Here is a 121896-nt window from a genome sequence, read left to right as displayed (position 1 = left end):
AACAAGTACAATCAGTGTAAGTAAAAGAAACAGTAATGTATGTTAACTACAAAAAAAGGGCTACATAGAAATAGTTTTTAGACTCTCCAGGGCTTTTAGGTCATTTCTATCCCTGTCAGGGAAATAGCAGTACCCAGACACACTTGGAATCATTGATACAGCTAAAAAAATCACACAGCTTATTGTCTTTTATTCAACACAGACTGTTTCCTTCACTTTAGTATAATTTTTTCTTCCCCTTGGTCCCCAGGAATTCCATAAATACAATCACAAAGCCTTATAGGAATTTGCTAAAATTTTTATTATATTTACTGAGAATACCACATTGTTCCACAGTAAAATGATCTCATCCTCCAAATGATGACAAAGCTCTCGTCATTAAAAAGGTTTTGGTTCTCTATATTAAATTGCACACTATAAAAATCAATTATAAATTAAACTCTTTAAAAAGAAACACTTTTAAAAGGCACATTCTAAACTACTGCATACTGATCAAATCCAACATAATCATTTCTCACGACGTTCTACATTTAAACAACAATTGTACCAAAAATGGCATCCTGTGTAGAGAGAGTAGAGCTATACTGTGGTGTACAGCATGCTCTTGGAATAATTTGGTTTTGATGTCTAAGAAAAAGCATGTTTTTCTAACTTTGAAAATATGCAAAATAATTTAAAATTACTTTTCAGATAAACATTAAAATAAATTGGCATGAATAAAGGTCATATTATACTAGGACATACTTAAAATATCCAAGCTCTCTTAATAATACTGCAGGGTTCAGTCTGTGGTAGCTATAACTTTTAGGCTAAAATAAACAGGCAGGAGACCAAACTGACAAATGGCAAATGTATCCGGCATTGTGCATGCCTATCCAATCTTACATTTCTCAAACCACAATATATTAACAGTTACATCAGAAGTTATCATTAAAGGGATATTTAATCTCACTCTACTGGAACTTCTCATTAACAAGTCCCCATTCTCCCTTCCACATATAACTCACGTTAACAGTAGAAAGGAATTCTCAATTAACAGAGAATCCAGTAAACTCTAGTAGATTCTAAATGTATGGTCTTCCTAGTTAGGAAAATGATAGTATCATGTTTCTAATTTATACTTATCAAATCCTCATAATACAGAGTTAAGGCAAAGTCTATAAAGATAACAGGATTAAATTAAAACCTGTGGTCCCCGCTTCATCTGAATCCTACTTACAGGTACATTAGGACTCAGAAATCCACATGGAATTCTGGGTGGAATTTCAGATGACTATCACACAGCTACAACCATGATGCTGACAGCCCTTGATAAATCAGAGGTCTGAGATTTGCTGACTCTGACTCAGACATAGTCCTTACTAATTTAAGTCTTTAGGTTAAATCTGAAAGATGAACAGTGTGAAATATTTTTAATGTAACTCATTGTCCAAGTTTTAAGACTGATGACCTCCAGAATTCTGATTTTAGCCTGAAAAAAATATCTTAAAATATCTACTTAAACAAGCGCAGTAGAAAGTTACTTTGTGTATATATAACTGTATAATAAAATATACTTTTTTTTTTTACATACCCTCAGAGTTACAGAATGCTTTGAGCAGCTAACTTTGTGCTAGAAACATTGACCAGGGATGTTGGGGGGGCTATGTTTAGCATTCAGGTTTCATTTGGTGATCACTTTCTTATAAGTTTCATAATTTAAAGCCTGTGTGTTTACAAAAATTACATACCTCTAAGTAGATATTTGAACTCAATAATTATTTTATAGGTGAGTTTTTTTCCTCAGATGTATGTACAAAATTCAACACACATAATACTGCTGGATCTACACATTTCCTCTTGTGTTATATATACTGTAAAAAAAAAAAATTTTGAAAGAAACATGAAATTTAGCACCAAGCTTGATCTAATCTTTCTTTTAGAAGAAAAAAAAGAAAGGCATCAAATCACAGTCTGTTCATAGCCTGGGATCAAAATACAGCAGTCTTGATAAAAAGCCCTCCGTCCCTGAAATAATATGCCAGTACAGACTGAGTCATGAAAGATACATTTACCCGTTACTTTCTAGCGATTAGGACATACTATAGAAGACTACACTTAAGGAAAATCACAGTAGAAAAGGTTGTGTTTACATAATTTATTTTTTAAATCCACTCTTTTAATAACTGACAGATACTGGAAAGTATTACCTGGTAAAGAATAAAAGTCATACAGGGTGGGGCAAAAGTAGGTTTACAGTTGTGAGTATGCAAAACAGTTTATTCTTGTGTTATTTATTAAGTATTGTATTATTTTTGTACAAACAATGTAAACCTACTTTTGCCCCATCCTGTGTATCAGAGGCTCCAAAATAGTTTAACATATCTAATCTGATTTCTTAATACTATTTTATATAGATAGTTCCTATCACTTACATGCTTAGTGACATTTAACTCCAAAATACTCTCCTTAGGAACTCATATCGAAAGGCTAGAAACACCTTTAATTAAATGGAAACTGGTGGGTTAACTTCTACGCTATAGACACAGACATTAGGCATTTTCAAAAACTCCAGTGAGACAAAAAATCATTACCTCTAGGAAAGGGGAGCCTGTTACAGCAGTTCAGCATGTAAGCTGTAAGGTTAAGGCACAAGCATACAATCTGTTGTCAGTAATCATCCATCTTCCTGCCACAGAAAACACAAATGAAAACAAGACCTCATCGCCAAGCTGCCAGCACAATTTAAAAAACCACTGGGAAAGCATTTTAGTAAGTGTTCATTATTATACGGAGATTATTTCTTCAGCTTTTTTCCTTTGTTAGATTATCCACAGGCCACATTGGTTAATATTCCTTTTTTGTTCCTTTTGTATCCATCTATCAGAGCAAAGCGCTTTAGAATCATTTTACTATTCTGACCCCCTTAACAAAACTTGCTCTCCTTTGCCTTTTAATCCCAGAATCACCATTAGCTTCCCTCTGATGAAGCAGGAGTTAAGCCAGGCTTTTAGTTGGACACTGAAAGCTGAGGTAGGTGGGCCATAGTGGTCAAGTGAGCATCATGATCAAGTACTTAGAAAGGTTTCGTTTCATTCCTAATGTCTTTCTAACATACTAATAAAAAATTGAAATCTTCTGTGTCATAAATGAGGTAGTCCTATATTATATCTGTCAAGAAAATATTACCATGGGGGATTTCTGTGAATGTATAGAGGTCAAGATGATTAATATTCACTACTTAAAAATTGATAATTTTAAAAAGGACAAACTAAGTCAACTACCATGTAAAGTAAACTACTATGTAAACCACTATGTCTCAAATTTCAAGGTTTCTCTTAGTCACAGATGTGGCAAGAATTGTTTCATGGGTCTTTACTGTCTCAGGAGTCATCTGATAAAGTCCACATTTAGGATTGTTCAGTAATTGTGGTTCTAAGTTGTATTCAGGTTTCACATTTAGCTATGGGCATTTGGCCCTTTACTCTTGAGAATTGTAACCTATCACTCTCTAGCGTATTTATAAGACAAAGCATTAGTCCTTGCCAACAAATAAAATGATCAGCATGGCTGTGGCTATGGAATAGTAGTGAGCCCAGGAAGTGCCTGATGTTGCTGTCCTCCTGTGATTCTTTGCCCCCAAACCATTGTCAAACTCCACTCTAGACGGTCTTTTTATTTCCCTTGTACCAAACCATCAACAAAAATCAGCGAGTATAATATGAGAATTCATGATTGTCAGTTAAGTAGCAAGACTTCTATGAATGGCAAATTGTTCTTTTGTTTTAATAACAAAGCAAAAGGTTTGAGTTTCCTTTAAGAGTTAATTAAACTATATGGATGATGCATTTTTCTATTAGCCAAGACAACACTTGTCTTTCAAATTAAAAAATAATACAGATGTAAAAAGAAAGTAATAAAGCTCACATCCTCTTAATTTTCACATATTGGAAAAAAGCAACCATCTTTAACCCAATACAGGAATTGCTCCTTAATATCTATGCCAACAACACTGTGAAGTGTTCAGTGTTAGAAATTTCCTAAAGAGTTTAAGTTTTAAATACATATTTAAATTGTTTACATAGTTAAAAATTGCAGCTAATTAGCTTATACTTTCCACTTGTACCTCTAAACTCACCACGTGTGACCCAGACTAAGGCACGTTCACGGGGAACTGCATCTGAAAGGCTCACTACATTCCAAGGCATCCTCCATGATGTGCTCTCAGGACTAGATTTAGCAAGACTTTAAAGGAACAGGAAAATCAAAGTAATAAATTGTACCCTCCTAAAATATTTATGCTAAGAGCTGGATAGTCTTTTCTCCCAAAGCATTTACCTTAAACATTTAAATAAAGTTTTATATGTTGGCACAAAAGATGCCAATTATATGAAACTTATTACTTCCCCCCCAAATTTTAATCACACAATTTAAAAAAGTTTCACCGTAGATCATTAGAGCCCCTAAGCTGAAGGCTGAGAGCAAGCCACTCTCCAGGTTACAGAAACTGAATGGGGTTTCAGCCTCAGAAACCACAGGGACCAGCAAGGAGTGCAGCTAAGCAGCCAGCAGAATTAAGCAAGGATGTTAATGGACTGACTCTTCTGCAGGTTTTTGAAGGACAGGAGGAAGTGAAAGGGAAAAAGAATGATAAGGGTAAAGATAGTATGAAAAGGGGAGATATGTTTGCTCTACAACTAAGTGTCCACTTACTTTAAAAGTGTGAGAGGTTGAAGCTAATAGAATTAAAGGTCTCTCCATACTTGGGCAGAGCCCAGGTAGTCATCTGCAAATATGAATAAACAGATAATATATGGATTATGAAATGCAAACAATGTCTTGTTTCTATTTAAGAACAGAACTGGAAGCTTAATGCAGTCACTGTGCAGTTTTCAGTGGAAATTACAAGTCTTGCAGTAGGGCTATTGACTAAGCACTGCAACTGTGATCAAAGAGATTTATAAATTTTGAGTAAGGTAGCAACAGCCTGGATGGTTTACTACTAAAATGGATGGATCCCAACAATATCCACTGCAATAAAATTTAACCAAAATATTTCTGGAAGATCTCTGGGCATCTGTTACCTGTGCATCTGATCCAGTTTCTGTAAAGGATACTAATTGCTCCCCATCTGATGTTAACTGCTGGCCTCAAATGCAAGAACTTTTTGAATGTGAGAATTTGCTGAGTCCTATCAGAATTAGGGTGATGAGCTGGAAAGTAGAGTTCAGACTCTATTCTTTTCCTCTCAAAAAAGTGTCTGAATTGAACAAACAAACAAAATGTAGGCCCATCAGGTCACTTTATTGCAATAGTAAAACCATTCAGAAATTAGAACAGATTTACTTTGATGGAAAGATTAAAGTAATATTTCTTGATCTGAAACAGGAATCCTTATGGATATTAGTATTTTTCATTTTCTTAGTTTGTAGAACTTTTAGACCTTTAGACTTTAGAACTTTTTGTACCAAACAACATATTACTAAATATGAATTTTATGGAATTTAGCATCTTACCTTCTATACTTTTTCTATTTAACTTTATAATGTTATAGCATAGTACTCTACTATAGTGGAGCTCTCTTGGTGCTATAGAACCTGTTTGACTCATTCCATGAGACTGAAAACTATGTAAGCATAATATTATATGTGTAATACTGAGACCTAGGTTTTATTATAAATACTTAAGTCATTTTACTCTTTTATTATGAAAACTAACAATGCAAGATCAAGTCTTTGAGTTTCAGATTATTACCTTTCCCTCCCTAAAAAGACAGATTTTGAAAGGAAGAGCACTTTGGAGGCCTTTACAGAGTAAATATACTAGTTTAGAATTATTCTTTCTGTAAAATTAGGGGTGGGGGAGTCTTAGGAGTCTTGCAAAAACTGTAAAAAAAATTTTCTAATGGCAGGTTTAATGATTGGTCTTAATTTGTATGTTTTTGCTGATCTCAAAAGCACTGATAATAATGAGGAAATGATGTCTTTACAATGACATGAGTAAATGAAAAACCTGATAACATATTATCATTTCTAGGTCATTTTCTAAAAGTTTAAAATAAGAACATAAAAGGGCAGTGTGTTCAAATGTAGGGTTTTCTATTTACTTATTTTTTGCAACAGAGCCTTCCAGACAACAAATTACCTAACTCTCCTGAATATGAAATATGGAAGTATTGGAAGTAATAAGTTGCAACTGTGTGTATGGCACAGTAAGTTGCTGAATGTCTTCACAATGAAAATTATTTAAAATCCTATTTAAAATAAACACATTTAGTGCCTATACACTTTGAACTTTCAAGGTTGCAGATAAGAAAGCTGATACTGAAAGGAAAAGTTACTGGGTTTTCAAGCTGCTTAATTAATAGCCTCACTTCCTTCCAGCCTCCTGTGTGCCACACCTGCCTACTCCCCATCAACTCTAAATCCACATGCTTTCCAGGTACCTCCATCCTTGTCTAGAGACAAGGAATGGAAGCACTTTGCCTTTCAGAAACACTAGTAGCTGAAAAGTAAAGTAGGATGATAATAGACTAACTTTCTCTCCTTACAAAGAATTTAGAAATAGGTGGATCCTGAAGGCATTCACCCTGGCTGGGTAGCTCAGTTGGTTAGAGCGTCATCCCGATGCACCAAGGTTGTGGGTTTGATCCCCAGTCAGGGCACATACAAGAACCAACTAATGAATGCATATAAAAAAGTCGAAAAACAAATTGACGTCTTTCTCTCTAAAGAAAAAGAGACAACATTCTTCCCAGGTAAACAAGCTACATTTGAGGAAGATCTAATATACATCTATATTTAGGATTTAAATGTACTTTGCATATTATTAATTTTTAAAGACCTAAATAAGAAAAAAATGTACTAAAGTGTAATTTCAGGAATGAGGGAAGTGTTCCTATTTTTTGTAGAGGAGGATGGGTCATGACATGACTTTGGTTTTAATTTAGGTCCTTAAAACTCTAATAGCTTGCTTACAATTGTTTGAGCACAAACAGAAAAAAAGTACTGGGAATGTTAATGGGTAACACACTAGGAAAAATATATATGAATACCAATTTCTGCCAGAAAGTTTTGGAAATGTAGGAGTTGTTTCTCTTTATAAATGCTTTTAACCTTTCAAAACCCATTAATTTCATAAACCAATTTGAGCAAATGTGTCTATCAGAAATAGATATTTTCTTCACAAATACAAAGATTTTTTTCCCCCATTGTGCCTGAAACTGAAACTTGACAACATGCTCAGTAAGCTTTGTTTAAATATCAGGTCCTAGTGCTAACAAATTCAGAAGTCAAAAAAATTCTATGTTAAAACTGCCAGAGTATCTTTCGTTCATTCTATTTTACTTTATTGTTACAATTTAAACAAATTCAGAAATTTGGGGTGTTTCTGGCCACTCAGGTAAAACACACTGCAGAGCCAAAGGGAATAAACGTAAATGGAAGAAATGCCAGATTTTTAACTGATCTGCCCTTATGAACAGGATCCTTCTCATCTCACATACTGATTCTGATCACTGTTGGCATCTGCTCCAAGAAGATCCCTAACCCCGGAGCAGTCAGAACACCTTCATTCCATAGCCTATTTAACAGCAGGCAAGCAATTAACCCAGACTTGAGGTTTAGGTAGATCTCACATTATCTAGAATCCAGGCTTAAATTTTGTAAAGAGTTTCCAAATAGCAGAGAAATTAAAATAGAGATAGATACCAGAACTAAAAACAGCATGTGAGAAAACAAAAAATATTTCTAGTCTTAACCTATTACAAGTATAGCTTGAGGTATTTTTAAATATTTGTAGAAGCTAAATAGCATTCACAGTTTCCAAAGTTGCTTTTTACTGAGATAGGTTCAAATTCTCATAATATTTTACTTTCTGACATGTTTTCATGGACCAGAGTCTCTGCCCTCAGACTCATGGAAATAACAGACAGCTATTCAGCGGCAGAAAATGGTTCTTGTAGTAATTAGTGTTCTATTTCCCATTATTGTGCTATTCTTAGGATGTGATTAAAAAAATAAATTTGCAATTCATATAAAAGGAAAACTTGCTTAAACTTCTGAAAGCAAGTCCAGTCTGGAGGAGGTATAGAAGACATTAAATAAGAGTCGGATTCTTTCTTAAAGAGTCCAGATGAACTTCACAGCAGAGAGTTCTGGTTCTCCAACATTTTCTCCATCTTTTCTCCTTCAGCGGTTTTATCGACGTCTCTCTGCTTCTTACTATGGATCCATGGAATAAAACAAAGGACAGCACCTCCAATAAGGGGAGGGATTCCAGCGAGGTAGAAGGCCACGTTATAGGAACCCAGCTTTTCACGAAGTAACCCTGGGAAGGGAAAAAACTGTCACCAAGAGAGTACAAGTGGGGCTCTTGGGGGGTCTCAGATCAGTCACACTGATGGCCTGCCTAGTTCCAACCTAATAACTTCATCTCAGCAGGACTAGTTCACACATCTCAGATTAAACATTTTTTTAGGAAATGTGTCTGAGATATAAATCTTTTCTGATATGAGAAAGGAAAAGATCTCATATATTTAATCTGGGGTTTTTTGTTTGTTTGTTTTGTTGTTGTTGTTTTGGCCCCTGGGGTTTTATACCAAGGTATTATGTGGAAAAAATATTTAAAACAAAGCTTTGGCTTTCTCAAAACCCTTCAGAGGTCCTTTGGGGCACTCTGACACATGGTGTAGAGATGGACAGACCACCAAGCTGAAACTTCTCAGACACACCTCAAAATGTCTACATTTCAAACCTTTGTTTATGAAATAACATGAAACTATTTAAAATTATAATTCAAAATTATGAAAAATTATAAATCTAAGTTAGGAAGAAAAGGGTTGTTAAATACATTTTGGGATGATAACTAATGTTTGTCAGCACATGAGAGGAAAATATGAGAATCTATGTGTGGTACGTAATAGATCCTTGGGTTCTGCTTCTGAAAACTGTTATTTGGCATACTCCTTGTATCTAATTTTCCTAACACAATCCAAATTTTAATTAGCTATCTCAGCGTTTTTTAACTTTTTAAACTTTTACTATACAAACTCAGGTACCTGAAATGTCCAGGGAGCACAACATACTAAATATCTGATTCTCCCGAGGATTTGTCCAGTTAAGTACCAACACATTAAAAAAGTGTACATTCATTGTGGATGGAAACCTAAAATATACAATATATCTAACTATGAGATTTTCCTACCTTCTGAATCAGAATATTTAATATATAACTGAACCTTTCATCCTTATGAACGCTAATTATTTTGTTTGGCTATAATACTATGACTCCTCAGGACCTCCTGGTGAGCCAGGGCTTTGTGCTGCCAGTTGCTGTGTTGCTCTGCCTTCTTTGGGAATTTCCTGTTACCTCCTTTATTCTTGGTCTGTTATCAGTTACGCCTAATAGCAAACACCATTCCTACTACAGTGCTATTTGTCATCTACTGTGGACTTGGAAACCCTAAATAACAAAGCTTGTAAGGTGTAAAAATAGTGTGACTAGTGGGGGAGAGGGGAAGGACTGGAGGTTCTCCTACAGGGAAACTGTGACCTCTAGAACTCAAATTTTATTTGGTTTGCACAGTGGTGACTCTGCTTGCTTGATTCATAACTAGGTTCCCAATTGGCAAAGTTGCTAAGTATGTGGGGTTCTGAATATGAGAATGAATTGAGCTGAACTTTAACTGAGCCCTTCATGTGCCAGACACAGATGATAGTACCATACATTTAATTTTTATCATAATTTTATCAAATCTTATCATAATAATTCACACTGGCATCCAAGTAACACTGAACCTAAGACATCTTCATACTGTCATTCAGAAGATCTCTAAAGGTGAAGTTCACATAACATAAAATTAACCACTTTAGTGGCATTTAGTACATTCACAATGTGATGCAACCACCACCTCCGTCTCGTTCCGAAATGTTTTCATCACGTCAGAAGGAAACTCCATTCCCACTGAGCAGCTGCTCTTTTGCCCCCTTCCCTCCGGCCCTGGCAGCCACAAATCGAATCTCTGCCTCTACAGATTTACCTATTCTGGGTATTTCACATAAATGGAATCACCCAATATATGACATTTTGTATTTGGCTTTTTATAGCACACAAAAACAAAAGACAAGTAACTAATAAAGTATATATTTTACAGACAAGTGAGACTTAAGACCTGTAGTAAAAAATGCTATGAATTAATATAATTACTGGAGCATAATTAAATTTACCTGCAACAGGTGGGCCCACAGTCATGGGTATAGACATGAATCCGAGCAGAAATCCAATTGCTTGGGAAACATCCTGGGCACCAACTAACTCAAAGGCAATGGGGGCCATAATTGAAATGAAGCATCCATCGAAGAGGCCCATGATGAGACAGACAGCTATGAGGGCCCCAAAGACACTACACAGGGGAATCATCATGGACATCAGACCAATGAAGACAAAGGAGAGTACCTAGGACAGACACCACAATGTCAACTCTGCTGTCAGGAAAAGTGACTTTTACAATTACTGAGCAACATGTTTAGAATTCTTCAGTAGTTATTGGTTAGTCGCCTCCCCAGCCCCATTACCTCTGATTTTACATATATATAATCAACTCCTGTAATCATCTCCCAAGTTCCACTAGCACAATATTTCCATTATGGCAGCGATTTTCAACCTTTTTCATTTCACGGCACACATAAACTAATTACTAAAAATTCTGCAGCACACTAAAAAATATATTTTTTGCAGATCTGACAAAAATAGGTATAAGTTTGATTCATTCACACAGGACAACTATTGTTGTGTTGGCTGTTGCCGTCTTTTTATTTGACAATCTAAGGGAAAAGAGGTCAGTGCCCCTGACTAAATAGTCAGGTAGTGCATGTTTTAAAAATTCTTGTGGCACACCTGTGTGCCTCTTGCTGCCCACCAGATGAAAATCGCTGCATTAAGGGACAAGAAGAAAGTAACTATTTTTATACACCTACTTATTTTCCCTTCCAGCCTATAAGCTCTTTGAGGTCAGAATCTGTACTAGTCACCTTTGAACTAGATATTTATAAGGTTTACGGATCTTGTACCTGGTCAAGGCTCAATAATAAATACTAGCTCTTTGAATATCTGCTCAAATTCATTCATCAAACATTTGATTCTTAGTCCTGGTCGGGTAGCTCAGTCATGTTCATCTCCATGAACATGTTATTTACATGTTCATCTCCCCACAACTCAAGGGTAGGAACAAGTCTTATTCACATAGCACAGGAGCCACCAAATGGCAGGAAAATTAGGTGTTTGATTCTAGTGACCACTCAAATGAAAGTGTTCAATGTCTCAGAATATTTCTCAACCTTAACTCTGGGGTCAGTTAGAGTATCATCCCTCTATGCCAAGGTTGTGGGTTCGATCCCTGGTCAGGGCACATACAGGAATCAACCAATAAATGCATAAATAAGTAGAACAACAACCTGATGGTTTTCTCTCTCTCTAAAAATCGATAAAATAAATTTTTTTATTTTTAAATTTTACCTTTGAAATTATGTATACTTTACTGGCACTAGTCCTTTGCAAAATGAAAATAGGCCAACAAAATCAGTTTTTCACATCCTAGAGCTTCCAGTTTTGAGAAGCTCAGTTATGGGGATATAAGGTTTAGATATTTAAATAATCAATATAGAATGTATTGCCTGCTAATATTCCAGACATAATGAGCCTATTCAGACCAAGTGAGAGAGATTAAAATAAGTAACTATGATTTGATATGTATTATATGAATATATACTGAATTTTGATTATTCAAATTCCAATTAAGTTTTAACTGTCATAGGAAACATGATGCATAATATGTAATGAAAACAGTAAAATAGTCTACAATAACATTCTAAGAACTAATTTAGGTAATCCAATTTTATTACTTTGTTGTGTAAATCAGTATAATTATTATCATCAAGTAATATTTTCAAACATGATGTCTTCTGGGGATACACTGCAGATGCACCCTATTTAAGTATCCTAGAGTTAAAGTTGAGAAATATTCTGAGACACTGAACGCTTCTATTTGAGTGGTCAATAAAATCAAACACCTAATTTTCCTGCCATTTGGTGGCTCCTGTGTTATGTAAATAAGACTTTTTCCTACCCTTGAGTTGAGGAGATGAACATGTAAATAAGTGTACATGAAGTGTTCTAAATGTTGCCATAGTTGTATATTCAAAGTATGATGGGTATAAAAAAAAAAGAAGAAACAGACAACTCAGTAACTTTTTTAGGCAAAGAACAGACTAAAACTGGACAATCAGCAGAATGTTTTAAATAGCATCAAATTTTTTAAAAAGCATTCATATATAATAGCAACTATCATTTATTTAGTGCTTTTTAAATGCCAAGCATTGTTCTAAGAACTTTAGATGTTGATCCTAGTAACAACTTTATGAGGTGGGTGCTAATGTCATCCCCATTTTACAGATGAAGATAGTGATGCTGGGAGAGGCTTAGTCATGTGACCACAGCCCCTGGGGTGACTTTAGCAGAAGTGGCCCACTGACCCCACGGTAAGAAACACGCTCTTGAAAAAGGTTTCCAATTCCAGGTTAGTCTATTTTTGGTACTCATACCATATAGCTGAGTAACATTTTCTTCTTCATTACTAAAATATGGCTTTATGGTAGAATTATAATCAGTTTAGACTCTGAGTTGTCTATTTGAAAAACGAGTCTGGCACTTCACATTTTCTAAAGAACACAGTCTCCCCACTGTCCTGATTTTAAAATTTTCTACTTAAAAATCTTATTCTCAAACCCAACCCAAATTTTATGAAAGCACAAGCATAATTTATTAGTGGTGAGTAGTTACTGGGTATGCAGGGTAGGCTGGAAAGAACTAAGGCTCGGAGACCAGGTTCTAGCTCTCTGTAACCTGAAGTAAAGACTTCCTGATGCTTTCCATCAATATAAAAAGAGGTCAAAAGATAAATCAAAATGTAGAAAGTGGTTTGAAATTAGCAAGTAGATAAAGGTTTAAGGAGTTTTTTTTACTGAAAAAACTAACCAGAAAAACCCTAGTATTCTTAATTATACATTTTTAATTCTACCTACAAACATAAAAGGAGATCAACATGGAAAGTCACTTGACTCTTAAAAACATATCATCACAAATTCCAGAGAATCTAGAATAAATCTTTAGGACACTATGGGGCCAGATTCAACAGGTTTAGTTGGTAAAGCCACAGACCAAACATTCCCAACCACACCAATGTAATTATACTAGGTTAGTTTTAGGAATATATATTTTTTCTTTGAATGTACTTCCTATTCTTTTACTATTTTGTTCAGCACAAATCTTTCCAAGATATGCGAGCAAGAGTGGACTGCTGAAAGCCTATATACTACTTGGCACAAAGTGAACTTTGCTCAATAAATGAATGTTTCTTAGACCGATTTATGTTACATGAGACCCAGGCACTTTACTTTTGGTAGTTATCCTGATTTTTCTGTCCACTGTTGGCTCCTTCAAGTTTTTGTTCTTTGGTCAGTTTTATAAGAAATCATTCACTGAAGAGTTTCATATTTATTACTATATGTGTTTTGAGCATATTTCTTCTTAATACTTTACCTGACTGCAAATTCTCCTTTTCTCAATTCAAACTATATTAATTTATATTCTTTTTCAATTATTTGACAATAATTGTTAGTTATTTAAATTTGTTAAATTTTAGTAACAACTGTCAAATTAAAATTGTTTACTGTTATTTTAAAGTAAAATTTCTTGGTTTTCTTTAAGAACTGAGTTATAGAAATTTACACATTTACTCTTCAGCATTTCTCTAACTAGCTGTTTCTACCTTTTTTGTCACTATAGTAGTGAGAAATGATGCTCTTTCCCAGCAGGTGTCACTATCCAAAATGCAGTTCATTTAGGAGGTAAATAGGCCAAGCTGGTAAGGATATATTTATTATATCCTCATATGCAGGGATATTTAAGCCACAAGGAGTACATGGCAAGGTTTAGCAAACTGTTCTTTTGGGAGGTTCAGTACTTCCTCATGACTTCCCAAAATAAATATTGATCCATATATGAAATACTGATCTGTACATACTAGGCCCCAGAATTTAAAAGATGAATAAATTTAGTATTACATGCAATCTTTTTTTGGGGGGAGGGGGTCTGTTTTCCTCAAACACAGCAGCTCTGATTAGATTTAAATAAGGGATTCAAAGGTCTCTAATTCTCTTCTGGGCTCTAGCACTGACATTTAATAAGGCACTGACAGTTGAGGTATCTTTTTTGCTTTTGTTTTCTTAAAACCATCCATGGAAATATCTTCTATCATAATATTACAGGCACTAGAAGAGTAACTCCCTGCTTGATTTAGGTTATATACCCAAGAACAAATTTTTAGTTGTTGTTGCCATTACCGTCCCCATTTCTATCACAGAGAGCATTCTTAGAGAAATGTCAGTTTCACTTTTGCTCAGGAATCTAAGTATAGGTCAAGGGGATAAATGAACTGCACCTGAATAAGCAGAAGGCATTTTCAGAGGCAGACACAAAATCAGCCAGTTAGATTCAATTGTTCCTCCTATGAATTTATGCAATAGAAAGTTTCCTGACTTTCAGAGCCTCTGGCTAGGAACTCAGGGTAGAAAGCAGCTGGCAGCAGACACCTGCTGGTCCATCACGAAGTAAAGGGAAGCGTTCAGGCTGGCTTCTTCTAAAGCACACAGAGGCTACAGTCCTTTCTAAGTGCTTCCCAGGGAGTCTGTTCAACTTTCTCCACAGCACGAGTACCACCATTTCTGCCTGATGGAGGAACTGGCCCCAGTGCCACAGCCTTGCTGAGAAGAGAGGGCCTCATAGTCTTATTCTTTATGCAGGATGGGGAATTGTAAGTAGTTGGATAATATTTTGGAAATAGCTTGTTGGTAAAACACATACCATTAGCTCAAGGTTTCTTTAAGAAAATGTAAAATGGAACAAAAACTGGACAACGCTGATCAGTTAGTTATTCCTACCTCAACCAGAAGAGGAAGCTTACACAAGATGGATATGAAAGTGATTAATTTTTCTAAATTACCAAAAAATTTTCTAACTTACAAAAGTAACTCATGAATCCATTTTTTTAAACAAAATTCAAACCTTAGAAGAATGTATACAGTGATATACGAAAGCCTACCTTCAACCCCCTCTTACCTCAGCCCATGCCCACTTGCCCCATCTGGATACCAGTCAATGCGGTTTGCATTCTCCTAGGCCTTTCCTATGCACACCCACGTGCTGTTTGGGTCTGTCTACTTTACATCGATGGATATGATGTCCAGGCTTCAATATGCCCATGTCACACAGAAATATGACACAATGGGAAAGTGATCTGAATCTGTTTTCAATTCCCTCATTAAGGAGTTATAACTTCCAAACCTTTGATACACTCTCATACTTCTGAAACAGTTACATAGTAAAGACACAAATATGTAGTAATTTAATGGCAACTAGAAAGACAGGCCTGCGAAGTCAAGAAAGATGGTAAAAAAATACCAGAACATAGCCTTTTCTCTTCCCATTAAAGTCTATACCCTGGGACCCTTTGCAAAGGTTTTCTTTAACCATTATTATTCTATATAATGCCATTCAATTCAGTTCTCTCTCCACTCAGGGTTTAACCCTTAGGCTAAAAACACCTGCAACCCAGGACCTTGATGGAAGTTTAAATTCAGAACTCTTAAGCAAAAGTGTGAGATGTACTCCTAAACTCTTTGTTGCCTATGACGAAGTCTCCAGTTCAGGATAACCAAGGTCTCCTTTCTTGAGACCTGTTCCAAATCCGACCTGCCTCGGTATTTAATAGAATGTTAAAACATTGGCGCTGTGCCCTGGCCAGTGTGCTCAGTCGTTAGCGCGTCAGCCTGTGCACCAAAGGCTCCTGGGTCCGAGTCCCAGTCAAGGGCACACACCTGGGTTGCAGGTTCAATCCCCAGCCCCGAATGGGGGGTGTGCAGGAGGCAACTGATGGATGTGTGTCTCACATCGATATTTCTCTCTTTTTCTCTCTCTCTCTCTCTCTCTCCCCTCCCTTCCTCCTCTTTCCCTCCCTTCCACTCTCTCTAAAAATCGATGAAAAAAATACTCTCCAGTGAGGGTTAACCAAAACACACACCAAAAAAACAAACAAAAAATTGGGGCTCTTCCTCTTGGGAGCGCACCAGCACCTTTCCCTTCCTCCTATTTGTCCCCCAGGCATATTACCTTTGCCTTTCTCTCTCCTGAGTTCCAAGGGCCCTTCTTTTGCTTCTGTAAATTGTTTCATGAGCCTACGCAGCCCAGCTGTCTCACTTCTACTACCTCTGTAACTTTCTCATAATTTGAAAAAAGAAAACATAATATAAGCAAGGATGTATTAATCATCCACTCTGACCCAGCACTTTATATAAGATGTCACCATGAATCCTCTCCACAGCCCTCTGCCAGTCTGGAAACAAAGCATTGGCAAGACTGGTGTGAGCTCATGTCTCACTCCAGAGCCTGTGTTTTCCTGACTCTGGCCAAAAATTAACCCTGTGAGAGGTTATAAAGTGTGTTCTGTGCCCGGCTGCTACTCAGAAGTGGCTTCAAGGGACAGGGAGAGGAGAGAACTATAATAGGCCCATGAAGCTGGGATATAACAGGTGAAAGCAGGAAGCTTTTAAAAAAATTTTTATATATTTATACAGTTTTTTTAATTTTTTTATATATTTATTTTAAAGAGAGAGGAAGGGTAGGGGAGAGAAGAAAAATCAATTTGTTGTTTCACTTATTTATGAATTTTCTGAATGAATGAAATAGCTGAACATTTGATAAGGTGTTAATTTCCAAAATACATAAAGAACTTATATAAACAACCCAATTAAAAAATGGGCAAAGAATCTGAATAGACACTTCTCAATGTCTACAGGTGGCCAATAGACATGAAAAAATGCTCAATGTCACTAATCATCAGAGATGTAAATTAAAACCACAATGAGGTATCACCTCACACCGGTCAGAATGGCTGCCATCAAAAAATCAACAAACCACAAGTGGTGGCGAGGGTGTGGAGAAAAGGGGACCCTAGTACACTGCTGGTGGGAATGTCGACTGGTGCAGCCACTATGGAAAGCAGTATGTAGTTTCTTCAAAAAATTAGAAATGGAGCTGCCTTTTGACCCAGTGATTCCACTCCTAGGAATGTATCCTAAGAATCCTGAAACACTAATCAGAAAGAACTTATGCCCCCCAATATTCATAGCAGCGCAATTTACAATAGCTAAAATCTGTAAACAGCCCAAGTGCCCATCAGTAGATGAGTGGATAAAAAAGCTGTGGGACATTTACACCATGGAATACTATGCAGCTATAAAAAAGAAGGATCTTGTACCCTTTGAGACAGCATGGAGGGAACTGGAGAGTACTATGCTAAGTGAAATAAGCCAGTCAAAGAAAGACAAATACCATGATCTCACTTATAAATGTGGAATCTAATGAACAAAATAAACTGACAAACAAAATAGAAACAGAGGCATAGATGCATGGAACAGAAAATTGTCAGAGGGGAGGGGAGTTGGAAGACTAGAAGAAAGAAGGTAAAGGTATTAGCCAAAAAAACACATATAAATAACACACAGAGACAGACAATAGTGTGGTGATGGCCAGAAGGAAAAGGGGGTGGGGGTAGATGGAGGTGGGCAAAGGGGGGAATGGGGATGGAAAGAGACTTTGCTAGGGGCAATGGGCACATAATGCAGTATGCAAATGATGTTTTATTGAGTTGTACATTTGAAATCTATATGGTTTTTTGAACCAATGTAATCCCAATAAATTCAATTAAAAAATAATAATACACATTTTAAAAAGGAAAAAAAAAGAAGCCCTGGTCCGGTATCTCAGTTAGAATGTTGTCCTGATAAGCCAGGGATGCAGGTTCAACCCTCAGGGTACATGCAAGGGTCAACCAGTGAATACATGAATGGTTGGAACAACCAACAGGTTAATCTTTCTTCTCTCTCTCTCTCTCTCTCTCTCTCTCTCTCTCTCTCTCTCTCTCCCCCCCCTCCCTTCCTCCCTTCCCCGTAAATCAATTAAAAAAAGTTTTTTTAAGTTAAAAAAGCTGAAAGTTTGTACTGCAATAAATGTCCATTAGAGGGCTCCCTTGACACTTGAGAACAAGACCAAATATTCTGCTAAATGTTTGACAGGGATATCCACAATTAGGTATTAATAAATGGGGGATGATCAGAGTACAATAAATACTTTAAAAAGCAGCACTCTCCCACACTTCCTTCTAGCTGTATGACCAGACTCCTTCCTGTGACTGTCTGCCTGGACCTACACACACACACAGTGAGGTAGCATTTATAAGTGGTAATAACACCACCTTCCTCAAAGGGTGGGGTGAGGAGTAAAGGAGATAATGCATGTGGAAGGGCTCAATATGTGGTGGTGGTTATTACTTCACATCAATTAACGAAAGTTCTTTTGTGTGTGTGTGTTACATCCCACCTCTCCTTCAGGCTCTCATTCTTGGTGACCCTGTGAACGAGCGATGTCCGCAATGTCCTGTCCTCAACAGCCCTGCTCAGCTCCTGTAGACTCATGCCTATGGCTTCTTTTATGGAGTCAGTCCATCTCATATTTGGTCTTCCTCTTTTCCTGCTGCCTTCTATTTTTCCCAGCATTGTTATCTTTTCCAAAGAACCCTGTCTTCTCATGATGTCTCCAAAGTACCAGTTTCAGTTTTGTCATTTTTGCCTCCAGCTATGTTTCAGGCTTAATTTGCTCTAGGACCCATTTGTTTATCTTTCTAGTGGCCCAGGGTATCCGTAGAGCTTTCTGCTAACAGCATATTTCAAATGAATCCATTTTTTTCCTATCCGCCTTCTTCACTGTCCAGCTTTCACATCCATACATAGCAAGTTACTTTATTTATGTCTTTTCCATTCTCCTGTGCCCAGATCCCACCTCTCCTTCAAGGGGCTCCTGCTCAAATACTGCCTCTCCTCTATATAATGAGCAGACATGCTCAATCCCCAACCCCAGTCCCCTTTTTGGCTCTCCTTTACCTTCCTTCCACAGCCAAGCTTTTGAGCAAAGTTGTCCACATTTCCATTTATTCAACTGACCATGATCAGTCTTCAAACATTCAGTTTCCCAGACATAATATACTCTGTCACACTTGCACCTCTTTGCACATGTGGTTTCTTTCCTCTGCTTGATACACCCTTCTCTGTCCTTCCTTATCTGTCTACTACTCACCGCTTAACGCTCCGCCAGCCTAGGAGGCCTGCTCAGACCCTCACTAGTAATCCAGAAGCTTTATGCCAATGTTGCTATGGCACCCATCTAGCACACCCATTATTCCTCTGTGCTGTAGCACTGTTATCTGTCTCCCCATGAGACCATTAGCCATTAATTGAGGACACAGACCATGTTTCATCTGCAGCATTTAACACGGTGTCTGGCATGGAGGAGTCACGTAAATGTTTGTCAAATAGGGCCCATATGCTCTTAGAATTAGCATTTGTTTAGTGTGTACTCCACAACAACCAGAAGGCAATTTGCAATAAGGAAGCTCAAAGACAAACACGCACACCCTGAATTTCACAAGATATTGCAAAAGGCATATGACTATAAGAACTATGCCAAAGCCACTCTTCTTAGAATAATGGGCAAAACACATTTTGGTTAGGTGGAGCTCCACAACAAAGCAAAGAAGGTTGCTGTTTGATCACCAATTTTTCATGTTGAAAACCCAAAACTCGTAACTGACTTTGCCCTTGAAAAACTGCTGTAGAAGTTAGATTCTAGAAAATATTCCTCATTTTACAGAAGACTCTGAGCAAATAAATACATAAATGAGTCAGCAGGCCACAAAATAACTTTGCAGGGGAAAGGACTGAAGAGAGTACCTGTAGGTAAACCTTCTTCACGCCAGGCACATAGTCGGCAAGCCGGCCGAAGAGCAGCCGTCCAACTCCCGAAGTGATGCCAATGCACATGAGAACCACCTCCTTATTGCTTTCATCTTGAAACCTGTCGTTCACATATTTCACCTGTAGACCAAAGAGAAGGAAGCCACACTAAATACGGTAGGAAAACTTGACAAGTTTTAGGCACTGTACAAATGCCTTAGGGTCTCTACAATGTTATGGACTCTCATCCCTTTCCAAATTCAAATATCTATAAAATGTGCTCTGCGAGAACATGAAGAAAAGCTAACATGCTTTAGCGTACATGAAAGGAATAAGAATTTTTATGAGGTCTTTTTAAATTTTTAGTACAGGGTAACGAACACACACTTTATAAGTTAACATCGATCCGTCGGCTAAAGGAAGAGAACAGCCTTTTGAACACGGCACACAGCCTTGCTCTCTCAAGGTCACCCATGGGTCCAGCACATTATCTCCTCCCCTGAAAGGCAGTTTAAGGATCAGTTCTGGAGTTTCATCTCCTCTGGGAGAGCCTGACCCAAACTGACACCTCTGAATTAAGTTGTACTGGAGCTTCCAGGATAAAAGCATAAGGTTCTCTACCTGTGAATTTGCCTATTTCTGTGACATTAGAGCAAATAAAAATACAGAGTCAGTTTAACATAGTGTTTAAAAGAAACGCCTCCAGGGACACTGCTTGGATTCAAGTCTTGGTTCCATTCCTTATCAGCCTTGTGACCCTGGGTAAGCTCTTAACCACTAGAACCTCAGTCTCCTTGATGGTAAATGGAGATAGCAACAGTACTTCAAGAGGGCAGTTGTGATGAATAAATATCTGTATAAAGAACTTAGAAAAGTACCTGGCACACAATTAATATTGATCAGATATTAATTTTAGTCTAATTATTTTAAAGGGGCCTTTCCTTTCATTTACAGTCTACTTAGAACAAGGACTGTAAACCAACAGCCTGACAATGTCTAAGAAGGCAGTGTGATCAGACAGGTGTGATACTGGGTGACAACACCCAGCTTAGCACCCACCGCAAGCTCTGCTCCCACAGCCCCTGAGTGTCACAGTTTGCCACACCTTTCTTAGCACTTCCATTTTCTTAGTGATCACCTATCTGTGCTCATGCCAAGGAAAAAAAGCATGTCTGTAATCCTACTGAGATGTTATAACAAACACAAACAGCTGTTTCAAACAGACTCACTGTCCCCCTACACCAAACACTGGCCTGAATTCGGAAACCTACACAGCAGATTTCCCAGCAAGTTCAAAGGCCCAGATGGTTCTCATGTGGCACTAGCAGCCTTTCTGGATGACATCTCCTTAAGAAACTTCCATTTCACATTTTTAAGCCCACTTGGTTATGCCAAAAGCATCACATCTGTCTTTTCCCTTTCAAAACTGGTAACTGTCCTCCTCCTGTATTTTCACACTGGTCCAGAATAATCCTCCTAAATATGGCTTTAATCTCATCAACCTCTTATTCACCAATTGCCCGCTGCCTACATTTATAACCCTTAGTTTGGCATTAAAAGCCCTCCTTAATCTGTCACCAGTCTATCTTTGTACCTTCGTTCCCTACTGATCCTTGACTCAGAAGTAGAATGCTCAAATGCCTATAGGACTCAGGCAAAGCACATAAAATAGGCTACTGGAGAGGGGGAGCACACAGTTGATTATTACCACATAGGACCACCAGTATTGCCAATCTACCTCCTAGCCCCCTTTTCTTTTAAAAGGGACCTCAGAAATCTGGATTTTTATGTGGAAATGTTAGCACCTAGCTAAATTTAAAACACTGCATGATCCAGCCCCACCCATGCAAGCCAAACAAAACATGTCTGTAAACTGCATTAGGCTAGCTTTGATCTCAGTCCTAATCCATCTGGCCCAGCAGGATGGGTATATTCACAGTGTCCGAAACATTCTCACCTCTCTACATTTCTGCTCCCTCCTCTACCTTCTTTGACTTCCTAAATTCTATCCATTCTTTAAGACTCTGCTTAAATCCCACATTTTCTATAAAGCTGCCCTTGATTACCTCAGCCTTACACCCTCTTCTTGTTACTGCCTAAAGTTTTCATTGGCACCTTAAGAATTATGTTCCTACCCAGCCTTTATAGCTTCTAAGTCTACACATACCCTTGAGTAAACTCTTTCATGTCAAACTGAACATATCTACCTGCCTGTGACAAAGGTACCACAAAGTCAACATGCCCCATGCTGAACTCATCGCCCCTCACAACCTGCTCTCCCTCCATGTCAGCTAACACTACTACTACTGGCCCAACTACCCAAGGTAGAAACCTGGTAACTATCCTAGATTACTCCCTCCCTCTCTTCAAGTCCAACAGTCACCACCGAATTCTTATGGTTTTACCTCTGAATCTCTGTCACACACTCCCTTTGACCCACATTCCCCAGTGTTTCAGTTCGGGTTCTTACCACTCCTCACCTGGACCACTACAACAGCCTTCTAACAATGCTTCTTGCTTGAGCCCCCACTCCTAAATCTCTAACCTATATTTTCTGAAATCACCAGATTAAGTTCAATATTAAAAATACACTTCTCTTCAAGTCCCACTTGGGGTACCAAAAAACAGATAAAAATAAAAATAACACTTATCTGCCTAGGATCCTTTTATGGCTTTCATACCTTCAGGGTAAAGCTCAAATTCTTGGTTTGACATAGAAAACCTTCCTACTTTGCTACTGCAGGTTCACCCTCAGCTGCCTCCTTATATTCACCATGTTAATTAACACTGTGTTGTCCAATATGGCCTGGGCTATTGAGCACTTAAAATGTGGCTAGTCGAACTGCGATATACTGTAAGTGTAAAACACACAGCAAATATAGAAAGCTTAGTGGGGAAAAAGGCATGCAAAATACCTCAATAATTCAAAAATAATGATTCCATGTTGCAACAGTATTTTGGCTGTATTGGTTAAATAAAATATATTATGAAACTAATTTCATATTGTTTGTTTTTTACTTTTTAAAATACGGGGACAGGAGTGGGGGAGGGGGAGGAGGGTATGGGGGAATAAATGGTGATGGAAGGAGACTTGAGGTGGTAAACACACAATAGAGTGTACAGATGATGTGTTGCAGAATTGTGCACTTGAAACCTATATAATTTTGTTAACCAGTGTCACCCAATAAATTCAATAAAAAAGGGAGTAAAAATAAAATGTGGCTATTAAAATTTTTTAAATTCCATATGTGGCCTGCATTATATTTCTATTGAACAGTGCTGGTCTAAGAAATCCACTTGTGGCCACAAAAATAAGACAGCTGTCAGTAAGGGACCCAAACTGGCTTATTCCTCCGAGCCCTTATCACTTCCCAGAAGTGAGATTAGACAAAGTAGAAAGAGATGGATTCCATCTCAGTTCTGAAGAAAATGAATCACCTGATCTAAAGCAGGTGAGACAGAATTAAGTATACTCATTGGCTTTACTTGGAATTTGAATACAGACTCTACTGTATTAATCCACTTCAGGAAGCACCCAAAGGATCTATTATAACTTTTTTAAGAGGCATTTTTTAGTAGTTAAAAAAAGACTGAATTTTTCAGTTATTCTTTTGATGAAACCAAGAATACCTGCCTGTCAAATTGCTTTTATTCTTTATTAGTGGTTTATTTGTTTCCCCTGCTCTACTTTATAATCCTTAAGATGAATAATAAGGTGAAATGTTTTGAGTCTTTTGAAAGAAGGTAAATTTGGTAAATTCAAATTATGCTTAAGTGGAAACTTTGTTCTTCTTTCATAGAATTTTGGTATTGTTTAAATAAAGCAAAACATTCAGCTTCTAATATCCTGTCCCCACCCTCAGCCAAAATCTGCAAACTTAAACTAAAATTTTCTTTGGTCATTAAGTAAGGCAATCTGGAAGTCTGGAGAACAGAATCTGAAGATGCTAGATCTCTGGGTCCTAGAGGGCCTTCCTCATTGAGGTAGGAGTACTTGGGAGATCTGGTATGTTCTACTTACAGCCTGGGACTCCCATGATTGCTGCTGACTATTTAACAAATCCCTGACCATCTCTTATCCTCTGGAGACTGGCGTGTACTTTAGTTTAGCAGAAAGTATGAACATTGGGCAAAACTGACACTTCTAATAAACAGTTATATGGATAGGGACATGAAAATGTTCAACAGATGTTTCCACATTTAACCTAACTTATTTAAACCAATACAAAGCTTACATCAGAGGCCACTATTTACATAGGAGAAAACATCATTTTGTAGAGCAGTTGTTTTAAGTTGACTTTATCTAAATGTGTAAGTGCTTTTAGGGCAAGAATTAGTCTTTCATTTATGTTTTCAAACACTTGTTTACTCCAGGGCTACATACATCTCAGGGATTATTGTAGCCTTGCTGACAGACAGCTTGAACACTGCCTGCTCATTCAAGCAACAATGTTCCCTAACCACAGAGCCATTTTTGGATTGTGTGAAACCCTCTTTATTGATTTGTTATCAAAAGATAAACAAGAAATCATAACCCGAAATATCTGCTTATTCTATAGCCATGGAGAAAGAAGGAAACAAACAAACAAACACGGATCAAAGACCTAAATACAAGATCTGAAACAATAGATTACATAGAAGAAAACAGGGTAATAAACTTATAGACCTCGGACTTAGAGAATATTTTATGAATCTGACCCCAAAGGCAAAGGAAGTAAAGACAAAAATAAATTAATGGGACTGTGTCAAACTGAAAAGCTCTGCACAGCAAAACAAAGTGCCAACAAAACAAAAAGGCAACCAACCAAATGGGAAAAGATATTTGCAAACAACAGGTCCAACAAGGGGTTAGTGTCCAAAATATACACAGAACTCACTTAACGCAATACCAAAATTGAAAACATTTATTCAAAGAAATATATGTACCCCTACGTTCATTGCAGCATTATTCACAGTGGCCAAGACATGGAAACAACCAAAGTGTCCTCTGAGAGTTGACTGGGTAAAGAAGTGGTACATATATACTAGGGAATACTACTCGGCCATGAGGGAGGATGAAGTACTGCCATTTGTGACAACATGAATGGACCTTGAGAATATTATGCTAAGCGAAATAAGTCAGAAAAAACTAAGAACCATATGATTTCACTCATATGTAGGATATAAAACTGAAACTCATAGACACAGATAACAGTATGGTGGTTGCCAGAGGAAAGGGGGGTGGGGGAGATAGTAAAAGGTAAAGGGGGCCAAATATATGGTGACGGAAGATGACCTGACCTTGGGTAATGGACACACAATGCAACATACAGATCATATATCAAAGAATTGTACACTTAAAACCTATATAATCTTATTAACCAATGTCACACCAAGAAATTTAATTTAAAAATTAAATTACATTTTAAAAATCCAAGAAGGAAAAAACACACAAACTAGTTCACAGTTTCCCCTTCCTCCTAACCATCCCCACTTCATGTAAATGGTGAGACAGCCTCTCTCTATAGTTGACCCTTTTCTGACCAGCCAACTGAAGGGAGAGGTTCCTCTCCCCTCACTAGAGCTTAGAGGCAGATCTCTTTTTGAGAAGTCAGGGGCAACAGCCTAAGGAAATGAAAGCCATCATCTCACTAAACTGGCCTCAGCCCTGGCTTCCCACCTCTCCACCTCTCCCTCACAGGGGATCCACAGTGCCAAACATCTGGAGACATCAAAAAGTGTTCTTCCACTGAGAATCCAGGCTGATTCCTCTGGCTCTCAGAGTCAACAATGAAGGGAGTTAAACAGGTGACCAAAGGATAAAACCAGCTCAAATAAAGCTAAGTACATTAGAAACTCAAGCTTCTCTTCAACAAACAGAAGGATGCCTAATAGAAGGAAACCCCAAATCACTATTTACAGAAGCCCTTGATACCCAGTGGTGGTACATACCTGCAAAGCAGGGCAGTCACTGGTCAAAAAGTCCAATAATTCCTACAGTATTGTTTCCTAAGATTATGTTTTTTGGTCATACCATGATAGTCATTAGCCTCAATTGTCCTTCCCCGCACATTTTTAAGGGGATAGGTGGTTTTAGCTTGATGTCTTACATATAATATTTACATAATTTATTACATTAAAAATATGATAAAAACTTTGGTGCATACAAGTTAAACTACAGGCATACTTTGAGGTATTGCAGGCTTGGTTCCAGATCACCACAATAAAGCAAGCATCCCAATAGAGTGAGCAAATATAAATCTTCTTTGCCTTCAATTTGTAAAAAAAATGCAGCAACTATGAAGCGCAATAAAGTTTCATAATAAAGCGAGGTACTATTTGGGTAATAGCAGTTCAAGAAGAAGGGGAACTATGGGAGACTTAAAAATAGCTTTATTTCTGACAGTGGACTTGAAGTAAGAGCTGACTGACTCAAGTACCAAGTGCTTACAAAGACAGTACTTTAGGGAAGCTAGGAAAGCAGGGCCAAAACAGGCCCGACAGAGCACTGCAGCTGTGGAACTAATGGGACTACAACTGCCTCTGCACAACTGGGGGAAAGTCAACAACATTTATCATCCACTGTTTTTGCAGTTACTATGCCCTATGCAGTCATCTGCCCTTATCTGTGATGATTCTGATTCCCTGATCCTCTGCCCTTCCTCTTCAGATACTTATCACACTCAAAGGAGGGGTAGACAGCAGGCAGGCATGTGCACTCACTTTGTCTCCAGGAGAATAAACTCTCTTGGCTGGAGCAGGGGACCTGTATCTTTTACATTTACATGGTACATCCAAAAACAGGGCAATAAACGCTACACAATATTTTCAGTGGCTTTGGAATGCAGAATGATTTCTGCGGTTTCCTACTTTTCAACAGGTATACTGAGTTCAAAGCACTCGCTCTTGCTGTTCCCTCCAGAGATAGCAGCTTCAGCTTGTTGCTTCTCACTTGCTTGCAGTTTAATTTCCAAGACTATATCCATTCAACATTTAAAATGCTATTCCATAACTTTAAAAGAGCATTCTGTTTAAGTATACTTTTTATTGAATTTATTGGGGTGACATTGGTTAATAAAGCTATATAGACTTCAGGAATATTAATTATATTTTTTAAAGGTAAACTCAAAGTAAAGAGCCTGGCCCCTTTAAAAATTAGATGTACATGTGAAAGGGAGTAGGAAGCCTGCTAGATTGGTTAATGGGTAATCTCAGGATTTGTTGCAAACCAAAACTTTACAGTACTCTCTGACCTCAAAGTAAGATGAACAAATCTTCTAATTGGAATGAGGGTTTGTTTTGCTTTTTCCTTCCTTTTTTAAACAACTGTTTTCTCTATCTCTGTGTATGCTAAGATAAGAAAGGAGAGTAAATTAAAACAAGTGGGGCATTCCCTTAGGAAGTTTTTACATAAGCGCTATTCACCAGCAAGCCCAGTGAGGTGATTAAAGGTAGAAGAAAACTAATTCCACAGATTTGGGTAAGTAAAATTAAGCCCTTTATATCATATAATACTGAAATATGACTTTATGGCCATTAAGAAAGGTATTGATTCGGTCAGCCTTAAAATGTTTTTAGCTTATTAAACTTGACCAACTGTACTTTGAGAATAAGCAGCTCTAAGATATACTTGAAGTGAAAATACAAAATTTCTTTGCCTGTCAATGTTTTTTTCCTTTGCCTGCCAACATTTTTAAGGACTACCACCTTTGAGTTCCCCAGTGTTTATAATGAGTAAGATATTTCTGTCATAACTAAGCTTGTAGTACAGGTACAAACTGCCTCCTCAGCAGTTGACCAAATGGAGAGCAGACCTTTGGCCTAACAGAACTCCAGAAGGCATGGGTAGTTGGTTCTGTTTGTTTTAAACAGCCAGTCTTTCCATTTCATTATGATGGGTTTCCATGGTGTCAGTAATCACACATGGCACCATTAAGACACGTAAAAGCTGGGACACAGAAAAAAGAGGGAAGAGTTTCTGGAGTACAGATTATTTAACAGCCAACAGGGATAGAAAAAGAAGAGTTTAGAAGGAAGAAGATGGCTGGTGTTGGTCTAATTTTGAAAACAATTTCTAACTGCAAACATTCTTTAAAATCTTGTCATTTTTCCCTTAAAAAAAAAAAAAACTTAGGTTAAAACAAAACAAAATAATCCATCCTTGACATAGCATTATTTAGATCAGATCGAGATTTGACAAAATGTTCTAGAGTAATTATCAGTCAAAACTAATTTGGATTTAGATGCCAGTTCAAATAATCCTGAATTTTTAAAAATTGATTTTAGAGAGAGAGGAAGGGAGGATAGAGAGAGAGAGAAAGGGAGGAGAGAGAGAGAGAGAGAGGGAGGGAGGGAGGGAGAAAGCATCAATTTGTTGTTCCACTTATTTATGCGTTCATTGGTTGGTTCTTGTACGTGCCCTGACTGGCGATCGAACCCACAACCTTGGCATATCAGGACTATGCTCTAACCAACTGAGCTACCCGGCCAGGGCAATCCTGAAATTTTGAAGTTAAGATGGACTTCATCTTAAAATAGAAAATAAATCACTAGGATTTTTAGGTAACTTGAAATTATTTAGTGACCCTGATCATTATTTGTGTCATATACTTCATAAATCATCAAAAACTGTACTAGTCTTGGCCCTGGCTGGGTGGCTCACTTGGTAAGAGCATAGTCCCAATATGCCAGGGTTGCGGGTTCGATCTCAGGTCAGGGCACATACAAGAAGCAACCAATAAATGCACAAATAAGTGGAACAACAAATTGATGTTTCTCTCTCTCTTCCTCTCTCTCTAAAATCAATCAATAAAAAATAAAAAACAAACAAACTGGACTCATCTTTCCTAAACAATGAAATGTGTTTAATTTGCTGGTTGTTTTTTTTCCAAATTATAAGAGAAAGTTTATTTAGAACAGCCACAGAGGTAGAAGTGAGCCACAGAAGAAGTAGGCTCAGGAAACTAGTTACAGAGGCAAAAGAAGGGCCCTTGGATCTTAGGAAAAAAAACAAAGATATGCACCTTGAGAAAAGGGGGTGGGAAAGACACAGGTGAGCTCCAGAGAAAGAGAGCTGTTGGTTTATTTAAACTTTTATTCATTACACTTAAATCCAAATGTGACTCTTAACAGTTTCTTTCTTGGAGTCTCATTCTTGGCACACCAGATTTACCACTCTCTCACACCCTCAATTTCTGGCTAGTTTGGAGGAACACAATGGACTATGAATCGTTCAGTGTCTTTCTGTGCAGCAGTTAGAGTGCCTCTACTCTGGTCATCAAGATAGCTCTGGAGGGCTCAGCCATACAGTCTACAGCACTCTGAAGATGCATAGTGGCTGCAAAGGCTCTCACAGATGTGATTAATACTCTTATATGGCATCATGTGTTTCCATTTGGCCTTTTTTTTTTTTAAGGATATGCTCTTTTAAACTTACTCCTGGATTTACCTGGTGATAAAGTCACTCATTGGCTAAATATGCATACAAATAAACAGATAAGTGTGGGTTATGAAGTCACTAATCAGTAGATGAATTACATGAATTTGGAAAAGTAGTCCAAAATGAGCAAATGCACCCAACAAAAGGCTAGTTCAAATAGACCTAAATTTTAGAAGTTTAAAATAAATTTCATGTTGAAGTAGGAGGGGATAATTTCAGAAAGTATTATCTAAATCACTAGGATTTTAGGTAACTTGGTAACTTTACTTATTTAATGATCCTGGCAAGAATGTGAATAAGCCAGATATTTTGTATATTATCAAAATTGGTTCTCTTTCTTTTTGGTTTTTTTATTTTTCTTCTTTTTTTATTGAATTTATTGTGACACTGGGTAACAAAAATTATACAGGTTTCAGGTGCACAATTCCACAACACATCATCTATATACTGTATTGTGTATTTACCACCCCAAGTCAAGTCTCCATCCATCACCATTTATCCCCTCTATACCCTCCCTCCACCTCCCCCATACTCCTTCCCCCCAGCAATCACCACACTATTTCTCTTGAACAATGAAAAATGTGCAGATTGGTGGTTTATTGGAATTTTAATTTTTTTTACTTTAAAGTTGATTTGATTTTTGAGAGAAGCAGAGAAAACAGATCATTAGTTCTTATTTAGCATCTTAAATTTACCCTTAATTCTAAAGTGAACAAAGATTGATCCTTCCATAAAAATTCTGTCTTCTAATCTCATCTCATTAAGATTTCATCAGACCAATGATGTCAGCTAGAGAGCTCCTTTACCAAAGCCTCCTACCTCCTTTCTCCTCTAGTTTCTGTAAGGCACAGTGTTGAGTCTTTTCTATTAATTCTAAGAGTTATCCAATTGCTGACGACCCAGTATTACTTCAAATTCAATTTTTTAAAATCTGGATGAAGATTTTAAACTGTTAGGAATAGACCAAGATCAGTTTTCCTTCCACTGTTGTCATCTCCACATACTTCTGAGATTGTTTATCCCAATTTTTTACCCTTTCTTAAGAATAAGACCATTTTAGAGTCCAGAAGTGGGGTATATGATGAACATTATTTTAAACATGTTCAGTTCTATCTTGTGATTTTAAAGTGTTCAGGAAGAAAAGGACCACGCCCCTATAGGAAGAAAAATAGAAAATGGAAGGTCTAAGTGGTCTGGATTAAGGCAAATGGCATAGCAGAGAACACTTTTGTGGACAGGGAGTTGAAAGGCTTTGGCAGAGTAAGTAAAAATAATGTCTTTGGAGTCAAATTATGAGCTCTTCTCCTTACGAATTCTAAGATCTTTAGCATCAGTTTCCTGATCTCAGGTACTGCACACTGGTTCACAATACAGGTAGTACCACCCCACTAGGGGTATCTTTCCAATATAGTTGTGCCCAAGAATTGCCTTTTTAAAAATTAATTATTTACTTTTTACCTTTATTTTTATTATTGGCACTATTACAGATGTCCCCATTTTAAGTTTTTATTTTAATAAAATTTATATCACATTACACTTACCACTTTAACCATTTTTAATTGATTTTTTAAAAAATATATCTTTATTGATTTCAGAGAGAGGAAAGGCAAGGGAGAGAGAGAGGTAGAAACATCAATGATGAGAGAGTCATTGATTGAGCCCGCAACCCGGGCATGTGCCCCGACCGGGAATCGAACCCCGATCACCTGGATCCCAGGTCGATGCTCAACCGCTGAGCCACGCCCGGCCAGGCTTTAATTGATTCTTTAAGGAGAGGAAGGGAGGGAAGGACGGAAAGGCGAGAGAGAGAGAGAGAGAGAGAGAGAGAGAGAGAGAGAGAGAGAGAGAGAGAGAGAGACAGGGGTGGAGACAGAGAGAGAGAGAGAGAAACATTGATTTGTTCCACTTAATTATGCATTCATTGGTTGGTTCTTGTATGTGCCCTGACTGGGATCAAACCCAAAACTCACTGTATTGGGATGACACTCTAACCATCTGAGCTACCCTGTCAGGGCCCACTTTAACCATCAATCATCACCAGCATCCATCTACAGAACTTTTTCATTTTCCCAACTGAAACACTGGACTATTAAATAACTCCCCATCTACCCCTTCCCCAAGACCCTGGCATCGCCCATTCTACTTTCCATCTCTATGAATTTGACTACTTTAGGTATCTCACCTAAGTGGAATCATACAGTATTTGACCTTTTGTGTCTGGCTTATTTCACTTAGCAAGTCTTCAAGGTCCATCCATATTGTAGCATTACCTTTTATAATAGATATTATTCATAAATTACTTCGTTAACTTCTCCTTTATGCTACAGGTAGGGCACTGACTTTTTTTAAAATTATGTGTACAGGTAGGTTATATGCTCTAAGAATTTTATTTCAGAAGAGAAAAGGAGGCACTGGATCTGACACACTGCTCTAGACACATAATAGGGTTGTAGAGCTTAAAAAGCCCTCACAAGAAAGAGGTGGAATTGGGACACTAGGACTAAGCAACCCCAACCCCTGGACCCAGAGCAGCCCTGGGAGCTGAAGAGCAAGGAGGTACCTGGCAGAGAATTATGAAAAGTCCCTGAGGCAACTCCTGAGGAGTCAGAAACATAGAAAAGAAAACCACGTGGTCACATAAGCAGAGGTACAGTTAAGCAGGGACACGGACACTTTATTTATGTTATAACTATTACAATGCTTTATAACTTCACTAATCAGTGTATGGCAGCACTTAAAACCCCACAGATGTGTGCGTGGGTCAAGAAGGGCATGGGCACGGGTAAGCCTCCTCGCCAGTGGTCATGCATTCCATTCTTCTGGACCCAACTGGAGGAAGGCACAGGAGGTGTTATTTTACTTCAGCAGGGCTGACTATGTGCCTCTTGTAACCCATTTCCATAGCTTTAAATTATTCCACATTGAAACCAGTGTAGATAAGATACTTTTACTTCTATTATTTAAGCTTTAAACCACAGCCTGTCATCATGTGACCAGAGAAAATCTCTAAACCAATTAAGTCCTTTCCCTGTAAGATGGAGATAAAACTTCTCACCTTTGGGGGTTATATACTGAAGATCAAAGAAAGGAAGGAAGAACCTGAAGAACACGGAGTGCTGTCAGAATGAGAAGTGGCAATCAGCAGGGAAAGTGGGAGACTTCATATTTCAGCAATTCAACCACTATAAGCTCAGCCTGAAAATGATCGAAAATATTTGAGTGCCGGGCACATGCTGGGTGCTGGGGACGGAGCAATGACGAAGGGCTCTTCACTTACCCTTGTGAAGCGTACGGTCTACCTTATCTGTTTCTTCTGTATCATTTCCTAGGGTGTCAGGACACTTCCAACAGAAAACTCTCCAATGTCTTTTGTAGATAAATCCAGTTTTCACCAGCCTTTCCCATACTTTCGTTGAACACATTATACAGTACAAGGACCTAATGAAAATATACTACTGCTACTTTTCAATTTGAGTTAAAATTAGATATTTTAAATTATTTGTGAATGCCTTTCTCCCTAGCAAGTTTTAAATCCTTTAGTGGTTCAGGGCCTGCATCCTGGGGATAATTTTTATGCCTGAATAAACCATGCATCATTTCTAAAAAACTGTTGAATTATATATAGTTATTTTTGACTAAGTATAATTTGAAAGGTGTGACAAACTTATTCTGCCTTACTAAAAGCAGCAGCTCTGTTTTAGTTTATTGTTAAGTGATTAGTTTTCTAGATTTCTTATGCATTACATCCTGTCCTCCTATCAACTTCCTCTACTAGTATACTACAATTTGAAAAGAAATACTCAAAAGAAAAAAAACAACTAACTTGTTTTAATGAGAGTGTTGTGTTGATATGTAACCTCAACATTAATGAGTCACAAGTGGCCAGAGAAGTAAAGATCCTTACTTATCTAAAGTAGGAGACCGCTGTTGAACACTGCCCAAGGCACAAAACTGATAAATGGGCAGATAAGCACTAACCTGAGTAGTCAAACTGCAGCAGATGTTGAGAGCTGCAGGGAAATAAATGCAAGGTTAGAAAAGCATAGGCACCACTGAAAAAATCTAAAAGAAGTGGGGATGAAATGAAGGAGAAAGGCTGTCCAGTCACTCGTGTAATAACCACGGGAACTGAGGGCAGTAGCGTATTATTAGAAGATAGAAGTGAATCAAGTCTCTGAAGAAAAAGCAATGTTTGGGTCCTCTGGAAGCACTTTTCCTTGTCAATGTGTAGATTTCCATACAGGGTGGGGCAAAAGTAGGTTTACAGCTGTTGATATGGAAAATAATAAATAATAGCACGAGAATAACCTGTTTCTCATACTCACAACTGTAAACCTACTTTTGCCCACCCTGCATAAAACAGATAAAAATAAGTTGTATTAAAAAAATTCATCAATTGTTGGATGGCCTTAAAGATGGAAACTAGAGACATTTTATGCCATAGGCTTCCCAAGGGCAATAGGAAGCTGTTTGGGTTTTGTATCTTCTAAATATCTAATACTGCTCTTTGCCCACAGAAGGCACTTACTGTCACCTCCTCACAGGCTGTCCCTGACTTCCCAAAATGAAGTTACCTCCCAACATTACCTTTCATCTCATTTTTATTTTCTTCAAATAAAGTACCATTATTTGAAAATCACCTTGTTTATGTGTTTTTCTTATTTACTGAGCTCTGTGAGGGCAGAGACTACATGAACGTTAGGAAGTATTTGCCCAGTGAATGCCTTGAACTGTTCAAACGAGTTGTAATTAGAAGGAGTAACACACATGCAAAACTAAGACAGTCACAGAGTGTAACAACCTATTCTAATTCTATTCTAATAACACCCCTGCCACTATGTGAGCAAAAAACCTCCCAGGTTCTTATCAGTGGGTGAACCCATATCCGTGCTGCTTTCCTCATCAAAGGCTGCTGTGAGAGCTGAATCAGAAAATGTGCATGTAAATACCTTCTTATACTTTTTAGAAGTTCACTGAGAAGGGAATGAGAATGAATAAATGAAGGAATGAATAAAATATTTCCAGACCACATAACAGTAAGAACGAAAAAACAAGAAATGTATGCAGGGATTGTGCATGTGCATATAATCAGTGAATCTCAATGGATAAATTCTGACGCTTCAATCAGTACACTACACAAAACATATACTGTGTCAGATTTTTATAAGCTTCTCTTTGAATTAAAAAGTAGAAAAAATTAGAAAATCTTGGTGAAAAAGCAATGTGATTACTTTTAATTCTTCAAAGTACAACAGTCACCCCTTATCTGCAGTTTCACTTTTTGTGGGTGCAGTTACCCGTGGTCCAAAAATATTAAATGGAAAAATTCCAGAAATAAACAATTTATAAGTTTTAAATTGCACTTCATTCCAAATAGCATGATGAAATCTCACACCATCTTGCTTGGGAAGTGAATCATCCCTTTGTCCAGTGTATCCACACTGTGTATACTACCCACGTTAGTCACTTCTTAGCTATCTAGGTTATCAGATTAACTGTACTTGTGTTCAAGTAACCCTTATTTTACTTAATAATGTCCCAAAGCACAAGAGCAGTTATGCTGGCAATTCGAATATGCCAAACAGAAGCCATAAAGTGTTCCTTTAAGTCAGGAGTGAGGAACCTTTTTTCTACCAAGGGCCATTTGGGTATTTATAACACCATTTGCTGGCCATACAAAATTCATCAACGCAGAAATTATCTATGACAAAAACTCCTAGATTTATTGAATTTTGAGTCCTGCCTGCGGTTGCCTTGGCAGGGCCAGACCAAATGATTTAGAGGGCCCTATATGGCCCTCGGGCCAGATGTTCCCCACCCTTGCTTTAAGTGAAAACGTGAAAGTTCTCAACTTAGTGGGGAAAGTAAAAAACATCATATACTGTGAAGAGAAATTTGTGAAAAGTTTTCCGAGAGAAACCACATTCACATAACTTTTATTAGAGTATATTTCTATAACTGTTTTATTATTATTAATCTCTTACTGTGCCTAATTTATAAATTAAACTTTATCATAGGTATGTATGTACAGGGTGAGGCAAAAGTAGGTTTACAGTTGTTTGTATGGAAAATAATATAATAACTAATAAATAATAATACAAGAATAAACTGTGTTTCATGTACTCACAACTCTAAACCTACTTTTGCCCCATCCTGTATAGGAAAAAACATAGTATATAAAGGGTATGGACAAAAAAGAAGTTATATGGAAAATATGTTTACAGGATGGTCTGATCATAAATTCCTAACTGGGCAGGTCATGGTGGGTAGTCACACTCCAGGAATATAACTTTTCAGTAAAAGGTTTGTCTTTGCCTTAAGCAAGCCCTGTCCATTGTTTTTATGCATCTATGTTAACACACTTTTGAAATAATGGTAACCACCCTCAAGAAAGCACATAATCTTGTTAAATATCCTATAATCCAACCTTCACCTTGCTTTCTCCCATCTTCATTTAATCTTACATTCCCTCCTTAATTTCAAATGTGTAAAAGAAACCGCAAAACTGTCATTTTTTCCAGAGCACTTGAAATCTTGCTTTCTGGCAATTTCATCAGTTTAGCTCAAATACACTCATAAAAACCCTCCAAGTTTGGACATTTCTTACATCCACATTCACTTGGCATGGCAGGCAGGATTCCAAAGCCCACACAGGACCACCCTGCAGACCCAGACCCGATGCTAGGTACCAGCAAGGGCCCATTGTGCCCCACCAGCTTCTGCTTTGCACTCTCTGAACTTGGGTTCAGAACCCTGGTCCTGCCTGCTGTAGGACCCTGACTTTATTTGCACTGTTCTTAGAAAGTCCTCGAGGTGGACAGGGTTGAAATAATCCAGGGAAAGGGGGAAAGATGGGTTGCTGCTTTTAATTTTGGCTTTTAATTGGATTGCTCACTGAGAGTCTCAACAAAACCCTTGCTGGTTAAGTGAGAAACTGAACTCTCTTTAGCTCAGAAAGAGAAAGGACACTTGCTTCCGAAGAGTCAGTGGGATGGTGACAGTTGTTTTAGATCCCAAATCCGAAGTGGCAGAGATGGGCTGTATGAGGCACCCAATGTGGCAATGCAACCGATCCCAGAGAAACTGATGGGAGTTCACTTTTCATTGTGAAGGGCAGGGTGCCCTGCAATATGCTCACCCTGAGAGTGGGGCCCATGCCCTAGAAGGCATCATGGTTCTGGCAGCATCTGGTAAGCTCTTGCTGGCCCTGCTCTGGTATTCTTGGGTGACTACGAATCTCCATGGTGTTGCCTGAGGAAAAATTTCCTCTAGGGCATGAAGCAGCCCTATTGGGGTATTCATCACTTTTGGCTTGTCATGCAAAGGCTGGTTTTCCCTAGATGAGTCTCCTTTAATACTTCTAAATTAATCTTTTGATTAATTAGAAAAAGCCAGCTATATTTTCATTGGTCTCTCAAAGTTTCAAAAAGAGGATTTACGTAAATGGATCAACAACCTATGATGTCCTTTAGTTGTCAACCCAATTCTTTGAGGTGTTAAAAATGGATGTCCTTATTTTAAAATGGGGAAGGTCATTTGGAATTTGACTTGTCAAGGACAGACATAAATTATAAATGCTTCAAAAACAAAATTTATATCTAATTGTTCTTTTATAAACTGGTGAGTTTTTCTCATGGCAACAGGTCTCTGTTTGGGTCTGTCTGTGTCTATGTACGTGTGATGTAAATGTTAGATAATTTCCTACCTCCAGATGGTATTATTAAAATTAATTTAAAGGCAAGCACTTGTAAGGATTGGGTAATTCTAAAATTGTAAGAAATATAGAAGCTACCTCAAATGCTTTTCAAGTTCACATGATCTAAGGTTAATCTTCAGTAAATACAAGTTAAAGTTTGTTGGCATACGCAGAACAGACATGTCTTTTGAGTTCTTGATGTCAAATACAATATTTCTATTTTACCTGGGTTTATAAAAATAAGTTCATCTTAATAAATATCTCAATATATGTAGGAACACCTCAAAAAGTTTGTTTTTATGTTAAATTGCATGGGAAGCATTGTAAAGTATGTGATGAAAGAAACTTCTAGGGTATATTGTATGGGTAAACAATGGTTGTAAATTACACACATAGGGCGATGGAAAACCCAAGACAGCCGCCTGGTTCCTCAAAGCTCTCTGGAAAACCCCATTTTTGGTTTTTGCATTCCTTCATGCATCATAGTGTACCTAAGCTGGACTTAAATTAGGTGAAGGAAGTTATGAGCTGACATTATTGAAAGGAGACATCTTACACTATTGTCAAGGTTTGATAGTCACTTCAGGAAAATGACAAAATAGGTAACCACTTCCTTTCACAGTGAGCTCCCAGGAGACAAAAACTTCAGATTTTGTTTTTTGGAAAGGACATCAAATAAAAGAAACTCATTAGAAGAGACCTTATCAGGTACCTACCTTCAAATGGACATTGACCCTTGTCTCTCATGCTCGCCTCCCCCCTACAACAAACATCAAAGACTCCTCTAGGATGAGAAACTGCTGACATCAGAGGTGGACAGCTACCCCAAGACAATAAAACCAGTTCAACTGCTACTGAAAACTTTGAAGAGCTGGACTGTGTCAAAATGGCAAAGCAATCTCCTGATTGGAAAATGAACCCTATGAGTTGACTAGGGTTATGTAAGTGAGAAAACAATTTCATTCCTCAAATATATAATTGTTTCTACTATGTACACATTTATATTTTAGGCTATGATAAGCTTCTTTTTATTGTGCATGGAAATTCTTGGGTGTTACACCTGGTTCTGCCACTTCTATAACTATGTGAGTTCTGGCAAGCAAGTTAAACTTTCTGTGCCTTAGTTCCTTTACCAGTCTAAAAAAAGTGCACTTAAATGACCCGTACAATCCCTTTCACTCTTAAATTACTGTTATACTTTTTTTCAGGTATTTAAATATTTTATTTAAAAGCCACACTCCTAAGAAGACTGAGGCTCAAGCCCAGGCTGCGTCAGGTACCAACCTTGCAACCCTGAGCAAGTAGTCTTAACACCCGGTTATAAAAAAAAAAAAAAAAAAAAAAAAAAAGGCCAAAATGGAGTCACTTTTGCTAAGCCACATCACCAAACCAAAACTTAATAACCTAACTGCAGTTTCAGCCTCTCCCGGGAGTGGAATTTTAAACCACTCAGTCTGTAATTTCCTGAACACTAGTGAGGTAATCAGCCTGAGAGGAACCCCTGCTATGCCCCAAGGGAAGGTGTTCTTGCCTGAAATAATCCACTCTTTTAACTTCTTAGTTCCACCCTCTTTCTGCCTATAAAAACCTCCCATTTTGTACAACTTATCAGAGTGCCCTTTTAGTTGCTAGATGGGATGCTGCTTGATTTATGAATCGCTTAATAAAGCCAACTAAATTTTCAAATTTACTCAGTTGAATGTTTTTAACAGGTCTGATGACAGCTTCAGAACCAAGTGAACTTCTGATGGCATTCTGGGTCAATGAGAAACACAGGCGCAGCACCCACAAACACCATTTTGAGTTCACTGTCTTTCTCGAAGAATCCTCGAGATGTTGGTAAGTCCCTCCTAGTTTTTTACTCTGCTCTCTGGTTCAGCTCCAGATCTAAATGGGTTTCCTTTATAGGTCAGGTCAGCTTGAGATGGGAGACAATTCTACCTGGATCCAATTGAGGGGGTTAAAGCAGCAATTTTCAACCTTTTTCATCTCATGGCACACATGAACTAACTATTAAAATTCTGCTGATCTGACCAAAAAAAAAGGTATAATTTTTATTGCTTTACAAAAATAATAATAATAGTAATAGTAATTACCTATCCTTTTGCTCCAGTGACTTTAAAAAAAATCAGGTGCCTATACTAGTATATAAGGATTTCTGGTAGCAAGAATTGACGAATCACACACAACCTTATATGACAATAAGACGCAACTCTATTATATGACCTATACATTTATGGTTCAAGACAGTGCATTCATTACCAGGTGGCTATTGCTGTTAGCTGTTGCCTTTTTTTTAACTTGACAATAAGGGGAAAGAGGTCAGTGCCCCTGACTATATAGGTATTGCATGATTTGAAAATTCTTACGGCACACTGGTTGAAAATCGCTGGGTTAAAGGCTTCTGTCTGGAGCCAACTGAGTTAGCAGACAGTTTCACATAGAACCAAGCCACTAGCCTTTCAAACCGCAAGGAAAATAGGATGTGTTTTTAGCTACAATAAGGTATGAGAAATGAAGCTGCATTTTTGCTAAGGGAAATGAGAATAACTTTGTCTAAACTAGAATTTCTGGTTACAAAGGATAAACTAAATGTATACAAAAAGCTGAAGAGAGAAAGAGAATTTTACTTTGTGTAATTAATAAGCTGGCTAAAAATTGTATTATTATTAGGGTTTTAAAAAATTAAGCTTTAATATCATTGGTGTATTTATGTAAAACCAAAACTTTTTTTTTTCATCTGCTAAAGATTTTTCTTTTTCAGTAATCTCTTGAAAGCAAAATTCTGTGTTTTAGCAAAAAAATTTTTTGTTTTATATTGTCTTTAATCAGGCCTTTGATTATTTAAGAAAACTGAATCTTCTCAGTAACAGCTTTTTGTTTTTGTCTTTGTAATCTTTTATTGTCACTTTGGTAAAATATATAATTAAATGCAGGGTGGAGCAAAAGTAGGCTTACAGTTGTTCATATGGAAAATACAATAATTAATAAATAATAATTTAAGGTTCACTGTTTCAAGTACTCACAGCTGTAAACCTACCTTTGCCCCACCCTGTATTATTTCATAATAATCTATGATCCTTATTTATCTAGTCAAGTATCCAAAAATCAAATTCTAAACAAAGTCCTTTTGGACTCCAAACTAACTTGGAGATTTCCCAGAAAGCCCCTGAGAGAAAGGAAGGGAAACCTGCAAGGCAAAGAAAACTTTGATCTAGGTCCAGAGTGGCAAATAATAGGCAGCATTCCATCTCTGACCCAATGAAGGAACAGCAGATTCTTTCATAGAATGAACATGAGGCTTAGAGTCTGGAACCTATGTTCAAATCCCAGCTCTGAACATAACTCAGTGAGTGACTTTGAATAAGCATAGCTTAGCGGAGTCATTTCCCTAGATCTAAGTATGTAGTTATTTATTATACTTATTACACTCATCTTTGTGATGGTTATGTGAGATTTTGTGAAAATGCTTGACACATACGAGTCTTGACAAGTGTACCCGAACCTCCCTCTGAGGAAGCCACACAGAGATAAAAGCATGTATGCTATTCCTCGTTGCCCTGAGCTCTAGGCCTGGAGCAGTATTCCTGCTGAGACCACAACATGAACAGAGGTGCCCTAGCTAGTGAGGTCTAACAGCTACATTCCATTATTGACCATGAGAGCAATTGGCATTAATCAAAGCTATAAAATATCTCTTGAGGCACTACATGCCCAACTTATTGGCTTGTTTGCTTCAAATTTTCATTTCTAATTAAAAAATACAACTTGTTTGTTCCCAATTACAACTGATCTTAGTGTCCACTTCATTGCCCTGTCAGCAAGCAAATGACTGTCTTAATCATAGTATCAGGCAAATGAGATGCTTCTATCAGGTCAAAGTTTCTTTTGAGAACAGTCAATTATTATCTGCCATAAAACGACACACATATCTTATCATGAAGATTTTTGAAAACAGGCTAATACACCTATACTGCAGATTTCAACACGAGTCCATCATATTCTCTTTGATAGAAAACTATATGGGTTTAAAACTTAAAAACTAAAGCTACCAACTATCATAGAGTCATAGAATACAGGGACTAAATTATCTATTTTCAAAGGTGAGTAGTGGTGGAGAGATGTGAAGCAATTAAAATTAAATCGTCCTACTGAGGATGGAGCATCGAGAAACCACTGAGAAAGGCTGTCTCATCGTCGTTTGTGGTCGGTGCTCCACCAAAGCTACAGAGATGTGTGGTCGGCCGCCGGCTCCTGCGTCCCAGTCTTGTTCTCATACACACCACCCAAGGCTCCTTGGCATTCTCACTTGCTACACACTAGGGCAGACACCACCTGTCTAACTTTCCGTGTTAATGAGGATGGCCACCAAGAGTTCTTTTTCCCTCCTCCCATATACTTACAATTATGAGACATAGAAATTTCTTCCATTTATCAGGTTATAATTTCAACATATGCATATAAAGCTGTGGTTCAAAGCAAAACACATCAACTGTTTCCTCCATCAACAGATGGCATTAGTGCTATTCAATTTTTCTGAGGTTTGCTGAGTTTGAGCTTATTTGATGTGTTCAGTGACTGAATACCAGAATGTCTCTTAAGTCCAAAATGTGAAAAATCATTATGGCATGAAAGCAGAGAATTTTTTTTAAAAAATTTTTAATTGATTTTTAGAGAGAGAAGGGGAGAGGGAGAAAGAGAATCATCAAACTAGCAACCTTTTGGTGCACGGGACGACGCTCAACCAACTGAGCCACATTGGCCAGGGCAGAGCAGAGAATTTTAAAGATTACAATGGTGAGAAAACAGCCTGGCCGGTGTGGCTCAGCGGTTGTGCATCAATCTATGACCCAGGAGATCAAGGTTCGATTCTGGGTCAGGGCACATGCCTGGGTTGTGGGCTCCATCCCCAGTCGGGGGCATGCAGGAGGCAGCTGATCATGACTCTCATCATTGATGTTTCTACGTCTCTCTCCTCCTCTCCCTTTCTCTCTCTGAAACCAATAAAGATTTTTTTTAATGGTGAGAAAATAAATTGCTTATATGAAACCACCAATGGAATAAAAAGATCAAGGGGCAAGCTGACATTCAGAGGTCAGGGTGATAAGGAGTCAGACAAGAAACTAAGGAGTGATGGAGAGGTAGGAGGAAAACTAAGCGAATGTTGAGCTTCTGGAAGCTAATGAAGAAACACAGGAGAAGGAGCCTTAAAAACCTAACCCAGAGAACCAAACTCTCAGGCAAAAGGAGCACCTCATAAAATATGAATTAGCTGCTACTAGAAATGGTTATTTAGAAAGTTCGGTCTCACCTAAAGTGATCAGTAAGATTTGTACCCTTATTTGTACCCTTCATTTGAAGCTTCCAAGGAGCAATATAATTCCTTCATTTTTAAAAGTAAACTACTAAAAAAACGCTCCAACCTTGCTTTGAGGGTGAGACTGCCAAAAAGCACACATAGTCCTCAAATCATCATGTATAGTCTAAAAAGCAAGATCTTAGGATTTTTAACATAACCACGAGAGCACTTCATTCTGAATCTTTAAAGAAGACCTAGACAGATAAATTAGTTCCCTAGTTAATTAAGGATCTGGTTTTAACCCAAATCTCATGCTCAAGGTCCAATTCCGATCCTGTGAAGTTTTTACTAACCACTTTTCCAAATGGATATCTTCTCTGACTCCATAGTCCTCTGCCCCCCAAAACTACTCAATAGGCAATCACACTGTCTTAAAATAACTCTCATTTTTATACCAGAACTGGATAGATGCTTTACATATGCTTTCTCTAATCCTTACAACTTTACAAAATTGGGTTTACTGCTATTTTATAGATGAAGAAACTAATGTTTAGAGAGGTTACCCAAGGCTGTCCAGGATTCAAACGCAGATCTGTCTTACTTCAGAGCCTGTACCTTTACCCACCATACAATACTGCCTTCTTGCATAAAAGTACTACACTAATTATCAGTTACTATCTCTGCGGACCCCGGGCAAGTTTTCAAATCTCCCAGTGCCTCAGTCTTCTCATCCATGAAATAAGGATGATACATTACAGCCAGGGTATTGTTTTGAAGATTAAATAAGATAATGTATGTAAAAGTCCTTTATAAACTATAAGGGTTTTTATTACACTACTAGGTTTTATGTTCCTTTAGGACAGGTTCTTATGCCTTGCATGTCTATGCCCTTCAACACCCAATGAAGGGTTTAATATGAATTGAATATCATCTAGTAGTCTTTGGAAAGATTTGAAACACCTTTTCCCCTCTGAGGATGAAAGTGGTGTCCCAATCCATGAAGTCTGGATTAAGTGCCCTTAATCCAAACTTTAAAATACAACACAGCAACAACTCAGTGCACCCATCAAACATGAGATTTAAACACCCTACATGGCATTTAACTGCCTGGTGTTTCCTCTCCAACATGGCTTTCAGTGCCATAGCAGTCTGACAAAGAGAAAATTCCAAATAACAACACCTTTTGTAAGAAAATACAACTACAGGAGGACAAGCAGGAAAAGGCCTGGCTTGTTATCAGAACTGACAGATGTCACTGTTCTGTGTACTCTCTGATTTATAGCCTCCTGATGACGATAGTCTCTATAACACTTCTAACTCATCACTCACTAAGAAATTTATTTACTTTAAGGAAAAGACCATAACATATTTATTAAGTTTTCTTAGGCATATTCATCCCCCTCCCCCCCCCAATAAGATGGGCATATCTGGTGGTATATCCAGGGAAGTGGCCCAATATGCTCCAAAGTAAGGCTGTACTAGATTTGCTACCAGGTAAGCACAGTGGAAGGCAACCAACCCCTGCTCTGATTAGGAAGTCACATAACATCTTTGTTAACGATGGATCCGTTTTCCAGTCTGTAAAACGTAGGCTTTTACATATTTTTGCCTACTTCACAGATTTACTGTGAAGGTCAAATAAAATAGTGTATGTTAAATTAATTTGCAAGTTCTAAATATATTACCTGAAATAACTAGACAATCACCCACTACTTGTCCTTGGTAAATGTTTGGTATAACAAAGTTGAGAGAATGATTTCTCTGTGTGTGTTCACCTTACAGTACCAAAGAGAATTTTTTTAAAAAAATATACTCATCTGCCCTGGCTGGTGTGGTTCAGTTGGTTGAGCATTATTCCTTGCACAGAAAGGTCACCTGTTCAACTCCCAGTTCAACTCAGGATACATACCCAGGTTGTGGGTTTGATCCCTGGTTGGGGTGCAACCAACTGATGTTTCTCTCTCACATGAATATTTCTCTCTCTCCCTCCCTTCATCTCTCTCTAAAAAAATCAATGAAAACATTTAAAAAAATTTTTTTAATTTTTAAATTAAAAATATATTCATCTTTGAAAAGAGCATAACAAAGGTCATCTTATCTAAAGAAGCTACGGAAGAGGTAACTGGTAAAGTTGATCCTTCCACAATGGATCTATAGTCCAACAAAAAATAGTTTTCAATGGTTTAGATATGCCTCCGAAAAAGTGTGAAATGGGCCATTAGATCAAGATGTAGCCACACACTGCACATGTGACAGGGGTCAAGTACTAGCTCATTTTACCTAGTAGCTCAGTCACTGCAAAATAGCTCACAGTTGTAAAAACTAGTCCTTCCTCTCTCCCCAGTGGTCATCCCAGATGCATCCCCAACATTTCTGGCAAAAAGAGAGTAAGGAGAATTGAGAAATCAAAATTATTCTTGGATCCAGGACATGCCTGCCATCTCTCTTCATGTTTCCCTAGCCTAATTCCTTTCTGAACTGGGCATAGGAACCCACATGTTGATAATATAGTTTACCAGCTGACCACTTGAGCTCAGTAATTTTTTTACCTCGTTACGAACTCTCACTAAAACTTTTAACTAAAGAAAAACTGCACAAATGTTCAAAAGTAAAAAAAGCTAGAAAAGACTGGATTCACACACATAGTATACATACAAAAGAAAAATTTATCCTAGTATCATTTTTGTTTATCAAGTATGTTGAACTAACTGTAAGTAGTCACTAACTGTGACTTTCAGTCACAACAGTAAGAAAAAAGGAAGAAACATAAGCATCTTTGAGCAAATTCTACCAGGGGCAAATATTTGAGACACTGCTTATTTTTGATTTAGTATAAAGAGGCTGTATTTGCCTTTGAAATAATGATAAATGATATAAATTGCTTGAGCACTCGAAATCCTAATTTCCTATGAAACCCTTCCCTCTCCCCTCCTTGGGAACTCGCTAACATCTCAAATAATCAATCCCTTAATAGAATTCCCATTTTCCCAGAAGTATCCCACAAGTGAATGTAATGTTGCTGTGTGTCAAGGCCATGGCTTTGTGTTTACCTAACTTTTCCCCTTTTATTCAAAAAGAATTTACTGATAGCAAAATCACTTCGCCATTTTTGTCCCTGGTTATGATTTGTAAGCCACTTGAAGCAACAGTGACCAGTCAAGTTTTTCAGACTAAAGCCATTTGCTCCTTTTTTTAAAGCTTGTTTTTGTTTGTTTAGGTTTGGTGATGTTTAAAATACCAAAGAATAGCATTAAACATTTCCTCTGTTTCAAGATTTGATGGATGTATTGACTTTGTCTTAAAAGACCTTGAATTTCAGGAGTCCCTGAATTGTGATCAGGAGAACTTTCAAGGCCAACTCCAACCTGATCTATCTTTCCATTCTAAGTCTTCCTGCATGAAACAGTAATATCTGTTGCCAGCAAAGCCAAGGACGCATACTCACCAAGTGAACATAAGGCACAAAGTATCCAAAAAGTGCAAGTGGTATTCCAACTGCCCACACTGCATAAGCTTTCACCTTGAAGATGGCAAAATTGAAAAATTTTTTTGGAGGTCTGAACTTTCTCCTGGAAAAGAGGGAGGATCTGTTGCCTCCTTTGATTCCACTCTCTTTCTCTCTGACACTGGAAGCAAGAGGTCGGTAAGTAAAGCCAGCCAGAAAGAGAACAAACATGAAGATGCAGAGGATTCTCAGTGTGTAAAAGAGGCCCACACTCTCAGTCAGAACCCTTAAAAGGAAAGGCAGCAAAATTGTGAAGATACTGCTGCCAGCAGTGACAATGCCATTCACCAATCCAAGTCGCTTCTTGAAATAGTGTCCCAAAATGACCAATGAAGGCTGGTATGCAAAGGAGCAGCCACTGGCAAATATGATTCCATAGGTAAGGTACAGAGGTTCGATGGAACTGTGTAAAGATGAAAAACATGGAAAGCAGCTTTCATTATTTTTATCATGTGCTTGGTAGACTAAAACCTTATCATACAAGTGAGTTTTAGTTAATCAGTGTATTTTCTACAAATAAAATTTAACTAAACACAAGTGAAAAACTTAATAAACCAAGAATGTAACACTAAAAATATCTTAATTTTATCTGAATGGGTAATTCAAATGCCTCAAGTATGTGAAAAATGACTCCTAAAGTCATCAGTGATTTTGTTCCTCCTTCTCTTTCCACGGATTTCTGGTGAACCATGCAGCACTGGGTAAAAGCTATGTGCTCTCCACCTTAGCCAGGTGGCTCAGCTGGATGAGTGTTGTCCCATGCACCAAAAGGTGGCAGGTTCAATTCCCGGTCAGGACACATGCTGGGATTGCCGGCTCCATGCCCAGTAGAGGGGTGTGCAGGAGGCAATAGATTGATGTTTCTCTCTCACATAATGTTTCCCTTCCCTCTCCCTAAAATCAATTTTAAAAAATTATTTTTAAAAAGCTATGTGCTCTCCACACCTCACATAGGACAGTGCCAGGAAGGGCCTCAGCAAAACTGACAGTGGTAAAAATAACAAACAAAAAACTTAGTCTCAATAAAAGTTTTAAGTATGAAAACTCCTTATTTTATGGAGTTTTCCCAGGCACAAAGAAAAGGCTGCATTTTATATTTCCTCCCCAAGGGTATGTCAGGAACATTTGCACGGAAAAGCAGCTATGTCGCATTTTTGCTGGCCTAGAGGCCACAGACCAACCTTCGCCCTGTATTATGCTGTACTCAGTGTTCCGCAAGGTAACAAGAAATCATATTCAGATTCCAGAAAGACTAAAGCATGCTCGTTAGTGATTCCCGTTGGTAAGCTTTAAGGCCATGTATGTCTCAAAAAAATAATAAAGGAATAAGAATTTTATAGTTTAGCTAAGTAACTTGATTATATATCTCTTATGAAAATAAAGGATAATATCATTACATTCTATGAAACAATTAAGGTAAGGAGTAAAAGAAAACTAAAGTTTTTTCCTTTGAAATGTCCAATTCAAAAGGCTCTTTATCAAGTAGTAAAGGCAAACTACTTATTAGAAACTAAGATAAAGTTGGTTAATAATTACATTTTGGACAATAATACTAGTCTAGCAATACGCTGAGGTAATCACAAGGAACTCTACAATCTGATAAAAATAAGTATGTTTGCAATCCTCTCAGATCCCCTTCCCCCTCTATTAACCCACAGCTAGCACCATCTTCTACTCAGGTTCAAGAGTCACTCCCAGATTAACTCGACCTTACCCTGATCATCTATTACTGAATCTCCATTTTTTAGTCAATAAACATATATTCAGTAGCTACTGTGTTCCAGGCACTTGGTGAAAAAAATATTTAAAATGTGGTTATGCCTTACTCATAGTCTTTAGTAAAACAAGACACCTACCTATCATATAATACAGAACAAAATATAAATAATATTTCATTTATTCTGCATCAGTTTTTCCACATAAGTAGTTTTCCGGATCACTGCAACTTCTTAAGGCACTAATTTATTTTTATTTATAATTTTATTTTTACTTAATTTTAAAGAAAAATTTAAATCTATTATACATTTCTCTGCCTTCTTCAAAGCGTATATTAAAAATGGTATTGACAACACAGTATAATCATGGACATCAATTGCTATACGATTACGCCACAGTACTACAGAGCTGGAAGACCAGGGAGCCACAGATATAAACTGAAAACATTCTTTGGCACACCATTTTAAATACTAAGTGCTGGGTGAAATTAGCTTTGTATCTCTCCCACCAAGTAAAGTACATAAGCTTTGTGATGGCATTTTCACTGCTGTGGAGCCTTTTCACTTATAAATTTCCACCTCAGTAACAAATGAATCAAATTGCTAAAGTTTGACAAGAAGTGAGTGCAGGGTAAATCAGTTAAGATTCCAGTCATGTATGTAAAAGGAACCAGAGAAAGGACACTGACGTGAGCTGGGATTGCTGGAGAAGGACTTCCCAAGAAGGCAGAACTTGAACTATAGGGAAAGCAGATCCATTGTTCGACACTTGGAATTTATACTGCATTTCCCCTTGCTCCTGTGTTTTGCTCTAAAAGTTTGGTAGCTTTTGATCAGTGGGCCAAACAGTGGAACTGAACAGAAAATGTGAGAACATTACACGTAGTAAAGTAAGTATGTCTTCAAGACATTTTGTTGAATCACAATGTATAACACATTTCATAATTTTTATTTCTCATTCATCAAAAAAGTTTGAAAAACATTGCTTGCTGTAAGTAGGTCTGTGTATGTATGTTTTGTTTACCAAGTGAAGTAATAAATTACATGGGTTTTCTACCTCTTGGTCCTCTCTCCACCAAAGCCTAATTGTTAATACAGTCGGCAAGTGCTATGGCCACAGGTACTGACAATGTGTACCTGGAAGCTTCCAAACCAAAACAGGTATCTGATGAAGTGGTAATAGCACAATGTATTACTGCTATAAAAAAAAAACAAAAAACTAAAAGTACCCCTGACCTGAACCTGATGTGGCTCAGTTGGTTAGAGTGCCGTCCATGCATAGGAAGGTCACGGGTTCGATTCCTGATCAGGAATACCTAGGCTGTGGGTTCAATCCCCGCTAAGGGCATGTACAGGAAGTAATGGATCAATGTCTCTCTCTCACATCGATGTTTCTCTCTCTCCCTCTCTTCTCTTCCTCCCTCTATAAAATCAAATTTTTTTTTTAATTAGAACTTCCTCTTTAAAAAAAAGTAAATGATCAGAATTACCCAAGCAGTCTTTTTTTTCAAAAAATCGTTTTTTGCTTCTTTAAAAGAACTTGAGAAGAAAAAAAATCATAAAAGCACTTTAAAGATGGAATATATATTTTTAAATCAAGACATAAAAGTAATTGTTTAGGATCCAAATGAAACTTCTAAGTTAGGTGAAAGAAAGAGGCTCATTTTAGAGTTGAGGAAGGGGTATAGGTAGGGAGGGTGGGGGTAAAATTAGTATACCAAGGATTTTAATTAAATCCAGAATACTGAAAGATAATCACAGCAAGAAATGTTAAGTGTGTGTTTTTTTCTAATGACCTCAATAATGCTTTTCAACTAGTACATGAAGACAGCTAGGTAAGGGAAAGAGGCAGGAAATTAAGATAAACCACTAAAGTAGACACAAGATAGAAATCATTTTAAGAGGATTTCTTGTAAATCACCTCCTGTTAGCCAGAGCAACATATTAAACTAGTGATTCGCTAACTAGGGATAATTCTGACAACGAAAAGGGATTTACTAGTAGAATTGGAACTGCAAGGAGAAGTGTGTCATATAGTAATACGCCCATCAGCTCCTTGCAGTTAGTTCCCCTTCAGTGAACTACATGTTTTAACAGACACAGGCAAAGCGTATTGATATTTTTTTCTTTTAAGCATGCTCTCTAAAATATACATATTTTTATATGCACACAGGAATTCTCTATCTAGGCTGAAATAAATAACAAAGTTTTGATTTTATTAATAAAAGTATTTCAAATTAAGCCTATGAACAACTGCTTCAACATACTGTATCCTTTTGGGCTTCAGACTGAGCTGACGTTAAACTAATGCTATTGCTTTAGACAACTTACTGTTATGAGTTCTTTTAGGGTTTTTATATGAAGAGAAAAAAACAAAAGGAGAAACATTTTTCTTGCTCCATGGAATATATATATCCTGACTGACATCTAAGTCTCAGGCACTGCACGCAAGAACATTCAATTTCTCAAGTTCTGCTTTTGCTGCTATGGATAACAATGTGTAAATCATAATGCTTAAAGTTTAAGCAAAGAAAAGTTTCTGAAAAGAAAACTTTAAGGTATCTAACAGTTTTTGAAAAGCCACATGAAGAAACCAAGTCCTTACCTTACAAACGAACTGGACATGAGTCCAATTAATCCAATAGCAGCACCCATAACAGCTGTTTTCCGACAACCAAATATGTCTGTAAAGACGCTGACTATTGGGCAGCAAAAGAAAATCATCCCCATGGAGAGAGAACTTACCCATGCTGTAAAGAGAAAAAAAGGCATTACAATATGGTAAATTATAGTTGCACTTATTCCACAAGTTATAATACATATTTAGAAAAACAGAGATGCAGAAAAGGTATTACCCAGACCAATGAAAGGGGGAAAGTTGGAATAAATTAGTAACAAAGCTGAACCATAGCTCAAAGGATTGGCCAATATACAATTGTAATTAGCATAGCAATTATTTATATTTCATCGAATTCCTGAAAAGTTTGTATTCTTAAATAAATCAAACATTCTCCTATGACCCAAACACTATTAATCTCTATCCTGATTTCCATGGTTTTAAGCAACTTTTACTCTATGAAAACAAATTCTCTTAAAAGAGGGAGAGATACATTTAGGAATGCATGCCTTAAGAAGTCAAACTGCAGGCCCTGGCCAGGTAGCTCAGCTGGTTAGAGCATCATCCTGCTAACACCAAGGTTGCAGGTTTCAATTCCTGGTTAGGGAACACAAGATTCAACCAATGAATGCATAAATAAGTGGAACAACAAATTGGTGTTTCATCAGTGTTTCTCTCTCTATTCCTCTCCCTTCCTCTCTCTCTAAAAATCAATAAAAAAATTTTTTTTAAAAAGTCAAACTGCAAAGAAATTATGACACTGAAGTAAGGATAGTGGTTAACTACTAGGGGGAGGAAAGAGAATCATAACTATTTGGACCTAGTAAAGAACTGAACATTTGCCTCGAGTTTGGGCTTAGTTCTCTTGCCAAGGGAATCAGGTCATACACTGGTAGACTATTTCTTGACCTGGATAACAGTTACTGGGTACACACGTTATTTACAAAACCATACATACATTTTATCTTCTTTCTGAAAGTATGTTATCTTTCACAATAAAAAAATTAAGAATTGGAAGTCATAATTTCCTGTCCTGATTCTCTAAAAACCAAAACAAAGGGAGACCAAAAGAGAGATAAACAAATACTGAGTACAAATTATCATAATTTTGTGCCAAAGAAATGAGTGATCTCATTGCATATCAAGTCTGTAAATTCTTCTTAAAAAGTATAATGAACTTGCCCTAACCAGTTTGGCTTAGGGGTTAGAGTGTTGGCCCATGGACTGAAAGGTCCCAAGTTCGATTCCAGTACAAGGCACGTGCCTCGGTTGCAGGCTCAATCCCAGGCAGGATCAGAGCACATGCTGGAGGCAACCAATCAATGTGTCTCTCTCACATCGATGTTTCTTTCTTTCTCTCCCCCCCGCCCCCAACCAACTCTCTCTAAAAAGCAATGGAAAAATATCCTCGGGTGAGGATTAAGAAATAATAATAATAAAAGTATAATAAACTAATGGGGCCTAACAGAACATAGATCTGGGTTCAAATCCCTCAACTCTGTAACTATAATACATCCTTGGGGAAATCACTTCCCTGAGTCTGTTTTATCTCGAAAAAGAATCAAACATATAAATGTTTTCAGAATTACTAAGGATTAGAGAAAATGTATCTATACATCAGTATCTTAGCACAGAAGACTTAATAATTTAGAATTTTAACAAATTATCTAAGAAAATGAAACAGATGATCTACAGATCTCCATCAAGCTCTGAAAGTCTATTAGTATATTACTACATTTCCTCAGCAAAGGAAGTGCAGACTCTATGCAAATGATCATTTCTTAATAACAGGGTCCAAATGAAGCTTTACCAGACTAACAATTTCATTTATTTCTTTGCCTTCTTACATTTTAAGTTATTTTTTTAATTCTATAAATTTTAATCAGCTATATTTCTATTTCCTTTCTTCCCTTACCAGAAACAAAGGAAACTATGACCTTAAAACAAAACACAATGAAGAGACTACAAATAACGCAGTCCTGACTTAGGTGTTGGTGGTGGGAGTGGAGAGATTTAGAAATGGACAGCAGAGAAGGACAATTGGCCAGATGAGTTAGCAGAGCCCCAGCCCCAGATCTGCAGAGCTGTTCAGCATGGGTCTGCTTAAGGAGAAATAAGAATTTAATTTAATCTCATTCAAAAAAGTTTAGTCATCTATCATGTTTATGAAACAATCTAAACAATCTAGGTAGACTAGAAGAATAACACTGCAACATCTATTTTTGGATAAAGGCACTTTTACAATTAAGTAAAATGCCAACACTAAATAGGAGACCACATTAAGAAACCCAAGAGCATATAATTACATATTAATTACATATTGCATGTAATGCCCATATAAGTCAAGGCACTTTCAAGAATAAATTCAAGTGCCAATTATGTTTAAGCACTGTCCTAGGTTGATGAGATTTCTCTACCTTCAGTCTAGTAGTCTATATGCAAATTGAGGTACAACCAGAGCACCACATAGAATGTGCCTAATGTTTTAGGAAATAAAGCTATACACCTGAAACTAATACAAAATAATATTCAATGTAAACTGCAACTGAAAAACCACATACACCTATGAGAATGGCTAAAATGGAAAAGACGAGTCATACCAAGTGTTGGTGACGATGTATAAAGCAACTGAAACTGTCATATTGCTACTGGAAATATAAAGTTGTACAACCACTGGAAAACAGCTTAGGAATTTTTTAAAAAGTTAAACGTTCCACTCCTAGGTACTTACCTAAGAGAAACAAGAGCATACAGCCATACAAAATCTTATATACAGACATTTATAGCTATCTAACAGTCAAAAACTGGAAAGAATCCAAATGTCCAGAAATAAGGGACTGGATAAACAAATTATGCTGTATTCATATAATAGAATACTACTCAGCAATAAATAGGAGTGAACTATTGATAAATACAACATAGATGAAAGCCAAAATAATCATGCTCAGTGAAAGAAGTCAGACCACAAAGGAGTATATAAAGTATGATTGCATTTATACGAAACTCTAAAAAATACAAAATAATTTATAGTGACAGAAAGCATATCAGCCACATAGCCAGTTTTGCTCAGTGGTTAGTGTCGGCCAGTGAACTGAAGGGTCCCAGGTTCGATTCCAGCCAAGGGCATGTACCTCAGTTGGGGCTCGTGCAGAGGGAACCAATCCATGTGTCTCTTTTACATTGATGCTCTTTTTCTCTCTCTCCCCCTTCCACTCTCTCTGAAAAGCAATGTAAAAAATATCCTCAGGTGAGGATTAAAAAACAAAAACAAAACAGGAAGCCTATCAGTTTTACCAGGTTGGGAGTGGGAGGGGGAGCTGGAGGAAGGGATTATCAAGGGGCACAAAGAAACTTGAGGGTAATGATGTGTTCATTATCTTGATTGTAAGAGTGGTTTCACTGGTTTATATATATATGACAAGACTCATCAAACTGCATACCTTCAACATGCAGTTCATTACATGTCAATTATACCGCAATAGTGCTGATAAAAAAAGAAATGAAACTATATGGAAGATTTCAAGAGCAACAAAAAATAATGTCATAAAAAACAAACACACGAAATAAAAACTGAGGGAACTAAAGAGAGAACTAGACAAATCCACAATCACAGTTGTATATTTTAGCACATCTTTCTCAGTAATTAATAGAACCAGACGATCGAAAGAAAACCAATAAAACATACAAGTCTGGATGACACTACCAGCCATCTTTACCTAACTGACACATATAGAACTCCATATCCAACAATTGCAGAAAATTGTTTGCTCTGCCAGGGAAATCATTAATCACTGATGAGGGTGGGGTGGGGACAGACACAGGAGGGAACTAATCTCTCTGGAATGCCTCCTAATCCATGGCAAGGACCTGCACAGAACTGTCTTAGATCTTTAGGCAACCCTGTGAGGTATATTATCTTCATCTTAAATACAGGCAAAAAGATTAGAGTGTTAAGCAGCTTGCCAAGGTTATGCAACTTTAGTGGGATTCAAACTAAACATTTCAGGTGTAAACACGAATAAGAAGACATGCCCAAGAGTCCTTTATTTAAAAACATCCACGGTGAGCACCTAAAGCCAGGCACCATGCTTGATGTTGATAAAAAACATCCCTCCCTGGAGAAACTTACAGTTGAACTCTACATTAAGACAAAATCCGGACCTCAATCAAGATCATACAGTGAATTCACACGTCATTCGTCATTCGCTGTTCTAAACACAAAGTAGTAGTACAGTTAAAAGTATATTCTAAAAATACAATGAAGACCTACTCATAAGCTACAGACTGGCTGCAAAAAGGGATGGGCTAGGTTGGGCCTGCCTTCTGAGGTCCAGGTCTGGAAGCAGGCATTGGCAACTGAGAGGCCTAAAAGTGCTCCCTGTAAAGCAGACAAGGAGAGAGCCAAGCTGATTAACTGAGGCCAGAACTGAACTCCCCAACACCTTGTGAAAGGAGACTGGAGGTGAGAGAGAGGGGCACAGAAACTCAATTATTTCTACACAGATTTTAGATTTAGAACACTGCAAGCCTCTAGAGGAAGGAGAGGGATGCAGACTCAGCCTCATGACCTGGGCCTGAAACAAGGTCTCCACTGGTTCTCTGGCTGGGTCTGAGATTTTAGTGTTAAATATGCAACATGAAACTTAAAAGGCCTTCCTTCCCAAGAAACTCCAATTCCTTTCCTCTCTTGCCTCTTCCCACCCAATTCCCTTTGGTTTTTCATATTTAAATGTTTTAATGGGGGGGGGGGCTGGTTCTAAACTGGGAATTCAAGGAGTCAGGTGGAAGAAGGTGCAAACTGTTAGGTAGGGAGGGTGAGGAAGGAGAGAATCAAACAAACAAAATACACCTTCCACTCAGAATGATCCTGTAAACTCAAATTCCAAAAAACAGGCCAATCCAATGCTAAGAAAGACAACCAACAAATTTACCAATTAGCAAATACAGTCACTCCACGTGAAATTAATTATACAGACCAGTCTGACTACCACTCCAAAATGAGTACATTTAGAACTTTCAAAGAAACAAATAAAAGAATTTTCATTTAAAAGAACAGGAAATTATGAAACAAATAAGCAAAAAATAAAAAATCAAGGCAAGTGCATAAAAAAGAGCATTCATTAGAAATCCTAGACATGAAAAAATAGTCACTGAAATAAAAAATTCAATAGGTGAAGAAAACTTTTTATTCCAGATTACAGATTACAAAGCTAAATATGAAAAAATGGATCTTAAAATAAAGACTATCTTGACCTCATGATAGAAAAGTTTTTTCAAGACTTAAGAACAAACCATGAAAGAAAATATGGATGAGATTTGACCTCATTAAAATTTTACAACTTCTATGCCTCAGAAGACCCTAGAACCAAAGCAAAAAGAGATGATCCACAGAATATGATATCATTGAAGTGAATATAACTAGTAAATTACCATCTTGCATTTATAAAGATAGCCTATAAATCAATATGAAAAAGATAACCCAACAGAAACATGAGCAAAAGAGTTGGGAGGAAAGAGACAGAAGAGAAAACCCAATGGCCAATTGGACATTTACAAAGGGGCTCATTAGTAATCAGGAAAATGCAAATTAAAATAATAATCAATCACCATAATTTGGCAAAAATTAAGAAGTCTGACCATAACACATTTTAGTGAGGCTATGGAGAAATGGGAACTCTTATGCATACAATGTAAACTGAAATAACCATTGTGAACAGCAATTTGGTAGCATCTAGGAAAAGCCAAAGATGTGCAAACCCCACATTCTAGCACTTCCACTCCCAGGTATGTACTCCAGAAAAATTTCACTCATGTGCACAAGGAGACATAAATAAGAATGTTCACTGAAGCACTATAACAGTAAAAAACTGGAAAACAACCTAAATGCACTAGAACAAATAAAGAAATGTTGGTGCTGGGGTGGGAAGGTAGGGGTGTAGAAGGGGTCAATGGGGGAAAAAAGAGGACATCTGTAATACTGTTCAACAATAAAGATAAATTTTTTTTAAAAGATTAACAACAAAAAAAAGAAATGTTGGTGTTACATAAAATGGAATACGGATTCACACACATGCAGTAATAGTATAAAACATGACAGGAATAATAAAAGCAAATTCAGGAGAGCCATGACATCTGGGAAGGCATAAACGAAGGAGATCAGGAATGGACAGGGCACCGCAATTGAGTTTGTAATGTTTTGCATCTTTTAAAAAGGAGAGAAAATTAGAATCTGAGTAGTAGGCATTATAGAACATGCAGTTGTCATATTACTCACTACATTTTTGTTTGAAATACTGAATAATAAAAAAGACACATGAAGTTAGTTTTCAGGTTCTCAAAGGTTATTCTAGAGGAGATAGAATAGCTTTACAAAAAAGGGCTAAAAATTGGAAAAAATTTCAAACTCCCATTATGAAGCTCATTTTAAAAAATTAAAAAGGCTATTTTGGCAAAATTAAAATATTCCAATTCCATACATTCCACTGCTCTGGAAGTACAGTTTCTCCTCACAGTATATTAATAATAGTTCTTTTAAACATCAAATAAAAGTGTAACAGAAGAGCTGTGTATCGTCCCCCCTCCCCCGTCACTTCTGTGTAACTAATAGCATCTCAGGAGGCTCACAAAAGAGAAAAGGCAGCTTTTCTGCTGCTGGCAATTAGGATCACAGCTCTGACACTTGCTGCAGCAGGGATCTGCCTTAAGGCTACAGGTAGTTTGAGGTTCTATTTGATGGTTTCGTGGAGTATATACTGCCTGCCTGGCTAACTTGTATCTACAATTCTCAGAAACTTTATTCTCAGATAAAAACACCGAAGTCTTATCTCAACAGTAAGATAAAAATTTGGGACATCTCTGCTTTATTTTAGAACAGTATCAAGATTTACAGAAAAATTGTGAAGACGGTACAGAAAGTGTCCACATACTAGATATCCAGCATTCCCTATTATTAACATATTACATTAGTATGGTACTTTTGTCCAATTAATGAACCAATATTGTTACATTATTCAATCTATACTAAAGTCCATACTTTATTCAGATTTCATTAGTTTTTACCTACTGTCCTTTTTCTGTTCTAGGATCCCATCCAGGATACCGCATTATACTTAGTTAACATGTCTCCTTAGCTCCTCTTGACTGTGACAGTTTGTCCCTCTCAGCTGACAGAGCTAGGAAATACATGTCTATACACACATCTATAAATGTTTTCTATATGTAACCATCCACATCTGTAGTACACTAAACATGAATTCACAGTCTTCAATTCTAATCCATTATCACATGAGCCATTCTAGCTTTCTCCCTTGTCTGTACCTTCCATTCCTACAGTGAAAAATCTGACACTCTCCTACTTATCATTTCATAAAGTTACACAAGTAAAAGGAGAAATGAACTGCTTTAGAGGAAATCTCTAAATAGCCATATTTTTCTGTTTTGTTCAAAATATCAAGACTCTATAAAAAAAGAACGTTAAAGAAATGCTGAGATCACCTAGATATAAAGTGAACTAAAGCTTCATTTCCCAGTATTTTCCAGGTCATGGCATACATAGAAAATAATAACACTTGAACAACCCACCCACTCAGGTAAAATGGACAAGTCTGCTCATAGCTGGAGGCAATGGCTCAGGGACTTGGGATTCAGGAGTGCTGAGGGGATCAACAATGATGCTCACCTGTAACTATTCACCTCACTTGGGAAGCGCTGAGCTGAAGCAACATGGCTCTAACAACTACAGAGATTTCTGAAATTGTGCATCACATACTGCTCCTAAAATACTAAAAGCAACATCAAGTCTGAGGATTAACCCCCCACAATATCTCATACCCATATCAACTGCTGGGTCTCTGGGGTTTGCCTTTAATTTACAGCTCTCAGAAATTCAAAGTAGTATACATTTGGTCTTGAGTTTGGGGATTTTTTTTTAAACTCCTATCTTAGATTCACAGTTCTAGCTGTTAATGTGGAGCTCCTCACTCCTCATTTATTAAAAACTCACACTAAGAGTGATGAACATTTTCTAACCTTACCTTATCTTCAAAAGAGAAGATAAAATCCCCAGCCCATGTCCATAAGGCAGTGTGCTAGTCATATGGCTAAATGTGTCTTAATCAGGCTTCTCAGTTTCCATGAGAGGATGACAACCTGAAAGCCCACTATTTTGAGCTCTAAAGGAGATAAATGCATTGTAATTGAATGATAAAATATCCATAATACAGGTCCTGGACACCTGGACAGCTCTTATTGAAAGCCCTGTTGAAAACAATGATACTTAAAGAAGATGGGAAAATTGTGCAGTGCATTGCTCTCCACATCACCCTTAGACTAGGCCAGACCTGGAACCTTGAGTCAGATCGACTGGCCCCTGGTAGCTTCAACTTTCATGGGGAGACACTTAAAGAAACTGCCTGATGAAATCCATTATTACATCTACCTTAAAGGTAATGCCAACATTCATTCATTCCTCAGTGCTTCCTACAAGAAGCTAAGGATAAGGAAACACTGTGCTTCCTTAAGCAATAGGTACATTGTCTCCTCTTTCTCCACCACGCTTCCCTTTTCATGTTGGCTGCCAGAAAGCTTAGAGTCAAACTTGTTGTTGCATTGGAATAATATAGGCCCTTATTGTTTATGTATTAGGTACTCTTTCTCCTCTGGTCTTAATCACATACCATATATTTTCAGTGGTTCCTGATTTCTTATTTTTTGTCCTATAGCCTGTCTTACTATCTTATTTGCGTAGTGTCTTATGCTTCTGAAAACCATCTCAAACCCTTTGCAGAATGGGGCAGTATAAATCAATATACATATAATCCTATTACTACTATAGTTGTTTAAACTTTGCAGTAATAACAAGATTAATGGCCTGTAGAGGGAAACTTAGTTAAGAGAAAAAATTTTTACCATATATATATATGCCCAGTTGTTGAAGTAGAAGCCTCTAGATTTATACCCCATACTGCCTGGTTCAAAGCTCTGCTCTGTCCATTCCTCACCCCTTGTAAAAAATCATATTGCTTTTATTTTTATTTTCTTTTTTAAATGTTGTTTTTATGCAAATTTTATTGATTTATTGGGAAAGGGGAAAGAGGAAGGGGGGAGAGAGAAAGAGACAGAGACAGACATCAATTTGTTGTCCCACTTATTTATGAATTCATTGGTTGCTCCTTGTATGTGCCCTGACCCATCGAACCCGCAACCTATCAGGACGATGCTCCAGCCAATTGAGCTACCCTGCCAAGGCTTCATACTGCTTTTATAACCTCTTGTCAGTACACCGAAGCTGGGAAACCTTTTAAAGCTAGGAAGACAAGTCAGTATGATAAGGGCCCAACAAAGCTTTTAAAATGCCTTTCCACAGAAGAATATATCTAAGCCAACCTCTGGCCCTCGGTGTTCCCCCTCCAGCACTTACTGTTGGTGCTACTCACTGTCAATGACCTAAGGTTCTTTATCCTGTGCACTGTCTTTACACACACACACACACACACACACACACACACACACACACACACACATCTCTCCAAACACACACACACACACACACACACCCCATATCTCTCCACACACACACACACACACACACACACACATATCTCTCCAAATCTAAATTTCTACAATGCCACCATTATACCTTATATATATGCCTTCCCCGCTTCTATCTTCCTATCACAGTAGATACTCAAAAAGTATCAAATACATGAATAAGTGGGGACATTCAATCCCTGAAAAAGTAATCCCACTGGACATGTAGTATCAGACTGTTCTACCTTTCTGAAAAAGGGTTGGATCCAAATCTACCTCCTTTGTCCACAGTAAGGTGTACCTCCCTTAGTCCAGCAACATGCTTTCTGAGAAGCCAGAAAAGAGTTCCTGCACATACAGCTAAACCTACTTACAGCACAGTATCAACAGTTTCTGTACTCTTCACTTCTCCCACCATGAAATAGCCCTGATTCACTGAGAATTTCTCAGTACAGCCTTGTTCTGCTATAAGAGTCACAAAACTAAGTCCTATGTAACAATGAATGAATTTTTTAAGTTATCCCTAATAAAAATTTGGACAGAATGTGGCTAAGGTAAGGGCCAAGACCTGAAAGGAAACATAAGTTTCATTATCAAATCTGTATGCACATTCATTCATTCATTCATTCAACAATATTGCCATTATTGTTCTAGGTGCTGAGGAGATAGTAGTGAACAAAACAGACACAAACCCCTGCCCTCACAGAGCCGCCATTCTACTGGGTAACCAAAAAAACTAGAAAGAATGGTTGATATGGTAGTTGGCAAAATCAGGACTCAAAATCCATATAAAGAGAAGACTGAAAGCAACAAAATCAAACTTAATGGAGACAAAAAATAGCATTTTACACATAGAGTCCAGGAAATTAAAAGGACAAATATAAATGGGAAGGGGATATCCAGCTTTAGTCATTCAATAAATATGTACTGAGGCATAGACTCCTCTGGGCACTGAGGATCCCAAGAAGCTCATACTCAAGAGAGGCACACAGACAAGGACAGAGTGGTGTACAGTGTGGTCACTGACCAAGGTATGAACTGTGTATTATGGGACCACTCAGGAGGGACACCTACCCCAGATATGGGAGGGAAGCAGCTGTCAGACTCTTTCCTCAGAGAAACACCCAAACTATCTTGAAGGATGAACAAACTTTAATCAGGCAAAGATGGGGAAAAAAGGAGGCAGGAACACTCCATGCAGTGAGCAATGTACAAAATTAACATCTATTAGTGGTTGTCTAAGGGTGCAGCCAGAATCACAGCACAGCCTTGTCTGTCATTCTAAGAAATAATAGACTTCAACTTTTACATGTTAAAGAGTCATCATTAGGTTTTAACCCAGTGATATTTAAATATCAAATGATATTTAAAAATGTCACGCTGCAAACAGTTCAGAGTGGACTATTCATAAGGGAGGTTGAGAGGGAGGCAGTTGGAAGGCTTCTACAACTGACAAACAACAATGGTCTGAACTCAGAAGTGGTGGGGTATCCACAGAAACAGATTAGAGAGATGCCAGTGATGGAATTAACAGAACATATGATTCATTAGATCTGGAAAGGTAAAAGTGGTTGACAGGTTGACTCTTAAGAGATCTGGCTAGATGAGAAAGCGAGGGAGGGGCAGAGGCAGATTCTAAGAATAAATAAAAAGAATGGGTTTGGGGTATCAGGGAAGGGGATGACGAGTTTGTTTGAAAATCCCAGCCACTTACTCAATATGCCTAAATGTAAGGCAAGTTCCTTTTTCCAAAATTATTCCTCAGGGAAGAAGTAGTTGCTTTATATTATCTTTCAAAAGCTTCCATATCATAGGGCACTTTCACAATTTCTGTATTTTGAAATAATTATTGTTGGGGAAGACAAGCCAGAAACTACCCTGACTACTGCAGGGTTTGGATGCTACTAGAGGTAACCTGATGGGCAAAACTGGTTAAAAAGGAGCACAGAAACTTGACACGATTGATAATTCTCCTGGAGCATGTCTCCCACATGCATGTTTAGATGTTATGAATTTCAAAAAGCAACAAAGTGAGTAAGCAGTTATGTTGTGGGGATCACAAACATGCACCCACAGACAAAAACATCTGTCCTTCTGCTGTGCCAGTAGAGACTTGTCACAGGGAAGCTTCCTCATTCCCTGGCCTCTTGTTTTCCATTCAGGGACTTCCCAGTGGGGTCAACTCAAGGCCTGTCTCCACAGCCTCGGTGACTGGGTGCTTGGTGCCTTTGGTAGAAGGAACTGAGCATGCTCAGTTAGCCCCTATGGGCTTCTCTCCTCCTTAGTAATGGCCTGTCCTCAGCAGGTCTGCATTCTCTAGTAATCCACGACATAAGCTTACAGGGCAAGACCTGCAGGAGAGATTTAAGCTGACAACCTAACCTGCAACTGCCATACCAGCCCCAACCTTTCAATGCAGAGGCGGGTATTAGATGGTCCTGGACCACAATGATATTGATGATGATGGTGGCTGAGATTTATTTAAAACTCACTAGATGCTTCATATATACTAAGTCATTTAATATCCACAGAAATCCTATGAGGCAGGTTATTCTTAAGGAAACTGAGGCACCAAGATGAAAAAACTTGCTCAAAATCACACAAATCTAATGGGTGGTGAGGCTGGAATTCAATCCCAGAGTCCTCACCCTTAGCAGCTATGCTATCCTGCCTTTGAAATGATATAATCAAAAATTATAATATAGCCTATATTAAGAAGAGAGAAAAGGGGTAGTATAAAATAGTTAAATCTTCATCTTCCATTAAAGGAAATCTACAAATAAGTTTGAAAATTCAAAATATAGCCACATAAGCATTTTGTTTAGAAATATGAAAGTAACCATAAGAAACAGCTAACAGTTGAGAAAGCAGTTGCCTTTGGAGCAGTGGGACTGGAATATTCCCTTTTGTTATAAGCCTTACAGAAATCTGAACTTTTATACTATATATATACATAACTTGGATAATCATAAAGTCATTTTAGAAAGGAAATTGATACCAACTTTGTTAGAATTAATCAGGGCATATCCCAGGTCCCTGTTTTTAAAAATCATATGACACTATTATAAAAAAACAACTTTATAAAACTCCCAAGCAAATAGCCTAAGCTGAGAATGACACCACTGGGAATAGGAGAGTTGTGATGGTGGTGTGGCCTGGCCCAAGACTTGAGGAGCCTGATCCAAATTCCTAGGAACAGATTGACTCTATGGGTCAGATATCAAAGATAGAGGTAGGTTCCCTAGGCCCAGTCAGAGCACAGCTTCTCCTGATTCAGGGAGGGAGGTAATAAAAAACAGTCTATGCTTGTAACTAGTTTTGTCTGAGCTAGAAACCTAGTTCAATGACTAACTAGCCAGAACATCCAGTCCTTGAAAACATAAAGACAATTGTTTTTCCTTTAACAATGAGAATATCTGCAATGTGAAGGGGAAATGGAGGGTTAAAGTAATCGCTACAGAGCAAACTAGAGAAGAAGGTTCCCGACTATGAACAGGTGACTTTGCCAGGCAGTACCAGTTCTCCCAAGGAAGGGAAATATCAGGCCAGCTTAAGTGAAGAATGGCATGTATTTCAAAAAAGTCTTTTGTGAGATCATAGAGAATTTAAAAGTGATTTAAATCATGAAGCTTTATGCTGCTGTTTAATACTTAATTACAGCATGTGTTGTTTTAAAAAGTAAAAAGGAATGTTAATATCTCACAGAGCTCAGAGTCATTCTAAACAGTTTACACTATCCCCATTCCCTTCAAGAGGGAAGAAAGAACTGTCTACTCCATTCAAAGATGTTTATCTGAGTACAAGTAGCTTAGATAGGTCTAGGAAAACCCCAAGGTAAAATTTCCTGGTAATCTCGAACCAGCACAGAACTTCGTATACATTTCCTATAGAGTTTTGTGCTAAGCAACATTTATTAAGTGCTTCCCATGTGTCAGACACTGTTTAAGTGCTTTATATGCAATACCAGTTTAATCCTTCAACAACCCTGATTGAAGTACTCTTATTATCCTTGTAGAGGAGGAAACTGAGGCAAAGAATGGTTAAACAACTTGCCCAAGGCCGCAAAGATACAAAGTGGAGGAAGGGATCCCAGGCAGTATGGAGGCCATGTTTCAACCACCACACACTACCCACCAAGAGCAGCCAACACCTGCGAAAGACTACAGCAAACCTCTGGAGACACACTGGAGCACCTCCTCCTAAAACTGTTCTGTTCAAACATGTCCTGATATTCTAGGAAAGCATCAACCCACACTGCACAGATAAGTTTCAACCTAACAGGTAGATTTCTATCTCTGTCCTAAGTACCAACTAAACAAAGATGCTCTCATAACAGCATTCCTAGCCACAAGTAATACTGCCAGGGAGTTACTACTGAATAGCAGAAAATTAAGAGATAACATTTAAACTGCCAACATAAGCCATCAACTGCATTTTCAGGCTCGGCTGCAAGCCAAGCCTCTCACTCGCATTACTTCCCAACAGAGGATACTGGACCAAGATCAGCTTTTACATAAAAGAGTTTATTAAGACAAGTTGAGCTGATAACAACAGGAAAAAAAATAGCTTAAAAGAAAGAAAGGATAACAAAACCAGCCATCTTTTACTCTGTTCTAGAAATCTTGATCTTGCCATACCACAAAAGGAAAAAAAGATTTGTCTTAGCCAAATCAGAATAATCTCTACCATTCTATTTAATCTCAAAATCTAATTCAAAACAGGTATCTATGGAAAGTGTAACAGTGAAAAGATAGATGATCAACTAAGGCCTGGAAATCGGTGTGGCGTGACCAGGAGCAGCCCTTATGGTTCACACTCTCACAACAAATCTTATTCAAGAACACGTGGGGGCTCAGCACTGACATCGTGGGACTCACAACTCCACACTTGCTCTTGTTCGGGGCTCAAAGAAGCCCATTTCCACATCTGCTGTCCTATATCCTAAGAACGAAAGGCATCTCATCTAAAGGTCATGAAGCTGTGGCTCTGCCACTGCCAAACTCAAGACAGGCACCATAGAGGACTTGAGCAGCAGAAGCACTTAGGTAAGAGAAAAACAAACTAACTTAGCAAGTCTTTCTCTAACAGAGCATGGCTCCAGTGGATTCTTGCATAATGAAGTTTCACTTCCAAGTAGGGCTGAGTACTCATTCTCTTGCTTTTCTTCCGGTTCCACTTCATGGTTCCGGTGGTGCTCACCAATTAGCATGATCATCACAGCCATTGCGCGCGGAGAGAAACATTCGGCAGTATTAAACAATTCACATTACTCTTTTTTAAATCCTCACCTGAGGATAAGCCTTCATTGATTTTAGAGGGGAGGGGCGGCGGGGGGGGGGGGGCAACACATCCATCTGTTGCTTCCCAGGGATGACGCTCCAACCAAACCACCTGGCCAGGGCTAATTCTCAATTTTTTAACCATAACTTTACATATTTCCTAATTTCGTTGTTATGAAGGTTTATTTGCCAAAGTAGAAGCATATTTTAATAGTTGTTAAATGTAAGATATGTAGAATCCCATTTGTACTTTAAAAGCAGGCTGGGCTACCCATGTTCTGTTTCTTCATAAGGGTGTTTATAATTATCCTTCAAACTATACAGGTATATTTTTGCACCTTTCTGTACTTAGGTTACATTTCACAGTACAAGGAGGAGGAAAATGAAAAGGAAAAAGCATCTCAGAAGTCACAATATGTGACCCTGATGGACACTATAAATCTTCCAACTAAACTTGGTATAAAGTATGGGTGAGATGGAGTCAGCCTGATCACTCTGTTTACATATGAATTCAGCTTTTGGAGGATCTGAGTCAAGCCATACAATTCCCCAGAATCTCCTCCCCTGACGCAACCAGAGACCTCTATATACATCAACTCCAGCACCGATAAAAGAGCCGGGAAGGAAACATGGAAAAAGGACCTCCAACAGCACCCTGGCCGCCAGGCACAGAGCCAAGGACTTTCTATAGACACATGTCATTTAATCCTTGCAGCAGCTCTGCCAGACTCGGGAATGCTAACTCTATTTCAGTGGCAGGAAACCTGAGGCTCACAAAGATTAATTCTCCAAAAGGCCACAGAGCAAGCTGGTAGAATGCTGGCTCAAGGCCAGCTCACCGAAGATTCCTCTCTCAAATATACCAAATTCACTGATTTATCAATGGAGGAAGAAAGATCTAGGAATTGGAAAGACAGAAAACAAATCATGATGAATAAGACAAGCAGGCTAGGGATTCAAAGACCAGACTCCAGTCTCAGCTCCTTGGAATCACACATCTCCCTACCTGAAACCCACTCCGGCTATCTTGACCACCCCATCTTTTTATTTCTTCTGACTCTTACCAAGTAATAGTTTTCTGAATTCTCCAAGTGTTTAAAATATATATATATATCTATATATATATAGATATAGATATATAGATATATATTTTTTTTATAGATTTCAAAGAGAGGAAGACATAGAAACATCAATGATGAGAGTCGTCATTGATCGGCTGCCTCCTGCACGCCCCCCACTGGGGATTGAGACCGCAACCCGGGCATGTGCCCTGACTGGGAATCAAACTATGATCTCCTGGATCCTAGGTTGATGCTCAACTGCTGAGCTGCGCCTGGCCAGGCTGAATTCCCCAACTTTTATACAATGTTAGTGTATTACTTTTATAATTAGAAAAAAGTATGTTTACTTTATGCTTATATAATAAACAACTGTTTATAAATTAACTCATTTAATCCTCATAACAACCCTATGAGGAGGGAATTACTAGTATCTCCTTTTTACCTAAGGAAACCAAAGCACAGAAAGATTAAGTGACTTGCCCAAGATTACACAGCTAGTAAATAACCCAGTCAGGATTCAAACACAGGCAAATTAAATCATGCTCTCACCTACTATACATTGCTGCCTATTAAAAAACAGATTATCCTTGCGGAGAAAAGCTACTCTAATATCCTAGAGCATCCCATTAGAGCAGGGATGAAGGCTACATGGAGCCCATGTAGGGCATGAACCCAAGGGGTCCATGGAGGGCAGCAGGGAGGATGTGCATTCTCAGAAACAGAGGTACCCGACAAACAGCAGCAGTACACGAGTCGCCTCTCAGCCTGGCAAGGGGGCAGCCTCTCTGAGGGCAGATATAATGTGTGTCAGGCCACAAAGCAGCTCTGCACACACAACAGGATGTCCGGAGCTAAGAGTATACAGTGGTTATTCAACTGGAGTGACCACAAAGAAAGGTAGAGGCAAAAAAAAAACCACATCGGGCTTAGGAAGAGACACTTCTTTCCATGTACTATTTATATGTGAACACAAAGGAAACACATTTCACTGAAGACTGTCACAAAAACAAGTTTCCTTAGCAGAGAAGAAAGCCTTTGCGTGAACCTGACAGGAAAGTCTGCTCCCCCAGAAGTACCACTGTCACTGTGCTGGCATTTCATTTAGAACACATCTCCCCTGACCTACATATACGTTCCAGTACCAACATCTGTCTCACGTTTTTGTTATGACTAAGGGGAAAAGTCTTAGAGCACACAAAGAAGTGTCTTAAAGCAAATTACATGTTCTAATATAACGGTGTGTGTCTCAAAATGAAATATTCCAATTCATACCTCAAATGTAGGCATCCCTAACTTAAAGCATAATGGTCTGAACTTAACATAAAACCTAACTTTAGAATTCTAGTTTGTGTAAATTATATTCCCAGGGATTTGCTGTGTATGATCTCAGTGAGATCTTCTATATGCCAAAGCCAAAAAAAATTACAGTGAATTTTACTTATTTTATAAAGGAGAAAAAAGGAAACAAGTGTGTCTACCAATTGTCTCAGGCCTTCTCCAAACTGGTTTAACAGGATTTCTACTTTGTTCACTTGCCTTTCACTCAAGTTACCTTTGTCACATTTGGCTGCAGATGAGAAAAGGGGAATTTGGGTGGGGGGGCTATCAGTAAAGATCCTGAACATGCGATTGCATCCTTACAGTGTTTGAAGTTAGATCATGGAGGCCTTTGAATACCATGTGGCTAGTCTATAGTTATACTTAACTTAAAACTTTGAAACTTAAAAATCACTTTGAATTAAACTCAACTTAAATACAGAATAACAGCTTTATCACTAAAATAGTATTTGTCAAGTACTTTGTTCTTCTAGTCTGATAAAACTGTTTTTATAACCAATAAGTAACTATTAAAGCCACTATTGATAATTCTGACAAACAATGATGCACGGCCTATTCACTAAAGCTTTACCCTCAATTAAAGTACCATTATCAGGTAGGGAATGTTTTTCCTTTTTTGCAACACTGAACTCAAGCAGCTTGTTAGTTTCACATTGGTTCCAAATCACTGTATTTTTCCATTTCCCCCTGACTTCCTTGGAAGCCTGACAGACTGAATGGAAATATGAAGACTTTCCAAGGTCCAAAAACACAGTTGCTCCTTCCAAGGTCAGCTCCAAATCTGACGTGGCTGCCCGGTAGATATCACCCCAATCAATTATGAATGCCTTGTAGCCTCTGCATATTCCAATCTTTTCCTTTTCACTGGAGAGATTTACTGCTTAACTTTAAAACATATTATGTATGATGTATCACATAATGTTAAATGAAAATTTAACAGACACTCTACAAGTATGTACATATTATACACAAATAAACACAAGAAATGGAAGTGAATGTGAAAAAATAAAAAGTTAATTTGGAGGTAAAGTTTTTCTTGACTTATAAATTTTTGTTATTACTAATATTATATCGTTTTACAATGGAAAACCACTAAAGAGGTAATAATCACAATCTGTCACTGGTAAGCCCCTTTCTATAAGGGACAACACATAAATAAATAACCTCCCTTAATGCATTTCACTTAATGGTATACAGGTGGAACTCTTCAGAACAGAAAGGTTTATAGCATGGTGCTATGGAATTAACTTCTATATTTCTTCTCAAAACTAACTGGTATTGTCTTGATCAGCTAGTCTACTTTCCCCAATGGAAGAGCACCACCACCACCCTTCTTATCAGCCCAAAAGTAACCAATAGGTAACTGTGTATTAGAGTAGAAAGATGCAACTAAAAACATAGTCTTCAGTCTACAGTTAAGCATGGGCTTGAGCTCTGGCTTCACTGACCTGCTCTGGGACCATAAGCAGATTAATGAACCTTGCTGTGCCTCATTTTCCCCATCAGTAAAATGGGAAGGAGAGTAGTACCTACCTTAGAGGGTTCAAGGATTAGTAGAATAATGTAGATAAAAGAGCTTGTAACTAGCTCTCAGTAAGCATTCAGTAAATGTTAGCTACTATAATAATTACATGTAATTATTATGTTAATTGATTAACATTAAACTGATGGGATGATTCAAAGAAACAGACTTCTAAGGGACTGGAACCGTTTGGAGAAGAAAACAAAAGGGTATCACTGCCCCTTTTACCCTCAGTGGAGATGACAAAAGCTGCCAATAAGCAGTCTCAGGCTACAAAGCCAAGGTGGCAGCAGCATCTGGGGTTGCATAGCCTGGATATGCCAACCTGGGAGAGACATGATGCAGCCCATGTAGGCTCACCCACATCATCTTAAGGAGCCACAGTTTAAATATCTCTGTGCACAACAGGGTCTTGCATTTCCCCTTCACTCCCCTACTTCCTAATCTCTATTTTGTATCCAGTGTTCAGAAATAGCCTCTTTATCCCTGTGCCCCCTCACTCTGCCTCCACCCTCCATGCCCTTTATTATTATTTAAATATATCTTTATTGATTTGAGAGAGAGGGAAGGAGAGGGAGAGATAGAAACACCAACGATGAAAGAGTCGTCACTGATCGGCTGCCTCCTGCATGCCTCCAACTGGGGATCAAGCCCAAAACCTGGGCATGTGCCCTGACCGGGAATCGAACCACCGTCTCCTGGATCCTAGGTTGATGCTCAACCGCTGAGCCACGCCCAGCTGGGCCCCTCCATGCCCTTTAGACTGTTAGAGAAACAGATCTGTCAATAGATAACAAGAACCACAAAGTCACTTCAGAGATGACTGCTGGGAGAATACATGACAAATAGCAACCATTATCAGGTTAGGAACACTGCAGTGCTCTAACAGCTAATCTGCAGGCACTGGTTTTATGACACCAAAGACCATAAACTACAGGAAGAAATAAATGTTTCGCCTATACCTCTGTTTCCTTCATAACACCTGGCCTAGTACTTGCTCAAAGTTAGACATATCCCTCTCCTGCTCAAAACCTAGCACTTGGAAGAAACCCAAGCTCTTTACCTGCCCTACAAATACTACACAATCCAGGCACCCCAACTCTCCACACAGGACAATGTCTTCCTCTTCTATGTCACCCTCATCCTGCCTCTCAACCTTTGCACTTCTATTTTCGTTCTCCTGGAAGGCTATTCCACTAGACCTTTTTATTTTTATTTATTGATTTCAGAGCAAGAGAGAGACAGAGAGAGAGAGAGAGAGAGAGAGAGAGAGAGAGAGAGAGAGAGAGAAATATCGACTTGTTGTTCCACTTATTTATGCATTCATTGGTTGATTCTTGTATATGCCCTGACTGGGGATCGAACCCACAACCTTAGAGTATCAGGATGATGTTCTAACCAACTGAACTACCTGGCCAGGGCTCACCAGAGGACCTTGGTATTTATAGGTCTTCTTTGACACTAATCCTTTGGTTGGTTTGTTTCTATACTTTATTCATACCTATGCAGTTGCTGAAGGATAGGTGGGTAAAACGTGCACTCACTTATGTTGAAATATATGTAGATGTGTCATATTCACACTACTGATGACAGCTGTGTGAATATAGTCTGAGATCAAATGCCACTTTCTCCAACAGTACTTATTTCCCAACCTAAGAATGTCCTCTTCAAACACTATCCCCTTTAACTTTCCAAAAGCCCTTGTCACTCCATGAAATTCTTGACTCATTTACCATTACCACCACTAAGACGTAAATTCTATTAGAGTAAGGACCCCATCTGTCTAGTTCACCATCATGTCCCTGATGCCTAGCCCAGTGACTAGTACACAGAAGGGGCTCTCAGTTTTTGCTGAGTTAAATACATGAGTAATAACCTCTGGAAGTGATAAGGCTACTCAATACTTACTGCCTACTATATTGATTGTTCACTGTTCTAAACATTTTCTGCTCACTATCTCTTTTAAACTCTCCAAAAACCTCACAAGGTCCTCCATTTTACAGGTTAGAATACTGAGGCTTAGAGAAATTAACTTGCTGTAAGGTCACTCAGGTAGTAATTGGCAGAGCCAGGATGCTGGTCTCATTCATAAAAGAATATATAATATAAAAACTCACATTCTTAACCACAGTGCTATACTATCAGCAAATCAGATTTCATTTGTAATATGAAAATAACCATGTCATTTCACTAGTCTTAACAGGTTTATTGTGAGAAGCAAATATATAAAAACACTGAAAAGCATAAAGTGCTATGCAGACGTATTACAATATCCTAAATAGTCATAGACTGCCTAATATGAATCTAGGTCAAAAAGAAATGTAGTAAGCAAATCGCTGTAATCGCATACTTCATCGCTGGCACAGCTGTCATCAGGAGTGTGAATATGACACTCCTACATATATTTCAACATAAGTGAGTGCATGTTTTACCCACCTATCTTTCAGCAGCAACTGCATAAGGACGAATATAGTATAGGAACAAACCAACCAAAGGATCAGTGTCAAAGAGGACCTATAAATACCAAGAAAATACTCCTGGTGAAGTCAGCTTCACCTTTATAGCTAAACACCAGCACAATGGATCCTTATTCATCAGGTGGGGGGAAAAAGAGATAATACCCAATCTGCAACACTGTTTTGAATAGTCTTCAAAATCTCTTACTCTAGGGCTTAAAGTTAATTCCCAATAAAATAAGTGGTTTTCAACTATAAATCTAAAAATAAGGCACTATTAATTATAATTCTGACATTCATGACAAATATTACATACATATAAACACATACAATAAATATGCATGTGCCTCTGTATGAATAAAGCCACTACTGATTCAAGTTGCTAACGGCCATGCCTGTCCTCACTAAGAATGTACAGTATTCAGTTTAGAGCAGTAGAAGGAACACAGAGTTTGAAGTCCAAAGATTAGGTTTGTGTCCTAGATTCTCCAGGTACCTCCTATTTTATCTAGTCATTCTGAGCCTCAATTTCCTCATCTGTACAGTGAGAAGAATAATGCTGTGGCTGATGATGATAATAGTAATAATAATACCACCATCCTACATGTTGATCAAGTTAGGATTAAGGGTGTTATTTATGTAAAAATACACTGGAAAGGATAAGGCAGTAAGCAGGCTTTACTTTTTTTTAATCCTTACCTGAGGATATTTTTCCATTGATTTTTAGAGAGTGTGGAAGAGAGAGAGGGAGGGGAGAAGGGTAGAAAGAGAGAGAAACATCAATGTGAGAGAGACACACCTATTGGTTACCTCCCACACGCACCCCAACCAGGGTGGGGATTGAACTTGGAACCCAGGTATGTGTCCTTGACTGGGAATCGAACCTGAGGCCCTTCAATGCTAGGGCCGATGCTCTAACCACTGAGTATGCTAGCTAGGGCTAGACTCTACATTTTTTATATAGCAATTGAGAGCAATTCTAAAAAGCAAATATACACTATAAACACAAACTTTTATTTCTATATAGGACTGAAGAGAGTCGTAAGAAATTATTTAACCACAGAACTATGCAAGAAATTACACTCCCTACTCAGACCATCTATGAAGACTTACCAGAGGCAAAGGGATTCCAAGGGAAGTTTGATGAGACCTGGAGAGAGTAGTTTTTTGGTGAACTCATCAAGTCACATAGTTTCTTAATGAGTCTTAATCTTAACAACTTACTGTAAGTGTGTCCTGGTTTTCAAAAACATGACTTTTCAGAAATTTCAAGGGAGGTGATAACCACTCCATGCCCATACATATCATTTAACAAAACATACTACCATTTCTACAAAGGCTGACCCCAAACTACTCCCATTAGCCCTGGAGATGAACTGACAAATTTTCTGTAATTTAATAACTGCTTTTAAGGTTGATAATGGGAGCTTTAGTGTGTTTCATTATAGAAGCAGGAAGAACTTTGAATTAAAATAAGTCTCTGCAGATTTCGTAATCTATTTAGATCTAGCTGAGGAATTAAGAAACAAAAATAGACTAATTCAGCCCTGGCCGGTTTGGTTCAGTGGTGAGAGTGTCAGTGGACTGAAGGGTCCTGGGTTTGATTCCAGCTATGGGCACGCACCTTGGTTGCAGGCTTGATCCTCAGCCCTGGTCAGGGTGAGTGCAGAAGGCAACCAATCAATGTTTCTCTCTCTCCCTCCCACTCTCTGAAAAGCAATGGGAAAAATATCCTCGGGTGAGGATTAAAAAAAAAAAAGACGAATTCAGGTTTAAAATTAATTTTATTAATAAAATTTAAGATATTTTAACACAATATTTTTCTATTTTCTTTCTTCTTCCTAATACAGTAGTACTAAGGTTAAAGTATGACTACCTTTTTAAAAAAAAAAAAAAAAAGTTTTTGATTTTTTTTTTTTTTTTTTTAGAGAGAAAGGAAAAGAGAGAATTATCAGTGGGAGAGAAATGGTTGCCTCCCGTACACACTCCGACCAGGGACTGAGCCACAACCTGGGCATGTACCCTGATCGGGAATCAAATCGGCAACCTTTTGGTGCACTCAACAAACTGAGCCACACTAGCCAGGGCAAAGTATGACTATCTTTAATGAATTGTGCCAGTTAGTCATCATCAGCACTTATGATTCAAAGTCTTACTAATTAACAGTGAGGAAAATTTCCAGATAATGTACAATGAACTAACTGAATTTGAACTCTGACAGTTATTAATGGACATAAATGCAGAGGTAGGGAAAGCAAACAGTTGATAAACAGTTTATAAAATTTGTTTTTCCTATAGAAAGTCTATAAAGAACACTTTCTACTTCATGTTTTCAGAGACTTACTTTCATATCATACTAAAGATCACACTAAAATTACTACTACTCAATAACCTAAGCCAGAATAAAGTTTTAGGAATTCAATGAAAAAAAAGCACTCCATTGGGAAAAATAAAAAAACTTATAAATTTTTTTTTCAAACGATAAGTACAAAAGTCCATTTCTCATCCATCAACAAATTCCAAATAATTAGGCTCAGAATAAGCAGATAAAAGGCCCTAATTTAAGAAGAGCTGAAAGCATAGGATCCTTTATTTACTGTGGCCAGTCCCATCACCCAAAGTTTATATACTTCATGGCATCTAAAAAGCCAGCCCATTGCTAATAAAGAACCCCTACATCTTATATCATAGGATGAAATCATCCTGGACTTAGAGCAATTTTCTCTTAGGAACCAGAGTGTTTGCTTAGCTGTTAATGTGGCCTTTCAACACTCCCTGGGGTGGAGCTCTGGAGCCCATGGCCCAAATTCACCTCTGGAGAACTTTCCTGCTTCTTCTGATCAGGGAATGACCCCCAACTCTGGGACTTCTTAGAGATTTTTAAATGAAAAAAAGGGGGGGGGAAGAGGGGGAAAGGAGTAGGACTTAAGCCAGTTGTCACCCTGATGGTAACATAATGCAAAGTCTACTTTGCACTGCACCTCTTCAGGGGAGCATTTAGGTGAGAAAGGACCCCTTGAGCTACGTGTCACAGAAGTCAGTATGAAGGAGGCCAAAGACTCAAATCCAGCACCCCAGGGAGACCATCTGTGACAAGGGGCTCCAACTAAGACTATTTGCCTCTTAGACCTACATCAGAATATTTGGGAGCTTTTACTGATTATTATATTATTAGAATACAAAAGAATGTGACAAAGTAACTGTTACCTCCTGGCTCTGGGGCTCAGGAAATGAACCAAATAATTGAGGGAGCAGCAGATCTCCAGTCAGTAGGTCTCTCCTCCACCCCCCGATTTAGTCCTCACTAAATTAGACACTGAGGAAGGAGGCTAGTATCAGACACAGATCCTTCTCCAGAGGGAGCCACAGTCTCAGAGCTACACCTGAGCATGGACATGAATTACACAAGTAAATGAATAATTGATCCAGAAAGCAACAAGAGGCTGAAAGGGAAAGGATTCTTTTACGTTGCTGTAATCTGAAGAGACTTCCTTGAAAGCATTAAAACATCCTGGGCCTTTACATTGGGACTATCAGTTGCTCATGAGAGAATTATATTTGACTGGGAAAGTGAGTGTGGGTAAGGAGAAGAAATAAAAATACAAAAGCAGAGTTACTGTGGAACCAGGCAGAAATCAGCCTGATAGAATGGTGGCAGGTAGGAGGAATGAGCTAGTCTGAAGGAAGCACCTGATGATAAAAACATAAGTGGGGAGTACTAAGATCCAGATCACACCAGGCTCCCAAAGCGCACTGACCTTTTCAGAAGGAAAGTTAATACGCAACATGTGAGTGAAAGCCAAGTGCAAAAAAAGGGGGGAAGGGATAGGACTTATGCCATGAACAGGTGAGGCAATGTTTATTTTCCAGATGGGATGATTCTCAGTAATGATGAACTGGTAGTAAGTAAAATAACAACAGCAGTACCTAGTGATTATGCCCAGCACTCCTCTCCCAGGACATGGGTGACAGCAACTGAGGGTGAACTCCAACCATGCAGAACAGCCTAAAACAGAACCCACTAGTTCTCTCTGGGGAAGCAGGAAGCAGGTGCTGTGCTGAGTGTGATAAGAACCGAGGAACAAGAGCCCTTACCTAAACCAGGTGCTAAGTCTGCTTGGAAGGGCTGCAGCTGAAGGATCTCAGTTGTGCCCTAGAAACTTTGAAGAGCGTAGTGAAATAAAAGGCCAGGGTTCCTCCCCAGCTAGCCCACTGTGGAGAAAGCAGTTCTCACTGGTGGGCAGTCCAACAAGCATTAAAGTTTCTCTTGCCTGGAAAATCAATGACAGGAGTCCAGCCAGAATCTGCACTCCTTTCTAATAGTCAGCATATCGGCTTCCACCTTTACAACCCAAAGCATTGCTTCCTTTGTCCACACAGCTGAGGTGGGCTTCTAGGGAATGCTAAGATGTGGCCTAGAATGAAGCCAAGGGGCAGAGTCAGGCCCAGGTTCTGGACACAGAAGAGTAAGATACAGAAACTGTCAATGAGGGGAAAGAAAGGAAAGAAAGGAAAGAAAGGAAGAGAGAGAGAGAGAGAGAGAGAGAGAGAGAGAGGGAGGGAGGGAGGGAGGGACGGAGGGAGGGGGGGAAGGAGGGAGGGAGGGAGAGAGAGAGAGAGAGGGAGGGAGGGAGGGAGGGAGAGGGAGGGAGGGAGGGAGGGAGGGAGGGGGAGAGAGAGAGGGAGGGAGGGAGGGAGGGAGGGAGGGAGGGAGGGAGGGAGGGAGGGAGGGAGGGAGACAAGCCAAGCCAAGCCAAGCCAAGCCAAGCCAAGCCAAGCCAAAGCTAACAAAGCTAGGGGACTCCCAAGCAACAGTAAGGGCAAGTCACAGTCAAAAAGTCAGACACCAGCGCCTGGCCAGGCATGGCTCAGTGGTTGAACATCCACCTAAGATCCTGGAGATTGTGGTTCAGTTCCTAGTCAAGGCACATGCCTGGGTTGGGGGCTCGATCCCGAGCCAGGGGCTGGCAGAAGGCAGCCAATCAATGATGACTCTCTCATCACTGGTTTCTCTCTCTCTCCTTCTCCCTTTCTCTTTCTGAAATCAATAAAGATATGTTTAAAAATAAATAAATAAAAAAGTCAGACACCAGGAAACTGACAAACACAGGGACAGGTAAGAAACTCAGTCTGGAAAAGAAATTATTCCTGGCATTACATGTTCACATAAAAATCACATGCTTGGTATAGTAAAGATGTGTTCTTGCAAAATGTACCATATATAGTGGGAATGTTATATTCAGTGGGATTACTCTTCTAAAAAACTTCACAGGCCCACCTTATCACATGTCAGATTTCTGCTTGTCTGTTTGATCCAACTATAAAGAGAGCTTATCTTTCTATTTGAAATAAATCAACACAGAGGCCACTGACATTGCACAGTCACGATAAAAAAAAAAAGGTTAATTATTAGCGTGAACTTTACCATTTCCTTTATGCTGTGCAATGCCAGTTTTATTTTATTTTATTTATTTATTCGTTCATTCATTCAAACATTTTTGTAGGTTGGGAGGTAAATGAATAGAGCAATACTTCCTATGCAATCATCTCTCCTAGTCTGTGTTTCGATGTCCCAAAGTTTAATTAACAGAACAGGGAAGCTGCCCTGAACTGAACTCAACTCTTGGGAATGCAATGACAGTTTTAAATGCAAATGGAAGAGCATTTAACTCATATGTAAAACCACCTAAATTATGCAATTTGTATTTTTTAGCTCCCCCCAGAGGTACCTCAAGCCAGCCAGAAGAGACAAATTCAGGCCAGACTCAAGAAGGTTGGGAAGAGGAACAGAGGGTGTCCCCTTGCTTGCAGCCAACTCAACAGAGTGCTCCTTCGGACACAAGGATACCCATGGGAAAAGTGCAGATGCTCACAGGGGCAGAGGGTAGGGGTGGGGGTTCTGCTGCAAGTATACACTCAGGTATGATGGCTGCTGAGCTTTCCCTTGCAACTACCCACTAGACTGAGGCCATGGGGAAGTAGAGCCAGGGATCTGCCCTGCCCGTTGGCCAATCATAGCAATCCACAGTACGTGAGGGATGCCCAAGGGTCTTTAAAATTCCACACCTGGACATACTAGGTACTCAGACTGGGGGTGAGCTGGAGACTGACCTAGCAAACATGCCAGCATGCTACCAGACTAGAATCGAGTTGGCCACTATCACTACTCTCCACACTGCAAGACACAGGCACCTGACCCCAACCCTCCCTACATCCTCACAAGAGGTGAAGGGTGACAGCAAAATGGGCCTGCTCCTTCCCAAAATCACCCAGTCACCACCTCAGGTGAAGAGCAGCAGTGGACCGGGGGCAGGGCCTGGGGAGGTGGAGAGGCAGAACTGCACATGAGCCAAGACCTCAGACCCTGAGCACAGTCTCCATTGTCCCATTGGACTTCATTTACAAAACAAGATCAAACATAAAATTAGTAAGAATTTTAAGATTCCGACAGCAAAAAATTAAACCACACATGAGACCCTCCTAAGCACAGAGCCCTGCATGACTACATAGGAAGCTGGCCCTACCTAGTTCTCTGCTATAACACGAAAGTCAAAGGAAAAGGGATTAGTCTGTAGCTTTCCACAGAGTTGCTTTAAGTGGAAACAGAAAAATAACATAGTTTCTCTAAAAACTATGTTCTTCCAAAGTGAAATCTTGATAACGGCTGGTGCCATAGAACTAAACTAATACAGGCCTCCAGGGAAACCAGAGTGCAACTCCAACAGGGGTGGGGAGCATGTGTGTCATTATATTTTACAGGGAATATTCTCTGACCCGTGGCTCATTTAAACTGGAGTTTTAAGAAGCTGGCTGTACTGTATATTCTAAGATCACATGATGATAAACATTCCAAATATACTTTGAATGAACAAATAATAAACAGAAATATTTGATAAAACAGTTTGTATTTTTTCCATTAGAGAAATAAAATTCCTACTTGCCTCATTTCCACATACACATTTTAAAAATAACTCCCCACGAAAGAAACTTTCTTTCAGAGCAGTTCACTTTATACCAGAAGTTCTAAAGAATAAAAATAACCCTGACAACCTAAGATAGACACTATCAAATCAATTCTTTTTTTAAAACCCCACATTGACTACTCTATAGTGATTAAGACAACCCTAACATCTTGTTCAAATACTAATAATCAGCACTATGGCGTGATGTTCATCACCTTGTTAAAAAGGCTGTCAACTAAGAGGGTGGGGTAGAAGAGGTCAATGGGGGAAAAAGAGGGACATCTGTAATACTTTCAACAAAATAAATTTAAAAAACAAAAACAAAACCTTGTACACCAAGTTAAGTGTGTGTATGTATTTTGTGTGTGTGTGTGTGTGTGTGTGTGTGTGTATTTTTTAGTGGTGCTCAGTGCTGGTAAGGCAGGTCCTGTAAACCACTATACCACTACTTATGGGAATGGAAATTACTACAAACCTTTGTTTGAGTTCATACCTTGAGTTTATACCTTTGTTTCATTGACCTTAAAGAAATAATCTGGAAAGTAGCAGATATTTACACACAAAGATTATCACAAGAGCATTATTAATATTAGCAAATAAATAGCAAACATTAGAAAAATGCTTAAATGGATTTTTGTACATTTGCATAATAGACTGTCACAGAGCCATTATTAATTATGATTATAAATTATGAAGAATCTTTAATGAAATGATAAAATGCTTATGACTGTAAAGTTAAAAACATCTAGTGCGTAAAACTGTATAGTCTGTATGATATCTGTGGTTACTTGTGCTTAAGTATTGATTAAGAGACTCATTGAAAAAAACTGAAAGATCAAAAGACAACCTCCTCCCCAAAAGGGAGTCAAATAATCTATAGCACCTACTGGCTCAGCATGAATTATAGTCATTGAGACCAGTGCTTAAAGTGGTCCACGGATAGGGGCCAGTCTGTGACCTACTTATGGCCAGTTCATGACAAAACAACTAAAGAAAATAAGACTGTTTCAAAATGTTTACAGCTATTTGAAAGGGTAATTTTATGTCTGATAAATCTAATAATGTGTAATACAAATTCAAAATCAGTATGTCTGCCTCCTTTTATTCTTTTCAGTCATTCTGGACTAGAGATATGCACACAATAACAGATTCTGATTGGCCTTTTACTTTATTTCCACTTACAGTATAAAATTTATACTGTATAGATACTCTTAACTATAGAAAAGCATATTTTGAAAATGCAAAGGCTGCCAAAGTTACCTAGCCCTAAATTAGTCTATAAACTAAGTTAAATCTCTAAAACAGTGAAATGTAGGCAAACTGCCATTTATTAATTCTAACCTCTGATTTAGGGGCCCATTTTTGTGTGAAGTATATTTTAAAACAATGTTGATGAGCACTTTTCACGCTTGGCATATGCCTATGATTATAAGTACACCCAGAGGAAATGTTGATTATTTTTCCAAGAAACTAAGAAAGTATTACACATAGAAAAACAAGAAGTGGAAAAAAATGCTTCATGAAACCCAAACTAGGGTTGTTGGAAGAACAACGTCAGCATGTTTCTCTGACTACCAGTGTGACTCTGCAATGTGAAAATATGTGCGTATCAGCTTTTATAGAAACAGAATCAGGCATTACAGTTATGAGTACTTTTTTATATTTCTAAATATTTTAAGTTAATTTCTATGATGAATATCCCCATTAACACTACTTAATGGTTTAAAGCAATTTCATATTTAAAAAACACATCTAATCAACTTTAAAAGAAATTCCTTTATCATAAAAATTGTGAGTTTGGATACAAAAAATATTGAAGAAAGATACCCAAAATAATAAAAAATAAAGACCAGAAATCCTACCAATACCACGGTTTCCAAACCAGTAAGATTACAGTGTTCTCCTGTGGTGGTGGTTAGTTTCCAAAATTCCAAGACCTAGGTAGGGCCTGGATATGATCAAGTTTCAGGCAACATTACATAGATTCACCATAACTGTTCTGTTGTGTTTTTTTTCTTTTTTTCTTTGAGAGCCAGAGATAACAGCCCAGACACAGTGTGGATAGTAGCAATTATTTAAGTCCAAAATAAATGTATTATGTTTTACTCACCCCTTTATACCAAGAGGTGAAAACCTGGTTTTTCCTTTCTTATATTGCTCTACTGATAGCCTAACATTTGTAGACTTGATTAAGTCTAAATACAATGCAAAATATTCACAATTTGTCCAGCCAGGACATCATGGTTTCAAAATGCCCCAAATTCAAACAAACAGCAACAACAATAAACACCATAAACAAGGACAAAAAGGAAATGACAAACTGGGAAAAATATTTGCAACTCATATTACTGACAAATGGCTGAGTTTCACAATAAAGTAGTAATTCCTACAAATCAGTTTTTTAAAAGCTAACATTCCAGTAGAAAAATAGACATAGGATAAAACAGATGGTTTACAAAAGGGAAGTACAAATAAGTAACTTTTTTAAAAATTTATCTTTATTGTTGAAAGTATTACAGATGTCCCCCTTTTTCCCCATTGACCCCTTCTACTCCACCCCCACCCTCCAAATAAGTAACTCTTTATACAAGAGAATATCTTCAACCTTATCCATAATAAGAAAGAAATGCAAATTATAGTGAAGTATCATTCTTTCTCCAACAGACTGTCAAAAAGTGTTAACACTGTGTCCGTGAAGTGGAGGGTAAATCGTGAATTCCCATGTACTACTCTACGGAATGTATAGTGGCACCAACTTTATGGAGAAAATCTTGTCATTTTTATTAAAATTATAAACGCAGACCAAAAAGGACATGAGGTGAAAAGACAAAATTGGAATATGGATAGTATATATTAGGGAAATGTACCCATGTTCAATTTATTGAAATTCATAACTTACAGTGGTTATAAAAAAGAATGTCCTTATTTTCAGGAAATACACATGCATTTAAGGGAAAAGGGGCATAATATATTCAACTTTAATTTAAAGGATTTACAAGTATTCTTTTTTAAATATATATATCTTTACTGATTTCAGAGAGGAAGAGAGAGGGAACAAGAGATAGAAACATCAATGATGAGAGAGTCATTGACCGGCTGCCTCCTGCATGCCCCACAAAAGGGATCAAACCCGCAACCCGGGCATGTGCCTTGACCAGGAATTGAACCGCGATCTCCTGGATCACAGATCAATGCTCAAGGGCTGAGCCACACTGGCTGGGCTACAGGTATGCTTTCTTTTTTTCTTTTTTTAAATATTACAGATGTCCCTTTTTCTCCCCAATGACCGGTTCCACCTCATCCCATCCCCCTCCCCACCACTATCCGTGTCCTTGGGTTGTACATATATGCACATAAATTCTTTGGTTACTCTCTCCTCCTCCACCCACCCACCCTCCTCCATCCCTCTGAGGTTCCTCAGTCTGATCCATGCTTCCATGTCATTGAGTCTATTCTGTTCATCAGTTTATTAAAGTTCTTTAGATTCCACATATAAGTGAGATCATGTGATGTTTGTCTTTCTCTGCCTGGCTTATTTCGCTTAGCAGAATATTTTCCAGGTCCATCCATACTGTCCCAAAGGGTAAGAGATCCTTCTTCTTTATAGCTGCATAGAATTCCTTGGTGTCATAGCTTTTTTATCCACTCATCTACTGATGGGCACTTGGGCTGTTTCCAGATCTTAGTTATTGCAAATTGCGCTGCTATGAATATGAGGGTGCATATAGTAATTCTGACTAGTGTTTCAGGATTCTTAGGATATAATCCTAGAAGTGGGATCACTAGGTCAAAAGGAACCTCCATGTTTAATTTTTTGAGGAACCTCCATACTGTTTTCCATAGTGGTTGCACCAGTCTGCATTCCAACCAGCAGTGTACTAGGGTTCCCCTTTCTCCACACCCTCGCCAGCTCATCGTTTGTTGATTTGTTGCCGGTAGCCATTCTGACAGGTGTGAAGTGATACCTCATTGTGGTTTTAATTTGCATCTCTCTGATGATTAGCAACATTGAGCATTTTCTCATGTGTCTCTTGGCCATCTATCCTCTTTGGAGAAGTGTCTATTCAGGTCCTTTGCCCATTTTTTAATTAGATTGTCTTCCTCTTGCTGAATAGTATGAGTTCTTTGTACACTTTGGAAATTAGCCCCTTATCAGATACATCCTTGGCAAATATGTTTTCCCAGATGGTGGGATTCCTTTGTATTTTGATGCTGTGGGGTTTTTTGCTATGCAAAAATATTTTATTTTTATGTAGTCCCATATGTTTATTTTTTCTTTTGTTTCTCTTGCCCTAGGAGATGTATCAGTTAAAATTCCACTATGTGGGATGTCTGTGACTTTACTGCCTATGTTTTCCTCCAGGATTTTTATGGTTTCGCAGCTTACATTTAAGATTTTTAACCATTTTGAGTTTATGATTTTGTATGGTAAAAGTTGGTGGTCTAGTTTCATTTTTTTGCATGTATCTGCAAAGATATTAATTCTCCCAATCCATGAGCATGGTATATTCTTCCACTTGTTTATATCTTCCTCAATTTTCCCAGCACCACTTATTGAAGAGACTGTCTTTACTCCATTGTATGCTCTTGTCTCCTTTGTTAAATATTAACTAACCACAATGGCATGAGTCTATTTCTGGGGTCTCTGTTCTGTTCCATTGATCTATATGTCTGTTGGTGTACCAATATCAGGCTGTTTTCATTACAATGGCTTTCTAGTACAGTTTGATGTCTGGTAAAGTGATCCCTCCCACTCTGTTCTTTCTTCTCAAGATGGCTGCAGCTATTCGGGGTCTTTTTTGGTTCCATATAAATTTTTGAAATGTTTGTTCTAGGTCTGTGAAATATGCTGTTGGTATTTTAATAGGAATTGCACTGAATTTATAAACTGCTTTGGGTAGTATGGACATGTTAATGATATTAATTCTTCCAATCCATGAGAGTGGTCTATTCTTCCACTTGTTTATATCTTCCTCTATTTCTTTTCTCAGTGTCCCATAGTTTTCTAAGTACAGGTCTTTTACATCCTTGGTTAAGTTTATTCCTAGGTATCTCATTTTTTTAGTTGCAATGGTAAATGGTATTGTTTTTTTTTTTAGTTTCTCTCTCTGAAAGTTCATTGTTGGTGTATAAGAATGCCATTGATTTCCAGATGTTGAATTTGTATCCAGCTACCTTGCCAAATTCATTTATCAAATATAATAGTACTATGATGGAGTTTTTACGGTTTCCTATGTACAATATTGTGTCATCTGCAAATATTGACAGTTTTACTTCTTCCTTTCCAATTTGGATACCTTTTATATTTTCTTCCTGTCTGATGGCTGTGGCTAGGACTTCCAGTACTATGTTGAATAAGAGTGGTGAAAGTGGACATCCCTGTCTTGTTCCTGTTTTTAAGGGAAATGGTTTTAGTTTTTGACCATTGTGTATGATGTTAGCTGTAGGTTTGTCATATAGGGCCTTTATGGGGTTGAGGTATGATCCCTCTTTTCCCACTTTGCTGAGAGTTTTTATTAGAAATGGGTGCTGGATTTTGTCGAATGCTTTTCTGCATCTATTGGTATGATCATATGGTTTCTGTTCTTAATTTTGTTTATGTGATGTATCACATTTATTGATTTGCAGATGTTATACCAGACTTGCATCCTTGGAATAAATCCCACTTGGTCATGGTGTATGATCTTTTTAATGTATTGCTGGATCCGGCTTGCTAGTATTTAGTGAAGATTTTAGCATCTATGTTCATCAGGAATATTGGCCTGTAATTTTCTTTCTTTGTAGTGTCTTTATCTGGTTTTGGGATTAGGATGATGCTGGCCTCATAAAGAGAGCTTGGGAGTTTTCCCTCCTCTTGAATTTTCTGGAATAGTTTGAATAGAATAGGTGTTAATTCTTCCTTGAATGTTTGGTAAAACTCGCCTGTAAATCCATCTGGTCCAGGACTTTTGTTTGCTGGGAGTTTTTGGATTACTGCTTCAATTTCATTAGTTGTTATTGGCCTATTCAGGTTTTCTGCCTCTTCTTGATTCAGCTTTGGAAGGTTGTATGCCTCTAGGAATTTGTCCATTTCACCCATGCTGTCCAGTTTGTTGCCATATAGCTGCTTATAGTATTTTCTTACAATTCTTTGTATTTCTGTTGGATCAGTTGTTATATTGCCTCTTTCATTTGATTTTATTTATTTGGGTCCTCTCTCTCTGTTTCTTAGTAAGTCTGGCTAAAGGTGCATCAATCTTATTTACCTTTTCAAAGAACCAGCTCTTGGTTTCACTGATTTTTTTGTACTTTTTTTTAGTCTCTATGTCATTAATTTCTGCTCTGATCTTTATTATTTCCTCCCTTCTTCCTCCTCGGGGCTTTTCTTGCTGTTCTCATTCTAGCTCTTTTAGTTGTTGTGTTAGATGGTTCATTAGAGCTTTTGTTTCTTCAGATAGGCCTGTATTGCTATGAATTTTCCTCTCAGGACTGCTTTCACTGTGTCCCATAGATTTTGGGTTGTTGTCTGTTCATTTTTGTTTTTTTCCATGAAGCGTTTGACTTCCTCCTTGATCTCATTGGTAACTCATTCATTGTTTAATAGGATGCTATATAGCCTCTATGTGTTTCAATATTTTTGAGTTTTTTTACAGTGGTTATTTCTAGTTTCATGGCATTGTGATCCAAGAAGATGCTTGATATGATTTCAATCTTCTTGAATTTGTAGAGACTTGCCCTGTGCCCTAACATGTAGTCTGTTTTTGAGAATGTTCCATGTACTTGAGAAGAATGTGTATTCTGCTGCTTTGGGGTGAAATGTTCTGTAAATGTCAATTAAATCCATTAGGTCTAGTAAGTCATTTAAGGTCTGTGTTTCCCTGTTGATTTTTTTGTCTTGATGATCTGTCCAATGCTGACAGTGGGATGTTAAAGTCCCCCACTATGATTGTGCTGTCGATCTCCCCCTTAAAGTCCCCCAAGACATTTTTTATGTATTTAGGTGCTCCTATATTGGGTGCATACATGTTTATAGGGATTATTTCCTCCTGTTGGATTGAACCCTTTAGTATTATGTAGTGACCATTTTTGTCTCTTGTTATGGTCTTTATTTTGAAGTTTATTTTGTCAGAAATAAGTATTGCTACTCCAGCTTTTTTTCCCCTCCTCATTTGCATGGAATATTTTATTCCATCCCTTCACTTTTAGCCTGTGTGAATCTTTTGTTCTCAGGTGGGTCTGCTGTAGACAGCATATATTTGGGTCCTATTTCCTTATCCATTCAGCTACCCTGTGTCTTTTCATTGGACCATTTATTCTGATAACATTTAAGGTTACTATTGATATAAACTCATTTAATGCCTTTTTTCCCCTTTATGCTGATGTACCTTTCTCTCACTATTTCTTCTTTTTCTTAAAGCAGTCCTTTTAGCATTTCTTGCACTGCTGCTTTGGTGGTACTGAATTCCTTTAGCCTTTTTTTGTCTAGGAAGCTCTTTATTTCAACTTCAATTTTAAATGATAGTCTTGCTGGATAAAGCAATCTTGGTTTCATGTTCTTGCTTCTCATTACTTGGAGAACTTCATGCCACTCCCTTCTGGACTGAAGAGTTTCTGTTGAGAGATCTGATGTCAGACTTATGGGGGTCCCCTTGTAGGTCACTGCTCAGATCTTGCAGTCCTTAATATTCTCTTTGTCCTTGACATTTGCCATTTAATTATGATTTGTCATGGAGTGGGTCTCTTTGGGTCCCTCTTGTTTGGCACCCTCTGTGCTTCCTGAACTTGTGTGGCTTTCTCTCTTGCCAGCATAGGGAAGTTTTCTGTCATTGTTGCCTCCACCAAGTTCTCTATCCCCTGCTCTCTTTCCTCCCCCTCTGGCACTCCTATAATGCAAATGTTGTTTCGCTTCATGTTGTCCCAAAGCTCCCTTAGACTGCCCTCATGCTTTTTAAGTGTTTTTTCTTTTTGCTGCTGTGATTGAGTGATTTTTTTCTATCTTGCCTTCTAAGTCACTTATTCTATCCTCTGCTTCATTGAGCCTACTTTTAATTCCTTCCAGTGTATTCTTGATATCAGATACAGCATTCTACAGGTATTCTTTATACCATTCTTACTCTTGCGAATTTATTTCTAAATAAAAAGTTTCTAAAAGTATCAACAAAACACATATACCCTTTGACTCAGAATTTTCACTTTTAGGGAATGTATCTACAAATTTACGAACATATGTTAATAATTTATATGAATAAAATTCATTATAACATTGTAACAACAAAAGATGTTTGCCAAGGAGAGATAACCCACCCCATCCCCTTAATCTTGGCTTCACTGAACTACACTTGGCTCCAGCATCACAAAAGTCCTACCCATGTCTTTTTCAGCATGATGCCATCCAGGAACTGTTTGCCTTTGGTCCCATTCCTGTTTGTATTATTCTCATTTTTGGCTCTGTCTTCCTGGCACTCTGTTTCCTCAGTCAGATCTAAACCAGGTTCTCTGGTTGTGTGGGTGAGGAGCAGAAAGCAAATTAGGTGCTGATACCTATTCTCAACTGCTTTGAGCCCTGCACAGCTTCCTACTTAGTGGTTCCTCATCAGCAAACATCACCTGAGATCATTCATCGATAGGTGCCAGCCAGATAGGACTGAGTAAATGAATAGAGACGTTTAGAGCTACCACAACTTTCATGAAATACATTGACTAGGTTGTACTTTGTCTTTTATCATCTGCATTAGTTATTTTTTTCCATAATTACACTCCTAAAATTGGAGATTGTCAACAAGAAGCCCTATTAGCCCAATGATCTGAATAACAAAGTTTGCATGTAAATGTTTTATCTTCAGGTAGCAGTATTCATGTATTTTATCATTTGTATATCTTCAATTACTTTGCATATTTTTTGTGTTTATTATCATTCTTCTTTGGTGAATTGTTTGTTCATATCTTTTACTTAATTTTGCTTTGGGATGGCAGTCTTTGTAAAAACTCTAACTGATGATGATTATGACATCAAATTCAACATCTGTCCTTCTTGAAAAAGTAGCCCCTCAAATGTCAATAATTTGGCTCAGCTCTCCCTTTCCCTCCTCTCCTTTCAGTACAAGAGAAAGGGCATTAGATTTGGAGTCCTAAGACATAGGGTCATTGCTGAGTCTCTGGGACTTATTTACTTACCTATAAAGTGAAGGGGCTGGATTAATTGGTCATTAAGGCCCTAAAAGTCTAAAAGTCTTTCAGTCTATTCATCTTTTTCTACTCTCTCAATCATCACCAGCCTCCTTCTACCCATAATGGCAAGATGATTTAATTGTGAATTAATTATGGAATGTTCTATTTGGTAGCCATAAATCAGTGGTGATGTTAAAAAAGAAGTACAGAGAAAAGAAATGATCCTTCATGTCCTCAAAAGGTTTGGTTTCTATATACAGTAGTCCCCCCTTACCTGCTGGGATATGTTCCAAGACTCCCAGTGGATAGTTCTGAATCCTATATTCACCATGTTTTTTCCTATACATACATACCTATAATAAAGCTTAATCTATAAATTAAGCATAGGAAGGGATTAACAACAATAATAAAACAATTATAACAATATACTGTAATAAAAGTTATGTGAACATGATCTCTTTCTTAAAATATCTTGCTGTACTGTACTCACCCTTCTAGTAATGATGTGAGATGACAAGTGCCTATGTATGAGATGAAGTGAGGTAAATCACATAGACCTTGTGACGTAGCATTAGGCTACTATAAGAGTTACTTTTACACAAGCACTGCGATACTGAGACAGCTACTAAGTGACTAACAGGTGGGTGTGACTTATTGAGCGTGGATACGTGGGTACACTCGAGGAAGGGATGATTCCAATCTCCAGTGGGACAAAGCAAGATAGCACAATATTTCATCCCACTATTCAGAACAGTGTGCAATTTAAAACTTATGTATTGTTTATTTCTGGGATTTTTCATTTATATTTTTGGACCATGGTTGACCACAGAATGGAAAGCAAACCCAGGATAAGGGGGGACTTTCTGTAAATAATAAAAATAGTTAAGATTCTACCTTCTCAGGGTCAGATTTTGGCTCTTTGAAGATGTGACATTATTGCAAAAATAGCTTCAAAGCAAATAGTAACCAAATATTGACTAGGGCAGACACATTCCAAAAATTTGGTTTATTTGGTAGCGCAAAAGAATAAGCCAGTCACAGTGGCTTTGATCCTCCCACTTTTTTTTACCAATCCTCTTCAATATTCTGACTTCCACATAATTGCACTAGGCCAGGTTTCTTCCAAAAGACAAAATTAAACAATCAATATGTGCATTGCTAAAGCAATCTGGCTTAAAATGTTTTAGTTGGTTTTCTTTGTTCGTTTGTTTTTGCATTATTGTTAAAAGTATTACAGATGTCCCCTTTTTACCCCCACTGATTCCCCTACCCTGCATCCACCCCACCCCCAGGCCTTCCCCAGACCAATGTCTATGTCCATGGGTTATGCTTGTAAACATGTAAGTTCTTTGATTAATCTCTCCCCACCCACTCCCCACCCCCACCTTCCATCTGAGATCCCTCAGTCTGTTCCATGCTTCTATGTCTCTGGATCCACTTTGTTCATCAGTTTATTTTGTTTATTATATTCCACATGAGTGAGATCATGTGGTACTTATCTTTCTTTGAGTGGCTTATTTCGCTTAGCATAATACTCTCCAGTTCCCTCCAAGCTGTCACAAAAGACAAGAGATCCTTCTTTTTTATAGCTGCATAGTATTCCATGGTGTAAATATACCACAGCTTTTTTATCCACTTGTCTACTGATGGGCACTTGGGCTGTTTCCAGATCTTGGCTATTGTAAACTGCACTATGAACATAGGGGAGCATAAGTTCTTTGTGATTGGTGTTTCGGGTTCCTTAGGATATATTCCTAGAAGTGGGGTCACTGGGTCAAATGGCAGGTCAGTTTTTCATTTTTTGAGGAAACTCCATACTGCTTTCCATAGTGGCTGCACCAGTCTGCATTCCCACCAGCAGTGTACTAGGGTTCCCTTTTCTCCACACCTTCGTCAGCACTTGTCATTTCTTAATTTGTTGATGGTAGCCTTTCTGACAGGTGTGAAGTGATACCTCATTGTGGTTTTAATTTGCATCACCCTGATTAATGACTTTGAGCATTTTTTCATGTCTCTTGGCCATCTGTATGTCCTCTTTGGAGATGTGTCTATTTAGGTCCTTTGCCCATTTTTTAATTGGATTTTTTGTCTTCCTTTTGTTAAGTTGTATGAGTTCTTTATATATTTTGGATATTAACCCTTTATCAGATGTGTCATTGGCAAGTATGTTCTCCCATACAGTGGGCTCCTTTTTCGTTCTGCTGATGGTTTCTTTTGCTGTGCAGAAGCTTTTTATTTTTATGTAGACCCATTTGTTTATTTTCTCCTTTATTTCTCTTGCCCTAGGAGATGTATCAGCAAACACATTGCTATGAGAGATGTCTGAGATTTTGCTGCCTACATTTTCTTCTAGGATTTTTATGGTTTCACGTCTTACATTTAAGTCTTTTATCCATTTTGAGTTTATTTTTGTGTATGGTGTAAGTTAGTGGTCTAGTTTCAATTTTTTGCATGTACTTGTCCAACTTTCCCATCACTATTTGTTGAAGAGACTGTCTTTACTCCATTGTATGCTCTTGTCTCCTCTGTCAAATATTAACCATAATGGCATGCGTCAATTCCTGGGCTCTCTGTTCTGTTCCACTGCTCTATATGTCTGTTCTTGTGCCAGTACCAGGCTGTTTTGATTACATTGGCTTTGTAGTATAACCTGGTATCTAGTATTATGATTCCTCCAATTTTGTTCTTCTTTCTCAAGACTGCCATGGCTATTTGGGTGTTTTTTGGTTCCATATAAATTTTCAAAGTGTTTGTTCTAGATCTGCGAAATATGCTGTTGGCATTTTAATAGGGATTGCATTGAATTTATAGATTGCTTTGGGTAGGACGGACATTTTAATGATGTTAATTCTTCTAATTCATGAACACGGTATATTCTTCCACTTGTTTTTATTTTCCTCTTTTTGCAACATCCTAGTTTTCCGAGTACAGGTCTTTTACCTCCTTGGTTAAGTTTACTCCTAAATATTTTTGTTGCAATGGTAAAATGGGAATTTTTTTTTTAGTTTCTCTTTCTGAGAGTACATTATTAGTGTACAAAAATGCCATTGATTTCTAGGTGTTAATTTTGTATCCTGCTACCTTGCCAAATTCACTTACTAAATCTAGTAATTTTTTGGTAGAGTCTTTAGGATTTTGTATGTACAGCATCATGTCATCTGCAACATAACAGTTTCACTTCCTCCTTTCCAATTTGGATGCCTTTTACGTTTTCTTCTTGTCTGATCACTGTGACTAGGGCTTCCAGTACTATTTTGAATAAGAGTGGTAAAAGTGGACATGCCTGTCCTGTTCCTGTTCTTAGGGGAAATGGTTTTAGTTTTTGCCCATTGAATATGATGTTAACTGTAGGTTTGTCATATAGGGCCTTTATTATGTTGTGGTATGATCCCTCTATTCCCACTTTGTTGAGAGTTTTTATCAGAAATGGGTGCTGGATTTTGTCAAATGCTTTTCTGTATCTATTGATACAATCATGTGATTTGTCTTTCAATTTGTTTATGTGATGTATCCGTTTATTGATCTGCGAATATTGTAACAGCCTTGCATCCTTGGAATAAATCCCACTTGGTCATGGTGTATGATCTTTTTAATATATTGCTGGATCTGATTTCCTAATATTTTGTTGAGGACTTAAGCACCTATGTTCATCACAGATACTGGCCTGTAATTTTCTTTCTTTGTAGTGTCTTTATCTGGTTTTGGAATTAGGCTAATGTTGGCCTCATAAAAAGAGCTTGGAAGTGTTCCTTCCTCTTGGATTTTCTGGAATAGTTTGAGGAGGGTAGGTGTTAGTTCTTTGAATGTTTGGTAAAACTCCCGTGAAGCCATCCAGACCAGGGCTTTTGTGTGCTGGGAGCCCTTTGATTACTGCTAAAATGTTTTAGTTTTATCTTCAAAAGGGCCACTTACTATTAGTATTCTAGTATGCCTCATCTTACCATCTGCCAGTTTCTTAAACAAGCAATCAAAATTTTCTTTAAAACACCTGCCTCCCCCAAAAAATACTTTTTTTTTTTTTACAAATGGTGAAGTGAGAAATTCACTCAAAATTCTACCATCCTAATGCAACTCTTTTTTGGTTTTTCCATATTCCCTTCATCTTTATTCACATTCATGCACATTTTTAGTCACAGTCATGTGATAATTCCTACTCTTTTCACTATCAAACATTTTCCATGTTGCTACATATTAACCGTTATCATTTATAGTTGCAACATAATTCATAATGTTGATAGTCACTATTTATTAGACCATTATTTATTTGATCATATTGGGGGTCCAAATGATCAAAGTTTTACTTTCTTACAGTAATGGTATAGTGAGGATCTTCATGCATATTGCTTTTTTTCTTATAAGTCATTAGGCAGTCTCCTAGGAAGTGAGATTCTAGGTCAAGAGGTGTGACTATACTGTAGTCGGCCTTTTTTTAATAGATTTGCCAACTTATTTTTTAATTTAACAGTAAGTATTATTAAACACCTAAGTGTGATACTAAAATAATATTATGGGATATGAAAAATATTCCCTTTTCATGAAGAAAGTGAAAGGTCTCTAAGATAGTGTGATATTCCCTCATACTGCAGAGGCAGACATTTACTTTTCAAGCAGCTTTTGCCTGAGGGGAAAGCAATTGCCCCACCCTGCAGGAAAACCTCTCACCCTACCCAGAGGAGTTTCTATAGCCTGAGGCTCATTAAGAGAATCAGATTACTCACCCTGCAGGCAGAGGCAGACCTCAGAATGCTTTGAGTCTTTGCCTGATCTCATTCTGGACCCAGGCCTTGGAAAAGCAGACTTTGGTGTGGATCTTGGTCCTGTCCAATTGCACTGGCCTCAGCAGAGGAGACCTCAAGCCGAGGGTTGTTGATAGCTCTAAACAGGGTACTCAGGGCCAGTCACAAACTGCGTCTGACATTGGCCTGCACAAGAGTCCCTCCAAAAAGACTGAGAGTCCTAGCAGATCTACCTAATACACAGAAACAAACCCAAACAGGCAGCCAAAATGGGGAGACAAAAAAAACAAGCTCTAAATGAAGGAACAAGAGAAGTCTCCAGAAAAAGAGCTAAATGAAATGCTAAATGGAGATACGCAATCTATCAGATGTAGAGTTCAGAATACTGATTGTAAGGATGCTCAACAGCATGAAAAAGAAATGGAAATTATGAAGGAAATTAAGAATGAAATAGCAGAAATAAAGAATACATTGGAAGGAATAAACAGCAGATTAGAGGAAGCTGAGGATTTGGATCAGCGAATTAGAAGACAGGGTAGAAAAAATCACTCAATCAGAGATCCAAAAAGAAAAAACATTTAAAAAATAGGACAGTCTAAGGGAGCTGTGGGACAACATGAAACGTAACAATATTCGCATCATTGGAGTGCCAAAGGAGTTTGAAAGTAAGCAAAGGTTAGAGAACCTGTTTGAAGAAATTATGGCAGAAAACTTTCCTAACCTGGTGAAGGGAAAAAGTCACACAAGTTCAGGAGGCATGGAGAGTACCAAGCAAGAAGAATCCAAAGAGGCCCACACCCAGACATATAATTAAAATTCCAAGAACTCAAGACAAAGAATATTAAAGGCAGCTAGAGAAAAGCAATCTGTTACCTACAAAGGAGCTTCCATATGCCTGTCAGCTGACTTCTCATCAGAAACTCTACAGGCCAGAAGAGAATGGCATGAAGTAATCAAGGTAATGCAAAACAAGGATCTGAAACCAAGACTACTCTATACAGCATGATTATCAATCAAGCTGGATGGTGAAATAAAGAGCTTCCAAGACAACAAAAAGGCTAAAGGAGTTTATCACCACCAAACCAGCATTGCAGGAAATGTTAAAGGAACTGCTGTAATTAGAAGTAGAAATAGAGAGAAAGAGAAACATAGGCATAAGGAATTAAAATGGCAATAGATATCTATCAATAATAACCTTAAATGTAAATGGATTAAATGCTCCAATAAAAAGGCATAGGGTGGCTGAATGGATAAGAAAACATGACCCAAATATATGCTATCTGCAAGAGACCCACCTCAGAACAAAAGACTCACACAGGATGAGAATGAAAGGATCGAAAAAATTTTTCCATGCAAATGGAAATTTTAAAAAGCTGGGCCCGGCCAGGCGTGGCTCAGCGGTTGAGCGTTGACCTAGGATCCAGGCGATCAGGGTTTGATTCCCGGTCAGAGCACATGCCCGGTTGTGGGCTCGATCAATAACTCTCTCATCATTGATGTTTCTATCTCTCTCTCCCTCTCCTTTCCTCTCTCTGAAATCAATAAAGATATATTTAAAAAAAAAGAAAAAAGAAAGAAAGAAATTTTAAGAAGCTGGGGTAGCAATACTCATACCAGACAAAACAGACTTCAAAACAAAGACCATAACAAAAGACAAGAAAGGTCACTACATAATACTAAAGAGATCAATCTAACAAGAGGCTATAACCCTGATGAACATATGCACCCAATATAGGAGGAGCACCTAAATTTATAAAAATACTTCTAGAGGACTTTAAGGGAGAGATCAACAGCAAGACAGTCACTATAGGGGACTTTAACACCCCACTGATTTCACTGGATAGGTCTTCCAGACAAAAAATCAACAAGGAAACAGTGAACCTAAATGATACCCTAGAGCAGATGGATTTAATTGACATTTACAGAACATTCCACCCCAAAGCTGCAGAATATACATTCTTCTCAAGTGCACATCAGTAGATGAGTGGATAATAAAGCTGTGGTACATTTATGCCATGGAATACTAGGCAGCTGTAAAAAAAAAAAAAAGGATCACTTATCCTCTGGGTCAGCATGGAGGGAACTGGAGAGTATTGTGTTTAGCGAAATAAGCCAGTTTGAGAAAGACAAGTACCACATGATCTTACTCTTAAGTAGAATGTAATAAAATAAACTGATGAGCAAAATGGATTCAGAGACATAGAAGCATGGAACAGACTGAGGGTTCTCAGAGGGAAGGTGGGGGTGGGGGAGTAGCTGGGGAGAGATTAATCAAAGAACTTGTATGTCTATAAGCATAACCCATGGACACAGACATTATTATGGGGAAGGCCTGGGAGTGGGGTGGATGTGGGGTGGAGGAGATAGATGGGGGCGAAAAGGGGACATCTGTAATACTTTAAACAATAAAGATACATTTTTAAAAAATAAAGATACTAAGATAAATCAAATACCCCTTTCAGCCCCTTGATTCCTTATTGCTTAGGACATAATAAGCATACATTTTACTACAGTCCTTTCATCCGCTGGAAGGAAGGCAAAACTGAAACACTCTTTTTAGGTTTCAGTACAATGGTAAAAGAAGAATTTGTAAGCTTTGTGACCGTACTGTAAAAGTGTCTCTCAGATTTCTAGGCATCATGGTACTTATTTTTGTTCAACTTGTACAATAGTTTTTTCTCTCAAGACCTGACTCCTCTCTAGATACCATATAACCCACAGTCATAAGTGAATGAATGAATAGCATCAAGAATGAATAAGGGAAGGACCAGATAAATGACTTCAAAGGATCATACAAAAATATTTTCTTACTATTTGCTTACTTACCTCTTACTATTAACAGCAAGAAATAATGCCAGCCAATTCTATTCATTCTGTGACGTCCTGATCATTAAATACTTTCCCCTCTTTTTATCATTACTAATATATGATACATCTTTTAATTCATACACAAAAACAGACATGTAGAAAGTCAACAACAAAACCCACTGCTATGGTATTATGGACAGAAGAAAAAGTCTAAAAGAACACAAAGTCAAATTGAAAATAAAAAAAGATCCACTAGATATAGGCTTTTGCAACTTGCGTTTATGTAGCTTTTAAATATATACTTTTCATTATGAAATATTTACAGAATACAGAAAATTATAGAGATCCACCAACCAGCTTTGTCTAACCTTAACCTTTTGCATTATCTGCTTTAAATTTTTAAAAGCAAATTATAGAGTTGAAGCCCCATGTGTGGCCCTATCCTCCTCTATTCCCCTCCCTCCCTTCACAGAGATAAACCACATCCTGAATTGGCTATGTATCATTTCTAGGCATGTTTTTATATTTTTAGTACAAAAGTATGTTCCAATAAAATATATTTACCTTATGTCTTCAATTCTAAGATCATATTTTGTTCACATTCTAATATCTCTAAAATTGGGATGCATCTTACAATCCATAATAAAGCATTACAGCACAATTTAATCTGGAGCTTTTCCCCTTTTCTTGGGGTGCATGAAATAATGGTGCATTTCAGACCATAGTGTTTTAGATTCTATGAAATGTGGTAATACTGTTTTACAGTTTTTAAATGAAATGCAAATGGTATCATATTCAACATCCTACAACTTCATATTTTCACTCAATACTATGTTCTTGAGATTTACCAATGTTATTACATGTAACGCAGCATCTTTAAATGTCTTAATTCACTATTACACACCACAGAATTAGGAGTCATTTAGGTAAGGAGGAAATCCTATACTTATTAGTGGAAATGGTAACTGTTACGTTCAAATGTGTGCACTTGACTAAAATAAAGAGGATTAACAAACAAGATGCAAATAAGAAAAAAAAAGGAAGGAAAGAAGAAAAACAAAAACTGCTTGCTTGATTTATAAGTAGCTGGGGACAGCATACATCTGAATAACTAAACATGACAACTCAGGAATAAAAATGATGACAGGAGGAACTGTTTCCTGGAAATCTGCTCTTGCTACTCCAGAGCCCAGTGGAGATGCAACCTGCTCATGTCAGCCCAGCAGGCACTAAGACCGCACACGCAGCCAGCTTCTCACTCACTAAAGTGGGCCGGATACCAGCATCAAGAGAGGGCAGGCTACAGTGAGGAGAGACAAAGAAGTGGCATTTACCCACAAGCTGTAGGAAGAAGATATCAGCTAAGGGTTATATTGTAAAAGTCTAGAAGTGAGACAGTCAGGATGTCATTTTCGAACCTCTGCTTCCTAAGCCAGGTAAGCTCAAGCATATTTTTAAAATAAATAAAGTATTATGAATTCATTCACAAATGTAACTGTAAAAGAAAAATAGAATTCCTAAATTAATTTATTAATAAACTATATCTTTTTATCTTTAACAAAGGTAATATTTTAAACTCAAGTATATTATATTTAATATAGGGTAACAGAACCAAACAGCTCCAAACTAGTCTTCTTTCTCCAAAACATTATTGTAAACCATAAAATCCACTGGTGTGCTGGTGTTTGGACCATTCTGCAGCTAAAGTTCCTGTTACCTGCTGATATATTTGAAGTGTGTTTGAATATAAATTATTGGGACATTCTTTCAACTCTCAAATTTAATTAACTCACTTTCTGTCAAGTTATCCTAATTAACCTACAGTCTTCAAGCTTCAAGATTACTGCTGCCAATTCTGCACAACCATTTGTTTAATGCACAATCTGCTCTAATACCCTCCAAGATGAAATTGCAAATATAAACCCTTTTTGATTTCTACTAATTAACTAGACATTGGAATGTGCCATGCCCTATAATCTGTATGAATGTGTAAATACAAGTTCTGCCTACTTCATATAAAACATACAGAAAGAACTTATTAAACAAATAAATTTCTTCAATGAAGAACTTTCATTTGTTCAAAAACGTCGCTGAATGCCTACTGTGTGCCAAGCACTGTGCTGGAGGCACAGATATAACTGTAAATACGACAGACATAGATAGCCATTGCACATGGACCTTCCTAGTAAGGAAAATATACACTAACAAAGGATTACAACTAAATAGTGAGAAAGCTAATGCCACACCTGTGCCTTGAACAGCACCTGCCAAAGTTAAGCTCAGTACATACGGTTATCAACACCTCCATTTCAAAAATACAAATACTGAATCCAGTAAGGGACTAATATATATTAAATTTATAGATCAGGAGTGATACAAAAGGAGGAAAAGAAATAACAAAATCATGCTTCAAATTAAAACTGTAGTATAGTAGTGATGGGTGCACAACATTGTGAATGTACTTAATGCTATTGAAATGCACACTTTAAAATGGTTAAAATGGTAGATTTTATGTTACATATATTTTATCACAATATTTAAAATGGCACCAAAAAATTGCATCTGGTTGTTAAATATTTAATCAACTTCACCAAAGACTTAAAACACGTAAATACTTCCAAACCTCAGAATGGTGTATTAAAAGGTGGAGGAGCCTAGCCGGTTTGGCTCAGTGGTTAGAGCATTGGCCTGCGTTCGACTCCGGCCAAGGGCATGTACCTGGGTTGCAGGCTCAAACCCTGGCCCCAGTCAGGGCGTATGTGGGAGGCAACCAATCAATATGTCTCTCTCACATGGATGTCTCTCTCTTTCTGTGTGTGTGTGTGTCTGTCTGTGTGTTTCTCTCTCCCTTTCACTCTCTCTGAAAAAGCAATGGAAAGAATATCCTAAATGAGGATAAAAAAATTTTTTAATTAAAAAAAAAGTAGAGGAGAGAAGAGGAGGCCAGAAAGCACAGAAAACAGACAGGAAACGTGAAGTGACTTTGCTCTGATTCTCTTCTAGCCTTGTACCAATTGCTCAGGTTATTTTCCCTGCTCACACATCAGGCTGAACGCAGCTGAGGGGGGAAAAAGACACAATCTTAGAAACTGGTTTCACTACAAATTCATGGTTTCCAATCTTGTTTGAGTTCTCAAAACTGTAATCAATCCTTTTCCTTATCGCTGATTAGCTCCCAAACCTTTGCCACTCTCTTCAAATCTGCTACTCAACCCCACATGCCACACCTAACAAAGAAAACAAAAGCCGCTCAGCCTCCTGAGTCTCGCCAACCCTATCTTTAGTTGCTGTGCCCTGGATTCCCTCATCCCAGGCCTGCTTGAGAACCTCATTCCACCAATTAGCCACTTGGTAACTTGACCTCCTCCCTCTCTATAGGCTCCTTCTCCTGAAACTACTCCCATCTTTTAACAAGTTAAATTATTACCCTCCCTTGACCCCAGTCTTCCTCTAGCTACCATCTTTTTTTAAAAATATATCTTTATTGATCTCAGAGAGAGGAAAGGAGAGGGAGTGAGATAGAAACATCAATGATGAGAGAGTCATTGATCGAGCCCGCAACTGGGCATGTGCCCTGACCAGGAATCGAACCCCGATTGCCTGGATCCTAGGTCAACACTCAACTGCTGAGCCACGCCTGGCCGGGCTCTAGCTACCATCTTATTTCTCTCCTTGAGGGCACTTCCTCACTTCTTAGCCTGTACCCACATCTCTACCTCCCACTCACTGCTCCACAGACCATAATCAGGCCCCAAACCCTGCACACCGAGGCCAAAGAGTATACACTGCCAGAGTCTTCAGTGATTTCCCACTGAATCATTTCAATGGGCCCTCTTCAGTCTTTTTTAAAAATATGAAATCTCAGCCATATTTGACTGTTGACTGGCGGTGCCACCATTCACCGAATCACCCAAGTGAAAACCTGTCCTTCCAGAGTCTTCCCACTATTTCACCACCTCATTCAGTCTCAATTTCTTTTAACTAAATATATATACAGTTTTATCCTCTTGTGAAGTTTAAAAATACAGATAAACATATAGAATACAATGAAAATAATGAAGTGCATGAGAGAAGTGAAAACATATGTCCACACAAAGACTTGCTCACAATGTCATAATAGCACTATTCATAAAAGGCAAAAACTGAAAACAAGCCAGATGTCCATCAACAGATGGATGGATAAAAAATTGTGGTACAGACATACAACACAACATTACTTAGCAATAAAAAGGGATAAGCTATTAATACACACAAAAACATGGATGAATCTCAAAAGCATCATGCTGAGTGAAAGCTAGATACAAAAGAAGACATACTGTATTATTCCATGTAAGAAAATTTTAGAAAAGCAAAACTATAGTGACAGAAAGCAGGTCAATGGTTGCCAGTGGCTGGGTTAGAGGAGACTGAATGCAAAGGGCCACAAGAGAACATCTTGGGGTGATGGGAAGGCTCTACATCATCGTAATGTTGGTCACATAACTGTATACATCTGTCAGAACTCATCAAATTGTAGTCTTAAAATTGGTGCATTTTATCATATATAATTATCCATAAATAAAGATTACTTTTAAAAATAAAGTGAGTCTTTTAAAATAGTACCCTAGCTAAGATTTCTAAATCTGCATTTGTTTTCTAAATGTCCTAATCTATATTTTAGTTCTACAGTAATTCAATCCCATAAATAGTATTGTTTCTCACAACGCCACAAATCCTTCTCAACTGATTAGAAACAATACATAGCAGAATTGTTTTATTTCCTATAATGTAAGCATGTAAATTCTGTTATCATCAAAATAGCAATACTTGCCCAGCCGGGCATGGCTCAGCAGTTGAGTGTCGAACTAGGATCCAGGCGATCGGGGTTCGATTCCCCGTCAGGGCACATGTCCGGGTTGCGGGCTCGATCTCCAGTCGGGGGCGTGCAGGAGGCAGCCAGCCGATCAATGACTCTCTCATCATTGATGTTTCTATCCCTCTCTCTCCCTCTCCTTTCCTCTCTCTGATATCAATAAAAATATATTTAAAAATAAATTAATTTAACTTAATTTTTTTTTAAATGGCAATACTTTGTGATAACTAAATTGCATGTCTCTGATTCCAACTCCAGAACAATCTCATTTGCTCTCAAATATAAAGAGGCTTTGGGAACCTCCTAAATGAAGACCTCAAACTCCAGAAGGTGAACACTGCTCTGCCTTTGAGACACTACACCCATGAGGAAAGCACAGCAAGGATTTTCTTGAGGGTTTTTCATTCCTTTGGGATGGAAATTTTTTTTTCTTTATTCCCATTCCCACACCTAGCACCTAATAAATACAGTACTTAAACAATATTTTAATGCTTCAAAATATGTATTTAATGCATAAATAAATGGAATTATGGTTACCTAAAGACTCACTTCCTAAACAATCTATATTCAAACAAATTTTTAAATATGTTTTTATTGATTTTTAGAGAGAGAGGGAGTGGGAGAGAGAAAAACATCGATGAGAGAGAAACATCAACATGGATCAGCTGCCTCTTACACGCCCCCTGCTGGGGATTGAGCCCGAAACCCAGGCATATGCCCTGACTGGGAATCGAAACCAGTGACCTGGGTCAACACTCAATGCCGGCCGGGCTTCAAACAAATTTTATAATGCTATTAACTTGCCTAATTTCAGTAACCAAAACACACACAGGTCACAAGCCTTTACCTGTTAATAAGGCAGTCTACCTGAAAACCACAAGATAGTGTATTAATGTATTTCTCCTGTTGTTCCCTATACAGTGTCCAGAGTTAAAGAATGATCATGCTACAATACAGGGAGAAAAGGCTGAAGGCAACTGGTTTCCATTCACTTATTATTAGACTTAGAAAAGCTGATCAATTTTGACAGTTCTACTAACTCACTGACTTGCTTTCCAAAAAACTGGGGATATTTCCAACTAAATAGAGTAATTATCCAAAGATTACTGACCAATGATTAATTTATCCTCTTAAGTGACCATAAATAATAGGGATTACATTGCCTTGACATTTTTCCATAACCTATTCTCTGTTGCCACCACACACCCAAAGTCATCACGATGAATTAGAGGAAGAAGACAGGTTAACTGGATTAAGTATTACTTTTACCCAATTTTTTTCCAAAAAAGAATAATGCCTTTTAATTTAAGTGGCTTAATATTTGTTTCCTAATCAGAGTGACAGAAAACAACTACCGCATATAAAAAACTAATTATCATAGCATACACATAACAAATAAACTCTAAATTACAGAAAACAGTGTGTTTTGAAGTGACATGCATAGCTCTTCTGTGGTTCCTGACCTTTGGTATTAGCAAGTCTCTTTCTGCCTTGTGCACTGGCATGGGATGTAAAAGACTATATGGCTTCTATTACTCAAACTCTGAGGAAAAATGTTTTAGTTAAACTTCATCTTTTCCTCTTCTCCCCATAATTATTAGATATCGAATTTACTTGTCAGCAAGCCAGCACAACAGCAGACTGTACAAATTACTGCCTTAAACTTTGACATTTGCTTTAATACAGACCTTGTAAATGAAGCCAAATGATACTGAAAGATGAAACAGTTACTGGAAGGGTAAGGGTGTCGTGGCTTACAAAATAAGGCAGACACCCTCTTCTTGCACAACTATCAATTCCCTTTTCATCCACCCCCTGCTTTTACTGGTTCTTCCTCCAGGGTCACTGCACTTCCAGCCCCTTCAGCCGGGCTTCAATCACAAGAGAGCAATTCAGAACCGAGTTCTGAGAGATTACAGGACAGCATGTGAGTCAACACCCCCCCACACACACACAGAGACACAGTGCCAACCTGCTCAGTAACAGTAGTGTCTGACGTATCTGTGCGCTTTATACATCCAAAGAACTTGGACACTATTATCTTGAGTCTCACTGTTACACTGTGACAGGAAACTAAGGCAAAATACAGCCGTTTGTAGCCAGGTAACTAGTTATTATCTGAATTAGAATGGGCTCCATTCCGGGCCAACTAGCACCACAAGACAGACAGACACCTCCTTCTCCACCTGTCAAACCGCAAATGTCTAGTGTGAGTGTGCCACAGCAAGTCATGCTTCTTAACAAAGTACAATATTCCAGCCTAGTCCTACTCAAATAAGAACTTAATTTCATTTATTTTAGTTTTCTAATAGTTTTCCTAGACAATTTTTTTTAGTTTGGTTTTCCACCTTTATTAAACTTCTTCCTAGACAATTTTTTAAAAGAGTGAGCCTACACTTAAAAGTTAGCTGTTTTCATTATGAATGATGAATGAAGTAGCTGACTCAGTCACTAAACACTGTGAAGGGTGATCTATAAGATAGTATCACCTGCCTCTTGAACAAGTTTTCCACCACTGTCAATATTTTAAATTAGAAATACATAAATTAATTGAAACAATTCTAAGCTATTATCACAGTTTCTTGGCCTAGAACATCTTGAAAATAGGACTTACACACTGGCTTAATTACATCATGAACGAAAGAAACCAACCGTAAATGCCAATAGTCTCAGAGGTCCTATTAAATTAAAGGGAAAAAACGACTAAGTTTTAGGACTAAGTTTTGGAAATACTTAAGACAATGATAGTAAAAATATAATCCCTCCTTTGGAAAATTGCAAATCTGAATTAGAGAAATCTAAATGCTGGAAAGACTTCTCAAAGGAATGAAGTTTGTTACTTATAAATAAGATTATTTCAGTGGAAACTCACTAAACTACCTAGAAGCAGCCCCAGGTCTGCTTGAGGCAGAATTTCTGGTTTCTATTATGACATCATGTTCCTCTTTGAGACATATGCCTTTTTCAAAGCTCTACCTCTGACCTCGGCTTCACTCTGAGGCTCCAGGTTCACATTTCTAATTACCTGCTTGACATCAACTCCTGATGCTCTGCAGGCATTTAACAGTCACATATCTGGCATCTGAGTCAGCCTTTCCGTGTCAACTCCTCCTCTTCATGGCCCTGGGCCTATCAATGGTACCACCCATCACTGTCTACATAATCTGTAGGGCACAGTACAAACTGAAAAAGTGGGGCCTCCCAGTTCAAAAATTATTTAGACGCAGTCTCCAGACATAGGTCTCATCTGTTTCTGTGTCACTGTCCACAACCATCATTTGCCAGAGTTCCTTCAGTCCATCCTTTGAAATGTCTCACACTTGTCCCTCCCTTCCTACTGCTGCTGCTGTACCTCAAATCTCTCCTGGCTTTCAGCCAAGGACTTCATAATTGGTGTTTCTCCTATTTCTTTCCTTTTAAAACCCACAACCTTTTGTGTGTTTTTTTGGTGGTTGTTAATCCTCACCTGAGGATATTTTTTCCCATTGATTCTTAGAGAGAGTAGAAGGGAGAGAGAAACATCTACGTGAGAGAGATACATCAATTGGTTGCCTCCTGCTCACACCTGGACCAGGACTGAGGAACGAGCCTGCAACCCAGCTACATGCCTTTGACTGGGAATCGAACCCACAATCCTTTGGTGCATGGGCTGACACTCTAACCACTGAGCAACACCAGCCAGGGCAAACCACTCACATCTTTGTAAGGCACACTTCAGAAATACTCATTATCTTCCCATTGCCTGTCTGTCTGCTTAACTCAGCATTCAAACCTTCCATTCCCCAGCTCCACAATCCTCTTCCAGACTTACCTCCTGTGACTTCCTGCTACATACTCTGAGCTCTAGCCAAGCCAAACTCTTTGTCATTCACTTAATAAGCCCAGTGTGTAGTCGAATATAAAGAACCTGGGTCCTAATGCCAGAGACTTAAGTTCAAATCGAGCTGGGCTACTTACTAGGCTCAACTGCCCATCTAAAACACAAGGATTATAATAGCAGTTATATCATAGGATCGTTGAATACATAAAACAAGAAAACATATGCTACATAGTCAAGCACAGTGAAACATTAATCATTATTAGACTTCACTAGCTCTTGCCCAGATCCTGCATTCCTACATGGACTACCTTTTCTGCTAAATCTGCTGAGGGTAGTCTACCAATCCTTTAAAGCTCAACTCAAAAGCTACCTCCATGAAGCCTGCCCTGGTCAGCTGTCAGAAGACACTCTGCCTTACTCTACAATGCAATCTCTTACCTACACCACATTTAACGTGGGAAGCATACTGCTTTAGCTGTTTACGCACAGCATTTTGTGTCCCCTCATAACCTCTCAAGAACATGAAGTCAAGTTCATTTGTTTCTTGCATGGCCCCTGGGACATAGCTTGTGCTCAATAAATTAAATGATTTCTGTATGTCTCTTAAAAATCAATAAAAGCAAAAAATAATTTTTAACACACATTTAAACACATTCAGATTAATTAATTAAAGCTGTTTTCAACAGAATTAGCCAGGTCCAGAGGTGTGGGGCACGGTAATAGCACGAAAGAGAGTGAGATTCTTGCAGACTGAGCCTCTGAAGGATGAGATGTCACCTGGAAGTCACAAAGAACTCATGGCTAAGGCTCCAGAGGATTATTTCCCATACCGCTCCCAACTCCGAGAAAGGCCTTGATCAACACCTGCACTGAGAGAGCAGAGGCAAGGGACCAAGGGCATGTCCCATCTACCAAAGTGTGTCAAGAAAGAATCTAAGGACCAAGATCATCTCAGGCCCTCCTGTGGTAACAAAGTTTTACTCTAATATATACACCGGTATATGTTCTCTTATACTGCCAGGTATTATAAATAATTGCCAAGGCACTTGCTGCTTCTTCAGGTTTCAAAAGCTAGGAAAACACACAGCCCTAAAAGCAATGAAATATGACTTAAAACTAATTTTTAAAAATACCATTGGCACTTATCAAATTGATAAAAACAACCTCATATTGGTAGGGTTTTCAAGAAGCCAGTACATTGTTGGGGCACAGTAAAGCAAATCAAGGTCTCTAAAGAATACACTGGCAATGTGTAACAACTGTTATAAAGTTTTCACACCCTTCGAACCAAGTAATCTTACTTTTGGATGTATACCTGAAGGAAGCAATCCAAAAGAGGGGAAAAACAATGTTTAAAGATGTATACACATGCTACTTCCACCACATAACACTACTTGCAATACCCACACCTAGCAAAGGAGGCCTGGTTGAATAACCTAGGGTGACCAACCAGTAAGGTGGAATACTGCACTTACTAAAAACATTAAGTAGGAACACTTTTTGATATAGAAAAACATACCTTGCCCTGGTCAGTTTGGCTCAGTGATTAGAGCGTCAGCCTGCAGACTGAAGGGTCCCGGGGTCGATTCTGGCCAAGGGCACAAACCTCAGTTGCAGGCTCCACCCCCAGCCCGTTGGGGCACGTGCAGGAGACAGCACGGTAATAGCACGAAATTGATCTCTCTCACGGTAATAGACAGCCAATTTAGACAGCCAATTGATCTCTCTCTTTCTCTCTCCTCCTCCCCCACCCACCCCCCACTTTCTCTGAAAAGCAATGGAAAAAAATATCCTCAGGTGAGAATTTAAAAAAAAACAAAAAAATTTTAGTTAGTGATTCTCAAGTGGGGGACTGGAGGAGGAAGGCAGCACAGTTCCCCCTCATTAAGAAGAGGAGCATATCAGATGTTCCAGAGAGGCATATTTAGTTTTTTAAAATATTCAATATTTTAATTTTGTATTTAAAAAACAAAAATAGAATCCTAATTATCTGCAAAATACAACTAAGAATAAAGTAACAAAATCTTGGCTGGTGGATAAATACTTCGCTTTATCTTCTGAACATTAAGGCTCCTAACTCAAAAGGTAAACTACCCTTGGAGGTGTGTGCCCATTTCAGGGAACATGAGATTTTTATGTTTATCAAGAGGGAACAAAGGAAGTTAGAAACAATGCTTTGATCCCTATACATTATTTCAAACCTGTATTTCATATGTAGCCCCATAATTAAAAATTAGTGAAATGAAAAAAAGACTTCCAACGTGAGAATAAGTCATTCTCTCAGTTCCTAACTTCTAGTTTCCAGGTATATGCAAGGTGGGGAATTAACTTTTGTTGTTAATGAAGATACTTTAGCAAAGAAGGTATGGTGAATGCACATATGGTGCATGTACTTTCGTCTGAAAGCACTGTTTTCCTCCATCATTCCAGACTCGGAAGGGCGGGCTGCTCCCTGGGAATGCTGGAGTCGCTCCTTCTGAACCACTGCCATTAAAAACACCCACGGTTCCTGTGTGCTCAGAGCTGTGGTGAGCTGACTGTTCAGTACTATATCGGGTTTAGTTTGTTTCTGTTGAGGTTTGTCTGTTTAATTTGAATATGAGGTCAGATCTTTAGTCAGGTTGTGCTAACTCTAAATGGTGTTCTATTGCAAAAACAACTTCACAGTATTTCTGATAACTTGGGTAGAAGACACTAGTTAAGACTCAAGAGAATTCATAGGTACAGATGCAGAAAATAGTTCTGAGGGGAAAAAGACAGGGTTCTACATTTCAGGACAACTTTAACTAAGTACAAATTTTTACCCAGCTAAAAATATGTTTTTAAATTCAACTTAATGTATGTAAACACTGATATCATGTGGCCCACCACTAAACTGCAAGTCACAACTTTCTTATCTATAAATGAAGGTAATGACACCCTATTAGGCAACTCTAAAAAATAAAATTAAGTAATGTACAGGAAAGCCCTTTCTTTATGGTAAAGACTTTGCAAGTTGTCACTTAAACAAATATGTATTATCTTAAAAATGCCTTTCACAGAATGCTAGATTAGAATAGGTTGAAATTTGGGTCTCTGTCTTCCACTTTAAGCTTAATTCATAACTCATTTAATTCATGCTACCCCCAAAACATTCCAAGTGCATCAAAAATGTAACAAAACATCCCAAGTTGCATAAAATCAGTTATGTCCCAGGGTTGTCACAAAAGGAATAAAATACTCAACTGTTTCATCAGAATCATACAAGGACTAAAAACTACACTGAAAAGAGGAGTGACACAGATAAAGGCATAGAGACAAATAACAGCAGGAAACACTTGGGAAAATCCAAGACCTTCAGCTTGGCTGGAACATGAAGAGCAAGAAGGGAGAGAGGTGAAAAGCAAAGCTAGAGGGTAAGGCAAGGACAGAGCGTCAAGGCCTTTGTCCTAGAACTAATGGTTATCAGTGATGGCTTTTAAACAGAAAAATGTATGTTCTGATGTTTTAGAAAAATCATGCAGGTATATAACTCAAGGACAGGCAGACCAGTTAAAGGGTTATGACAATAAATGAGGCCAAAAGTAAAGAGGCATGAATTAAGACACAGCACTAAAGGAAAAGAAGGGATTGACTTATGAGGCATTAAGGAGGTAAAACACAAAAGGACTTGGTCTGATTTAATAAAATACGTAAGGAAAGGGGAGAAATAAGAAATTACGATGAACTCCAGGATCCTGATTTAAGCAACCAGAGGTGTCATGCACTGACAGAATTCAAAAGAAATATTGTCTGTTTGCAGGTAGGCTGTTGTTTTGGTGGTAAATAAAGATTATATGGGGTGGCTAAAAAATGAGTTCATTTTAGTCAAAGATGATGTACCTGTACATCCAGAATCAAGCTGTCCAGAGATATTAAATATGGGTCCTGAACACAGTGGAAAGATTTGGAAATAACCTCAAGATAGTGGCTAGAGCCATGGGGCATAGGAGACACCAAGAAAGACAGGAACAAAGGAACAAGTACATGGCCTGGGACTAAGCCTCAAGGAACTGCAACATGGGTTCAACAAGGACCCATCTAAAATGATACAGGATATCACATCAAGAGCACAGAATATAATTTATTCTAAAAGACACCTCAAAAGACACCTCCAGGAATTATCCTGTTATGCTTTTATTTTTGCTTGATTTGGCTCCTTTGATGGTTAATTTTATTAATAAAAATCCCAGGAATACTCATATGGTTGTATTTAATTACAATTCACTATACACTATTCAGTCTTGCCCTGAATTCAGAAATATTCTGGAAATAGAATATGAAATGCTCACACAATACACATTTATTATTCCAAAATCCTGGAACCATTTTTGTGATCTAATGGCTTATTTTTAGCAGGCAGTTTAGATGAATTTACACAGAATAAAAGGTTGGACATTTTTTAAGATTGGGGAGAATAAAGGAAATTCAAGTATAACAGTTGCTATAAGTGAGTTCTCTTAGTTTTCAACCTCTCTTTCAGTGGAAATAATAGTCAGGCATTTACAGTGAAAGATGTGTAGGACCAAGAACCAGATCATCCAATCCATCCACTGTACAAAGCACCACTATAAAAAAAAAAAAAAAGCCCTTATCATAAAGGCCAGACACATCAGTTCCATTCTGAACTATAGCCACAACCTCCTATAAGTTTAGGTGTAGCACAAAGCTGCTGCACGTAAATATCAGCTTAACTGTAAACGTGAAAACTTTTTTTTTTTAACCTTCAGGACCCACTAACTGACTTGAAGTTTCAGAGGTGCTAGTAAGACTATATTGAGGGGTGTCGCAAGATGCATTACTCCCTAAGTGCTATTGAAAATCCTACTTTATGATTATAACCATCTTAAAGAGCAATCTACCTCCATACAGGGAAGGTAGTTCCATTTAAGACTGTTGCCAGAGTAGCCCTTTTGAAACCTTTTCAATAATCTACTTTTCTCTTTAAAACTACTGAATTTTTAATACTTTGATTTTTTACTTTAAATATCCAAGAGAGAAGGATAATGTGCTGTGTTTCCAAAACTTATTTAACCACAGACCATTACTTTAAAGAAAGGCTATTAAAGATCACATTTTGGGAATTACTAAAAGAAGTAGGGGTCTTATTGACCAAGCCTCTGGACCACAAAGACATAATTTCTTCAAAAGGATATAATTAACTACCCTAAATACTGATTCTGAAAACACACTTGTTTTAAATAGGTACTTTTAAAATCCATATACCATTAAAATGTTTTTCTTTCCACAGGAAAAAAAGCAGGCAAGTAAACTAGATTAATACCCTAATATCCCAGTGTGTGTCCAGGGCACTGCATCAGGAAAATGAAAGAACCCTACACTCTCTCAGTTCCATGAAGGAACTAAAAATGAATTTTGCAATGTCCAGCAAAATTGTGATTTCTAAGAGAAAACAATGTTCCAGTTGATTGTAGTGTCTGTTTTAGTTCTCCCAAAAGTGTCTGATTTCCCTCCATACAGGCAAGAAACAAGCACATACGAACAAGTAAAAAATTAACTGAAAAGAGACAACTCAGGCTCAGCTTGCTCCCTCTGACAGACATACCTGATGCAGCAATATGTGCAAGGCATATCTCTGGGCACCATGTCATTGGCAGCCGCAATAACATAATGGGGCGGTGATGCACTCATTGGTTCTACTGCCTAACTTGTAGTTCAGGTTGTTCTCTTTCCAAAGTTTAATTTCACAAAGTGAGATTTATTATCATAAAGAAAGAGGCCATCAAAAATGCCTTTCCCAGCCCCCACCATTCCCTGGAATTTCCTTAGAATTTCTGCCTGGTATACTGCAAATGCCTCAGGGTAGTATTTGATCTGTCTTTTACTTGTTTGTGCCTCACAGCAGATCTAAAGCTCCTTGGGAACAGCTGTCTCTCTCAGTTCCCATCTCCAGTGCCCTGCACAGAGGGTGTCAGATACTTGGTAATGAATGATACTTGTAGAATGAATGAGGAGTAACATTAGGGTGTGTAACTCACTTGTATCTTAGTGTGAATGAATTTCTTCAGGCCTTTCCTAAGAAATTTTGGGTGGATCATCAGTTACATAAGAGTCAAGAGAGCTGTGAAGAGGAGAAAGTGAGCCTGAGAAAGATGCTCTTCAGTTCTTCCTGGAAACATTGTCCTGCTATGGATCAGACTAAAGGAGCATGGTTCTTCAAAAGAAACCCCGGACTTTTGTTTGAATGCCATATGAGATTATCTTGTTTCTTCATGGAAGTCTCTTTACACTTCAAAAATCTACTTCCATGAGACATTAACAATTGGCTACCGTTTATTGACAGCAAAGTAAGATCAAGAAACAGGGACCCTGATCTTTCAGACTTCTTTTTTAACATTCCTGGTGTAGCAACATAAAGAACACTGAATTAGCAAAATATTATCTAGCCAATGCAATATGATCAATTGTTAAATCAGATAAACCTGAGTTAGATTCCTGGCTTCACTGCTTACTTAAACTCTGCAAACCTGAGTTTCCACATCTGAAAAGAAAGATATCAAATACAGCCTCTCCCATGGCATTGTAGTAAGGTTTAAATAAGAATGCATGTAGCCCTGGCCAGTGTGGCTCAATTGGTTAAGCATCGTCCTGTGCACCAAAAGGTCATGAGTTCGATTCCCAGTCAGTACACACACTCAGGTTGCGGGTTTGGTCCTGGTTTTGGGAGGCAACCAATAGATGTTTCTCTTTCTCTCCCTGTCCCTTCCTCTCTCTCTAAAATTAATAAAAATTTTAGAAAACTTTTAAAAAAAGAATGCATATAAAGTGCTTAGCACTGGGCTGGCACATAGGAAGTTCTCAAGAAATATGAACCATCATTTGAAAACCTCAGTTCCCATTTTACCACAACCTCCCTATGTACCTTGGACTAATCACTATGAAGAAGCTAATGAAAACATGGAGACACTTAACTCCCCTCTAATGCTGGGATTATCAATCATGAATAGGGTAACAGGAAATGGACCAAAACATTGAAAAATAAAAGCTTTAAACAATTCTAGATATTTTTTGCATTGTACTTGAAGCTTGCATATGTTCTTGATCGCAGATGACTGAGCATTACTGGAAAAGCCAAACTTCAAAACAGATATTCTCAAGTACTTCAGTGCCTTTTAGAGATGATGGACTCAATGAAAAACCTGTTGGGGAGGGGGCTAATGGGTATCTCAATATTAACTGGCCCAATAACTATCTTGTCATCCTTTTTTCAGGATGTATCTGTTGTACATGTATTGCATAGCATCCAAATAAAGGCCAACGTTCAATCAAGCTGCTGTTTTACACAGGGCCATTACAAGTGCATAAGGCCCCTTTGTAGGAATTAAAGGGCACCCAGTACACAGGCTGGTTTTCTGTCTCCACTTATTCTGAGTTGGGTACCTCTGTGCAAGGGCACAACCATACATGGCAGTCATGCATAAGCACAAAGATCTTCAGTATTTAACTGGCATAACTGTTTATATGATACACACACCCACATCCTCAGACCTGACTGAAAGCTGTCAAGAATTTAACTGAGTAAATGGAAAAAGATATTCATGAAAACTGAAAACATTGAGTTTCAAAAGGTTTAAGAGTCCGGCCCTCATGGCTCAGTGGTTGAGTGTCGACCTATGAACCAGGAGGTCATGGTTCTAGTCCCAGTCAGGGCCCATGCCTGGGTTCAGGCTCAATTCCCCAGTTGGGGGCATGCAGGAGGCAGCCAATTGATGATTCTCTCATCACTGATGTTTCTACCTCTCTCTACCTCTCCCTTCTTCTCTCTGTAGTCACTAAAAACATATTAAAGAAAAAAAGAAAAAAAGCCCCACAGCAAAGGCAATAAAAGTCCCCAGTGGTTAAAAAAAATAAAATTTTATAGAAGTTCAAGAGAGGTCCTGTCCCTTCCCTCACCTTTTGCTATCCAGTACTGGGATATTGTAGCCAGTAGGAACTTGGTAGGTAGAGGCTTCAACACTGCAAGACTCTGATCCCTGTCAAAACTATAGTCTTTCTCCAGCATTTCCTTACTATCTCAAAAGAATGAAGGAAGGAAGGAGTTAAACACACACACACACACACACACAGACACCAATGGATAACTTAACTGTATTTGCAAAACCAGTGATAAAGTTAAGGCTGTTGTCTTGCTGTTCTGAATGCATTAAAAATCTCTAAACCCAGGCAAGAAAATGCTAAATGCTGAAGGGACTAGTCTTAAAATGGTAACTGTCAACTTGAGCTTGAGCTTCTCCCTCCCAGATACCTGATACTCACACAGAAAAGACACAAAATTATTTTTGTTTACAATTACATATGCGTATCTATCCTGCTAAACTTTTTAATGGTAGCCATCCTTACAAAGTAAGTATATGATACTGCATTTTTAACACTTTTGTACCTACCCCTGTGACTGCATAACACAGCAGCTTCAAGAGCTATTTATGGAACAGAAATTCCAGGGTAAATATGGTACCTTATTTAATACATGTGCAAGGAGACAATGTACAAAAATATTCATTGCAGCGTTGTTTATAGTAAGTTTGGAAGTAATCTAAATGTCTAATAAAGGGAAAATGCATAAATAAAGTATAATATAGTCATATAATGGAAAACCATGAGTTAAAACAAGAAATTTAAGCTACCAGCTCAAACTGAGGTATTTACATGGATAAATCACAGACGTGACACAGGATAAAAGATAAGCAAATTACAGAATGATACATATAGGTTAATACTATTTATGTAAGATTTAAAAACTCTCAACATTACCTCCGCCTTAGAATTTGTTATAACAGTTGTATATTCATTAGATGTACACTAAAGACCTAAGGAATATTCACTCTAGAAATAACAGAAAATTAAGGTTTAAAAAAGACTATTAATCATACAAAGTTCCCCAAATGGCAGGGAGGGAGTCTGATTTAGCAATGTAAATCACTTAGCCCTTTAAGTCATGTGTGTTTTATCTCCATTCTGCTACTCACCAAGACACTTTATTTCACCAAGTTTCAGTTTGCTCACCTAAATGGGGCTGGCAACGCCTGCTTGCAGGATAAAGTGAAAAATGTATGTAAGAGAGTTATACAGAAGGTCTTGAACTTGTTTTTTCCCTCATCAGTAATAGCGCTCTATAGGGGAGAAAACGTTGACTCTGCACCTTTTTCATCTAGTTTGGTAAATCTTTAAGTACGACAAAGAACACAACAGGAAAAGGCAAACTCTCGCCTTCCTCTTCCCAGTCCCCAATCTGGCTGCCCCCTTTACTTTCTGTATTTAGCACAGTGCCTCGCTCCCCCCAAAAAACCTAGGCACACGGAGACTCCCCGAGGCGCACACGCGGGCAGGGAGCCACACTTCGCAGACGGAATGCGTTGGGGGGCCGCGCCTGTTCCCCGGGCTGGCCGCGGCGGGCGCTGCGCCTCACCTGTCTTGAATACCATCTGGTCATCGTCCTTGGACCCGAAGGTCTTCAGCATGGACACGAAGAGCACCCCGCAGGCGTTCTGGATGCCAAACACCGACCCGTTGCACCACATGGCCGCCAGCATCACCAGCCAGCCCCAGCCGCCCTCGGGAGGCTGAGGGGGCTCTGCGCCCGCCGGCTCCGCCAAGTCTACCTCTACTTCTACCTTCTCGGCGGCCGCCTCGGGACCGTCTGACGGTCCCAGGCCGGGCAGAGGAGCAGCCCCCAAGGGCGCGGGGCCGAGCGACTCTGTCTCGCTCGTCCCCTTAGCGGCGGCGGGGTCCGCGGGAGAGGGCACCATGGCCCCAGCCGGCCCCGTCGGGCGCCGCGGGAGCGCGAGTTCCCGGCGGGCTCCCAGAGGAGCAGCCCACAGCCCGGCGGGCAAGCAAGAGAGACGGGGGCGAGGGCAGCGGTGCCCCGGGTGGGCAGGCGGCGTACGGCGCGGAGGCTGCCGCGAGAAAAGCGGCTGCGCGGAGGAGCCTCAGGGTTCAGGACTCAGTCCTTCCAGTCCACAGCCCCGCACCCCTAGAGCCCGGGCCGGGCGGCAGGCTCTTAAAGACGCCCCCCGCCCTGCCGGCTGGAGGCGTGGCCAGTAGCGGGACGTGCCCAGGGTCCCCAGATGATTGGGCTTCAGAAGGGCGGAGGCGGGGCCGCCCCTTCACCCCCCGCGGAGCGCGGACCCAGGTGCCCGCGGGTGGCTGTAAATGCGCGCGCCTACTGCGGCGCCTCCTCCTACCCAGCGCCGGGTCACAGATGTGTAGGTCACTGGGCCTCAAAGTGTTAACGGAAAGAGCGCGTCTCCTAGGTGCAGGCTGGTGGGTCCACAGGGCAGCAGTGTGGGATCTGCAGTCTCAGCTCACTGAGAGCCTCACAACCAAACATTGTCTCTGTTTTGTTTTTTGGCACTCACCTCTAATTACTAATTACAACATGTTAGATACATTATGCTACCTGCTTACTTAAAAAGAGAGTCGGAAGGATCAGAGGCCGTATTTAATTATTTCATTTCTCCTGCATTTATATACAATTTCCTATGAATACTTGGCACATTGAAGTGTGGCACATTTGGGAAGACACAGACTGTGATACCAAAGTCTTCAAATAAACATTTTTGACAGACAGCTAGAAAAATTACTTTTAAACTACAGTACAATTGTTTGCATGTAAAAACTAACACTATGCAACTTCTCTGTCTCCCTGCAGTATGGTACAACAATGTAGGAAAAGAGGAGTAATTAGCTATGTGATATTGAACAAACTTCTCAATTTCTCATATTCATTTCAAAGTCAAAATATGCTAGTTATTTCATGGGCCCGTCACTGTGATGGAATACAGAGATGAGTGTGATTGACCACTTTTCTGCCTCTACCCTTCATAAACTAGTAGGAAAAATCCCTGGGATAGAATAGGAGGCTCAGATGATAAGTGCTATAATGCATGTTCAACAAAGAGAAGTGGAATGGAACCACTGAATTATATTTGAAACACTAGAGAAGACCTTCTACAGCAAGCAGCCTTTTGAGCTGAGCTCTGAATCAAACAGGGAACTGCAGCCCTGACCGGTGTTGCTCAGTGGTTAGAGCATAGGCCTGCCCAGGGAAGGGTCACAGTTGGGGTCTGATTCCTGGTCAAGGGCACCTACCCAGGTTCAATTCCCAGGCCAGTCTGGGGCAACCAATCATGTGAGAGAAACACAGTGATGTTTCTCTCTCTTTCCCCCTCCCTTCCATTCTCTCTAAAAAGCAATGGAAAAAAATATCCTCAGGTGAGGATTAAAAAACAAAAAACAAAACAAAAACAGGGAACTTCAGCAGGCAAAGACAGGGGAAGAGCATTTTAGGTTGAGAAAATATAGTGTAAGCTGAGGAAAGCAAGGCGTGCTTGAGGAGCAGGGAACACAGCTCAAGTATAATGTGTCCTAGGGATGGGGTTAGAATAATAAACTAAGGAGAGTCACACAAGTGCACACAAAAATGAATGTACAAGGATATTATTCCATTATTGTTGGAAGAAAGAAAATAGGGGAAGCAAAAATGTGCATCAGTAGAGGACTGATTAAATACATAATATATAACCTCTAAAAGATGTCATGTTCACCTCTATTGACTTTAAAAGTTCTCCACAACATTTTATTGGGCAAGAAAAACACATCAAATAAAGTATGGATTATAACACAAAATATAAAATAAATATCCATGAATCAATACTAATATAAGTAAATGATTAAGTACATAAATGGGGAGGGTGCCGGGAATAGGAATAGACAGATTTCTCCTACAGATAATTCCCAATAGTATGCCAACCTTGAGGAGGTGAAGTACAATATCTCACTCCTTAAGTGTGGGCTGTGCATAGTGAGCTCGTTCAAAAAGAAAAGTATGGAAAAGGGGGGAATGCAGGATGAACTTTAGAGTGCAAAAACTGATAAATACTACTTTAGCAGGTGATCAATTATGTATCCTTGATATGATGTGATGAAAATGGCACTTTATCTCCATGATCTTCCTCCTAAAAACCCATAACCCTGGTCTAATCTGGGGGTGGAAGGGATGAAACAAATCCCAATTGAGGGATATTCCTCAAAATAATTGACCAGTACTCCTCAAAACTGTCAAGGACATCCAGACAAGCAAAGTCTGAGAAACTGTCACATCCAAGAGAAACCAGAGATATAATGCTGAGATGGGATCCTGGAACATAATAAGGACATTACATAAAAATTAAGGAAATATCAGTAAAATATGGAAATCAGTTCACTATTAATATTAGCTCATTAATTATAACAAGTGTGACATACTAATTAAGATGTTAATAATTGGATGCAGGCATATGGCAACTCAGTACTATCTTTGCAATTTTTCTATAAATTTAAAACTGTTTTAAAAATAAAGTTTATTTCATCTTATAAAATGTATATATGTGTGTATGTATATACCAATGTATTAAACATGAGTTTATTTTTAAACTTCTAAAAAAATTTTTTAGTTATACCTTTTCTCCTCTCTAGTAGTATTCCTTTAAAAAAAAAGTTTCTCGGGGTTTTTTTGTGTTTTTTATTTTGGCATTTTCTTTTTCTTTTTAAAGTTTATCTTTATTGTTGAAATATTACAGATGTCCCCTTTTTACCCCCATTGATCCCCTCCACCCCGCATCCACCCCACCCCCAGTCCTTCCCCAGACCAATGTCTGTGTCCATGGGTTACGCTTATAAACATGTAAGTTCTTTGATTAATCTCTCCCCACTGACTCCCCCATCCCCACTTTCCCTCTGAGATCCCTCAGTCTGTTCCATGCTTCTCTGTCTCTGGATCCACTTTGTACATCAGTTTACTTTTTAACATTCTACATTATAAGTGAGATTATGTGGTATTTGTCTTTCTCTGGCTGTCTTATTTCACTTACCATAATATTCTACAATTCCCTCCATGCTATCACAAAGGACAAGCGATCCTTCTTTTTTTCAGCTGCATAGTATTCCACAGTGTAAATGTACCACAGCTTTTTTATCCACTCATCTACTGAGGGGGTGTTTCTAGATCTTGGCTATTGTAAATTGCATGCACTGCTATGAACATAGGGGGACATAAGTTCTTTGTGATTGGTGTTTCAGGTTTCTTAGGATATATTCCTAGAAGTGGGATCACTGGGTCAAATGGCAGGTCAATTTTTCATTTTTTGAGGAAACTCCATACTGTTTTCCATAGTAGCTGCACCAGTCTGCATTCCCACCAGCAGTGTACTAGGGTCCCCTTTTCTCTACACCTCGCCAGCACTTGCCCTTCCTTGATTTGCTGATGGTAGCCATTCTGACAGGTGTGAAGTGATATCTCATTGTGGTTTTAATTTGCATTTCTCTATTGATTAGCGACGTTGAACATTTTTTCATGTTTCTTAGCCATCTGTATGTCCTCTTTAGAGAAGGGTCTATTTAGGTCCTTTGTCCACTTTTTAATTGGATTGTCTGTCTTCCTTTTGTTAAGTTGTATGAGCTCCTTATATATTTTGGATATTAACCCTTTATCAGATGTGTCATTGGCAAATATGTTCTCCCATATAGTGGGCTCCCTTTTTGTTTTGTTGATGATTTATTTTGCTGTGCAGAAGCTTTTTATTTTGATGTAGTCCCATTTGTTTATTTTCTCCTTTGTTTCTCCTGCCCTGGGAGATGTGTCAGCAAACATATTACTATGAGAAATGTAAGATTTTGCTGCCTCCGTTTTCTAAGATTTTTATGGTTTCACGTCTTACATTTAAGTCTTTTATCCATTTTGAGTTTATTTTTGTGTGTAGTGTAAGTTAGTGGTCTAGTTTCATTTTTTTGCATGTACCTGTCCAATTTTCCCATCACTATTTGTTGAAGAGACTGTATTTACTCCATTGTATGTTCTTGCCTCCTTTGTCAAATATTAATTGACCATAATGGTGTGGGTAAATTTCTGGGTTCTCTGTTCTGTTCCACTGCTCTATATGTCTGTTCTTGTGCCAGTACCAGGCTGTTCTGATTACACTGGCTTTGTAGTATTACATGACATCTGGTATTGTGATCCCTCCAACTTTGTACTTCTTTCTCAAGACTGCCATGGCTATTCGGGAACTTTCATTTTATATGTAAGTGCTATATATATATTTGTACAGAGGCTATGAAACGTTATTTTTGAATATATAGCTCATTCTCAATTTTTTTCTATTTGTGTGTCAATATTATTTCTAAACATTATATAATGCACCCTAATTTCAGATTAAAGTTTGACACTTTTCAGGGAACATTGATATAGGAGCACCTCTGACTTAAAGGATTAAAGAGTTAACATCTACAAAGCACTCAGCATACAGCAAGCACCCAGGAAATGTTATCAGTGATTATTATCATTACTATTGATGATGTCAATGTTTCTTTCTAATGATCTCTCATAACTACTGTTTTATTGGGATCAAAGTAATTCAAGTGGATGTTTACATTTTTATAAATACAACTTTTATTTAATCAAAATATATCAGGTCAGGAAATTTAAAAATAAAAATATTTAAGTTTAAGATTTCAGACATCCTTGTCCTCAACTATTATGTTAACTATTCCTTAAAGGTAAATTTTTGTTTTCTACCAGTTACTCTTTTCCCCAACTCACAAAAGGCACTACTTACAAAATCTGATACAAAATCTCTTACTACTAACTTGATCTGTTTGGCTCAGTTACTCCAGGGCAAAGTATTCTTCCAGACTATGGTCTGAGTGAGGGATGTATGCTGAAGTTTATCAATAAAAACTAAGGTCCAGTCCAGTTACATTAGGAATTGGCTCAGCTTTCATCTACACTGCTTTTCTTTGATTTTCTCAAACTTCTAAGTTAGTGAAAGAAAAGATTTCATGATGTGAAATGAAATAATAAAACAAAAGCACTTTGAAAACCATGAAGTACTTTAAACAATAAAATGAAACTGTTACTTTAATTTTCAATGCCCCAAGAAATAGATATTCTGAACCCCAAATTGGATTCTGGGTTAAACTCTTATTAAATCAGACAAGTATGTGTTTAGCATTTTTTTTAAAAGTTACAGTAAAGTGGGCATACATTATAGTAGTTTCAGGTGTACAACATAGTGATTTTACATTTATATACATTTATTTAGTGTGATCACCACACTAAGTCTAGTAACCATCATCACCATGCAAAGTTACTACAATATTATTGACTATATTCCCTATGCTGTGTCTCTGTGGCTTATTTATTTTATAACTGGAAGCTTGTGCCTCTTATTCCCCTTCACCTCTTTACCCCCACCCTATCCTTCTCCCCTCTGGGAACCATCAGTTTGTTCTCTTTCTATGAATCTGTTTTTGTTTTTGTTTGTTCATTGGTTTTATTTTTTAGATTTCACATACAGGTGAAACCATAGTCTTTCTCTGTCTTACTTATTTCACTTAGAATAATACCCTCTACGTCGATGCATGTTCTTTTTTTTTTTTTTTTTAATATATCTTATTCATTTCAGAGAGAGGAAAGGAGAGGGAGAGAGAAAGAGAGAGAGAAACATCAATGATGAGAGAGTCATTGACTGGCTGCCTCCTGCACGCCCCTGACTAGGGATTGAGCCCGCAACCCGGGCATGTGCGCTGACAGGGAATCGAACCCCAATTGCCTGGATCCCAGGTCGACGCTCAACCGCTGAGCCACGCCCAGCTGGGCCATACATGTTCTCGAAAATGGCAAGGTTTTTCATGGCTGAGTAATATTCCATTGTATGTATGTGCCACATCTTCTTTACCCATTCACCTATCAATGGACACCTAGGTTGATTCCATATCTTGGCTATTGTAAATAAAGTTGCTGTAAGCATAGTAGGAGTGCACATGTCTTTTCAAATTAGTGCTTTCATTTTCTTTGGTTAAATACCCAGAAGTGGAATTGCTAGGTCATATAGTAGTTCTATTTTTATTTTTTTGAGGACTCTCCATACTATTTTCCATAGTGGATGTACCAATTTAAAACCCCACCAACAATGCACATCTTCACCAACACTTGTTATTTGTTGACTTTCTGAATCTAGCCATTCTGACAAGTGTGAGGTGGTATCTCATTGTAGTTCTGATTTGCATTTCCCCGATGATTAGAGATGTTGAGCATCTTTTCATAGGTTTATTGGCCTTCTGTATGTCTTCTTTGGAGAAATGTCTGTTCATGTCCTCTGTCCATTTTTAAATCAGATTTTTTTTTATGTAGAGTTGCATGATGCATGAGTTTCTTATATATTTTAGGTTTTTAACCCCTTATCAGATATTTCATTTGCAAGTATCTTCTCTCCTTCAGTAGGTTGTCATTTCACTTTGTTGGTTTCCTTCATTATGCAGAAACCTTTTAGTCAGATGTAGCCCCATTTGTTTATTTTTACTTTTGTTTCCCTTGCCTGAGGAGGCATATCCAAAAAGATATTGCTAAGGCCATTGTTGAAGAGTTTATTGCCTACATTTTCTTCTAGAATTTTTATGGTTTCATGTCTTACACTCAAGTCTTTAATCCATTTTGAGTTTATTTTTGTATATAGTATAAGAGAATGATCTAGTTTTTCTTTCTTTCTTTTTCTTTTTTGTGTCTGTACAATTTTCCAATATCACTTATCTCTACCTCATTGTATATTCTTGCCTTCTTTGTTGTAGATCGACCATTTAAACAAGGATTTATTTCTGAGTTCTCTATTCTATCACATTTATCTACAGAACTGTTTTTGGTGCCAGTACCATACTGTTTTTACTATGGTAGCTTTGTAGCATGGTTTGATGTCAGGGAGCATGATACCTTCCACTTTGTTCTTTTTCAAGATTGCTTTGGCTATTCAGGGTCTTTTGTGGTTCCATATAAATTTTAGGATTAGTTGTTCTAGTTCCCAGAAGAATACCATTGGTATTTTAATAGAGATTGCACTGAATCTGTTTATTGCTTTTGGTAGTGGTATTATTTTAACAATATTAATCCTTCCAATCCATGATTGCAGTATATCCTTCCATTTACTTGAGACTTCAGTTTCTTTCTTCAATTTCTTGAAGCTTCCAAAGTACAGGTCTTTCACTTCCTTGGTTAAATTTGTTCCTAGGTATTTTATGCTTTTTGATGCAATCATAAAAGGAACTGTCTTCATTTCTCCTTTTGATTGTTCATTATTAAGCTATAGAAATGCAACAGGTTTCTATATATTCATTTTGTATCTTGCAACTTTACTGAATTCATTTATTAGTTTAATAGTTTTTTAGTAGAGTCTTAATCCGTAAATAGCTAGTTTTACTTCTTCCTTTCCCATTTGGATGCCTTTTATTTTTCTTGTCTGACTGCTGTGGCTAGGACCTCCAATACTATATTGAATAACAGTGGTGAGGGTAGGCACCCTTATCTTGTTCCTAATCTTAGAGGAAAAGTGTTCAGCTTTTCACCATTGAGTGTGATGTTAGCTGTGGACTTGTCACGTATAGCCTTTATTATGTTGAAGTATTATGGTATTATGATTTTACCCTTTCCTTTGTTGATGTGAAGTATTACATTGATTGATTTACGGATGTTGAACCATCCTTACATCCTTGGAGGAAATCCCACTCGATCATGGTGTATAATCCTTTTAATGTATTATTGAATTTGGTTTGTTAATACTTTGTTGAAAATTTTTGCATCTATGTTCATCAGGGATATTGACCTGCCATCATCTTTTTTTGTAGTGCCTTGTCTGTTTTTGGTATCTGATAATGCTGACTTCAAAGAATGATTTTAGAAGCACTTCTTCAAGTTTCTGGAATAGTTTAAGAAGAACAGGTATTAATTCTTCTTTAAATGTTTGCTATAATTCACCTGTGAAGCCATCTGGTTCTAGACTTTTGTTGGTGGTTTTTTAAATTACTGCTTCAATTTCATTGCTAGTAATTGGTCTGTTCAGATTTTCTGTTTCTTCCTGGTTCAGACTTAGAAGGTTATTATGTTTCTAGAAATGTATCCATTTCTTCTAGATTGTCCAATTTGTCGGTATATAATTATTCATAATATTCTTTAATGACCCTTTGTATTTCTGTGGTGTCACTTGTAATGTCTCCTCTTTCATTATAATTTTATTTACTTGGGCTCTCTCATTTTCTCTTGATGAGTCCCGATACAGGTTTGTCAATTTTGTTTATCCTCTCAAAGAACAAGCTCTTGGTTTCAATGATCTTTTCTACTTTTGTTAGTCTCTATTTTGCTTATTTCCACTCTAGTATTTATTATTTCCTTCCTTCTACTTACTTTGGGTTTTTTCTTT

General features: G+C 38.2%; 1 protein-coding gene and 1 non-coding gene across 2 annotated transcripts; both read right to left on the bottom strand.

Moving 5' to 3' along the window:
* Positions 1 to 285: 285 nt before the first annotated feature.
* SLC16A10 (solute carrier family 16 member 10) lies at positions 286 to 113623 on the bottom strand. The gene is given in 8 exon segments (XM_016217532.2): positions 286 to 1853; positions 2574 to 8083; positions 8086 to 8307; positions 10206 to 10434; positions 19878 to 20021; positions 45739 to 46201; positions 50119 to 50263; positions 113085 to 113623. Coding segments are annotated over 7 exon segments (1596 nt in total). The 5' UTR covers positions 113425 to 113623; the 3' UTR covers positions 286 to 1853; positions 2574 to 8030.
* On the bottom strand, positions 76811 to 76944 carry LOC148093113 (small nucleolar RNA SNORA36 family). Its single transcript, XR_015714598.1, has one exon. It is a non-coding gene; the product is annotated as a small nucleolar RNA SNORA36 family (small nucleolar RNA).
* Positions 113624 to 121896: the final 8273 nt, after the last annotated feature.

The sequence above is a fragment of the Miniopterus natalensis genome, chromosome 5 (assembly GCF_054644295.1).
Source record: "Miniopterus natalensis isolate mMinNat1 chromosome 5, mMinNat1.hap1, whole genome shotgun sequence".
In the NCBI taxonomy this organism is placed as follows: Eukaryota; Metazoa; Chordata; class Mammalia; order Chiroptera; family Miniopteridae; genus Miniopterus; species Miniopterus natalensis.
This window is presented reverse-complemented; position numbering and strand designations above follow the sequence as displayed.